Source organism: Amia ocellicauda, chromosome 4 (assembly GCF_036373705.1).
Source record: "Amia ocellicauda isolate fAmiCal2 chromosome 4, fAmiCal2.hap1, whole genome shotgun sequence".
NCBI classification, from domain to species: domain Eukaryota; kingdom Metazoa; phylum Chordata; class Actinopteri; order Amiiformes; family Amiidae; genus Amia; species Amia ocellicauda.
In genome coordinates this window covers 43,275,146-43,419,324 of record NC_089853.1, presented here as the reverse complement: position 1 = coordinate 43,419,324, position 144,179 = coordinate 43,275,146, and the positions used below count along the sequence as shown (strand labels likewise).

General features: G+C 39.9%; 3 protein-coding genes and 1 long non-coding RNA gene across 7 annotated transcripts; 2 read left to right on the top strand and 2 right to left on the bottom strand.

Moving 5' to 3' along the window:
* Positions 1-2,318: 2,318 nt before the first annotated feature.
* opn7b (opsin 7, group member b) lies at positions 2,319-52,947 on the bottom strand. Its single transcript, XM_066702406.1, has 6 exons — positions 52,639-52,947; positions 20,574-20,661; positions 19,897-20,059; positions 19,315-19,442; positions 5,767-6,101; positions 2,319-5,560 (listed from the first exon to the last, which is right to left on the bottom strand). Exons 2-6 carry the CDS (start codon positions 20,659-20,661, stop codon positions 5,081-5,083), a joined length of 1,194 nt encoding a protein of 397 aa, XP_066558503.1. The 5' UTR covers positions 52,639-52,947; the 3' UTR covers positions 2,319-5,080.
* A 25,817-nt stretch (positions 52,948-78,764) lies between these two features.
* slc9a8 (solute carrier family 9 member 8) lies at positions 78,765-116,119 on the bottom strand. 3 transcript variants are annotated; one of them, XM_066702404.1, is made up of 17 exons: positions 115,752-116,119; positions 114,957-115,138; positions 113,482-113,562; positions 112,683-112,741; positions 105,546-105,629; positions 105,157-105,258; positions 104,816-104,850; positions 103,153-103,296; positions 100,384-100,522; positions 100,012-100,117; positions 99,462-99,578; positions 88,265-88,347; positions 87,749-87,860; positions 86,720-86,940; positions 86,291-86,437; positions 85,632-85,778; positions 78,765-79,193 (listed from the first exon to the last, which is right to left on the bottom strand). In XM_066702404.1, exons 1-16 carry the CDS (start codon positions 116,000-116,002, stop codon positions 85,665-85,667), a joined length of 1,977 nt encoding a protein of 658 aa, XP_066558501.1. In that variant the 5' UTR covers positions 116,003-116,119; the 3' UTR covers positions 78,765-79,193; positions 85,632-85,664. The 3 variants fall into 3 exon arrangements, with proteins under 3 accessions (XP_066558501.1, XP_066558502.1, XP_066558500.1); XM_066702405.1 differs by having other exon boundaries at positions 85,722-85,778; XM_066702403.1 differs by lacking the exon at positions 78,765-79,193 and having other exon boundaries at positions 82,489-85,778.
* LOC136748552 (uncharacterized) lies at positions 97,648-101,050 on the top strand. Of its 2 annotated transcripts, none has more exons than XR_010816593.1 (2): positions 97,648-98,062; positions 100,339-101,050. It is a non-coding gene; the product is annotated as an uncharacterized LOC136748552 (long non-coding RNA). The 2 variants fall into 2 exon arrangements; XR_010816594.1 differs by having other exon boundaries at positions 100,274-101,050.
* A 1,079-nt stretch (positions 116,120-117,198) lies between the features above and the next one.
* Positions 117,199-143,938, top strand: b4galt5 (UDP-Gal:betaGlcNAc beta 1,4- galactosyltransferase, polypeptide 5). The gene is made up of 9 exons (XM_066702402.1): positions 117,199-117,625; positions 130,709-130,831; positions 133,224-133,337; positions 133,812-133,939; positions 136,168-136,284; positions 137,191-137,378; positions 137,776-137,898; positions 138,030-138,131; positions 138,292-143,938. Exons 1-9 carry the CDS (start codon positions 117,520-117,522, stop codon positions 138,437-138,439), a joined length of 1,149 nt encoding a protein of 382 aa, XP_066558499.1. The 5' UTR covers positions 117,199-117,519; the 3' UTR covers positions 138,440-143,938.
* The last annotated feature ends 241 nt before the right edge of the window (positions 143,939-144,179 follow it).

Genomic DNA, 144,179 nt, shown 5'->3' with positions numbered 1-144,179 from the left:
CCATCTCTTTAGTAACTTGCCTTTGTTTATTTTGATTTATTCACCCTTGGGTTGAGAAACATTGGCTTGTCTCCCAGTCGGAATATGTGAAAACCAAAAGAGATGTTTCTCTCTTTTTTGTCATTATAATAACGCATTCAGCAAGCACAGAAATGTGTCGGTCTCTCTTCAATCATTTGTCCTTCGAGGATGACAGAATTATGTTGTTTTCCTCAGTCAAGGGCAACACTTTAAACTGTTTAATACACAAAATGCACATTTTCCTACAAGGCTATAAAACAACCACAGAAAAGGCCATACATTTTCTTAGATATCACTTAATGGATTTAATGAATGTTAAAAAACACCAATAACTCCAGTGCATTCTGTGCCTTCCTGCAAATATGAAGCTGCATAATATTAATACTTTTTAATACGTGATAATTTTGTATTAAACAAAGGCTAGTTTTTAGGACCAAGGACACCATTCACAGTCCTGAAGAACTATGAAGTCCTCTGATGCATCACAAGGTGCTAACAAACTAAATATAAGCTTTATTTATGACCCTGCCCAGGCCGTTTCTAGTTGCTGCTCAAGCAAAGATGTCCTTCCCTGCACATCTCCCATGTTCCAGTTATGTCACTGCACATATTAATCTCTCCTGTGGTGTATTAGTCATGTTAGTTTGCTATGCATTCAAAGCAACTTTCTGCTTATTATAAGATTCTATCAAACTAGGCAATGTGTCAGGAGAAAAATACAAAATAAATTACCCTTTATGGAGATTGTAGGCTCATATTTCAGAAGTAATATTGTATTTCATTTGGTGTGATTAAACAGATATTATGGTTTCTCTTCACCTCCACTGACAGGTGAGGCACGCTGGCTGAATCGACTGCATGGAGGTGATGGAGGGGACAGGTTCCATTTGTTTGTACATTTCTCTGCTTTCCATGTTAATCTCCAAGATTAATGTAGCCTTCTGCCAAGGTGATGCTGACAAAAAGATTTAAGATTTTTGTTTTCTCTTGGTATGTTCAACAAAGCAAGAAACATGGTATTGACATGTCTACTAATCACTCCGAGGCAATCAAGTTGCTGGCTGATATGCTTAAGTGAACAAAATCCATGTACTTGAAGTTGTTTTGAAAACAGATTTTGAGGCCAGGCACTTAAGTTAATCATGAGCAAAACAGGTTTGTAAGAAAACAATCATTCAACAAGTAGCATTAAAACATAATTATATATTCAAGCTACTGGTGCAATTTGCAACTACAGTGCAAACCATTAAAATTAAACGGTGACTTGAAAATGTCATTTGAATACCGTTTGACCAAAGCAATACAGTCACATCACCTCATCACAGATTATGCCAAGACAAATTGCCAACCTCAACCTGAGACATTTGCACAACTAATGCACTGTGAATTGAAATGTATGCATTTCTTTGATTGTTTCTGGTAAAGTAGATTGAATATCATGAAACAAATTAAAGTTAATCAGAATGAATTTAGCCAAAGCCACCTCATATTATTTATGTCCATTGCGTTCACACAAAGGAAAAATACTGTACATTTTAGATTTATAACACAGCCTTGCTAGTACAGTTAACCTAATAAGTTATGATAGCCATATTTTCATCTCTGTACAAAAGCAAGAAAAAATAAACCAGTAAGACGTTTTTATAGCAACTTTTATCCATAAACAATAAGCAACAGTTGTAAGAATATCACAATGAATAATGTATACATTTTTATATTGTTAAACAAAGTAAATAAGTGTCTTGACAAAAACGGGCTTTATGTAACATATTGTTGTAAACACCGACCTTCACACCCAGTTAACAAGCGTGAGGCCAACTCACACATCATGGGAATTGCTTAATTGGTGAAAGAAAAAAAAAATAAGTGTGGTGGGCAGCTAAATCATTACCTGAAAAATACTGTTGTCCTTTAATTGATTAATGTTATATATCAAGGTTCTAATACAGAATTATATAATTAATGTATTGTATTTTGGTGTGGTTAATGTACATTGATTCATCTTCAAGTCTGCTATAGCACCTCAAAGCACTTCTCCCTGAAGCCTGGTCATTTGTTAAGACGTGCTAAAATCACTCCAGTCCAATCTCGCTGTGTTTTACTCCACCGCTAATTGAGAAGTGGGTACTTGCTCTGTGAACTGGCTGAAAAAAAACTCACAGCCAGTGATAAGCACTTTGAATACGCTGGTATTCATTTAATCACAGTCCGAAAATGTAATGAACGTTGACTGAGTCGTTCAAACTCATTTTGAAATGTAAACCTTGAAAATGTCAGAAAAATGTAGACTCTTTTCTTTTCAAATTTACATTCCTGGGTGAAAGGTTCCAGCAGGTTGTTGGATTGATTAGAAAATGGTAGGCGTTTAATACAAAGGTAACCAGTATTTCCATCACTCACATTGCAAGATTGTGGGAAGGGTGTTGCTGCATGTTCTTTCTTTTTTCTGATTATGTACATTTCATGGCCTGGATTTGACTGTGTGTGTGTTTTGTTTTCTCAAATGATTTGCCTAATTTTAAAACTGGTAAAACTGGGGACCCACCAGAAAGTAACAGTTTCAAATCAACAGACAAAAATACAAATAAATCTTTATTTTCATTTTGATGAATTTGTAAACATTTTGTCACAGTGCGTTTTAAAGCCCACAAATACTTATAATTCCAGTAAGCTTTTTAAAACTCTCTCTATGTATAGGTATATACATTGGTTTTAGTCCAGTACATATAAATGTTTCTTACATTACAGTAGAGCAAATGAGATGCCGGAATACAGACATTGCATTTCATCTTGAACATCTGGATTGATAAAAAGGAGGGATGGTTATGAGATGAACATTGACAATGCCAGTTAGGATCAAGACACGGCAAGTGATACAGATCTCTATAGTTGATAATGCAGATGCAGTTGTTTGGACACAATACAATGGCTGATAAAACAGCATTTAAAACCTTTTTTATTTTAATTATCTGATCATTATCTGTTTCTCCTAGGGGAAAGTTTTAGAAGGTACAATTTAGATACCATTATAATACTATTAGGATGCCATGCTGAGTTTCATCACATGAAATAGGAAAACTGTTCTTCTGCCAGTATAGTAATTTTCTATTTAAATTATAATTATTAAATTATTATAAATAAACGCAAAACTGTCAGTGTCTTGCTTGAGTACATAATACGCATTAGGGAACATTGTGATGGAAGGCAGTTTTGTTAGGGACTCTATCCTATTCACAAGCACCAATTCAAAAGATTACCTTTTTAGTTCACAATATCATTTTAATGGCGTTTGACCCAACGTTGAATTGGTTTTGTTACTGCTTGCTTAAGCCATTCCGGAAGGATAGATAAACAGTCTAATTGGCTTATCCATGGCCCCTCAAAGGAAGTTCCTCTTCAGTTAATTAGGTCAGTGTTTGAATGTCTAGTTGCCACATTGGGAGCACAAAACCACAAGATGTACCGTCATTTAAGGGAATCGGGTTTAAAGATGGATCGACCAATGTGAAGGTTTTTACAGGAACTTTGGCTAAATTAAAGGCAAACAAAACCGTATATAAATATCACAATCCCAACCTTACTGTATTAAAAATGAGTCCCTGAAAGTCTGCAACAGTCCCCTGAGGCTGTGATTTGATTAATGCAGCATTTAATTAAAGTTTGACAAAAACGGAACTGCATGGGCAGGTATGTATGTACAGCATTCATCACATCGTACAATGCTGTGCCAAGACATCATCACTACCTGGTGTGTGAATAGCAGTCAGTCCCATAGCGTGAGAAACTGCCCTCAGCAGATTGAAGATAGGACTGAGTCATGTGTTATAGTAGAGTAATAGTAATATATCTTTAAAAAAATAACAGGAGGAAAAGGATTAAAGCAAAGGAAGGTACTAAATAACATCTGGAGAGGCACAGCACAGCAAATGATCAAAATTGTCCCAGCAGCTGGATTAATAGGATGAATTATACATGTATATATTAATCAGAACTGTATGTTTTCCTACATATCACAGTAGAATCACAAATGGGAACACGTGTATTCTTCTTTCAACAGAAAATGTCCCAGACCTGTCAAAAAATTGATGGTTTCTGTCTAGGGATAATAAGACATGTTCAATTATGATTCAAATGTGAGTGTAACACGTCTCAGCTATTCTCCTGGAACACTTTAGTACCTTTAGCGAGTCACTCACATTAAATATGACGTATCATGCCACAAGAGCCATTACAGGGAAAGCTATCACGACACAATATCTCTTGATTTTAATCATAAAACTGTTCACATCTCTTGCCTGCAGTGTTCTGTAACATAATTATCCCAGTATGGCAGTGGTTTTTCTAGTAATCTCTCCTCATTTAATTCCATATTCCTAGTTTCTATACTCTATTTTCTTTTCATTACTGTTCACTAATTTCTGTGTTTGATCTTCAAACAAGGCAAAGTTGCCTGAAATTGTGGATTACAGGAAACAGTAGTCCTCTTTGCATGTTAAGTTTTTTGTCTTCAACCTTTTGACAGGCACTTCGCTGTAATGCTATCTGATGTTTGGGAAGATAAAAAAACTGTTTTGGGGGAAAGAATAAATAATCTGCTGTACTGTGTAAATTATTCATTTTTTTTAAGACTAGCAACTCCCCAACAGCTCCCCAACCCTCAACTAATGAATACATAATTGCAGTTTAAGGAATAAATGTTACATCCTCTACATTTTTAGAATGCAATGAAATCTAATAAATACGGTAATTAAATTACATATTTTCCCCTGGAACTTCATATACTTATTGCATTTCTGTTTGACACCAATATCTGACACCTTCAGTGCTGGGCTTTCATATGTATTTATTCCCATCTAAACATGGAGTCTTCATCACTTTGCTTTAATCACTTTTCTTCTTCTCAAAGGGAATAGTTCATTCTCCTTGGTGTACCCTGTGTGTATTTTGGCAGTACATGAACCTCAGGGTGTTGTTCTCTGGCTCAGAGGGTGCAGACGGCAGCTTGGCTTTGTGAAGATCCTGTGTAAGACTCAGATTGTATCCTTATCTCAAAAATATACTAGAGGATCTCTTTTTGGAGGTCAAAGGTCAGCTGGCTAATGGCCACCTCGCTGTGAGTGGACCCTGTCATCACTCGTGCAGTCCTGTGCAGCAACACTTGCCCCCTGGGCGGCCCTGTATCTGGGCAGTGCCGGCACACCATGTGGTTCTCTGGGAGTCCGTTGGAGAGGCGGGTTGAGTTGCTGACGTCCTTGTTGCGCTGCGCCTCCTTCTGGCCCGGCCTCTCCTCATAGCAGCATGCACAGGCGTAGACTCGCCGGCGGCACTGTGCTGCATCACGGCACAGGTACTTTCGGAAGTTTGGTTTGAACAGCAGGTAGACAACGGGGTTGTAGATGGTGGAGGACTTGGCAAAAATGGCTGAGAGGGCGAATGCCATGGGCGGCACCAATTGGGATTCTCCAAAGGCCGCCCACATGGCCACCACAGCGTACGGACTCCAGGCCGTCAGGAAACCGATGCAAACCGCAATGGACAGCTGAGGAGACAATAGGGGAGAGGGCATGGAAATAACACAATAGCTACTGAATGATTCCTTATCCACCCACAAAAGTGGAACTAGTCCTTCAGTTACAGTTCAGTTACAATATAATGTATTTATATATTTTTTATTTACCAAGAAAATAACAAATGGGGAGGGTGTTGTACTGTACAAAACTCCCTCCAAACCCTCTAAAGACGCACCTTGATGATGAGGTTGTGGGCTTTGCTGGTCTTGTTCTGGGGGGAGACGTGCTGCTGCACAGCCTGCCGGGAGCCGCGCACAGTGAGCAGGATGAAGGTGTAGGACATGAAGATGATGGTGCAGGGGAGCACATAGCAGAAGGCAAAGAGGAAAATTATGTAGGTCATGGCAGACAGCTCTTCGTTTGGAGCGTGCCAGTCGATGCAGCAGGCGGTGCCATAGGGCTCTGGACTGTAGTGGCCCCACTTAGCCAGGGGAGCAAAAGCAAAGATGGAGGCGTAACACCACACCCCGACCACCATGAGGCAGGCATGGGAGGAGGAAAACTTGTTACCTGCCAGGCGAAGAACACAAGGATGCATTAGGGGGAGGGGCTTCAAATCATTGTACAGCAAGGTCTACAAAACTGAATAGACATAGGAAATACCCATGACTTGACACATTTATCATCAAGCAAAGGAAAATAAGTGATTCAAAAATTCAACTAATCTTCAAATTCTGCCTTGCTTTCTTGTCATATGTCAAGAATGGTACCATTAAGGACTAAACATATTTCAGTCAAACACATGATGTTGTAACCAACTGAAAGAGTTTAACGTGGTGAGAAAAAAAATATAACTCCATATTCAATCACCTTTCTAATCTTTCGTGTTGCACTGAACTGAAATGATCATGCTTTCTAGAATAGTCTTTCTGTGGTGTAAGTATCAAAAGGCCAATCTAAAGGATTTGTCAGGCTCCCAAGTTAAACTAGAACACATCTCATTTGGTCTTAGTTGCTTGGAGATGCGACTAGTAATGTGCATTAAAATATGTCAAGAGTTACATCACAAATCTTATTTCTTTTAACAAGAGATTTGCCTCGGAACTCAGAATACATCTGCTGTAGTTTTGTGTATAAATGCAATCACCCTTGGGAAAGAAAATGTTTTTCCCCCTATAATGCTCCCAGATTAGTTAACTGACTTATGATTACATGCTTTGCTTGAAATGTCTTAATGTACCTTGATGGATATCTCGGCACTGAACTGAGGAAACATGTCTAGGAAGAACTTCTCCCTTGCTTTTCACTTAATTGAGAAAGAGACAGTGAGGATGAATGAGGGCAGTGTAATAAAGTGTTTCTGGGGCCTGTCTGGGTTTGAGGCGTATACGGTGGCTGCCTGCCACATTGCAGAGCAATGTTCAGACACACTCATGAGATATTGCAGGCAAGCACTTAGAAAGCGAGGCCATTCCTAAAAGCACAATTGTACACAATTAATTCTGTTGCTGTCCAGAAACCCTTTGTCACAGTCTAACCAGCTGCGTTCAAGTTGTGTGATTGTTCACCTTTTTCTTCAAAGAGCCCTCCTGGAAAATAATAATTTGCAGTGCAGAGAGAAAGACTCAGTGGTGACACTGCCAGCACTTTGTCTCCTGACAAATAAACACACTTAATCATCTGCCAAATGTACACGGCACCTGTTAATTAGAAACTCTGCCAACAGTCAACTGGAATATCCCATGGCATTGTCACCTTAGATTAGGAAGGAGGTGGAGGTGTTATATGTACATAAAAATGCAATATTAAGAGTGTGGGTATTGACATTGACAAATATACAGTGAGGGAAAAAAGTATTTGATCCCCTGCTGATTTTGTACGTTTGCCCACTGACAAAGAAATGATCAGTCTATCATTTTAATGGTAGGTGTATTTTAACAGTGAGAGACAGAATAACAACAAAAAAATCCAGAAAAACACATTTCAAAAAAGTTATACATTGATTTGCATGTTAATGAGGGAAATAAGTATTTGACCCCTTCGACTTAGTACTTGGTGGCAAAACCCTTGTTGGCAATCACAGAGGTCAGATGTTTCTTGTAGTTGGCCACCAGGTTTGCACACATCTCAGGAGGGATTTTGTCCCACTCCTCTTTGCAGATCATCTCCAAGTCATTAAGGTTTCGAGGCTGACGTTTGGCAACACGAACCTTCAGCTCCCTCCACAGATTTTCTATGGGATTAAGGTCTGGAGACTGGCTAGGCCACTCCAGGACCTTAATGTGCTTCTTCTTGAGCCACTCCTTTGTTGCCTTGGCTGTGTGTTTTGGGTCATTGCCATGCTGGAATACCCATCCATGACCCATTTTCAATGCCCTGGCTGAAGGAAGGAGGTTCTCACCCAAGATTTGAAGGTACATGGCCCCGTCCATCGTCCCTTTGATGCGGTGCAGTTGTCCAGTCCCCTTAGCAGAAAAACACCCCCAAAGCATAATGTTTCCACCTCCATGTTTGATGGTGGGGATGGTGTTCTTGGGGTCATTCCACCTCCTCCAAACACGGCGAGTTGAGTTGATGCCAAAGAGCTCGATTTTGGTCTAATCTGACCACAACACTTTCACCCAGTTCTCCTCTGAATCATTCAGATGTTGGCAAACTTCAGACGGGCCTGTACATGTGCTTTCTTGAGCAGGGGGACCTTCTGGGCGCTGCAGGATTTCAGTCCTTCACGGCATAGTGTGTTACCAATTGTTTTCTTGGTGACTATGGTCCCAGCTGCCTGGGGTGAGATCACGAGGTGAGATCTTGCATGGAGCCCCAGACCGAGGGAGACTGACAGTTATTTTGTGTTTCTTCCATTTGCGAATAATCGCACCAACTGTTGTCACCTTCTCACCAAGCTGCTTGGCGATGGTCTTGTAGCCCATTCCAGCCTTATGTAGGACTACAATCTTGTCCCTGACATCCTTGGACAGCTCTTTGGTCTTGGCCAAGGTGGAGAGTTTGGAATCTGATTGATTGATTGCTTCTGTGGACAGGTGTCTTTTATACAGGTAACGAGCTGAGATTAGGAGCACTCCCTTTAAGAGAGTGCTCCTAATCTCAGCTCGTTACCTGTATAAAAGACACCTGGGAGCCAGAAATCTTGCTGATCGATAGGGGATCAAATACTTATTTCCCTCATTAACATGTAAATCAATTTATAACTTTTTTGAAATTTGTTTTTCTGGATTTTTTTGTTGTTATTCTGTCTCTCACTATTAAAATACACCTACCATTAAAATTATAGACTGATAATTTCTTTGTCAGTGGGCAAACGTACAAAATCAGCAGGGGATCAAATACTTTTTTCCCTCACTGTATGTCTTTTGCAGTCTCTTTAGCCAATATTGTTTTTAACTGGGGATATGGACAACATAAGAGGTTAATCCTCCCTTAGAAAGAGACATTGAAATTCTCTTTACGGGCAGTGCATCAGCTGCTCATCGGCTGCAGATTAAAGCATTATCACATTTTTCACTTTGCATCTACAGGATTCTAGTTTATCACCCTTCTCTAAGGTAATTTGTAGGATGAGCCTGTATCCTAATATACTGAAACCAAACTGTCAAGTTGTTAATGTCTGATCAGTGTATCTTTGATCACTGTGTCAGACTGGTCAGTCGCTGATGGACTTCTTTATTGTGGCAGTTTTTGTGTAGTTGTTGTCTTATCACGGAGAGTTTTACTGGCTTCTCTGTCGTCAGCAGGAAGAAATGTGTCAGTGTACTAAAAGACACCTCCCCCCCCCTTCATTCCACCCATCCTGCTCGTTTGGTGTCCAAAACCCTGCAGATAGATATATTTCTAGACACAAGAAAAATATATTTGTGTGATTTTTCTTACATCTATCCCTTGTAGAAATAAGGCTCAAACTAATTTAAGATGAAACTTCACATTTTTAATTACTTTATTTTTTGTCCATTGCAATGGACTTTGGGTTTCAATGGTCATGAAATTATTTATTTTGATTCAATGATTCAAGTTCATTTTCTTTATTTTTTTTTCACTCATGTACTCTTAAAATGGAGTACTTAGAAACATGATCTATGGGCCATCTAAGGGTCATCTTTCCAGAGCTTGTTTCAAGAATGGCTGTTCCTTTTCATGTGACATGGTAGAAGTGCTTGTACAGCAGCTCCAAGATCCATACGCTTTTTGTTGTCTTGAGAGAGCTCCATAGTAGCATCTTGATGGAAGAGGAAATTGTACACAAGACCGCTTTTGCTACAGAGGAAGTAGATCTTCACACCCCATAGATTTGGCTTTCCTTTTACATATTGTTTGCCCATCTGAAAGGCATAATTTGTTCATCTACACAAAGATTTCCTTCCAATGACAGCTCCAAACAGCGGTTCTGAATGTCATACAGTGGGCACACTTTGAAGACAACATCATTGTTTTCAGCCAGCCTGTCCAGGTGGTTGACAAGGTGCAAGTGTGAGCGCAAGTGTGAGCGCAAGTGTGAGCGCAACTGGAAGAACTGGTCAGGGCTCAAAGTATTACTGAAGATGCCAATATCAATACTGGAGTCCTAGTATATGTGAACGATAGGTTGCGTATGCAACCCCGGTTATCTGAAAAAGGAAGCACTGCCCAAGAGGGAGGGGTTTCTGTGCACTTCCGCGGTTGACAACTGTCGAATAGCGCAGCTAACGCAGGACAACTACAGCTCTACCGAATAAATTAACTATGTACACAATGGGGCACTGGAGAACTCAAGTGCCCTCCGCTGGAGGACAACGGCAGCGGTCCCCTGCTCTATGGCGTAATACAGCCAGAGCGGGCCACAGAACTGCTGACCAATACACAGAGCGGGGTACGCAAACGCATGCACCACTGCAACACAATTACAATGAACAAACTATATACAGTAAGGCAACATGCCTGTAGGCCGCATGACATGCCCCGGGAACACATCGACAGGGCTGTCTGTACATCCAGGTGCAGCTCGCGTGGGTGCTTGACTGGAAGGCATAGTCCGGTGGAAGGGAAAGACACGGTTCACCAGTTCCCTCAGGATGCACTTACAGGGGCAGACTGGGAAAGTAAAGGCAGGAGCCAGAGCCTGCAGGCTACTGGGGCTCGACTGCAGCCAATGGTTCCCAATGGAAGGGACCGGTCCTGTCACATCCAACCTGTAGAACCGGGCAAATGTAATTGGCGAGGCCCAAGCTTCAGCCGCACAAATGTCTGCCAAGGGGGCACCATGAAAAAGGGCCCACGATGTGGCAACGCCTTGAGTTGAGTGGGCCACCAGGTGATCAGGCACCGGGGTCCCAGTAGACTCATAGGCCATGGTAATGGTGTCCACAATCCAATGCGAGAGGCGCTGCTTTGAAAGCGCCTGGCCCTGTGTCCGTGCTCCATAAGACACAAACAGTTGGTCTGAGCGCCGAATGTCCTTAGTGCGTTCCAAATATCACCTCAGGGGCGGGGCTCAGGTGGTAGAGGAGGCGGGGTCGGGCAGGGTCCCCTCCTACCATGAGCTGCCGTGGGCCGCCGGGGGCCAGGGTGGCGAGCCTGGGGGGGCGCCTGCCTGCCAGTGAGACGCTGGCGGAGATCGGCAGGTGGGCGGGGCTGTGATCTAGGCTGTGGTCCGGCCTGTGGCCTGGGCTGTGGCCTGGGAGCCACGGTCGGGGGGCCTCCCCGCCGGCGAGCTGCCGCAGAAGGCCTGCGTTGCTGAGCCTGAGGTGCCACCAATTACACTCGGGCCAGCTGCATGGACTGCTCCCTCTCCTGGAGGGTGCGCGAGAGCATCTCCTCCACAGAGGGTCCAAAGGTAAAGCCCGGCGAGATAGGGGCGTCCATGAGTCCTGTCCACCTCAGGGACCCGCCGTGCCTGGGACAGCCAAAGCTGGTGGCGCGCCGCCACAATGGCTGCCAAGGATCACCCTGTCGCCCTTGCCCCCTGGCGCATCACTGTGACCAGCTGATCCACCGCCGCCGCTATCTCCGAGATAGGGGCCGGGGTGGGTGATGTGCCATGTTGCTCCGAGGACTCCGCCAGCTGAGCCAAGTACAAGGCCAGCAGGCTTTCCTTATTTCGGAGGCGAGTCGCTTGAGCTCCAGCCTTGTACGCCCTCTGGAGCAGCGTCTCTGTGACGCGACACTGCCTGTTGGGGCAGGCCAGGTCACGTGGCTCCGCGGACAGCGGAGGTAGGGAGACGAGCGCGGCTATGGTGGAATTTACGCTGGGAAAATCCACCAAGCCCGCTTCTGCTGCGCCCTGGGTCCTGGCATAAGCCTCCCCTCTCCTGGCTAGGGCGGGGGCTGTTGCCGGATGGTCCCAGGTAGCTCTCAGCTCTTCGAGGAGGTCAGGCAGCAGCGGGAGGGCCCATGTGGGCCGCTGCGCGCGCTGACCCCACTCGAATCTGGAGCACGGCGGTGCAGGAGGGGCGTCCACGCTCAACAGAGGAGGAGGGGTGGGAGCAATCAGCTCCTCCTCCATGAGCTCCGCCTCGAGCTCGGAGTCCTCGTGAAGACCCAGAGACAGGCGGTCCTCCTCACAGGTGGCCCGTCTGCTGCCCTCCTCCTGGGATGGGGCAGACAGACTCCCCTCAGTCTCCACCGGCGTGGTGTGAGCCGGCGGCGGGGCATCATGGTGTGGGGGGGGCGGCACTTGTTGCACTGCTTGCGCTGCCTGCGCGGCCAGGAGAGCGCAGATTTGGTCCATCCTGCTGTTGAGAGCAAGGATGGCCTCATTGCGCTCTCTGTCCGCTGAGCCTGACCTCCTTCGCCGACGGCGTGGCGAGGAGGAGGCCAGCAAAGACTCAGAAGAGGGGGAGGGAGCCCGGGGGCGTCGGTCCACCGCTCCTCCTCGTCGTTCGCGTGCACATCCATATCCAGTCAGTGAGATTCAGTCCAATGAAAATAGTGGATTGTCAGATAGCAGCATCTGTGAAAGCCACTAATTGGTAGTTTCAGACCAAAATACACTGAAATTATGGTGATGGTTATGATGAAAAATTGTGATAATTATGGTAAAATAAATACATAAGAATAACTTGCACCTCAAAAATGTCATCCAGTTGTGGGAAACGAGCTCGCCAGGACTCTGCTACAATATTTTGGAAACACATTAACATAGAAATATGTATATAATTAGGGATGAGTCGAATAGTCGAAAATATATATAAAATGAGTAAAATCTTACAAAATGGAAAGAGGGCGTTACTGTATCTTCAGGCTCACCCGTCTCATTAATTCAAGTGAGCAGCACTAGATGGAGTAAAAATAGGTTCATGCAGAGAGATTACAATGTAAATGGCCAAATAAAATTGTGAAAAGTGAAATGTAAACAAGTATTAAAGTGTATTCATCCTTGTTAAGCATTAGGGCTTTAAAAAAAAAAATGTTAATATAAATATGACAGGGGGGGGGGGGGGCAAAGTGAGCTGTGACTCAAATGTTTTTGGGGGGCGCCACCCAGAAAGTTTGGGAACTGCTGATCTATGCCATCATCTCAGCTGGAACATACTTGTAAAAGTACTCATAGGGGTTCAGGGGAGGAGTTTTTTCAAATGATGGGATCTCAGTGTTGACTTTTGCAACTGTCGCCATTTGATTTAAGCTGGCCAGGTGCTAAAAATGAGACTCTGGAGCCACTCCGGAGCCGGAGCCAGCAAACCTGGAGCATTGCCTACCCTACTGCACAGGACAACATAATTAGTGCTACATTAACTTAAATGTTTACTACAAAATGGAACCTTGCAACTAGTTACAAGAATCAGGGCAGGATGCGCTAGGAGATTTTTGTAAATACAGGCTCGTTCAGTTCCATCCCCACCCTCTTCCCCCACACACAAATAAAATGCAAGGTGTGTAATGAACTGTAAAAATAATAAAAAATACAAAATACAAACCTTTTGAAATTCCCCTTTAAAAATCAGGTTATGGACACATAGTTGGATGCATTTGTAATCAAACCAGTTTAAGAAAATGGAATAACAAAGATGGAAAACAAGAACCACAAAATATACACTCACCTAAAGGATTATTAGGAACACCTGTTCAATTTCTCATTAATGCAATTATCTAACCAACCAATCACATGGCAGTTGCTTCAATGCATTTAGGGGTGTGGTCCTGGTCAAGACAATCTCCTGAACTCCAAACTGAATGTCTGAATGGGAAAGAAAGGTGATTTAAGCAATTTTGAGCGTGGCATGGTTGTTGGTGCCAGACGGGCCGGTCTGAGTATTTCACAATCTGCTCAGTTACTGGGATTTTCACGCACAACCATTTCTAGGGTTTACAAAGAATGGTGTGAAAAGGGAAAAACATCCAGTATGCGGCAGTCCTGTGGGCGAAAATGCCTTGTTTATTCTAGAGGTCAGAGGAGAATGGGCCGACTGATTCAAGCTGATAGAAGAGCAACTTTGACTGAAATAACCACTCGTTACAACCGAGGTATGCAGCAAAGCATTTGTGAAGCCACAACACGTACAACCTTGAGGCGGATGGGCTACAACAGCAGAAGACCCCACCGGGTACCACTTATCTCCACTACAAATAGGAAAAAGAGGCTACAATTTGCACAAGCTCACCAAAATTGGACAGTTGAAGACTGGAAAAATGTTGCCTGGTCTGATGAGTCTCGATTTCTGTTGAGACATTCAGATGGTAGAGTCAGAATTTGGCGTAAACAGAATGAGAACATGGATCCATCATGCCTTGTTACCACTGTGCAGGCTGGTGGTGGTGGTGTAATGGTGTGGGGGATGTTTTCTTGGCGCACTTTAGGCCCCTTAGTACCAATTGGGCATCGTTTAAATGCCACGGCCTACCTGAGCATTGTTTCTGACCATGTCCATCCCTTTATGACCACCATGTACCCATCCTCTGATGGCTACTTCCAGCAGGATAATGCACCATGTCACAAAGGTCGAATCATTTCAAATTGGTTTCTTGAACATGACAATGAGTTCACTGTACTAAACTGGCCCCCACAGTCACCAGATCTCAACCCAATAGAGCATCTTTGGGATGTGGTGGAACGGGAGCTTCGTGCCCTGGATGTGCATCCCACAAATCTCCATCAACTGTAAGATGCTATCCTATCAATATGGGCCAACATTTCTAAAGAATGCTTTCAGCACCTTGTTGAATCAATGCCACGTAGAATTAAGGCAGTTCTGAAGGCGAAAGGGGGTCAAATACAGTATTAGTATGGTGTTCCTAATAATCCTTTAGGTGAGTGTATATATCTATATTACTCTTTAATTAGAGATTTGATTTTCCATTTGGATTTTCTATTTATTGCCCCAAACAGGCACTCCACCACTTCTGCTGCAGGAAGCCCCGCAGCACGGGCCCCATGCACACGTCTAGTGCCTGGATCTGGGAGGTGCAGCCCACCAAATGGTGGCCATCAGGGTGTTAGGCAGTGCTTCACCAGGAAGCCCTCGCCCCCTCTGACACTCTTGGGGATCACGATTGACAGGAGAGAAGGGGATCGAAGCGCAGGTAGTGGGAATATGTAAGAAAACTGACTGAGGATCAGGAATCTGGTGCGTGGTACAATAGGGCTAGGCAAGAGGCGTAGTGGAGTCACAGTCAGCAGGTCAGGCGATCAAACGAACAAGACAATCAAGGAAATCCAAAAGGCGTCATCAACAGAGAAAGCATGGGTCGAATACACTTGGACTTGAAAAAGGCAGGAGGTTGCTGTCTGCCTCCACAGTGAGGTCCAGATCTTCATCTCCTCCTCCTCCGTGAAGCCCTCCGGCTGAGCCTCCAGCAGCACAGCCTCGGGGATGGAGGAGAGAGACCAGAAGATGGGCCTGGCCTTGAAGGAGAGGAGCATGAGCAGGAGGTTGCTGTCTGCCTCCACAGTGAGGTCGAGATCTTCATCTCTTCCTCCTCCGTGAAGCCCTCCGGCTGAGCCTCCAGCTGCACAGCCTCAGGGATGGAGGAGGGAGGCCAGAAGATGGACCTGGCCTTGAAGGAGAGGACCATGCCCAGTTAACGGTGTCAGTATGGGCGCATTTTGTGGCTCCTTCTTCTCCTGGACTTGTACTTGAGTGGACATTTCCACATCTACAGGAAATTTTAAATCAATCTCCATGGGTTCTTTCTCCATTTCATCGATCTCCATGGGTACTTCTGTAGCCATCTGGGCCTGGCTTTTTTGGAATTTGCCAATAAAGTCTTTAACTTTCTGTGTTACAAAAACTCATCTTGGCGCTCTCTTTAGGTTCTCTGTATGGTCTGGTTAACAATGAGAAGGTGTGGCTCTCTGTATGGACTGGTTGACTATTAGAATACATGTGAAGCATTCTAAAGTTGTTGTCATGGATACCACGTGTCACAATGCGCCATGTTACAGTAAGGCAGTGATGTCACTCTAATTCGCACTGGCCAATCATAATGCAGGATTTGGACCTTTCCTATCTTCATCTATATGGCATATTAAAACTAAACTGATTTTAACTGGTTGGGCAATATTCATCATTTTCAATTGCCTCATTTTAGGCCCAAATACCAGCCTGAACCCCAGCCCTAGCCAGTGCCAAAATGTCAAACTGAACCCATATAAATCCACACCCAATTCAGTTAAACCAGCAGAAAAAAAACCCTGACCTTAATGAAAGTTCAAGTTTAATGGGGACTCTAACCCTAACCCTCACCCGGAAAAAAATGTAACCCTAATACCAAACTTTAATTTTGAATCTAAAAAATCTATCTTTTTATTTTTCTAATATACTGAACAAAAATGTAAACACTACATATAAAGTGTTGGTCCAATGTTTCAAGAGCTGAAATAATACATCCTGGAATGCTTACATCCCTGTTAGTGTGGCAGATCAAGAAGCTGATTAAAAAGCTTGATCATTACACAGGTGCACCTTGTGTTGCTTTAAAGGCCACTCTGTAATGTGCAGTTTTGTCACACAGCACAATTCCACAGGTATCTCTAGTTTTGAGGGAGTGTGTTATTGGCTGCTGACTGCAGGAATGTCCACCAGAGCTGTTGTCAGAGAATTAAATGTTAATTTCTCCACTATAAGCCACCTCCAACATTGTTTAAGGGAATTTGGCAGCACGTCCAACCGGCCTCACAACTGCAGACCAAGTGTAACATCACCAGCCCAGGACACCATATCTGGCTTTTTCACCTGTGGGATCGTCTGAGACCAGCCACCCGGACAGCTGATGACACTGTGGGTCTGCACAAATGAAGGCATTCTGCACAAACTGTCAGAAAGCGACTCAGGGAAGCTCATCTGTGGCTCGTCGTCCTCCTAACGTCTGGACCCAACTGCAGCTCTGGTGGACATTCCTGCAGTCAGACCAGACCAGCAGACCAGTCACACACTCCCTCAAAACTTGAGACTTGAGCCTAATTTATTTATTTAAATTGACTGATTTCCTTATATGAACTGTAACTCAGTAAAGTCTTAGAAATTGTTGCAATTTTTAGAAAATTGTTGAAAGTTGAAATGTTTTTGCAAAAGGGGGTTCTGTGATGGATTCTGTGTAACAACCTGTATATAAGTGGTTTTGGTGTTAATTCAAGCATGTTCATAACCTTTGTGGGCATCAGAATGTATTTCCAATACATCTGAGGTTGCCCTGTCTGAATCATGCATGCGGTGCCAACTGAAGCTGCTTGTTCACAGTAGCTCCGAGGGCAGGGTAATGAAATGCCCAGCCTAAAAACTCTCTCACATGCTGCAACCCCCTACGCCTTTGTATGTCACGCCTACAAAGTGTATGATTTCATCTTCCCATATTTTATGTGGTCGTCTTCTAGATGTTCGGAGCACTCCAGAGAGATTTTAATTAACGTAAAGAGCTTTTGGAGTTTTATGACCATCTTAACTCCCTGTCACAGCCAGTCCAGGAGCAGCAAGATTACTCCTTTTAATTAGCATGTTCATTTTCCAGTCACACTTTAGCAATTACTAAAATACAAATATACACCGATCAGCCATAACATTATGACCACCTGCCTAATATTGTGTAGGTCCCCCTTTTGCCGCCAAAACAGCTCTGACCCGTCGAGGCATGGACTCCACTAGACCTCTGAAGGTGTGCTGTGGTATCTGGCACCAAGACGTTAGCAGCAGATCCTTTAAGTCCTGTAAGTCGCGAGGTGGTGCCTCCATGGATCGGACTTGTTTGTCCAGCACATCCCACAGATGCTCGATTGGATTGAGATCTGGGGAACTTGGAGGACAAGTCAACACCCTGAACTCGTGATTCATCAGACCAGGCCACCTTCTTCCATTGCTCCGTGGTCCAGTTCTGATGCTCACGTGCCCATTGTAGGCGCTTTCAGCAGTGGACAGGGGTCAGCATGGGCACCCTGACTGGTCTGCGGCTACGCAGCCCCATACGCAACAAACTGTGATGCACTGTGTGTTCTGACACCTTTCTATCAGAACCAGCATTAACTTTTTCAGCAATTTGAGCTACAGTAGCTTGTCTGTTGGATCGGACCACACGGGCCAGCCTTCGCTCCCCACGTGCATCAGTGAGCCTTGGCCGCCCATGACCTTGTTGCCGGTTCACCGCTGTTCCTTCCTTTGACCACTTTTGATAGGTACTGACCATTGCAGACTGGGAACACCCCACAAGAGCTGCAGTTTTGGAGATGCTCTGACCCAGTCGTCTAGCCATCACAATTTGGCCCTTGTTTCCTGCTTCTAACACATTAACTTTGAGCAGAAAATGTTCACTTGCTGCCTAATATATCCCACCCACTGACAGGTGCCATGATAACGAGATTATCAGTGTTATTGACTTCACCTGTCAGTGGTCATAATGTTATGGCTGATCAGTATATATATATATATATATATATATATATATATATATATATATATATATATATATATATTCATGTTGGCGTGGACTGAAATTTAAAACATTGCTTAAATGTGCTACAACCACATCCAATACTACACTACACGAATGAGAGCAAATCAGAGAATAAAAAACGTAAAAACTATTACCTTCCTCTTTTGTCTAAAACTATTGATAGACAACCTTTTAACCCCATTTTTGATTGAGGTTGGTGTTACAAATAATTACAAAGCCAGTAAATCAGTGTTCCTACAAGTGTTCAGAAATGTCGTTTGACTTGAATAATCTACATTTTTATATTTTCTTACCTAATTCAGCTTTAAACTCACATCTTTAAGCTAACAGATGGGAAGGCATTTCAAATGTTCAAGATTGCTGCTTCACAGTTATTTATATCTTACAATATTTATAGTCATCAAATTGTATTGTTCCTCATGGATCAGATCCCATCCCAATCTAAAGGCAATGACCTTCTTCTTATTATTCATCTTATTTTTATGATGATGTAAAACATGAAAAGGAGTTTTAGGAAGTATGCCAAAAAAGACTATTACATTTTAAGAAGATCTCCAACTTGGTCAATGAAGTAAAACCTTTACTAATGACCTTCACATCCTGGGACATTGTGCCACTCGATGCACAATTTCATTATGAGACACAAGCAGCTTAAGGACATTTTAGATACGTCTTTGATTTCTGCTTAAAATTACTAAGCCATACTGGAGCCCAATTAAAACAAACCAAGTACCTCACAGAGCATTCACTATTGTGTTGTTGGACCACCATGCGTTTTCAGTCTAAGGAGCAACCTAGTGCCCCCATGCTCAAATTAGGGGAAAAGGGTGGGTGTTTTAATAAACTGCTAGGCTGCCAGTGGGGAGTTCAAGCTCATAGAATGCCTTCTTTTTAATGGGGTTCCTCAGAAGCCTACCGTAGGTTGGATAGCAAACCTTGAGGCAACACACAGAAGAGAGGGCTGTGAGGTTGGTGAGGCTGCACAGTCCAAACAGAACACCACAGAATGCATAATAGAGACAGGTAATTTCATCAAACAGCCACCTGTGCAGACAGAGGAACACAGGGTAAGTAAGATGCAGAGCACACACCCACAGCAATCATTACAAATCCATTTATAGCACTTTTATTATTCTTTTGTCCCCTGTGCTAAGTCAGAGTCATTTGAAGGGCAGGTCTGCAGGGTTGACTGATTTCCTTTGTTCAGCTGCACCGTGCGTCCTTTCACCTCAAGAAGCCAAAATGAATCCATAATCTCTTTTCAGTCAATCTTTTCTTTAGCGGATCTCTATATAGAACCGCATCTGCATCTGGAACTAAGTGACAATGCAATGAAGATAATAAAAAGTCCCTTCTCAAGTCATACACCTCACTACTCCACAAATCCTTTAGAATGCACATGCTAATCACAGTTTCTTCACAACATATTTAATATGCTTTCAAATACTGACTATTTTTATTTGGATAGAAAGAAAAAAATGTTTTTTTTGCCGCCTACCTGTGGGCAAAAGCAGATGGTATGGCCAAAGGGAAGAGTGTCACAGTCATCCCAAGGTCACTTATGGACAGGTTGATGATGAAGAACTCGGCTGGCTTTAAGGAGGACTTTTTGCGATAGGCAATAAACAGCAAGATGCAGTTTCCCAGCAGGGAGAGAATGCCTGAGAGAGAGAGAGAGAGAGAGAGAGAGAGAGAGAGAAGAACTCTGTAATTAGAAAAAAGCTGCTGGATTCCCAAATATGCAGTGTCCATAGTCCTCCCAGTTGTGCGTTGGATCCACGCCCTGAACTATGTTATTGAATTCAAAACCATGGGGAGCTAAAACCATAGCTGCAAGATGTGTATATCTTCTCTGTGGTCATCTATGGAAGATGGCGAGTGCATTGATTTTCGGGAACAGAAGCCATGACTCTGTAAAAGGTTATTGAAGATTTTGTTCTATCTTACAGGGAAATGTATGGCTAGTCAAGTGGACCATCTCCAGAGTAATGTCCATATAGGAAACAGATCATAAAGACTTGAGAGATATACTCCCATGGCTGGCATGTGTTCCCTCATGTAATTCCTCAGCATTAGCAGGTGCCTAAAAAGAATGATGTAGAAAAATGTGCAGAAAGGAGATTAGTATATGTCTAATCATCAACCGATGGGAGCTGTGTCAGGAAAAGAGCTTACCAAAGATGGAATATAGTGATCCCATGAGAATGTCATTCCCCTTGGAGATGGTGGAAATGAACAAGGCTGTTTCAGAGGCATTTCCCATCTAAATGGATAAAAAAGAGAGAGAGACAGAGGGGAGTTGGTGGAGGAGTGTGAGGAGAGGTGTGTGTGCAAGCTTAGTTTTATTTGAAGCCTCTCTGATTCATTTTTCATTCAGTTTTCCCATCCATCCCACTACACAGACCAAGATAAACAATGCAACAGACTTCATTAAACTGGGAACAGGCTTCGGCAAAACAACAGACCAAATTCACAAAGTGGTGTGTGCCAATGTTTGTGAATAGGCTTGAAACTTCTCAGATGAGCAGCCAGTGGGGATTATTGGGAGCATTTCAGGCAAGTAAAAATGCATGTAGTGAGAGGCAACCAGGTAGTGTAGTCTTCATTTGGTTAGATTATCATTTTATAATTAATTCTTCATTCCAATCTAACAAAAAAACAAACGTGTTCCCTGGGAATTACATGCTCAAAACTCTCCATCTTTGCTGTATACAATGTTCACGTAGTACCAAATGCCTGGGGGAAGTGTTTAATTTCATTTTTCATAATTATTGTATTATTGTATTTTTTTTAAAGAAAGTCTTTGCCAGTGAGTCCAAAGACCTCCATTCACACGTGAGGTCAAAATGTTGACTCATGCCTCTTTTCCAATTAATCAAAGCTGTCTAAACAGGTTGAGGGTCACATATGCAATAAAATAAAAATAATTATAAATAATAATAATAATAATTATAACGTAGTCTGAAGGACAAGACAAAGAATAAAGCAATATTTAATCCATATTCTGTCTCCCCCCACCCCCCCATCCCTTGCACAAAAAATTCTCTGTGGTCAACTCAAAAATGCAATCTCCATCTATTATATGGCAATTTTCCACAAATAAGACTGAATAAAGTGAAGCTGGGGGTGCAGTATATTCCCTGGCTTGGCCTCTCCTGTTGAGGTATAAAACCTTAAAGTGCAGTGATGCGTGTTAAATGGAGAGGATATTGGAAGAGAAAAACAACATGCATCAAAAAAGCCACAGCAGAAAAAACTGTAACAGTGGCCAGTTAAAGAAGGAAACTATGACAGACATTTGGCCGGATTGTGAACCCATTATAGTACTTAAGAAGGACATGATATGTTTTCATTGTCTGTGTACCCTCTAGCTGTTTATTAACCATACGGATGGCCCTGTTTTCTTAAATTAGTGAAATTAAAAAATGAAATTGAGGAAAATTGGAAGTGTCCCATTAGCTGTGTCTAAGAGCAACGACATGAGCGGTGGCTGCTTTGCATCTCGGGTCAGCCACAGTAACAACAAAAGGAAATAATTCAAAAAGGAGGTGATATTCATAACCTTGGAATAACCTTTGCTTCTTCCTCTCAAGGAGAAAAAATAAAAAACAGAAACACCCCTTTTATAAACCTGTTTTAATTCAATTTTCTTATTTAATTTTACACTTTATCTATTGTACTCAAAAAGCCCCCAGAGCCTCCTGCTTGGCAGTTTGATTTTAATACCCCTAAGGGAAGCTTTGTCGACCAATAACATTTTTGTAATTATTATTATTTATACAGCTGTTGTAAGCTCAGTGTAGTAAAGACATAGCAGAAGAGTATAGAGGAGTGAACACAACCATCACTTGTAATAATTACAGTAAACTTTAGACCCTGTAGCACAGAGATACAGAAGCATACATACAGTGCATCCGGAAAGTATTCACAGTGCTTCACTTTTTCCACATTGTGTTATGTTACAGCCTTATTCCAAAATTGATTAAATTCATTATTTTCCTCACAAAATTCTACAAACAATACCCCATAATGACAACGTGAAAGAAGTTTGTTTGAAATCTTTGCAAATGTATTAAAAATAAAAAACAAAAAGCACATGTACATAAGTGTTCACAGCCTTTGCTCAATACTTTGTTGAAGCACCTTTGACACCAATTACAGCCTCAAGTCTTTTTGAGTATGATGCTACAATCTTGGCACACCTATTTTTGGGCAGTTTCTCCCATTCTTCTTTGCAGGACCTCTCAAGCTCCAACAGGTTTGATGGGGAGCGTCGGTGCACAGCCATTTTCAGATCTCTCCAGAGATGTTCAATCGGGTTCAAGTCTGGGCTCTGGCTGGGCCACTCAAGGACATTCACAGAGTTGTCCTGTAGCCACTCCTTTGTTATCTTGGCTGTGTGCTTAGGGTAGTTGTCCTGTTGGAAGATGAACCTTTGCCCCAGTCTGAGGTCCAGAGCGCTCTGGAGCAGGTTTTCATCAAGGATGTCTCTGTACATTGCTGCATTCATCTTTCCCTCGATCCTGACTAGTTTCCCAGTCCTTGTCGCTGAAAAACATCCCTACAGCATGATGCTGCCACCACCATGCTTCACTGTAGGGATGGTATTGGCCAGGTGATGAGCGGTGCCTGGTTTCCTCCAGACATGATGCTTGCAATTCAGGCCAAAGAGTTAAATCTTTGTTTCTCATGGTCGGAGAGTCCTTCAGGTGCCTTTTGGCAAACTCCAGGCAGGCTGTCATGTGCCTTTTATGGAGGAGTGTTTCCGTCTGGCCGCTCTACCATTCAGGCCTGATTGGTGGAGTGCTGCAGAGATGGTTGTTCTTCTGGAAGGTTCTCCTCTCTCCACAGAGACACGCTGGAGCTCTGTCAGAGTGACCATCGGGTTCTTGGTCACCTCCCTTACTAAGGCCCTTCTCCCCGATCGCTCAGTTTGGCCAGGCAGCCAGCTCTAGGAAGAGTCCTGGTGGTTCCAAACTTCTTCCATTTACTGATGATGGAGGCCACTGTGCTCATTGGGACCTTCAATACTGCAGATTTTTTTCTGTACCCTTCCTCAGATCTGTGCCTCGATACAATCCTGTCTCGGAGGTCTAAAGACAATTCCTTGGACTTCATGGCTTGGTTTGTGCTCTGACATGCACTGTTAACTGTGGGACCTTATATAGACAGGTGTGTGCCTTTCCAAATCATGGCCAATCAACTGAATTTACCACAGGTGGACTCCAATCAAGTTGTAGAAACATCTCAAGGATGATCAGTGGAAACAGGATGCACCTGAGCTCAATTTTGAGTGTCATGGCAAAGGCTGTGAATACTTATGTACATGTGCTTTTTTTGTTTTATATTTTTAATAAATTTGCAAAGATTTCAAACAAACTTCCTTCACGTTGTCATTATGGGGTATTGTTTGTAGAATTTGGAGGAAAATAATGAATTTAATCCATTTTGCAATAAGGCTGTAACATACCAAAATGTGGAAAAAGTGCTGTGATTACTTTCTGGATGCACTGTAAGACCAAGAATGATGATACACAGAAAAGGTAATGCAACACAAGGAAATAAATAGATTATGTGAGTGGATGCAGGAAAAAAGATCAAGAGAGTGGTATGCAATTGATTTCCAGTGAGGCAATGGTGTGTGTTTAATTACAGTTAGACTGAAAATGTGCGTAGTGCTGTTAATAATCTCTTACTACTCTGTTTCATCATCCTGGGGCAAGTGGATTGGACAAGCGAAAGGGATCACCTGCTGCTAGGGGTTTCGTGGTGGTTGAGTCCGTGGAGATGGTACAGTAGTGTTGCAAGACTGTCATCACATGTAGACGCTTTCCCCAAGATGTTGGTGTGGGAATAACCCCTGATCTCTGTGATGCTGTTTTTGTTGAAGATATCAACCTCAATAGCGTAAATCAAAAAGACATTTGGAGCAATGTTGTGATTGGCAACTCTAGATTCACCATCAGAGACGCAGACAAGGGTGTGAAGAGCCATTCCATACCACTTTGTCGACTGGGCTTTAAATACTGCGCAGCTCAGCACTGGGGAATGTGGCTGGGGATGAGGATAAATAGGATTTTCAAGCTTTGCCTCTAAAGCCTTGATTTCTCCCCAAACAGAATCCTTATCTTAAGCTATAGAGCGTAGGCCAGTTTCAAAGTGTAGGGATCATAGCCTGCCCCAGGGATTGAGTGAAGTATTTGACTGCAGGATATGAAACCAGTCTCAAAAATAGGATTTTCCGTCCATCCAATTTGCCAGCTGCTACTTATTTAATACTTTACTTCTTCACGCTCACAAAATGCCTCACAGATTAAATCAAAGTCTCGAGTAAACACGTTTCAGTTATTTAGATATCCTCCGAATGACTCAACAAGACCTTTTGGAGAAGGGAAAAAAAAGGACAAAATAAAAGCCTTCAGTCACAAACACTGCAACATTCCAAACTTCACATACAAACAAATGTCGCGTTGAATTATTCTTTGTATCTCTAAAAATAGCCAAATAATTCAGACTTATTGTAAAGACATACACCAGAATAAAAAGCCAGGGGAATGTGAGGGAGAGCTGGCATGCGATAACTGGAGAGAAAGATAAATATTCAAAGTAATAACTGAGGATAAAGTATTCACAAGTGAATACTTTCTCCCTTGTAAGAAAAAAAAGTGACAGCTAAACTTTTGTCCCAACCATATCTTTTCATCAAATAATTTTTTAACTAATTACATTTTAGCTAACCTTTGTTTTTAGCTAAATACGAGCAATAGCTAACAATCTGTCAGCAGCAAAGGAAATCCAAAAAAGATCTGGACGGAGTACAAGAACTGAAAACAGGTTGCATTACCTCCTTTCTCACATCCTAAATATTTCTGGCACTACAATCTGTGAGCAGCATGGCAATTCAGGATAGGAGGAAAGAAAGCAATTTAAATGCAACAACACAGTAAAACCACACAATAAAATGCAAAAGAAAGGGCAGTTATGTTTAATATTCCGATACTGAGGTCCTCATGACTCATGTGTTATCTCAGCTGACAACCTGTCTAACCGTCCATGACGTTAGTTCGAATTTTCATGAAATTGCTGCATTTATAGTTTCAACGCAACTTCACCATTTACAGAAACTAAACTATGCATTGTATATATACTTGCATGTATTATTTTAGTTAAAGGCCAAATAGTGGGCTCATAAAATTGCTATATATATATATATATATATATATACACTCACCTAAATGATTATTAGGAACACCTGTTCAATTTCTCATTAATGCAATTATCTTACTAACCAATCACATGGCAGTTGCTTCAATGCATTTAGGGGTGTGGTCCTGGTCAAGACAATCTCCTGAACTCCAAACTGAATGTCTGAATGGGAAAGAAAGGTGATTTAAGCAATTTTGAGCGTGGCATGGTTGTTGGTGCCAGACGGGCCGGTCTGAGTATTTCACAATCTGCTCAGTTACTGGGATTTTCACGCACAACCATTTCTAGGGTTTACAAAGAATGGTGTGAAATGGGAAAAACATCCAGTATGCGGCAGTCCTGTGGGCAAAAATGCCTTGTTGATGCTAGAGGTCAGAGGAGAATGGGCCGACTGATTCAAGCTGATAGAAGAGCAACTTTGACTGAAATAACCACTCGTTACAACCGAGGTATGCAGCAAAGCATTTGTGAAGCCACAACACGTACAACCTTGAGGCGGATGGGCTACAACAGCAGAAGACCCCACCGGGTACCACTCATCTCCACTACAAATAGGAAAAAGAGGCTACAATTTGCACAAGCTCACCAAAATTGGACAGTTGAAGACTGGAAAAATGTTGCCTGGTCTGATGAGTCTCGATTTCTGTTGAGACATTCAGATGGTAGAGTCACAATTTGGCATAAACAGAATGAGAACATGGATCCATCATGCCTTGTTACCACTATGCAGGCTGGTGGTGGTGGTGTAATGGTGTGGGGGATGTTTTCTTGGCACACTTTAGGCCCCTTAGTGCCAATTGGGCATCGTTTAAATGCCACGGCCTACCTGAGCATTGTTTCTGACCATGTCCATCCCTTTATGACCACCATGTACCCATCCTCTGATGGCTACTTCCAGCAGGATAATGCACCATGTCACAAAGGTCGAATCATTTCAAATTGGTTTCTTGAACATGACAATGAGTTCACTGTACTAAACTGGCCCCCACAGTCACCAGATCTCAACCCAATAGAGCATCTTTGGGATGTGGTGGAACGGGAGCTTCGTGCCCTGGATGTGCATCCCACAAATCTCCATCAACTGCAAGATGCTATCCTATCAATATGGGCCAACATTTCTAAAGAATGCTTTCAGCACCTTGTTGAATCAATGCCACGTAGAATTAAGGCAGTTCTGAAGGCGAAAGGGGGTCAAACACAGTATTAGTATGGTGTTCCTAATAATCCTTTAGGTGAGTGTATATATATATATATATATATATATATATATATATATATATATATATATATATCTGTAGGGAACAAGTCTTCCATTTATCTTTTCCCTAATAAGTCCCTATTAGTAATAAGTCCAGTAAGATAACTATGAAGATGTGCGCTTGCTTTCAATGCTGTGGGGATGTGCCCTCTAGGCTGCTGTCTGTCTGACATTGCATGCAGTACACAATAGAAACGCCTGGAGTTAGTTTATCTTCAGTGACATCAGACAGACAGTAAATTGTAAGGACACATCCCCCTGCATGAAAAAATATCTGACATATTTAAAAATACATAGACTGCACTGGAGTTTAACATATATACCTTTAAAAACATGTGAGGATGTGAAGAGTCAAAATAAAACTGCAGGCACCGTACTTGGACAGTTACAATACCATACAGTGGGATGTGTTATGGTGAGGGTACACTGTTTGGAAGCTCTTTGGAGATACTCTTTAATGCTTCAAAGGTTTAAAGATGAGTGCTATTACATTTTTACAAGATGCCCCATTGTTCCACGAATGAATGGTGAACAGAAGGTTATTTTACAGAGTGCTGGAAAGGCTGTCTTCATACATGTATTAGTCTTCCTTCCCAAGCTCCGTAACAGTCAACTGACAATCCGAAAACTTTTAACAATTAAATTAATTGGCCTCATCAGTACAGATGGCTGAGCGCACCAAATGAAACTGAAATCTCGCCCTGGGCCCTGGGCTAAATAAAGGCTGTGTTTGTGGAATTAAACCACTTCACCCAATTTAGAGGAAATTCCAGAAAGAAATCAAGGAAAGACGGATGTACACAGGTTTTGTTGGAATGCCATCTGTTGTTGATGTTTGTTTGTTTAAATATGAACATGTCATGCATTGTACTTGTCCCCCCAAAAATATATGCCTGGTTCCATAGGCGCAGGGGACATGTCCCGCCAATATTGACAGGGTCCCCCCCTCACTGATACAAATACTGACGTGTCAACCCCCCACCCGCTCAAAAACTCCGTTCCCTCCCCCGACAGAGGAGATCTCGAAGTGCATCTCCCCCTCAACTCTAAAACGAAACCTGTGCCCCTGCCTCCACCTGTGTTAAATTGTAGTGAGTAACATGATTTTGAGATACACTCTGCAGTTCCTGTACGTTCCCTCTGCAGACTCAACCATGAAACCAAGGAGCTTTCAAAAGATCTCCAGGACACATAGCTGCATTATTTTCTTTGGCAGTTCTACCAAGAGTTTGGTTAAGAGTTCCGGAATAAGACAAATATTTTCAGTTCATATAAAAGAACCATGCTCACTAATAATCAGATTATATTGTGTAACTCCAAACATCCAAACTCTCCTTGGTTTAAAAATGTTTAAAATGTCACTGAAAATTGTATTACATGATACACTGCTTGAATGATAAAATGTTTCTGTATTTTGCACGTTTGTTAGCTTTCTCAGGGCTATTATCACCAAAGAAGATCCACAAAATACAGATTGCCAGGATGTGAAAAAATTTACATTGCGTAATTAGCAATGAATGTGAGAATTTGTTCCACATATTGAGACATACCATATTTACAGACACATTTTTTCACAGTATCTGTATTGTCCTTGCATCATTGTTAACAATTTTGCCTGCATACAGTATGTTATTTTGCTAAATGTTACACTCAACTAACTAATAGAAGCTTAATATGCTAAATATGTCATAGTATGAAATATGCAAAAGCATGAACCTTTGAAAAATTGATCCCAGCCAAGGGCCATCTTGCAAATGGAGTCTGACTGTTACTTTGAAAGCTATGCACGTATTGTCTAGTCTGGCTATGATTTCCCATCCATATTTTGATAACTTTTAGATCTGATTAGTACAGTTCTCTGTGAGATGGTCTGATCATTAATTGACAGATTTCTGTAAAAATCGAACTACTCCTTTTGAATTGAAAGCAGGAGACTATGCACAGCAGAACCTGACTGTGATTTAAGAGCAGAAATGCATTCAAATGAAATGTGTTAGTTCGTAGAAACGCTTGGAGGGAAATTCATCAGATGTATTTTGTCTTACAAATAACATACTTTTACTTTATAAGGCAATATGACCTTACAGATTGTTTTACCCAGGTTTCCAAAACATTTTTGTTTTCACAAATGTTTTTCACAAACGTGTTTCATGATACACAGCTGTGTCTCATTAGGCGCCTTCTAAATATCTCTAAAGACTTCCATTTCCACACAGAGGCATTCTGGGAGATGCAGTGTATTGCCCCAGGAGTTGTACCATATGCCTTTATAAATTACATAAACAGTATAGTTATAGATTGCTATATATACAGTACCCCACCCTATAACTTCTCCCAATACCATTTCACAATATATACCACTATCCCAAGTATATCCCCAAAACTGCTCTCATGGTCTTTAAACACTTTTAAAGCGTACACTTGGCTAAAATACCATATCAAGAGAACTCCTTTGTGACTGTTTCTGTTTAGCCTGAGAAGACAGCAGCTGAAGTCTCAATTAAGTAATCTCCTTCTACCTCCTGGTGCCGGCAAATTACTCTTTTGGCACGCGAACAATGAAAGGCTAATCCTGAAGGAGCTAATGGGACGCCAGTTATAGCACAGTAAAAGGAATACATTTACATTTACACTTCTGTCTACATCTTTACTTTCCTGACCTGTTAGAGTGCAGCGCACCAACATGTGACTGACAGACACAGTAGCCAGGTGCAGCCACCAACTGGTAACTGTTGGGGAGAGACACGTGTGAAACCTGAACCACAGCCCCCGGAGCCCTGTCAGATATACCGGCCATTGTTGTCGGACAGTGTAAACTGCATTGCATCTCCAGCAGGCATGTATATTCAGGCAAGGATAAAATGACAATGAGTGTCTGATGCACAAGTCAGATTGATGCCTTATCTTTATTTTTTCCCCTTCGCAGAGCAGCAAGACTGTTTTCTTTTTTTTGGGGGGCAAAACTGGGAATTAAATAGTGAGCTGCTGCTTACAGATGAGCAGAGTACTGAGACAATGTGACATTATTTTATCTAGGTCATATATTCAGGTGCAAAAGCACAGTTATTTGCACATTAATTTAAACTGGAACACAAAGACATTGGTCTGAGACTAGAGCTGTGGGGAGGAGGTTTCAAAAAGTGTTAGAAATACGTTTAGATAGGCAACCATTAAGTAATCCATAAAGCAAACAATTCATGTGTTCCTGGTTATGTGGACAATTAAAAAGATGCAAATGTGGTGTATGTAGTCAGATCTCACATTGAACTGCTGTCACAGGCTTGCCTCTGAGTGCTGGAGCCACACTCTTCTCTATCTGGCTAAGTGACATCAGGACAACTAGCTCTTGTACACAATGATCTCAGTTACATGGTGCAATAAATAATGCAATGGGTCAATAACGATGTAGAGACAGCAATCGTATCCAGTTAAGCAATTAAGCAATGTGAAGTTAATTAGTTCTGTCCTGTTGCCCAAAGACAAACAAAAAGTTAACAATAGTTAATTATTGTAAACAACCCAAAATGTCAAATATATATTTATATCAGCTTGTTTTCTGTGACTAAATGCCCCCAACCCCCCACCCCGCCAACACTTAAGGTTATATAATGGACATCTAATCAATAAAATATATTTTTCTACATAGATTATATTTTTATATTGTTTGTAAATAAGCTAATAAAGTTACCTATTAGTAAGTAGGATTAGTAATCACTTAATAACTTCATTTGTTAAAATTCCATCCATCCATTTTCTACACTGCTTTTCCTGGTGAGGGTCGCGGTTGCAGCATAATAAGCAGGGCAGACCAGACCTCCCTTTCCCCAGGGACAGATTCCAGCTCCTCCTGGGGGATTCCCATGTGTTCCCAGGCCAGCCAGGAGATATAATCCCTCCAGCGTGTACTGGGTCGGCCTCGCGGTCTCCGCCCAGTGGGGTGTGCCCGGTAAAGCTGCACAGGCAGCCTCCCAGGGGGCATCCTTACCAGATGCCCGAACCACCTCAACTGGCTCCTCTTGATCCGGAGAAGTAGTGACTCTAACCGAACGTTCATGACCATAGGTGAGGATTGGGAGGTAGACTGCCTTGTCCGAGGTCTCAGCTCCCGATTCACCCCCACAGACCAAACAGCACCCGCAATACTGCAGACACTGCAATGATCCACCTGCCAATCTCTCATGAACAAAACCCCGAGGTACGTAAACTCCTCCACTAAGCTGCTCCCCACTAACCTGGAGCGAGCAATCCACTCTTTTCCAAGAGAGAGCCATGGCCACAGACTTGGAGGTGCTGATTCTCATCCCAACCGCTTCACACTCAGCAGCAAAATGTTTAAGTGTGTGTCGGAGATCACAGTCGGATGGGGCAAGAAGCACAATAGCAGCGATGCCACCTCCAAGCCCCCAGACTGGATACTCTCCCTACCTCGGCTGCGCCTTGATATCCTGTCCATGAAAATCACAAACAGGAGTGGGGACAAGATACACCCTTGGCGGAGTCCAACACCCACCTTGAACGTTTTCGACTTAACACCGAGAATACGGACACAGCTCTCGCTCTGAGAATAAAAGGACCGGATGCCACACATAAACGGCCGCGGCACCCCATATTCCCACAACACCTCCCACAAGACATCCCGGGGTACACGGTCGTATGCCTTCTCCAAGTCCACAAAACACATGTAGACTGGATTAGCATACTTCCATGCCTCCTCAAATGTCTGTGAAATGACAAAGAGCAGGTCTGTTGCTCCACGGCCCGGACGGAATCCACATTGTTCCTCCTGAATCCGAGGTTCAACTATGAAACGAAGGCTCCTCTCCAGCACTCTGGCATAGGCTTTACCAGGGAGGCTGAGTGTGATCCCTCTATAGTTGGAACACACACTCTGGTCCCCTTTCTTGAAGATGGGGACCACCACCCCAGTTTGCCAATCCAAAGGAACTATACCCACCTTCCACACAACATCGAAGAGGCACGTTAGCCATGCCACCCCAACAGTGTACAGTGCTTTCAACATCTACGGACAAATCTCGTCTACCCCTGCCGCTTTACCGCCACGGAGGCCCTTGACCGCCGCAGCACTCTGGAGACCTATACGTGAGCATCGCTCGGAAGGCCTTCTTCGACTTGACAACTTCCCTCACCGCCGGTGTCCACCAGCGGGTCCTAGGGTTGCCACCTTGCCAGGCACCAAACACCTTCATGCCACAGCTTGTTGCAGCCGCCTCCACAATTGAGGTCTTGAACAAGGTCCATGCAGACTCAATGTCCTTGACCTCACTTCGTGAAATTCGTCCAGAGTTGAAATCTTTCCTCACAGTATCGTCAGCCAGACATTCCCAGCAGACCCACACTGCTCGTTTGCGTCTCCCCGTTCTATCCGGCTGGCGTTAAAATTACTTTGCACAAATCAGAACAATATATATACAGATAAATTTGATAAATAAAATACATTCATAATCATTAAATACATTTTAAAAATGCAACAGAGAGAACATCTGAACATCTTACTGAACCTCTAATTTCATGCAATAATCTGCCATAATTACAAAGGTTTCTTTCATGAAACTCTTAAACTCTGAGCCAACAATATTTCGCAGTTAGATTTTATCACTTTCTTTATTTGTGGCTATGATGGAAACATGGAATGAATTGTAGAACTTTGTTTAAATGCTGCAAGGTTGTAAAACAGCTGTTATGGTATGGTATTTTATTCATACAAACGATAAAATGCCTCAATAAATAGCTAAATAATTACAGGGGCACTAATTCAAAGATGTTACACTGGATTATAACCAATCAATTGATAATATACTGCATGTCTGAAGAGGTTAGCTATTTCTCTAAAATCAAAAGTTCACAGTACATTCTCAAAAGTATTGAGGATGTTTACTTCATACCACTTCAAAAACAGGCACTGGCCTTCACTGTGTAACATTGTTATTGTCTTATTATTGCTTTAGAAGATGGGCTATTGTGATTGGTTGCCATGGTACGAAGTGGTGAGAGTCACATACGTATGTGTTACAATATGGAAACCATATTCTCTTCACATTATTATGCTGCACAGTGATTTCCCATCACAGTAAGGCTAAAGCCCATTTACAAGTTAATTTCTTCCCACACAGGTCTTCTTAAACACAGACTACATTGGATCCACTGATTTGTGTGTATGAGTGTTGTTAATTCTACTTTTAATTGACAATAGATTTTAAGATGATATTAAACTATGTGAGCCTCAAGAAATGTTGCTTGACTGTATATTGGAGTGAATTTGCAGAAACACAGATTAATTGCATTGGAGATTTAATGTGAGAGGTACTCCAACTTTGAATTGTGTGTATTGAAAAAAAAAAGCACTTTCCACTATCACTTTGTTCATCAAGAAATAAAACAACCTGGTACATTTTATTCTTTGGGGTGGCACATAACAAACACAGACACACAGACCAGTGATGTAAAGGTAAAAGAAGGGGATATTCTGAATGGGCCAAAGATAAGGCTACCACACTATTTCAAAAACACATTCTGTCCCCATCGACACTTTTTGCTCATGTATGACCAATCTGTTATACAACATAATACCATTAATTGATTGAGTTGCAGGACCTTGTGGGAAAGAATTGCATCTAAAGAGGGAAGTATGTTTGAGGTTGTAGGACACATTTGTTTGTTAAAATGTTATTTTTGCTGCAAAATCACATCAAATATGCAAAAGTGCAATGGAAAGATTTGATTCTCAATAATTGCCTCAATCTTACATTTCAATCACACGGGTTACAGGCATCTGATTCCACTGTGCTACTGCAATCAAAAATGGTATTGAGGTTGTAGAAATACAAATTGGTCCTGCAATTACTACATAAATAAATAAATAAATAAATAAATAAATGCATCTAAAAACCTTATTAAACTGTCCGCAAATCACACTTTCACTGGATTATTATAACTTCTTCAATGCAGATATTACTTTTCTGTTAGCATATCTCACATCAAATGCAATTTAGTAATTATTAAAGCGAGAGGAGAGAGATGTTCAATTAAGGTGTCCCTTTTGAAATGTGATGCCGTGATTTTATACATCAGCTGCAAAATAGAAAAATAATTGGTGACTGGCTCAGCTGTGGCTCATTCACTTACATTGGATTAGGGGTTGAGAATATGATATATCTGACAATATCAACTGATCAGACTGTGCGCTAGAATCACTGGGTACCAAAGACCTTGGAGCTGATGTCTCTCTGCCCGCCTTTTATTAAACAACTGTGGTATTGCACAGCGCCTGTCAAACTGCACCACCCTACAATCCTGCCTTCAAGTCTTCGCCTGCTCTGCCTAAAAAATGTCCTCAGTCTTTTCACAGAGATTGGAAGTGCAGAGTGGTTGGGCTGGACAGTTAAATCATCCACTCCTTTTTCACCTAGGCAAACAGTACGTTTCTCTCCCCACCCTAAAAACTCCAGGAGTTTTAAAATGGACATATGTTTGCCATTAGATTGAGCTTCCAGTTACCACCTACTTCACTGTCTCAGAAAGGATACCATCACACGCATGACTTTCACCTCAAGTTTACTCAAGATTTTCCAGGAGATGTAACAGTTAAAACTTGACAGAATATTCTGCAACTGCCTGGAGGGCTGGAGCCAAACACGTATAACCTTTGCAGAGAGATTAAGGATACCAGGGTGAGCCCAAGAATTCACTGTCTCCTATACACTTCTTGCTCTTAGCGCTATCTATGCACCACAGTGTTATCAATTCCAGTTTTCTATGTGAACCCCCTTGAGACATCAAAAGCTATGAGAAAAACTAAAAGCAAGTAAAAGTTCCCTGTTTTCAATAACTACCTAGAAATTATCTTCCTCATGCAGAACATTCACTCAGAATGTCACACTGAATGTTGCTAATCAAAGATGGGTTATAATTACTTGTCTAAAAAAAGAGTCTAAATGAATGATAATATTGATTTCACCAACTTGGGACACCAAAAAACATACATGGTCTCGATTGAGCTTTCTTAATGAGCTCAAAATGTATTTATTTTGTAGTTCAGTGCTTTGTCCTTTTTATGCCAATTAGGAATTTTTACCTTTTTTATGCAACTACAAGACAGCTGGTACTAAAGTGAAAGTCTCTCAAAAAAGCCAAAGACTGCTCTATACTGTTTCCACTCAGGCTATTTGGGACTGAATGTGCAATCCCTGTGTCTGAGGACTAACTGCACTCCAGAACAAGGCTTTTAACAGATGAGGCATTCAGGAACCAAGCCAGTTTCGGTTTTGTTAACACTGACAATGTAACATTCTAAACATGTACCAAAGCTGCCCAATAGGGGCCCTGCTGGCAGGAGGAAGACCCGCCCCCAGCATCTGTGAAAAGTCTCCTCCTGACTGGAGCTCCCTGCCATTTCTTCTTTCACCTTGCCAGTTATGAGGGGCCGTTCAATTCAAAATTAACAGAAAAAATAAATAATATACCAAAATGGATATATCATATACCAGAACAAATATTTCACATAGCAGACAAAAAATATATACGAAAGTCACATGGTGTAGATGCTGGGTTGGACATGCGCAGTGTGCGCAGTTGGTGAGAGACGAGAGCGGATCCTTCACAGGTCACAGGTATGAGAGCCGAGTGAGGGACACATTGATCGGTTACGAGCAGGAGAGGATCATCATCGCTGACTATACATATACATTAATATACACATATTACAGTTATAACAGTTGGCACTGGTAGTGTATTTGTTGTTTGTTATGTATTAATACCTTTTTTTAATGTAATTTGGTGGTGACCAATGTGATGCTGTTCAAATTTATAACAAACGGAGGCAGCATCACTTTGACAGAACATATTGGCTAATAAAGAGAAGTGAAACCAATCTAGACTCATGACTGCACAGTACTGCCCTTACATACGTGTTTTCATCAAACTGTCAATTAACTGTCTGCCACACCATTTGTGCATATACAGTATGTTAATGTTGTTTTTCGTTTCGGGCTCCAGTGTGGGATGAATCCTCTGCGCGGCGGGGATGAGCAGCTGTAGCTCAGGGCTGCGGGTCCGATGTGTGGATGTTGTTTCTTATGTCCAGATTGTTTTATTACATTGTTCGAATATATATCCCTGTGTTTAATGGTATCAGAGTAGAAGGGACAATTATAATGGGATTAATGATGCGCTGACACAGCTGCTCTGTATTGAATGGCATGTCAGTATCAGGGTTCACGGACTGGCTCTACTCCACAGAAATGAACACACTGATGCTCTAGACTCCCCATCATCCATCTTTAATTCGCTGTGAGTGAGACGTTGAGTCCGCCACCTTGGGTAATAATGACCTTCTTCTGAAAACAACATGATAAAAGCATAGATAATTAATAATAAAGTACAGCATACAATAAAACATAGTGAGTAACGTATACACTAGTTTCAGATTGTACACCTGTAATCTTTAATGTCCACATCGATGTGTCCCTCACTCGGCTCTCATGCCTGTGACCTGTGAAGGATCCGCTCTCGTCTCTCACCAACTGCGTGCACTGCGCATGTCCAACCCAGCATCTGCACCACGTGACTTTGGTATATATATTTTTTCTGCTATGTGAAATATTTTTTCTGGTATATGATATATCCACTTTGGTATATGATAAATCCATTTTGGTATATGATTTTTTGTTCCTACTATATGATATATCACTTTGGTATATTAATTATTTTTTCTGGTATATGATATATCCATTTTGGTATATTAATATTTTTTTCTGGTATATGATATATCCACTTTGGTATATGATTTTTTTTTTCTGCTATATGATATATCCATTCTGGTATATGAATAATTTTTTTTGGTATATGATATATCCACCTTGGTATATGATTTTTTTTTTCTGTTAATTTTGAATTGAACGGCCCCTCATAGCCAGTGATACTACTTTTAGTTTCGTTTCGCTTGCATGCGTACTTAAAGTTGGAGAAGTGTGCTCATCTGCTCTTCGGAGTCTGGATAATTTTTGGAGAACCTCTTCGGAGGGTCGTTTTACCATTTTTTCCCTCTTCGGAGTCTAGACTATGGTCTTTATCTTACTTTTGCTTCTCTTCGGAGGTAAGTGTGCAGCGGGAGTCTCGCTCGGAGCCGGCCTCGGTCCCTCCATTGAGATCTGCTGTACGATTATTACTTCCTGTACCATCTGTTCTTCTTTTACAGATGCAAGTGACGAAAGGAGAAAAAAGGGGAGAAGGAGACTAAGGAGAAGGAGGTTGGTCGGCTGACCATCCCTCTTGAATTCCTCCATGCTGTCTTGACCTCTGTCGGCAGACTTTAAACCGTCCGACATATCGATGACAAACTCTTGACCACTCGACATCGATGTCGACCACCTCTGAGGGGTTTGGCGAAGTCCTTCTGCCTCAGGAACTGTCTGTATACATAGAGGGTCTGGACGAAGGAGATATCAGGACAGATCTCCTGCTAGGGATGAAGCTGAAAGGTGCGTTCCACCGATGTTCCGGGTGCCAGGGCAAGCTGCCCTCGGACAATGGGCACGACTAGTGTGTGCATTGCTTGGGAGATGAGCATGCCCAGCGCGCACTGACAGGAGAAGTGGGCTGTGAGCACTGTGCAGCCTTTACGGAGGCCATGTGCCATAAGAGGGCCTGGAACTCCCCACTGTCTGGAGCCTCTACCAGCTGCCGCAGCGGAAGCTCTGCCCGCCACTCTTCTGTAGGCTCAGCTTCGCGCGGACCCCCCCATAAAGGACAGATGGTGGTCCTCTACCTCCAGGACTTCACCAGCAAGGGTGCAGTCCACTTCCCTCTCTCCACCTCCTCGCAGGTGCTCTCCGGGGAGGAGAGCACGTTCGCCCAGACAGAGGTCCCCGAGAGCCAGACGATCAAGCTCTAGATCTTGATCATCCAGTCTCTTCACTCCGCAGACTCCTCCACGCCATAGCAGACAGGAAGGGGACGGAATTTCAACCATGCTCCAGGAGTTTGGGGAATTTAAGAATACGACATGGACTTTATCCAATCCACTTGGGGCCAGCCAGCATCTGCTCCTGCGACTTCTAGGCAGGCAGATGCCATGTACACAATGGCAGGGGCAGAAGAGAAGGGCCTGGGATCTTTCCCACCTATAGGGGACTCGGTGTCCAGGCTGGTGCAAGCTAATGCTCTGTTAGGCAAGGATGTGCTTTGTCCTAACAAGCATTGCAGGACATAGAGAAAAGCTCCCTTGATCCTGCACAGATGGTGGGCTTCTTGGGAATGAGGCTGGACTCTCGGGACATGCTTGCCAACCTGTCCAGAGACATAATCGAGTTGTTGGAGAAATTCCTGGCATCATTCAGAAGGGCATTGACCCTCCAACTGGTCAAATTCCCAAAACTGTTGGGGCTGATGGCAGCCGCCTCAAATATTCTCCCCCTGGGCCTTGTGCACATATGCCCATTATAACACTGGGTAAATGCCCACAAGCTGCACCCAGCAAGACAGAAACACCACCCACTGACAGTGACCTCAGTGCTGGCAGGCACTGTCCTGGTGGAGAAATCGGAACAATAGGGGCCTCGGCTCCCCTCTCAGACACCCGCACAGATGGGAATTCATCACCACAGACGCCTCCAGAACAGGCTGGGGAGCTGGAATGGGATGGGAGTCAAAGGAGTGTGGAGCTGTCTATGGTTGGCCACACACATCAACGTACAGGAGCTGCAAGCAGAGCAATTGGCACTTCACCACGGTCTGGCAGAAAGACACATCCTGATCTGGACAGACAACACGTTGGTGGTGACCTACATCAACCACCAGGTAGGCCTATGCTCCCCCAGACTACATCATGTGGCGTGCAGACTTCTCCTGTGGGCGTAAGACAATCTCCGCTCCACACGGGCAATATACTTGCCACGCGTGTCCAATACAACGGCAGACATTCTCTTCAGGGGAGGTCCGGACAGCTCAGAGTGGAGACTGAATCCTTGGGTCTATGACAATTCGTCCCCGACAATTTGTCCCTGTGATAATTGGTCCCTGCGATAATTAGTCCCCACGTCAATTCTCCCCTATAACAATTCGCCCCCATCATTATACGCTCTCCACTTGAGCATTTGTAACCATTAGTGCAATTACTTATTACAGAGCCATAGAACACACATATGTGTAGGCTATATACAGTGAGGGAAAAAAGTATTTGATCCCCTGCTGATTTTGTATGTTTGCCCACTGACAAAGAAATGATCAGTCTATAATTTTAATGGTAGGTGTATTTTAACAGTGAGAGACAGAATAACAACAAAAAAATCCAGAAAAACGCATTTCAAAAAAGTTATACATTGATTTGCATGTTAATGAGGGAAATAAGTATTTGACCCCTTCGACTTAGTTCTTGGTGGCAAAACCCTTGTTGGCAATCACAGAGGTCAGACGTTTCTTGTAGTTGGCCACCAGGTTTGCACACATCTCAGGAGGGATTTTGTCCCACTCCTCTTTGCAGATCCTCTCCAAGTCATTAAGGTTTCGAGGCTGACGTTTGGCAACTTGAACCTTCAGCTCCCTCCATAGATTTTCTATGGGATTAAGGTCTGGAGACTGGCTAGGCCACTCCAGGACCTTAATGTGCTTCTTCTTGAGCCACTCCTTTGTTGCCTTGGCTGTGTGTTTTGGGTCATTGTCATGCTGGAATACCAATCCACGACCCATTTTCAATGCCCTGGCTGAGGGAAGGAGGTTCTCACCCAAGATTTGACGGTACATGGCCCCGTCCATCGTCCCTTTGATGCGGTGCAGTTGTCCTGTCCCCTTAGCAGAAAAACACCCCCAAAGCATAATGTTTCCACCTCAATGTTTGATGGTGGGGATGGTGTTCTTGGGGTCATTCCTCCTCCTCCAAACACGGCGAGTTGAGTTGATGCCAAAGAGCTCGATTTTGGTCTCATCTGACCACAACACTTTCACCCAGTTCTCCTCTGAATCATTCAGATGTTCATTGGCAAACTTCAGACGGGCCTGTACATGTGCTTTCTTGAGCAGGAGGATCTTGCGGGCGCTGCAGGATTTCAGTCCTTCACGGCGTAGTGTGTTACCAACTGTTTTCTTGGGGACTATGGTCCCAGCTGCCTTGAGATCATTAACAAGATCCTCCCGTGTAGTTCTGGGCTGATTCCTCACCGTTCTCATGATCATTGAAACTCCACGAGGTGAGATCTTGCATGGAGCCCCAGACCGAGGGAGACTGACAGTTATTTTGTGTTTCTTCCATTTGCGAATAATCGCACCAACTGTTGTCACCTTCTCACCAAGCTGCTTGGCGATGGTCTTGTAGCCCATTCCAGCCTTGTGTAGGTCTACAATCTTGTCCCTGACAACCTTGGACAGCTCTTTGGTCTTGGCCATGGTGGAGAGTTTGGAATCTGATTGATTGATTGCTTCAATTGATTGTGGACAGGTGTCTTTTATACAGGTAACGAGCTGAGATTAGGAGCACTCCCTGTATAAAAGACACCTGGGAGCCAGAAATCTTGCTGATTGATAGGGGATCAAATACTTATTTCCCTCATTAACATGCAAATCAATTTATAACTTTTTTGAAATGCGTTTTTCTGGATTTTTTTGTTGTTATTCTGTCTCTCACTGTTAAAATACACCTACCATTAAAATTATAGACTGATCATTTCTTTGTCAGTGGGCAAACGTACAAAATCAGCAGGGGATCACTGTATATATGTATATGTGTATGTAGCTTAATAATATGAATTTTCCTTTTCTGTCATTACAGTTTTGCAGAAGGTTGTTTGGCTTTTAGGTGGGTTAACATACCAGTTGTAGATTTGTGGTAGTTTAATTGCACTGCACATATTATACACTTAACAGTGTTTTCATTCACTTTGTCAAAGTATTTCCATGCAGAATTTATCTGTGAGGAAGCCATTGGTCACATTCTTGTAGCACAGATTTCCGCAGATATGCACAGATCTGCAAAATTCGACTGATCCCATTGGTGGAGCCACGCAGATCTGTGCAGAACTGCGGGAATCTGCACTACACGAACACGACCATTGTTAGCCAATCACAAACAAGAAATAACAAATACCACCCTCCCATCAATCTTCATTACGGCTACAGAGAGAGCCAATCAACAGTACGGGCTTTAAAATTAAAAAATATATATATTTTTTTTTTGTATCTATCAAATGTTAGATTCACTTGTGATAGTGGCCATCTTTATCGAATAGTTCAATTTTCGACTATTTGGTCTCATCCATATATATACATACTGGTAAAATTGTATGAAATGGATAGAGGGCGTTACTTTATCTTTTGTAACTATGTTGATTCAGGCTCATCTGTCTCATTAATTTGAATGAGTGATACTAGATGGAGTAAGAATAGGTGATAGAGAGATTCCAATGTAAATGGACAAATAAAATTGTGAAAAGTGGAATGCAAACAAGTATTAAAGTGTATTCATCCTTGTTAAGCATTAGGGCTTTAAAAAAAAAATGTTAATATAAATATGAACGTGTGAGACATTGGGGGGGGCGAACTGTGACCCAAATGTTTTGGGGGGGCGCCACCCAGAATGTTTGGGAACTGCTGGGTTAAAGATTGCAGGATAAAAACCAGTTCATGTGAGTTAAACACCAGTGTAGGAATAATAAATAAAAACATGAATAAAAACAATGGTGAAGGAGAAGTTAATGCTTTTCATTTTGTTGACAGCAAAGTATGATTTGAACTGCTTACAAACATCTTCTGCTAATTGATTTGTCACTCTAAATGTCACAGATCACTTATCTTTTTAGGAGTCTTTATGAATCAGCAATCTGGCAAGTGTTCCCAGCCATTCTGTCGATTGTCTCACAGGTCACAGAAGTCTCTACTGTCTTTAACAGCTTGATAAACTGCATTACCTACTGATTGGGAACAGTGCAAATAATTGGTTTGTATGTCCCTTTTAAACATGGTACTCAGCATTGCCATCTCGCACCTCATTAGGAAAACTACTTCCCAAGGCATGCTGATATTACACTGTGTGTCAAATATCCATCATCAATTATCAAACCCTCCTGGAGAGATTTTAAAAGTACTTGGCTGCAACAGTAGAAAAAGCAAAAAAATTAAAAAATTAAAATTAAACAAAAGTGTAATTAATAATTGTTTATTAATTACCTGTCTTTTATTTAAAACAAATGTCTTGCTAAATAGAACAGTGAATTGTATTTAGTGCACATATATATTTATTGGATAATATTTTAATTTTGTGTCATCCCACTCCTCAATAAACCTACCCTTGACCCTACCTCTCCCCAGAACTACAGCCTTGTCTCCTTACTCCCCTTCCTCTCAAAGACCCTCAAGCATGCTGATAGCTCAGCTGTGCTCGGGCAGCATCCCTTTCCTCCATCCTCATCTTCCTTGATCTCTCTGCAGCATTTGACACTGTCGATCACTCCATCCTCCTCTCCTGCCTCGCTGACCTTGGAATCTCTGGGACTGCTCTCACCTGGTTCTCCTCCTACCTCAGTGGCGGGACCTACTAAGTGACGTGGTGAGGTTCCTCATCCACCCCCAACCTCTCCTCACAGGCGTACCCCAAGGCTCCATCCTGGACCCCCTCCTGTTCTCTCTCTACACTCTCTCCCTGGGCCCCCTCACCACATCCCGTGGTTTCTCCTACCACTGCTACACAGATGATGCCCAGATCTTCCTGTCTTTTCCCTTCTCTGATCCTCTCATCCCCTCTTGCATCTCTTCCTGCTTGTCTGCTATATCTGCCTGGATGCACTCACACCACCTCAAGCTCAACCTCTCCAAATCTGAGCTCCTCTTTTTTCCCCTCTTCCTCACCTTCTGCTGATCTTTCCATCTCAATCTCCTTGGAATTTTCAACACTCTCTCCTTCTTCCGCTAAGAATCTAGGAGTCACCCTAGATCCGGTGCTCTCCTACATCCAGCACATCAACATGCTGACACTGAGATTCTTCCTGAGCAACATACACCAAATCCGTCCCTTCCTCACCCACTACTCGACTCAGCTGCTCATACAGTCACTGGTCCTCTCCCGCCTGGACTACTGCAACTCCCCCCTGGTCGGCCTGCCTGCAACTATTACCCGCCGCTCCAGCTCATCCAGAACTCTGTGGCTCGTCTGGTGTCTCTCTGCCCCGATTCGCACACGCTACTCCACTGCTCCGCTCCCTCCACTGGCTCCCGATAGCGCCACTCATTCAGTTCAAGACATTGACCCTCACCTACCGCTGTCTCAACCACACTGCACCAAGTTACCTTCAGACACTCGTCTCACCATACATCCCCTCCCCTCTGCACTCCCCTTCCTCCAGAGCCGCTCCTTCTCATCCCTGGCCCTTAAGTGGTTGAACAACCTTCCCACTGAAGTCAAAACAAAACAGAGTCCTTGAACTCATTCCGGCACTTAATCAAGACACATCTTTTTAGACAGTACTTGTAATATTAGTCTTTTTAATCCCCGTTAGATAGCGCTTCATAGAGTTTTATTATGCTTCTTGTGTTTTTGATTGTTTTCCTCCTTGCTCCCTTTCCCGTAGCCCTCACCTGTGACCCTACATCTTGACAGCAATTAGCTTTCACTGTCCAGGATGTAGGACGTCACTTACTGTACCTGCCTGTGTAAATTGGAAGTTGTACAATGTATTATATTTTGAAGTACTATGTTTTATGTAAATTGAATTTGTAATGTTTGATGCCTTTACTTAACTGTATTTTGCACTTTGTTTTGCCCTGGATAAGGGCGTCTGCCAAGAAATAATAAATAAATAAATAATAATAATAATATTTACATAGTAGGTACTCAGTAACTACAAATGTAGACAGCCATAATAACAGTGTAATTATGCATTATTACAATGTACTTAATGTGTAAAAATGATGAACGGAATATGTAAGTACACAATTGTGTGGTGAGGATGCATGTCCCACTTTTTACACATTAAGTAATGCATAATTACACTGTTCTTATGAGTAACTACAAATGTGCAAATGTAGTTACTGAGTACCTACTATGTAAATACACTGTAACTAGGGAAACTTGTTGTAAACTGTTAGCATAATACTTTTTAATAACTTAATCTGAGGCATTTTTGTTGTTGTTGATTATATTGTTTATTCTGTGTTTTCTCACATAACATGATTTTGTTTGTTTGTTTATATATGTATTTATTTATGTAGCTATATTGGTATATTATAATGTATTGTTATGGATACAGTATGGATTTTTTCAAGAGGTGCAGGATGTAATTTCAACAGTTTTACTCAATGATAATCCTATTTATAACCCCCCCCCCCCCCCAAATGTCCCATGTTAGCAGATCATGATTACATCTTTCTAGATAATGATTGTCTTATCAGAAATCGCATTTCAATCAGTATGCTATGGTATGTTTTGTATCAGTATCAGTATGTATTTTGATGTAAACAATACCCTCCAGGGGAATTGCTGCCAGATATTACACAGTCTACTAGATTTTTGCTCTTATGGCTTCACCATTATTTCACCCATCACCAGAAGTCAGTAAAGTGTAAAACTTTAAAATAAAGATGTTCAGATGAAATCACCATTGGTAGAGATCTAGATCTAGTTAATAGTAAGCATCTAATGTTTTATTTGAAAGAGAGAGAAATCAAAATGTCATAAAAGCAGCTGATGCACAGCTCAGGTGAATGTAATTTAAACCACTTCAGATTCCCAGCATGTGAGAAGACAGCTGTCTCTCAATCGGTTCCATTAATTCGAATCCCAATAAGTCATACTTTTCTGCTGTGAATGAATTATTGCACATTTTCAGTTCGATAGAAATTGATTCTTCGGGGAGGGGACTGGCAGTTTAACCAGCTTTGTACTTTGGATTACGTTTTTAGAGGGTCATGAAATTACTCAAATGACGTGTTTTTCCTTGACTTTTAATGTCACATGCCTCTAGCAAAACATTCTTGGTTCTAGAAAGATTTAAACAAAATCTTATAGAAACCAGTACATTTCACTTTCCAATTAGAGTTTCTCGAAGATAGATTATTTCGTAAGAAATTTCCAAACTTCAATATGGTGAAGAATTACAATGCAGTTGTCTGGATTTGCCTCTAGATAGATTATTATTATTATGATTATTATGATTATTATTATTTTCGAGGAGCTCCAGAAGGATTTCATCTTCAAAGGGCTTCAGGATTTCCCTCCCTAGCATTTTTATAATTGCCAGCTCGTGTTGAAGTAGAAAACGTGACGGCCCTGCTTACATCTTGAAATCTGAAAGTGCTGAGCACCTTCTTAATTCAATCATGCATAAACCATAGAGCCTTAATCCATTTTAAGCAATGTAGGGGCTGTTGTTAATGCTGTCACGTCATTTCACATGGATATTTAAAGTAAATGTCTGAGGATCAAACAAAAAGGCATCAGCATTTAACCTTCTTAACAGTGAAATCCGACACCTAGGCCAGTGGGGTCTTAATTAAAATCCTCATATTGGAAAAGTTTTCTCCAATTAGTTTATGATGATAGAAGAAAGGGTTGACGATTGCATGTTTCCCAGTTCTCCTGGGAATAAGCCTATGGCATCTGCCTACCCTGATTCGATATTCTCTCTGTTTCCTCAGCCCATTTACACAGCAGTATTGTAGTGCATCAGTGCCATTACAGTATTTTACTTTGGTGGAACTGGGAATAATAATAATAATAATAATAATAATAATAATAATAATAATAATAATAGGTAACCCTTCATAATAAGGTGCTGCTTATTTATGTGTTATTAATTATGTATGATTCATGATTCTAATAAATTATTATATTATTATTATAATTAAAATAAATCAAATAATTTATTAGGAATTTGTCAAAGCAGTAGTAAAGTTTGCTTTATAGCCTGTTGATAAATACGAATGTGTTTATCTTACTGAAAATGGAGGCAAAATGTTTTAACTGAAAAATCCAGGGCTTTGCAAAGAAGATACCAACTGTGCTTGAAGATGACTCTTGTGTGAAGAGGCTGAGGGATGCGGATGAATTACTCTTTTGTTCAAGCTTTCTTTATAATCCCAAAGTTCCTCCAGTGCAGATTGTAAAGCTGTTTTCATTTTCCAATAAGAGAGCTCTGTTTACTTTATTTAAGTGGTGAAACCCTACAGCTGCTTTCCCTTGGGGTGTTGGGGGTCTTTTGTTGTTTGTGTACATTCATTTTCCATACAGACATCAAAGGAGCATCACCATTTACACAGACACTGTGTCAGAGGCATTATCTCTCCTTATATAAACTGGGAAAACACAATACAAGCTACACACTCACAGAACAGTGTGATGTTTTATATATATAATCAGGTACCCAATTGGAGCTGCTCGTCATATTCACAGTGGCATTTCAGTTTTTTCTTATGAATTCTTCGGCAAGGAAGGGAAGGGACCAAAGTTCAGACTGGATCTCGAAAGAAAGCCTAAAAGTTTGTTCTGCACCCTGCTTGAATGGGGAGAAGTGTGGCTTCATGAGAGATCAGTGTAGAACACTAGGTTGGGGATGAAAGAAAGGTATTTCAAGTGTTCTTAACCCAAAATAGGACAACAATTATCCTAGAATGAGTCCACGCGTGAACTGTTCTCTCCCTTGTTGACACTCCCCTGCTGTACCTGCTGTATAATTACCAAAGGGGGCATGGCGAATGTTCAAACTGCTGGCACTGCTATGTAATTCCACACTCCAGCGCTATGGCTCCTTCCCCTGCAGTGACAAGAGGTTGTGTGGAGCAAAGGGGCTCTCCTGTGTGTCAGCAAACTAGCTTTTGTTCATCTCTGAAACTCTAGCCCAGCTCTGAATACTGTAACAGACCTTTCAGATCATGTGCCAACCGCTCTGTGGCGGTGTACTGCCGAGGACAAAAAGGCAACATTTTACTAATTCATTTCAATACAGTTTAGACACTGCCAAATGTCAAATGGTATTCCAATAATGAACTGCCCATGGCTGAAACACAGCCTGCCCACAACACCTGGCAACTGCAAGTATACTAAAAATAAAAATAATGATGGTAGAATTGTCTGCAAAATTATGTGATGCCTTCAAAAAGATACTATACATCTGTTTGTCAGTACCAGTATTATTGGTGATTATGTATATACAATAGGAATAGTTATGGATCAAGTATCAAGCCAACTAAACCCTATACTGATCTCCAGCCTTGAACCACACTGATATCAAGCAGTCTAGGACTGTGCTGTCAAGACAATATTTCTTTGCTATCCTGTTTCCACAGAATAAAGGACTACTGACATTTCCCATTTGAAATCTGTGCTGGAAATGTTTCTATTTGAGAAGTCTTTTCTTGTTATTCTATAGGCGATCAACTCCACTCTGTAGCAAACCCAGAAATGTCAATATAATTTGGTAGCTGAGGTGCTAAAGGACACTGTGAAGTAGATATCTATCACAGAGACAAGCTCAGTTTTCTGTGGCAAAGCAAATGGAAAAGAACACACAAGTCAAGAACACTGGAGCTGAACACTTGTAAATACTGTGTTGTTCTTTGGGAACTGAGAAAAACCTGGTGGGATGCAAAGGAACATAAGTGAAGAATAAATTGCATTTCTTTAAAGTGTTGTAAAACAACCCAAAGGAAAATATTGCAGTATGGGTTGAAATGGAGGGATGGGACACAGTTATCCTAAACATCAACAGTTGGGTCAGGCCTCCTCCTACCACAAGCTGCCGTGGGCTGCCGGGGGCCAGGGGTGCAACCGGGTAGACCCGGGCCAGCTGCAGGGACTGCTCTTGGAGGGTGCGTGAGAGCATCTCCTCCACAGAGGGGCCGAAAGTGAAGCCCGGTGAAATGGGGGCTGTAGTCCTGGCGCAAGCTGGCGGAGGAGCCCCTTATGCAGCCGAGATCTCTTACAACACACCGAGGTTCAGGCCGGGCAGCCAGGCCTCGGATTTTACTGCCGCTGCTAGCACTCCTGCTGTGGAGGAAAAAGCCCTGTGGACAACAAATCAACACAGCAAGCAATCGGATAATATATAAGATATAGACACGAATATTATTTTTAAAGGCTCTTCTTATGAACCGAAACTGAAATCGAAAGTGCAGCCGGACCTCCAGTGTGTGGATGGAACAAAAGCAGGATTAGCTAGCAATAATAACTAAACACACACAAGACAGAGAAGATGTGTAGTGAAAAAACGGTGGTGAACAACATTATGAAGTGAGCCAGCCAGCCGAAATACGCATTTTGAATGTCTGTTGCAAACACAGACACAGAGAGCTCATGTTCTCGGGTCCAGCGAAATGGCAAAAGAGGACGAACCTGCGCTGACGTCACGTTTTATAGAACAGGAAGTGGGAAGGGACCTGTTCTGAGTGACGAGCACAGGGGTCAATGGCAGCTTTGATAGAGTGACGTTTTTCGATCGGGTTCCTATGGAAGTGCGCAGAAACCCCTCCACCTTGGGCAGTGCTTCCCACTTGAAAGATAACTACCTGGTCCTTTCTTATTCATTTATGTAGGTATTGATTCCTATGTCTATGCAGTCTTAATAAAGTGAAACAAAAAGAGATCTGGAATCATGACAAACTACACGATTAAACATTTCAAATGGGCAATTCGATTGAAATTAAGCTTATCTCAAGGAGCTTCAAAGAAAAACTTAATGTAATTTACATATAGAAATACAATAATAATAATACCTAAAATTAAGCACTACCTTGGACTATCCAATACTACTTTTGGTAGGAAAGTCTCAGAGTAGTGTCTGTGAAATGAAACCAGCTGTCAATGGCCGAGGGAAAGAGTCTCCACAAATATGTTGAGATTCACTGAAACAATATATATTTTGGACTCTGCACAAGGCAGCATGGGGCACTCCAGCAATAGTGGCTCAGCTGAACAAACATCAATAAGAGCTGTTTTGTTTGTGTCTTCTAAACTACGGTAAGCAATTTAGACTGAATCTGAAATTCAGCCTTCATCCAGTGAAGCACAATTAACACCGAGGTAACCGGAAGACACCTAGATCAGCGTGCCTACCATTACTCTGTCAAACTCAAATGATCAAGATGTCAGACTGTGAGAGACATCCCCACCACACAGCCAGCACAAACACAAGCAGACAATGTTTGAATGGGACTTAGACCTTGTATGCTTCAAAACGTCCCATAATAATAAATACATTAATTAAATAACTAAATTATAACTACATTATTCAAATAGTTGAGGCAACTGAGGTGGTGTACAATGTTTATTGTTTGCTTGTGAATTCCACTTTAAACATCTGTTTTTGCCTTCAAAGGATTTTCCTGTATCACAATACCCTATTGCCACATGCAGTGAGTAAATCAGAAGTATTTGCTAAATGATCACAAGACACTGCAGACTTAGAGAAAAGAGGACAATAGTTGTATTTATGAAGTTGAGAAAGTCATTCAGATATCTAATACACAAGGAGGCTTTGGAATCTCATTTTTGTATCCATTGTGAGGCTAGAGTTACTCCCATACAGAAGAGAAATTAAAATAATGTGTATCTAATGTATTATTGCATTACATTATATACAAGTACATAAGAGCACATCTTAAAAGCTAATCACTGGGAATCGAGAGGATAAGGTTTAGCATCATAATCGTCCTGGTGTAGGCTATGTGCTCAGCTCACTGAGGAAGGCGAGCTGCACACCCATAAAATATTAAATATTGCACTTAGCCAGATCGTTTTCTGTGGCTAGCATCAGAATACAAACTGGAAAAAGTTAAAATATTGAGGACATGCCATTTCTTAGTCACAAAGTTAGTATTTGTGTCTTTGCAAGGCCATTCTCAGCTGTTGTCACCAATAAAGAGTGTTACATTACGAATTGACTTAAATTATTATTATTATAATTACATCCCAGCAATACCCAAGTCTGTCTCTTTTGTGTGCTAAATATACAAGGCAACAGTTGTTAATTTAACTAAAATAATAATACCACGTGCTGTGGGTTCCCCCCTTCCAGACAAACTACAAGATATCCCCTTTGCAAAGCTGTTTAATCAGGGCTCCAGGAATACCACAGGAAGATTGAATCTCTTTCATGTACAGTGCCATGCCGCCTGCAATAAAAAGGAATACCCGAGGAAAAGATAAATAACTGCGCAGACATCAGGCAAGACCAGGATATGTTTTCATTTTATTTTTAATTTAAAATATGAATTGAAAGTGCCCAATATAATATCATAATTAAATATGATGACAAAAAATAGGAATCTATTTTGCTCTAAAAGTGTTCCATGCATTACACATGCATTGCTGCCACACCCACATAAAGTATCTGTGTACACAGACAGGATTAAATAATCAAAGTCTGCCTATGTTCAAGCACAGGTGCCTAGGGCAACACTTCACTTTCTAAAAGCCAGGAGGTGATTATCCAAATACTGCTGTCTTCCATAACTTTGAAACTCATGTTCAACAAAATCGATTGAGCAATTTTTGGAAAAATAAATACATCAAGCATAATTTCATTTTTCTCTCTCTCCCTCTCTATCTTTTATTTTTTAAATCATTCTGTGCTGTGGAGACGTGTAGGATTTACATTGATCTTCTTATTTTAGAAAACCTTTAGCAGCAACAGCACCACAGAGCATTTACAGTGGGAAGAGCTTGATAACTGTAGTGTGGTGCTTATCTACCTGCCACTGAGGCTGCCAAGAGTCAGTGGAGTTACCATGTTAACAATTTTGAAGCAATGTTTAAATCAAATTTACAAACTGAGCTTACTTCCATAGATATTACTTTTGACTGGTGTAATCAGTTACAAACCCCTCAAAAAACCAGATGCAGAGCCCATAGTTGCATATAAAGCATGACTTGGTAAGAATATATCACATTTTAATTGTCTAATGCTGGGGTGAATGTATAACTTTATGAATACTTTAAAGATCTTGTATATTATAAAAGCCAGTAGATTCTATCTTAGGGGTAATACAAAATGACAACAGATAAACAATAAAGGTTAAAGACAGTGCTGGAATCTTGCACAGTTAATTAAGATATGCCTGGATGCATAGTAACTGAAGCAAGTACTTCAATATTCATTTGGGGAATAATCAAAAATCTATTTTCATTTCAGACAAAATTATGTCTTGATTTCCAATTAAATGTGAGACAGTTTATTTCCCCAAACCCAAACACACAGATTAAAAAGATTAGCACTATTTATGTCCTCGGTAGAGTGAAATTACGGCATTCAACCAGACAACAATCCCCAGAGACGTAATGAGATATTTAAGATGAAGTGGAAACACTTCACAACACTGGTGCATTAACTGCCATCTCCTCTAAAAACAGTTAATCATGTCATGTCCTAACCTTAAAATACGTGATTGGAAGATTTGGTTATATTAAGGCATTCACTTAACTGTTCCCCAGGTAAATTAATTATGCTAAAAAATCTCGGTGGGAACTAGATGAATCAAGAAATCAATAAAAGTGCCTCCGGATAATGGGATAAGTGATGTTGTTACACTTTTGGTCACTGAAAGTAGAGCAAAATAAATGTAAGAAATCCATATTACTCATCATGAAAACTGACCTATATTATGAGATATTACATACTAGAATACATTTGGGGAAGGTGGGGAATTCCCAGATTTCCCAGTTTTTATCTTTTAAGAAATTAAATACTGTACACACATATACATACGTGTATACAAATACATGCATACATGGTATTTATTGCTTGAGAGCCTGAATATGTTGTCCTGTATTGGTCTATCTGGAGGTAAAAGAGAGTATAGCACAAATGTTGATTCGGTCAGAAATAAAAAATAAATCAATATGACACTTTTTAAAACCCCAAATACTGGTATTACAGTAAGATAGCCTTCCCACAAAAGATAGACAGATGGAAAGATAATAAATAAATACAGTTATGTCATACAGATCTCATTGTTTTACAATGAAAGAGATAAATTCTCTATCTATACACATTAATGCATGTGAAAGGAAATCCCACACAACATTAACAGTACAATGAACACAATCTCAGATTTCAACATTAAATACTGTTTAGTGTCTAGTGCATTGGCAGGATAAAATGATCAGCTATTTCAGTGTTAACACACTGGACATAAGGAAAAAACATTTATGTTATCCAATTGTCATCTCCCGCCAAGATTGTAAATACAAATACAGTTTTAATCAGAAGGAAAAACTCCTCAAGTTTCAAGCAAACTACTTGTTTTCTGAACAGGGCATAATGTTTTACAACCAAAGGTATATATCTATGGCCAACAGCGTGGCACTTTATCATTACATTAACTATTATATGATTAACTAAACCAATGGTTATTTTCAGTTTTCTATAGTCTAAGCAGTTATTACTTTATTACACATGCATCATCTAAAAAATATATTTTTTGTATCCAACTGTATATAATTTAACTCACAGTAGAGATAAGAATTATATAAAATTGGTATACACTTTTTTTAAAGAAAGCTTCTAAAGGGACAGATCAAAGAAGAAGTTTAGGTTCTATCGCATATAGATTTTTATATTTAGGATTCTACCTTTACCAAGGTAAACCATACAGTTTTAAATATTATGCTACCAGGAGGTTTATAAACAGCAAGGACTCAGAACTTCAACCAAGGTGCATTGATAGATTTAGCCAGATCACATCTGTAGTTTGGAGGTCATGGTTGTGGCAATTGGAAGAACAACGACAAAGGAAATGGGCTTTGAATGGGATTTGAAATGTCTTTTGAAACATCACTTTTCCTACCTTACTGGGAGAAGATGTCAGTCCTTATAGAAATTCTTGGATGACAAGTATGGTCCAGAACTTGGGCACTTTCACACACAGGTGGCAGAATCATCTTAGGAAGGGCAAAAAGGGGAAGGAAAATCAAGAAAAACAAGTGCAGAGGAGTCACTGTGTTCACATGCTGCAGATCCCCACCCATCCCACCTCCAGTTTGGCCAGTTGTAAATTCCTCGTGGGGCAGCGCTGACAGGGAGAAGTTGAAATCCGATGAGAGGGAGATGCAGACGCTCTAGTCTGCAGCCCAGTCACTCTGCTCTACAAATGTTCCTCTCTGCCTGTCTCTCTCTCTACTCCCACTCTCTCTCTCTCTCCCTCTCCCCCTTGCGCATTCACTCTCTATGTGCTCCTGCATCATCTGACAAGAGCTGCTGGTCGAGCCTGAGGTGGATTAACCCTTTCACCTCTTCAACTGGCAAAGGACAATTTCTTCTGTGACACTACTGGTTTGACTGATGTATCCTTGGCAACAAATCAAATACTTTTCTTCTCCTCATTGTGCCTTTTCTCTCTCTTAATATGCTTCCCCCTTTTGCTGTCACTTTCTATTTCTCTATAAGGTGCCAAAATACAAAAGAGAGAGAGAGAGAGAGGGATCAAGATGGATGTGAGGGTATGGGACAGGGGTATGGAGAAACTGAGGCCTGTGGTTTTAAAGAGTTCTGCCACTACTAATCAGGGAAATACATCTGAGCAGCAGCCAGCAGCCCTGACAGCATGGCATGTCAGCTGAGGTTATACGGAACATGAAGGAACATGGAAAAGTGGCGACCTGTACTCTGGAGTCTTTTAATATCATCTTCCAAGTGGGACCTGGAGAGGTTTTGAACATATGCCACATGGAAATATACATAAATAACAACTCCAATCACTGTCATGCTGATATGGGAATTGTCATATTTTCATAGCTCATATATGGAAAATAGCAGTTTTTTAATCCTATATATTCCATAGCTAATACATGTTTCACTGCAAATTCCATGAATACAAATATCTCACCTGACAAGTAGTCCTTTGAAGCTTTCAGTCTGACTGATTTGATCTTGTTTCACTGTGCCTGGAGGTGAAAACTATACATACTAACTTCCCACGAACACATAGATTGAAAAGATGTAGAATGACATTGAAGATGTACATTATCTTTATCACAGCAATCTTATGCCCCACAGGCATGTTTCCAGGCTAAATCACTTAAAGAACCACATTTATCTTTTTGTATGATCTACCAATAGTGGTTTTGATTAGATTGAGCAAATCTTCCCCCCATTTTTCAGCCCAGTTTGAAGTCTCCAATTATTAAACTTGTCTCACCACTATGACTCCTGCCTCTTTTCCAAATGTATGAGATAGTTATAACTGTTATTAGTTACATGGAATGGTACAGGTAGCAAAAAAGTGACCCTCTTCACTGCTTTGACACATTCCTATTAAATTATTTTACACTTTATTTTCCACATACATATATTAGTGCTTCATAAAGTATCTATTGACCAGCTAATAAACATGTATAAATACTTAATAACACGATTGATATGCAACACATTGTTATAACACATTACCGATACCCTACATACATAAGGCTGCACACATTACACCAATGTTTTAAAGTCAGACCACATCACATCTCTGAGTTTCTGAGCCTTGCAAGATACCAATCTGTTACTCTTACTGTCTGGGTGCTTTATAAACTGTTGGAGACAAGGATAATGGAGTCACAGGCTCATGCACATGAGTATTCCTCAACCCCAGTGCTCCTGGGCCATAGTTCAGAGGGTTTTATAGATCTCTTTAAAACAGCACCTGCAGGGGGAAAATTGTATAGTTTGTCAGATTAGAATGAAAAAAATAAAAAAAGCGATCAATTGCCTAATTAAGATTTCAGGCATTGAAAACCAGAAGGCATTTCAGCCCACAAGTACTGTATGCAAGTAATTCTGTTGTTTGATTTTCCAGAAAATCTATGCAACTTCAATTGGACAAAAAACATTTTCATTCTGATTAAAAGTTGACCTGTTATATGATAAAAAACAAAGAATATGATATATAGTATAGTGCATGTGTTTCTGTGTGTGTGTGTTTATACACATAAAGAGAAAGAGTTTCATTTATTCTCTCTCTCTTTCTCATTGCAGGGGAATATTGCAACTGGCCATATGCCATAGGGATGCATGTTTTGGCAGCAACAAAACAAACAATATGAACAGAGAAGAGCAACTTTTCATATTCTTGGAGGTCCATGCCTCTGACCTCTTAAAGAAAGCAGCTCAAGTGAGTTTATCATAACACTTAGTCACCACAGGAGGTTGGGGATGGGTTGATAGACACGATGCTCAGACTGGGTTGTTCAGCCAGGGTGAATGACATACGCTGATGCGGTGATCATTTAGTACATGATCTGCCATAATAGCCATCAAGCGTGAGACCGGGTGCACTAAGGTCCATGTACATAAATATCTTAAAACACTACAGATTTTTTCCAATACACCACACTAGCTCTTAAGATTTGCAAACATTAACTTATATAGGGATGTGGCAATTTTGGCAAAACGAGTGGGTGAACTTCAGTGGGTGAATATACATACACTCACCTAAAAGATTATTAGGAACACCATACTAATACTGTGTTTGACCGCCTTTCGCCTTCAGAACTGTCTTAATTCTACGTGGCATTGATTCAACAAGGTGCTGAAAGCATTCTTTAGAAATGTTGGCCCATATTGATATGATAGCATCTTGCAGTTGATGGAGATTTGTGGGATGCACATCCAGGGCACGAAGCTCCCGTTCCACCACATCCCAAAGATGCTCTATTGGGTTGAGATCTGGTGACTGTGGGGGCCAGTTTAGTACAGTGAACTCATTGTCATGTTCAAGAAACCAATTTGAAATGATTCGACCTTTGTGACATGGTGCATTATCCTGCTGGAAGTAGCCATCAGAGGAAATGGTACATGGTGGTCATAAAGGGATGGACATGGTCAGAAACAATGCTCAGGTAGGCCGTGGCATTTAAACGATGCCCAATTGGTACTAAGGGGCCTAAAGTGTGCCAAGAAAACATCCCCCACACCATTACACCACCACCACCAGCCTGCACATGGGTAACAAGGCATGATGGATCCATGTTCTCATTCTGTTTACGCCAAATTCTGACTCTACCATCTGAATGTCTCAACAGAAATCGAGACTCATCAGACCAGGCAACATTTTTCCAGTCTTCAGCTGTCCAATTTTGGTGAGCTTGTGCAAATTGTAGCCTCTTTTTCCTATTTGTAGTGGAGATGAGTGGTACCCGGTGGGGTCTTCTGCTGTTGTAGCCCATCCGCCTTAAGGTTGTACGTGTTGTGGCTTCACAAATGCTTTGCTGCATACCTCGGTTGTAACGAGTGGTTATTTCAGTCAAAGTTGCTCTTCTATCAGCTTGAATCAGTCGGCCCATTCTCCTCTGACCTCTAGCATCAACAAGGCATTTTTGCCCCCACAGGACTGCTGCATACTGGATGTTTTTCCCTTTTCACACCATTCTTTGTAAACCCTAGAAATGGTTGTGCGTGAAAATCCCAGTAACTGAGCAGATTTTGAAATACTCAGACCGGCCCGTCTGGCACCAACAACCATGCCACGCTCAAAATTGCTTAAATCACCTTTCTTTCCCATTCAGACATTCAGTTTGGAGTTCAGGAGATTGTCTTGACCAGGACCACACCCCTAAATGCATTGAAGCAACTGCCATGTGATTGGTTGGTTAGATAATTGCATTAATGAGAAATTGAACAGGTGTTCCTAATAATCCTTTAGGTGAGTGTATATGTACAATAGAGTGAAGTCTATTGTATAGATGTAATAAATTGTTAACCTCCAAACATCCATTCAGAAACATCAAGTCTAACATAATGTCCTTGGGAAGGACAGAGACAGCTTCTTGGATGAAAGTAGTCAATGATAAAACCCCTTTCAAATAACATATATTAAACACTTTTCATTGACGCATCGCTGCTATTTATTAGAAGTAATTACCATTGAGATTGAGCACAGAATGCTTTGAAAGGGGAGGAACCACCTCTGAGAATGACATTTATTAAAGTTACAGGACCTGTATTCTTAAGCGATGTGAGATGCTGGGTGATGAAGCGATGCCTGGAATAAATATTGTTACGGTACAACACCACTGGTATTGGCACTGGTACAGATACCGCATGTCTCCAACACACTGTAGAGTCCATTTACTAATGTAAGAGCTTGCTTTATTGAGAAAAATAATACAATACTGAAATAAAAGCTACCAGAACCCTGACTATCCTCCAGAATATTCTAGCCCAAGTGCTGCTTTTAGCTACTAAGGAATCATATTTTGTAAGGGAAACTGATGGTTATCTTTTTCACCAGGATTAATTCAATTACCCTGCATCACAAAGTGCAAAACACATTTGTCAGATCTCCCAGCAGACCCTATTCCTCTCACTGTAAAGGCTGCCCTGATTCAGGATTACAGGAGTCAAAACTGTTAAACCATAAATGCCTAACAATTAAGTAGTTGTAGCATTCCTTGAGGAGGATCTAAAGAGGGAAATATTTCTATGCAGAAATGTGAATCAGTACATTTCAACATTGTATGTTTGAGTTTGTTTCTTCACTGTTAAGGAAAGAACATATAGAGTTAAACAATCTAATCAGCTGACTGAGATAGTTCTCTGAAACAAACCAGCAAGAATGCTTGTGCTGAATGTCACAAGGTCTGCGACTCTCCAGCTTTGCGTAGAAGATCTGAAAACTACCCTGTAGAATATACAATATACAATATATCCACACCCCAATGGAATGGCTGTTTAGGTTGCTTAGAAGAAGCTCATTTGTCTTTAGGTTTCAACACTGTGTGAAACATATTTATAGATTCATATATTTTAAAAACAATGTCATTGCATTTTCAAAATATACCTAAAGATCTGAAAATTTGGTAAAATTGTAATATAATGATATAGATTCAGGATAAGGCTTATATTTCTTGTACGTCTGTTCTTTATGGGATGGTCTATGACACACTGATGGAATAGTTTGAGGTACTTAGAGTGGGATTAGTAACAGAAAGATGATATGAAGGGTTCCCAAATGTAAAGGATTCTCCCTGACCAGTAAAATCCAGCCATTGAGATTTTGGAAACTCCTATACATTTCAATGAAAGTTTTGTGTTGACAACATCTGTGACTTTGAATTACTAGAGTAATTAGAGCACTTTTATTTTGATTACTGCAATCATGCACATTTCTGTGATTATACATTTACATTAATGGATAGTGAGGCAGAATGGATTAAACAAACACACTAGCATATAATTTTGTGTCCATTACAGCTGGTCTACCAATAACAGGGCTAGTTTGTCCACTGACTGAGGAAGTAGACCATGAACCCCATTTTTATTTTATTTATTTATCACAGACCATCAGATAAATCTTATCATGTGGGCAAACTTCAGTGTTAGGATTTAAATCTCCCTCCTTTGGGGGCATTATTGGTGTCTTATCTGATTTTACAACAATGATCTAATTGTAGTGATATCACTTATCAATTATTTGATGTGCTGGTGGTTTCTACTTTCTACTTTCTGAGGTCTTCTGTAATATATACACAATTATTACTAATTCTCTGCAAGTTTAATTTAATATTTACAATCTTTGGATTAATCTGTCACCCCTTATCTTTTTGTTTGGGACTTCCTTGGCCATCCTAATTTCAGGTACAACTACCCAAGTATGTGAGTGCCACTGGGACCCAATCCGAGCAGCTAAACTGCTTGCTCTTGCTTTGGATGAAATGTGTGCAACACCTAGACGAACAGATTTTATATCCAAGAGAGAGGTTTGTTCGCTATACATCATGTTTTTTTCTTGCTGTCTACCAACTCCATTTTAAAATAATAACTTCAGGCTTTCAACTCCTCTTCAGCGGCTTTGACAGTTTTGTCACCTGTGTTGATGGCTTTGTCAGTGTTTATCTCTGACAGCCAACTTCCCTCTCTCTGTAGAACTGCTCAGTGCATACTCCTGCAATCTCTTGAGTCTAAATTGCTTTTGGCATGGTTAATGCACATTTGTGTTGCCCTTCCTCGCCCTTTGATACTTGTACTTCTAGTGTTTAAAATCTGGAGTGTTCATGCTGTCCCTATAGAGCCATATTGTCTCATTCCGCTCACTTACTTCACTTACTTGTATTTACCTACACTTTAATGTAAGTTAATTTCAGTTAATCCATACAGCAGTCAATCCGTCCCACTGCCACTAGTCTGAGACATAAACAATATAAAGTTCCACTACTAAATTAGATTCCTCAGAGACTGGAAAGACAAGGACATGCAAATATCAATCTCTAGGCATGTAACTAATCAAAGCTTTGTGCACATATTTTGCTTAGAATTTTGTTACAATTAATAAGACAAGGGAGAAAAGGTTGAAAAAGAACACTTCATGTCGGGCTTTACATGAGTGTCCAGCAGGGCAGCCATATTGTAATTACAGCAATATGGAGGACATTTAAGTCAAGTTGTGAAGTTGGGCAGTATCTGAAAAACCCTGTTGCAATGTGTTTAATATTAGTCCCCACAAAGAGATTTCAATACAAACAGTGATGATCAGGCTAATCAGTAGATGTGAATCCCATAGCCTTTATATTATTGATGCCTACTTGACATAGGCATGAACTAAATACATTCATAGGATTCCATCTTATCCAGTCTCAATGCATTCTTTAACCAGCTAAAAGGCTATGTATGGACCGTATCCATAAACAAGGAGTTCAGATTCATTGTCTAGAACCACATCCTTAATATGCGTACAATTTTTTTAATTGAGGATGTCCATAAAAAGATAAAAGGTGTGATAAGGAAGAGATCATTTTAGACCATGGGGCAAATGTTTTAATACACAGCTGACATCTACATAAGGCAGTCAGTGTTTCCAAAACCACATCTGAAACATGAGACATTTCTATGACCTCGGAACCATGTCTACTTGCCCCTTGATCAAATAAATAACCGAGACATAAGAATAGAAGCAGCTAATAATCATTTTCATTGTACCAAAAAACTTTTTTCATATTTGTTTCGGAGCTTTCGGAGAGTTAGTTTCAAGACTAAGATCATTCATCAAACTGTGTCTCTGCTGTCATACTGTTATACACAAAACAACGTTTTTCTTTTTGTAAATCTCTGTTTACTGGCTGAACTTGACTCGACTCCTCACTTTGAGCTGAACTATGGAATTGGTATGACAGGTCACTGGTTGTTACAGATGTAGGACAGCCAATATGTGGTCTGTGCACATAACAAGTTATGGTGTATTTACATAGTAGGTACTTAGTAACTGACAGCTGTAGTTTCTCATAAGAACAGTGTAATTATGCATTTACAATTACATGGTGAGGATGTCCATCAGCTGTTTGGAGCTATACTGGGCATGACCCACTTTTTAAACATTAAGTACATTGTAATAAAGCACTGCACTGTACGTATGAGTAACTACAGGTGTAGTTACTGAGCACCTACTATGTAAATACACTGTAACTAGGGAGACTTATTGTAAAGTGTTACCACAACTTTTAACCATTCCTCAAGATGTAAGAGGCATGAAAGTACAGTTCTGGAGCAACATAGCCCTAGCACTGACTGACAAAAATCATGTTATAAACACAATTAAGGGATGTTTAGTACAGTATATAGTTGAATTTGTCTGTGATCATGTGTGTTTGAATATAAAAGGCTTGCTAAATAATGAAGTCATATTCACTGATTCACTTTTATTTAATAAATTGTTCACTTCCATGTTTGTTCCATTTGCTCATTAGGAATATGAGGCCCAATGTATTTATTGAAGAGAAGAGAAGAGGCCAATAAGTCTAAAGGACTGTATGGAAGGAGAACAGTAGTATATCATCTGCGCTAAAAAGGGAGAAACTTAAAATGTATTGTAATGTGTAAACTTGGGGAAACAGAACATAAGAAGATGATCTTTGTGGGAAGCATTTGTCTATTCAAATAATGTTTTGGCAGCACAAAGTACACTCCGATTTAAAACTGGACAGCCAAATTTCATACTTAGATGTCTCCTGCTGGGCATGAAAATGAAGAGATGCACATAAATACTGCTCCATTCATTCTTATGGAAAAAGACCCAAAGCATAATTTGCAAACCTAAGTGACTGTAGCAGTACACTATTTTTTCATGGTTGCCTAAATATGTGTTCCAACTATATTGGGCAAGTTTATATTTGAAAGAATGATATGTATAAAATGTGAATTGCTAGAGTTTCTAAATCACAAAAGCTGCATAGTGTATATGTATGTGTCTTATATGGGTTTGTCTCAGCACTAGCCTCATTAAAATGCATCATGGACTATTATTTAATCATGAGATGTTTGTTGTCTCTTTGAACATGAAGTCACGTTCCCAATAATGTAATCGTTAATGACACTGAGGAAATACTATTATCCAGTATTGCTCTGATTTCACTTTTCTATCCCCTCCAGTCCCAGGGATAAAAAACCATGCCACAAGACACGGCAAATGCGTCACTTGTACTTTGTAAAGAAGAGCAATTTCAGAAATATTAGTCAAGCTGTGAAGATGAAAGTAACTGCTTTTTTTTTCACATTTTTGAAAAAACAATTAATTTCCAAACATTACAATTCACATGAAAGCTGACACACGGAAATAAGGACATTCCAAACAATATAACTCTATAATATCATCACTTCTGCTAATACTTCTACTAAATAGTAGACATGAATGTACCACTAATATCTTACAGCTTACATGGAATGAGATCTCAATGTCCGATTGAAATTATATATTTAAGTGTTATACACATATAATATCCATATTAATGCCATGTTTTTTAGTTTTTTTTATAAAAATAGATTTTCACAGCTTTCTTTTTCTTGTTTTGATCATGTGTCCACTATCTGAACATGAGACAATGCAGTGTCAGTGTTGGCCCTGAATTCGAAACAGTCCACAGATTGACAACGAAATTAACAAGAAATATCCCCCAGCAGATGCCCAGGGCCTACGGGGGAAACATCCCTCACTCAGACATGCAGGAAGGGACGGTGGAGCGCTCTGAGAGCAAAACAGAGATTTGTGACGCATTTTAAAACGAGAAGTTGTAAGTGGATGAGAAAACAAACCAAGCTTTATGCTTCACAGATTCATTCCTCATTTCTGGAACAAGCACAATGTCACCGTGAACATTATTCTCCTTCTTATTTTAAGCCACCTTTTACAGAACAAAATCACACAAGAGAAGAATAAAGAGACTGAGACTTATTCTGTCAAAGGTGTATTCCATAAAATAAAATAAAATAAAATAAAACAAGCCATTGGCATAGTTTCCTTTGTCAAAGTCAGATATACAATGACCTTAAAAGGTATTCTTCTGAACAGATATGAAGATCTTCCAATGAAAACGCCATTGTGGATTATTACAGGAATCTATTACCCTTAGCCATAGCCACAGGAAGTTGTAAACATATTTATTAATAATGTTAACTGGGACAGTTATTAGAGACAAATACATAATTGTAGTTTTAAACCCCAATGGCAAAATAGTTTATCAAATTGGAGGAAATGCAGCTAATGTTTTTTAAAATTTACCATAACAACATTTGGACACATTGTCTTGTCTAATTCTGCTGTAAAGGTTTAAATTCCTTCTCATGCACTCAGCATTGCTTCATGTTCCTGCTGTGTCACGCGTTTGTCTCCAACTTCAAAAATGAATCCTTTATTAGCAAATGCTGAGAAGGCTAACCATTCTATGAAACGCACATGGAGTGACAGTCTTAGAATAAATCATTTTTCCTGTGATGAAAGATGCTTTGATTCTGTGCAGTTGCAGTAACAATAAACGCACTTATACATACATACATACAGTAAGGGAAAAAAGTATTTGATCCCCTGCTGATTTTGTACGTTTGCCCACTGACAAAGAAATTATCAGTCTATAATTTTAATGGTAGGTGTATTTTAACAGTGAGAGACAGAATAACAACAAAAAAACGCATTTCAAAAAAGTTATAAATTGATTTGCATGTTAATGAGGGAAATAAGTATTTGATCCCCTATCAATCAGCAAGATTTCTGGCTCCCAGGTGTCTTTTTTACAGGTAACGAGCTGAGATTAGGAGCACTCTCTTAAAGGGAGTGCTCCTAATCTCAGCTCGTTACCTGTATAAAAGACACCTGTCCACAGAAGCAATCAATCAATCAGATTCCAAACTCTCCACCATGGCCAAGACCAAAGAGCTGTCAAGGATGTCAGGGACAAGATTGTAGACCTACACAAGGCTGGAATGGGCTACAAGACCATCGCCAAGCAGCTTGGTGAGAAGGTGACAACAGTTGGTGCGATTATTCGCAAATGGAAGAAACACAAAATAACTGTCAGTCTCCCTCGGTCTGGGGCTCCATGCAAGATCTCACCTCGTGGAGTTTCAATGATCATGAGAACGGTGAGGAATCAGCCCAGAACTACACGGAAGGATCTTGTTAATGATCTCAAGGCAGCTGGGACCATAGTCACCAAGAAAACAATTGGTAACACACTACGCCGTGAAGGACTGAAATCCTGCAGCGCCCGCAAGGTCCCCCTGCTCAAGAAAGCACATTTACAGGCCCGTCTGAAGTTTGCCAACATCTGAATGATTCAGAGGAGAACTGGGTGAAAGTGTTGTGGTCAGATGAGACCAAAATCGAGCTCTTTGGCATCAACTCAACTCGCCGTGTTTGGAGGAGGAGGAATGACCCCAAGAACACCATCCCCACCGTCAAACATGGAAGTGGAAACATTATGCTTTGGGGGTGTTTTTCTGCTAAGGGGACAGGACAACTGCACCGCATCAAAGGGACGATGGACGGGGCCATGTACCGTCAAATCTTGGGTGAGAACCTCCTTCCCTCAGCCAGGGCAGTTAAAATGGGTCGTGGATGGGTATTCCAGCATGACAATGACCCAAAACACACAGCCAAGGCAACAAAGGAGTGGCTCAAGAAGAAGCACATTAAGGTCCTGGAGTGGCCTAGCCAGTCTCCAGACCTTAATCCCATAGAAAATCTGTGGAGGGAGCTGAAGGTTCGAGTTACCAAACATCAGCCTCGAAACCTTAATGACTTGGAGAGGATCTGCAAAGAGGAGTGGGACAAAATCCCTCCTGAGATGTGTGCAAACCTGGTGGCCAACTACAAGAAACGTCTGACCTCTGTGATTGCCAACAAGGGTTTTGCCACCAAGTACTAAGTCGAAGGGGTCAAATACTTATTTCCCTCATTAACATGCAAATCAATTTATAACTTTTTTGAAATGCATTGTTCTGGATTTTTTTGTTGTTATTCTGTCTCTCACTGTTAAAACACACCTACCATTAAAATTATAGACTGATAATTTCTTTGTCAGTGGGCAAACGTACAAAATCAGCAGGGGATCAAATACTTTTTTCCCCCACTGTACATACATAAATTACTGTAATGTAACATTCATTCTAATTTTAGCTACCACCTTTCTTGGAAGAGAAACTCAAAAATCTTTGAAAAGCTACACAAGTGTCTATGTCCTTCACTAATTGTTGTGGTGAATTTGAAGAAGTGACACTTTTCCTACATATATCATTGATTTCATACCTATACCCAGAAAAAAAATCACTTCCTCACTGAGCAGCCTTCCCACAACTTTCAGATCACTTTTAAGTTAATTCACAGAACATTCATAGTGGATACATTTCCAGTATAAAATTGTGTCATTTAATACATTATTGGTAAATAGTTTGTAAAACAGTTACGAAGCATTAGTAATTCCATGTATGAATGATCAGTAAACCTTTATAAGATATGATTTATCATTTATCAAAATACAATTAAACAAAATAGTGATCTGAGAGCTGCAAACTATTTAAAATCATAATAATAGTTTAAAATAAGAATTATAAATGGGAAATCATATATTATAATAGTTTATTGATGATTTATAAAGGGAATTACTAATGGTTTGTAACTGTTTAATAAAATATTTACCAATCATTTATTCATGACACCATAATACAGGGGTAGTCAATGGACCACAAGAATAATTTTAATTAAGTTATCATGATTGATTTTTAGTTTTTTTAATGTATTTTTTTTGTTGCTTGTTATTGTGTGGAACCTAGTAGCAGCCCTTCCTGGTTATTAGCCAATGGGATGTTACGTATTACGAGATGTCCTATATAGAGCCCGTGTTCACGTTAGTTAGTTGATTGCTCGCAGATTCCCAATTCGGCGTCTCTATACACGATCTGGACTGGGGTAAGAGCGACACTTTTTACTCGTCAAAAACACAGGTATTCAGTTTGTTTTTCTGATTTCTATAAATAAACAGTTAAACTGCAGATCGTTTGACATGTGGACATATTTCAACCTCGCCTCCAAAATATAAAAGTGCATACACACGACCAGGGAGGGGAGGGCTCACAGTGCCATTCTCCTAGAAACTCCTACATCAGGGGTGGAAACAGCTGATTTCCAATGAAGACGCATATTTCTTGCAGGTGCACATATAGAAAATGGTGCATCCTCACCCGTTACAATTACAGAGCTCCACCAAAATAGATCTGTGATTGATAAGCACCAGAAACCGCGTTTAGTTTGCATGTATAATGTCGATTGATGTGTGATTTTTCGCTGGCGATATGTGGTTGTGAAGCAAAGATATGATTGAGTCCAAATCTACCTGATTTCATGGAGATTTTGAGCAAAGTTTTTTGACTTCGACATGACCCAGAATCGCACATTTCAGGTCTCCAATTGTCCAAATCTTCTGGGGGAGGACCCCCCAACACCTTGCCCTGAATTCCTCAATCATCTTTGCCTTCATTTTGCAACATTAATTTTGAACAGTGTACAATGATAAAGGGAATTAAAAGTGGTCTAAAAGCGATTTAATATTTATATTTACATATTTAAAAAATATATATTTTACAGAATTGTGTGAGTGTGTTGGAAAGGGGATTTGGAGGTGTGATTCCCCCCTCCCCCTCCCTCCCTGTGGAGTCTGGACCTTGACTATACCTTGACCAAGAATTTGGACTCTGACAAAAAATAATTGACTACCCCTGCCATAATATAAAATGTTACCAAAGTAACAGTGTCCTTAATATTTAAAATCTTAAATAAATACCTCAGCAATAAAACTCAAATTTTCTTTCATTTTGCAGGGCATAAAACAAAACCAAAAATCTCATACACATGTATTTTGATTAGCTTTAATTATGGATACAGGTCAATGTAGGAATGGTTGCACAGTGACATTTAGTTTTTATAGTACTTAATTCTGCACTACATATTGGGCTTGGATTTGTCTTGGCTATGGATTAGGGTTAGAGCCCCCATAAACTTCTGTTAAGGTTAGGGATGCCTTCCTACTGAATAAACAAAGACGCGTGCAGCTGATTGGGTGCAGTTTAATATTTTGTTGTTGGCTATAGCTGGAGTTTATGTAAGTATGCTTCGGGTCCAAAGATTTTTCATGGTGAAAACTCTCTATTTATAGCCAAGTTAATTCAATCAAACGAACCCTTTTCATAGCTACTGGAATGCCTTGCTTCTGTCCTTATACTTTAAGACATCAGTATCTCACTTTCTAAGGCAGTATTGTCACAGGCTAACAAGAAGAAATGTAGAACATGAATCATTTTGACCTTAAACGCTACCAAATAAAATAATAAACACATTTTAGAGAATACAAAGCATGCTGGCCTTCAGCAAAAGACATATTGTCCCTTTGATCTGAAGAAGGTGTAATCTCAAAGCTGGCTCAACCCAGCTTGCGTCTACTAAACAAACACATTGAGATGTGGGGTCAATGAAAGGAATTGATTACAAGCAGCTGCAAGGAGTTTGTTCGTGATGAGGCAGTCTCACAGAACAGTCTAACCAAGTAGTAGTTCAAGCACTTTTATGCTGGCAGCACAAGAGATAACAAGAATCACATGCTGTCCTGTGTAAGTCTGCTTCTTACAGCTCCGGCGGAGGATCCATATATGGTCAAGCACGAACACGCTTGAGGTCACCATATACTGGGGCGTCATATGATGTATTAGCCCAGAACTGCTTGCTTAAACTGGTTCTCATCAAACCCTGTTCTCCTGTGTTGAACTATGAAACAGTAACACAGTAAGGCAGTATTAGCTCAATCATGGACAGAGCAGGATACTTATGGAGATGAGTAACACACAGTGTAGGTGTGCTCTGAATGGGTTGTATCCCTTGCATGTTTCAGCCTTCATCTGAGTCTGTGAGCTCAATCAGTGTCTCCGTGCTGTCTACTCCGCTGGACTGCAATGGCTCATGATACTGATTGAATTTGCCTTGATCAAAGAGTGCCAGGGTCATTGTGTTCTGGTTTCTGAAGTCCAAGGAATGACTACAAAAAGCAATTAGGAGAAATTGACATCTGGTGCAGTAATATGCAAATGTTTGGTGAACACAGAGACATTTCATGCATGGATGCAGTACACATACATACGTTCATGCACAGTCTACATAGGCAGAAGGCAGACCATGTATCAATATTATATATAATTCAAGTTGATTTAACAGGAAAATGTATTTCAAAATACATATTGTTTGTATATTTACTCTTTGTTGTATATTTGGCAAACTATGTGCTGAAAGGAGACAGCTTTGCAGTATTCATTGTTAGTAGAGATACATAATTAACCTGCTGTTGTATTTGGCTTTAACCAAATCTTGGTCTTTAACTATAATCCCCATTGTTCCATGACTGTCCACAATATCACAGACACTTAATTAGGCCCTGGCAGGAGACTAAGCACTAATTTCCTTTTTCAGACACTTCCAAATTGCTTTCATCACCTTCCATCTGACTAATTGTAACCTTCCCTGAGCTCTCTTTGCCCGTTACAAAGCTTGTACAAAATACATATTTATGCTCATCTTTCTTTTGTGTCACTATTTGTGACGGAATACGTCATTTTTTGTTATGAATACGATTCTTTGTATTTCACAACAAAGTCTTCTCTAGTGTTTGTTTATAACCAAATTGGACATTTTACAATTCGAAGTCTAAAGAATTCTCTCCACACTGAATCCCAGTGTGGTAATGGTGCTCTGTGACTCTGCGAATCAGACCATAAAAGCAACCTGAGCTTCCAGAGGTCAGTGGATTTTCACTTTCTATGAACGTCTGTGTTAAAAACTCCTGTCTGACTTCATCAAAACAAAAGTTTGTGTAACACAGTATGCACTAATAACAACAACAACAAAAACCACACAGTTATAGAAAGAACAAGAGATGAAACAAATGTTATACTTTTCCCACTTTACAAGGCCTCCTCTGGTTTGTTCTTTTTCTTTTTAGATGAAAAAATATAAATAAACCACTGTGAAAACTAGGGACGCTGCTCTAATGGAGAAAAGGGCGATTTTCATTAGAAAGCAATGTGCTGCAATGCTCAAGAAATTTTCTTTCTCATCTGTTAGCTTTTAATTGTCACCAGATGTTTGGGATGTGTTCATGCAAAATAACAGGAAATTAGTGCAAAGACCCATGTACAGAGATATTTGTGAAAATGTTCAATCTAATTTATCATCCATAGTTATCTGACAAACAACAGATGTTTTATGACACTGCCTACCAATGCTGCTTTGCTTCTTGTACCTGTGACACACAATGACATTTCAAGACAATGTCAGGTGAACCTCCTTCCTTCACTGGGACATTCACTCTTTCAGGGGGTGAAATGTTGTTACTTTTATTAGTTACCAGACTCACCTCCTTTTGAAGTATTCAGATAAAGTACTACTTCCTTTATACTTCTGTTATTTGTAGATGCAGCTCAGGGTCGAAAACATCTGTTTAGTAAAACTTAAGCCAGAATGATGAGTATCAGGCTAGTTTACTAAATAGCATTTCCACATAAAGTTAAAATCAAGAAAAATGCATCAACTTCCTCCATAATCTGATATGAGGGAAGATGTAACTTCTAGAGTGCTTTAATTAGATTAATTTGATGCATCCTCTTAAATTTAGGAGTATAACATATAGATTACTTTTCAGTTATTGCCATTCATTTAAAAATAGGCTCCCGTAATTTCTTCCTTCCAGCGATTTGTTACATCGAACAACTGAATTAATCTTCTCAATAATTAATGCATGCAATTCACTTTTGTACAGTTCTGTTGTGTATTGGACAGGAGTTCAGGTTGAGTATAATTATGAGGTATTTCTTTCTACACCAGCTACAAAGACGTACTGGAGTCCTTCCAGATGTTTTTGTCTGGATGCAAATGTTCAAGAAGGCTTTAAGGTCCTTTAGAGAAAAAGATGAGAACTCCATTTGAGTATAGACTGATGTGTTTATCAGAATTTTCTTAATCTCAATCACTAATGGTCTATCAGCTGGCGTCACGATGAAAATGATACTATTAAACAATGTTTCTCTGTTCCATTCTGTTGGCTCAAATCAATACAACAGAATTAGTACAACAGTGTAGTCTTGATTTACACAATGCAGAGCATTCTTGTAAAATAAGTCACCCATCTTTGGACTCACCAACATCTTCATCATGATAGGTCATGTGGACTGGTGATAATACATATCCCTAGGATAATGGTTCTCTGCAGCCAAAACAGGTCAAAGTGGGCCTATACATGTCTCCAACATCCCATACACAAGGTAAGAAGTATGGTCCCCTTATCCTTCGCTCTATACTCCCTGGGATTTGTCATTTCTGACTCCCCCTGCCCAGAGCCCAGCCTCTCAGTGCCTTGTTTCTTATAAACTCTAATCTCAAAAAGACTTGTGGAGAATGAGTCACAAACCAAACTTTTTTTTTTTTCAATTTAATTAACACTTCCATTCCTCCCTCCCTCTCGCCCAGCCTCACACACAACTTAACTTCTGTTTCCCTCTATCATCTCACTGCTGGTCTATCTTGCTTAAGAAAACACACCTTTAGTGAAAATGATTTACAGTACATTCAATATACACATCAAGGAACAAGAAAGACTACCTAAGACCTTGGCTCAGGTCCAAGGATAAGAGTCTGATTTACCCTTATAAAACAAGCAAACACAAACACAAAAAGCATTCATGATCACATTAGCAATCTATGGGCTCCCAAATCCATGATAATTGTTACTGCCTTAGTTCAGCTGAATTCAAAACAACATCCTTAAAAGAGAATTCAGCTGAACTGAATAATTCACTGATTATACAACAGCAGCTTCCAAAGCGCAATACACTGGACAAAGTCATTCTTCACGAGTAAAAAAACTTAAAACATCTCTGCCATTCCCCTGTGGACAGCTCAGTGAAGCATAAACTGGATCTGGGATCTGTCCAACTATCTATTTCCAACACGTGCTTCTTAACACAGTGAGATGTGATATGTGATTGTTGTAAGTGACTGTATAATGCCTGCTGTCTCTGAGGACCCTAATGAAAGTAAAGTATTGAATCTCACTATGCTACCCTGTTGATCTTACTTTTCAATAAACAAATACGATGCACTACAGTTCACTCTGATTTCAATCATTTTTAAATAATGTTAAAGCTTACTTTGTTTTCAGAACCAGATGCAGCATTTTTAAATATATAAATCAGACATTTTCACATAGCAGTGTGGGGTTGCAGCATCAACCAGTTTAAAGTTCTTATAGACAACTAAGAAATTGAGCAAACACGCAACGTTCTTTATAGCTTCCAAGTGACCGAATGCATTCTCAGGGACACAGTGCTTTACTGCTGTCAATTTAAAATGTGAATATATTTAAGAATAATTCAGGACATACTAAGCAGTGCCATTTGGGATTGAACATCTTTCCACTCTAAGGCATTGATCAAAATCCAGAGATATCTGTTCTCAACCTGCACAAATGAGCAAGTATGACACTGTAGAGCCATCGAGGGTCAATCCAGGACTGCATCTAACACTCTGTCAGCTTTTCACACATGGCATCCCTCTCAGAGGCGTTTCAAAGATCCTGCTTGCCCTGCTTAAGGGCGGTCGGATTGCAGATTTACACCTATGGAGACAGTGGAAATTGGATCCTGTGATTTATGTGCAAAATAGGGATTATCCCAGATTATCTTAAAGGATAAATAGACTCGGTAAACTGCAGGATTCTCCGGCTCCTCCATCCCAGTCACCAAGGAGCAGTGAATGGCAAGAGCAAAATGGGATTAAATGCTTTATCTCCCAATGTGGTTTAATGCCTAAGCAGGCCAGAAAAAAAGGAGGAATTTCTGGAATGGGTTATAAATATAGTATCAGGAATAAACAATGAATGAAGGGCTATATACTTCTTACATTTAAATTGGCTTGAAAATCTAAACGAATCTGCTCCTTTGAAAGAATAAAATCTATCTCCCTCCTGATTCACAGAGATAACAATGTGAAGATGCGCTAGAGTCAGGCACTGCATATATCATATCTCAGAGCTCACCCTAGGTCACTTTAAAGTGCAATTATAAGAAGAGGATAATGTTATGATATGAATAGGTCATTCAGCCGATCAGAGCTTGCAATTTCTCCCCATACCTTAAGTGATTCTATCAAAGCATCAAGATGAGTCTTACAAGATCCCATTGTACTCACCTCCACAATATCACCTGGCAATATATTTGGTGCATTAATTATTCAGTTTGTAAAAAAAAAAAATTCTACCACTGGTGCAGATTCTGTCGAACTGGTCCCCATTTTGCCTTCGCATGTTCGTTTTTGTTAATTTATTAATTGTCAATTGTGGTACACTTAATTTAAATTTTTAAATTTATATACAGTACTGTGCAAAAGTTTTAGGCACGTGTGAAAAAATGCTGTAAAGTAAGAATGCTGTCAATGTTAATATATTATATGTATCAATTAACTAAATGCAAAGTGAGTGAACAGAAGGAAAATCTACATCAAATCCATATTTGGTGTGACCACCCTTTGCCTTCAAAACAGCATCAATTCCTCTAGGTACACTTGCACACAGTTTTGGAAGGAACTCGGCAGGTATTTTGGCCCAAACATCTTGGAGAACTAACCACAGGTCGTCTGTGGACTTAGGCAGCCTCAGTTGCTTCTCTCTCTTCCTGTAATCCCAGACAGACTTGATGATGTTGAGATCAGGGCTCTGTGGGGGCCATGCCATTACTTCCAGGACTCCTTGTTCTTCTTTACGCTGAAGATAGTTCTTAATGAATTTCACTGTATGTTTGGGGTCGTTGTCATGCTGCAGAATAAATTTGGGGCCAATCAGATACCTCCCTGATGGTATTGCATGATGGATAAGTATCTGCCTGTACTTCTCAGCATTGAGGAGACCATTCATTCTGACCAAATCCCCAACTCAACTCCATTTGCAGAAATGCAGCACCAAACTTGCAAGGAACCTCCACCATGCTTCACTGTTGCCTGCAGACACTCATATATAATATATATGACACACTCACCTAAAGGATTATTAGGAACACCTGTTCAATTTCTCATTAATGCAATTATCTAACCAACCAATCACATGGCTGTTGCTTCAATGCATTTAGGGGTGTGGTCCTGGTCAAGACAATCTCCTGAACTCCAAACTGAATGTCTGAATGGGAAAGAAAGGTGATTTAAGCAATTTTGAGCGTGGCATGGTTGTTGGTGCCAGACGGGCCGGTCTGAGTATTTCACAATCTGCTCAGTTACTGGGATTTTCACGCACAACCATTTCTAGGGTTTACAAAGAATGGTGTGAAAAGGGAAAAACATCCAGTATGCGGCAGTCCTGTGGGCGAAAATGCCTTGTTGATGCTAGAGGTCAGAGGAGAATGGGCCGACTGATTCAAGCTGATAGAAGAGCAACTTTGACTGAAATAACCACTCGTTACAATCGAGGTATGCAGCAAAGCATTTGTGAAGCCACAACACGTACAACCTTGAGGCGGTTGGGCTACAACAGCAGAAGACCCCACCGGGTACCACTCATCTCCACTACAAATAGGAAAAAGAGGCTACAATTTGCACAAGCTCACCAAAATTGGACAGTTGAAGACTGGAAAAATGTTGCCTGGTCTGATGAGTCTTGATTTTTGTTGAGACATTCAGATGGTAGTCAGAATTTGGCGTAAACAGAATGAGAACGTGGATCCATCATGCCTTGTTACCACTGTGCAGGCTGGTGGTGGTGGTGTAATGGTGTGGGGGATGTTTTCTTGGCACACTTTAGGCCCCTTAGTGCCAATTGGGCATCGTTTAAATGCCACGGCCTACCTGAGCATTGTTTCTGACCATGTCCATCCCTTTATGACCACCATGTACCCATCCTCTGATGGCTACTTCCAGCAGGATAATGCACCATGTCACAAAGGTCGAATCATTTCAAATTGGTTTCTTGAACATGACAATGAGTTCACTGTACTAAACTGGCCCCTACAGTCACCAGATCTCAACCCAATAGAGCATCTTTGGGATGTGGTGGAACGGGAGCTTCGTGTCCTGGATGTGCATCCCACAAATCTCCATCAACTGCAAGATGCTATCCTATCAATATGGGCCAACATTTCTAAAGAATGCTTTCAGCACCTTGTTGAATCAATGCCACGTAGAATTAAGGCAGTTCTGAAGGCGAAAGGGGGTCAAACACAGTATTAGTATGGTGTTCCTAATAATCTTTTAGGTGAGTGTGTGTATATATATATATATATATATATATATATATATATATATATTGTGGCAGTGTGAGAGGCAAGGCTGTGGTCAGGGCAGGTCTTTCAGTGGAGGAGACTACAAAACCTCTCCTCCAAGACTCCAACCCCCTGAAGCCAGCAGGGCTCCTGATAGCCATAGCCCCGCCCACCACTTCCCTATAAAAAGAAGGAAACGAACCAGGGTGTGCATGCTTGGCTGGGGTAGTAAGGTGCACAGGAGGGCGAGAAGACAACGGAGAGAGACAAGAGCAAGAGCGAGAGAGTGGAAGAGCAGGAGAAAGAAGGGATAAGTTCACAGTTGACGGATTCACTGACGGATTCACCGACCCAGGCATTTACTGTTATTTTTAGTGTTTGTTTTGTAGTTAGGGATTGTTTAGGTTTAGTTAGTGCTCGGACAGAGCTAGGTTTTGTTTTGCTTTTTAACACTGTGCCTGCAAGCAAGCAAGCCTGTTTTGTACCCTCTGCCTGCCTCCCTACTGTGTGTTTGAAGACCAGACCCCCCTACATACAGCCCTTTCTTGTGACGGGCCCCCCAACCCGTTACAATATATATATAGATATAGATATAGATATATAAGGAATAGATTTAGGAGTTTCTCTGATCTGTAATTCATGATTTACAGCACTGGAATGTGCATAGTTGCTCTTTAATTAACTTATATAATGAAATATATAATTGTTTGCTTACATTTGTTGCATGTTTTTTTTTTTTTGGCTTACTGTGCTACCGAAGACAGAAGAATTGTGTCCATTAGAATATCTTCCAAGATGTGAGATGTTTAACAATATCACGACATTCATAAGATTTCTAAAATAAAATAAAACCCTCTTTAAATAACAGTAACATGAAAGCCGACTTTGAACATTTCCGAGCAGTGTGGTATTTATTCATGCTTTTTGATTTTGATTTGATTTTTTTTCTTGTTTTAATAGAACATAGTTGGGTAAAAGAGATAACCTGTTGTGTTGTATTTGGCAACAGATTTTCAAGGAAAATGTAATTATATGCCTTCAAAAATAAGTTAAAATTCCTGAGGGGGCTATATTTTATTTTATAACTGTCCTCAACAGCTGCGTGTTTGTTTATTCCAGATAACCTTATGCATCACAAGGTCACATGGATTTGTTTGGTCTGTTTAGCTTTGAAATTATAACAGAATTATTTCCCTGTGGGGAATTCTTACAAATGTCGTGATGTTGTCAATTATCTCACAGCTTGTGGAGAAAAATGAAGTGTGCAGAAGGATGACACCCATAACAACTCTGCATTGTCTGTTTCTCCTTACCCGAGTGCTTAACCTCTTTCAGGGTGTGAGCCAGTTCTCCAGCACAGATTTTGTTCCGTCCCCTAATCTCTCCTCCAGCTCTTGCATTCAGAGAGGTGCCTGGGTCTGAGCCGCCACTGACAGGCTGACACTCATGATGAATGGCTGTGAGCTTGATTGCGCCGGGATCCTGTCACAAATGAGCGGAAGAGCACACGCACGGCCTGATTGCCAGGTAGCCTCTTCCACTGTCTCCTTCCTTTTAACACCACTCTGCTGTCCACAGCTGCCCTCACTGCTGCTTCCCCTCTGAACCCGCCTGCTTCAGTCTCACTAGAATTGACATATGCTGTGGATTATAAATCTCCTCTCAGCCACCCATTGAGTATGAAAAGGCCATCCTTTTTCTTATTTGACAGCAAGGCTGAGGGTGTATGTCCCATTCAAAGTGTTTAAATAATATGTCACAGGGTGGCAATTCTGTTCTTTCACTTTTAAACAAACCGATATACATTTTACATCTCTGAAAGTCTGACATATTTGGGAGCTCATCCATTATGGATACGGTTTGCAGCATGGATGCAAAGAGAGGTGCCGAATTGTATGTCTACCCACTGCCAGGTAGAAACGCTCAGTTCAGCGGGTCAACCCTTCCATCTTAAGCTAGAAAGGCTGCCACAGAACTGAACTAAAGCTGGGGTAGAACTTCAGACGGATGTTTTATTCAGCAGCATATTTCACAGCGTGCTTCTCTCTGGCATTCTCTCGTTAATTAGAAAATATCGAAGCAGTACAAGAGTTTTTTTGTGTGCCTTTGATCTCTTGCCAGATTTATGGAACATATACACATACCCTTGGCAGTGCAAGGGCATGCTATTGATTAAACAGAAGGCTTCTAGCGGTACGACTCCTAAAAATGATTGACATTTATTCCCAACTCAACACTAATTTCGGTACCTGTGTTAGAATCATCTAATGGGGCACCAAGCTTGTTCCCTTAAAACATCCCTGTAACAGATACACTATCATGATATACATAGTATCCTTGATGTTAGAAGTAAAAAAGCTTACTATTTTTAAATAGATCTCAATGCAATGTCAAAACGCAATATATACACGTATTGCACTTATGTTGTAAGTCGCCCTGGATAAGGACGTCTGCCAAGAAATAAATAATAATAACAATAATAATAATATAAATATACAATCTCAAAATGCCCTCTTTGAAGCATTCAGAATTACAGAAGCCCTGTGGGTCAGAATCACTTGACAAGCCACAGAAATAAATGAATGAATCTTGCTATATTAGCACACCAGAAACAAGAGGATATATTCAAAGAGTAATCTCAAGCATGCATTTCCAATTTGTTAAATCAGCAAGGGAGAAAATAATTAAGAAACAACTGTGCTTCAAAAACCCTAAAACAAAAACGCATCACTGTACTTTTGCTGTGTATTGATTTCAGTCTGGCAGCTCAGGATAAGTGATATGCTATGCTACACAACTATGTTTTAAAGTGAGAACATTACAGAGGTGAAGAAAACGCTCAGAGTTGCAGTTGACTGGACTTCACCTGTTAATAACTATTGCCACACACTATGAACCACCTACAGAAGGTTCAATCTTAAACAGTCGAGAGTCTGCTTGGAACTCAGACACAGCAAAGTTAGACTAAAAGAGACTCGACTTTTATTTTGACCTAAATTACATCACTGCTGACTACGGTGCAGACTCGGATAGTCTGATTTTTAACCTGTGGACACACATAATGAAGGGCAGGATGATTCACACTGGGACAACTGCGTGAGGATCAGTCACTTGTCTATTCTGATCTCATCTGTGAATGTCTTGCTGACCTGGACACTCCCCCACCATGGAGGAGCAAATTGTCTGGGAATTACTGGTCACCAAAACCTGAGTTGTACTGGCTACCTAGTTACCTGTGGTGAGATTAATGAATCGCACTTGGGCTGCGAAACTGTGCTGTGAAACTGGAACTGGTCATATATTTGTAAATTGACGCTGATTGAATCATCATTTTGTTCAAAATATATATACCCCTACAGCTGATTTTGTTTTACATATATATGTAAAGCTTAATAAAAATGTAATGCGACTGTTACATGACAAGAACATTTGATTTTCTTAATTTAATGTTTGAAAGATATCAGCCAGACAAGTACAGTGAAGTATGATTAAAACATTCAAGCCAAGCAGCCTAGCTACTTTGTTGTGCACAATATTTTATTTTTCACCTTTGATTTTGTTCAGACTGCAATTATTAATCATCTTGCCAGAACACACTTTCTCCCATGACTCAAAGGAGACTTAACATGATCATAATGATTTTCTGGATCAAGATGTAAGGATGTTGGCAAATACTATACCAGTGCGGACCAAATGTCCAGTGGTGGAGAGATGATATGGTTGTTACTTGCAACTTGAGTTTCTTTCAAAGTTACAGACATCCCACAAACCCGCTCATCCACATTGCTATCAGCCTATTCTATAGCTATTGCTATTGCCTATTCCTAGTCTAAGTTATAAAAACAAAGCTGGTTTCAGTCCTCTTTCTATATGTCTTTGGTGTCCTTTGTTTCAGACTTTGGAGATCCAAAATGCACCCCAAATACATAGAAAGGTAGATAGACAAAAAGACAGATACAGTGTCTCTCAAAAGTATTCACCCCCTTGGACTTTCCCACATGTCATTGTGTTACAACATGAAATCAGAACGGATTTAATCCGGAGTTTTTGCCACTGAACAACACAGAAAATGTTCATAATGTCAAAGTGAAAAATATAATCTGCAAATTGTTCTAAATTAATTACAAATACAAAACAGAAAATGCATAAGTAATCACCCCCGTCAGTCAATATTTGGTAGTGGCACCTTTGGCAGCAATTACAGCCATGAATCTATGTAGATCAGTCTCTACCAGCTTTGCACATCTAGACACAGCAACGTTTGCTCATTATTCTTTGCAAAATTGCTCAATCTCCATCACGTTCGATGGGGACTTTTGGTGAACAGCAATGTTCAAATCTTTCCACATGTTCTCAATTGGATTGAGGTCCAGGCTTTGACTGGGCCACTCCAGGACATTGACCTTTTCGTTTTTAAGCCATGCCAGTGTGGCTTTAGCTGTATGTTTGGTCATTGTCCTGCTGGAAGATTAATCTTCTCCTATGTCCCAGGTCTCTTGCGGACTTCAGCAGGTTTTCTTCCAGAATTTCTCTGTACTTTGCTGCATCAATTTTGCCCTTTATCTTTAAAAGGCTTCCCGGCCCTGACACAGAGAAGCATCCCCATAGCATGATGCTGCACCACCATGCTTCATGGTAGGGGTGGTGTTCTCAGGATGATGTGCGGTGTTAAGCTTGAGCCAAACATAGTGCTTAGTGTTGAGGACAAAATTTTGGTCTCATCAGACAAAGAATCTTCAGAGTCTCCCACATGCCTTCTGGCAAACTCTAGCCCAGATTTAATTAGTTATTTTCTCTCCCATAAAGCCACTTTTGTGAAGCACCTGGGCTATTGTTGCAGTATGTACAGTGTCTCAGCTCAGCTCAGACTGTAACTCCTTTAGAGGTGCCATAGGCCTCTTCGTGGCCTCCCTGACTAGTGCCCTTCTTGCCCAGATACTCAGTTGATCTAGGCAGATTCACAGTTGTGCCATTTTCTCTCCATTTCTTAATAATGGCCTTTACTGTACTCCAGGGGATATTTAATGCCTTGGAAATGTTTTTGTATCCTACCCCTGATTGGTGCTTTTGAAGAACCTTATTCCAGATTTACATTTAATGTTCCTTCATCTTCATGATGTAGTTTTTGTTAGGAATTGTACTAACCGACTGTAGGACCTTCCAGAGACAGGTGTATTTAACCTGAAATCATGTGACACACCCTAATTGCCCAGAGGTGGACTCCATTATAATAATCATGTGACTTCTGAAGACTTCTCAATCAGGTGTGTCATAGCAATGGTGTGATTACTTATGCATTCAAGTATCTTACGTGTTGTATTTGTAATTAATTTAGAACAATTTGCAGATTATACATTTCACTTTGACATTATGGACATTTTCCATGTTGATCAGTTACGCATTAGTTGACATTACTCTGACAGAACATTTAATTAAGTCATATTGCATATATACAGTATAGCTGAAATAAAAGACATGAAACATTGAAATATTACCCTAACAGAACAGAGGCTATACACCAGCAGCTCATGTGCTTTTTACCACCTACAAAATGTTCTGAAAGCCACAGTTCCAGTGTATTCTGGAATCATCTGAATTGCAACCATATTTGGTGCACTGATAATACAATTTCCACACAAAACACATGTGAAGGCATTCCTGCTTGGCTTCTATAAGTGCAGCTGAAAGGTACTGTCTGTTCTTGTAGTAATCCTTCCTGAACACTATTGGCTCTCAGGGTATCTGAAGGAAGTTGAAGTGTTGTTCGCAATGATCTGCACAGTGGGGATGCTTCTCAGATCACAGCAACCGGGCGAGAGTTGGCTGTAGGGACAGAGGAGAGATTTATGGGAGCCAGGGGGCTCTTTACTCGCCAGCAATGTATAAACGTTCATCCCATCTCTGACGCAGGACAATGTACTTCACACTCAATTCTTCAGGTCTTGAAACCTACTCACTCTTTCTTTCTCCATCTATCTGTAAATTCAAATATATACAAATAATCTCTATAATAATTTACATATGCATATACATACATACATACACACACACATGCACTTAAGGGATTTACGTATAACAATTTCCTGAACTATTTTCTGTTACACACAAAATAGTTATTTTGATAACATTTTATAAAGATAGGTTGTTTGCTAAGAATGAAATAGTATAATCAAGCATAATGCTTTATTTTCAACATGCAAATTAATGCCTCCCCACTCTAACTTCTCAGTTATCTACACTACTGCAAGCATCATTCAAGTGTAGAAAGCTTGCAACTGAATTACGATTAAAATACAAAAATCCCTTCTCCTAGTCGGCCCATTTGCAATGCCAATGTGATGTCCAACAAGGATTAAATAGCTGTCTTACTTCAAATCATTCACAAAAAAATATATATTGCAATACCAAGCGAGCTGTATATCACCAACGAACATTTGGTACATTTATATAAACATACAGTGATGTCTTATTGAGGCGTAGCAACAATGTGGACAGACTGCTAATTAACTTGGTTACATCTTTCTGACAACCTTGCTCAGCTGAGATTGGAGGTCAGTACTTTACAAAACTAGCAAGGGGCACCATATCATGTCCACTAACACTATCCTCTCTCTCTTTTTTCCACCTCTTTTCCTCATAACTGACAATATTTCCTTTAAAAATTGAACACGGGGTATTAACTCCACTGAGGCATTTTAAGAGGATAAACTGCTAATTAAGGTCACTCTAAAAGGTGAGTATAAGGCATTGCTTTCTGAAATGTGGTTAATTCGGTTTGAATTTTCCTTTGCATATATTATGTGACCTAATTTCTAACCAGTCTCTGATACAGACTTGTCCATCCAACTACAAGGTGGAGAAGCACGCTAGTGACTATAAAAGCCATTACACAAAGCATCGTGCCCTGAAATGCTATTGCACAGTAATAAACTTAAGCAAAAATCCACGTCAGAGTTCTTGTTTCTTCATCAAGACTCTGGATTTAGTATTGCCTCACATGCTGAACTTATGATGTGCGGTCAACAGGAACACACTGATTCATGAACAACAATAACTCCCGTATCAACCTGACTCTGCTGGAGCTAATCAAGCTCTACTTTTCACTCAACGACAGTTTATATTATGAATGTACGTCTTCTGTGTCCCATGATCACCTAAAAGTGAAAGTTCAGGACAGCTAGTGCAGAACGCAAGTGACCTAAATGCTCTTGGGCCTTTATGAGGCTGTGGTTGATATCCTCTCTGCTGACACCCTCCTCTGCACTAATTGGGTTCCTTTTTTGGGAGCAACAGTAAAAAAAAACAAAAAAAAAACGAACTAACTCCCAGAGCAGCTCAGTGCTTATGTTTTGGAAATAGCAGCAGAAATTGGATATTATAAGTAGTGATACAAGTCCATTTGATGGGTAATAACATGTTTGTGTGCGTCATTCATTCATTCATTTTTAAACCATGCTTCGGTCAGGATGTGTCAGCCACTATATATACACATTTAGTTACATGGAAATCCCGCACTTAATTCTTTCAGGAAGTTGTGCACAGTGTTCATACATATCTGTTGTTACTGTGAAGGTTTTAAGAGCTCTTGTCCTGATTAATGGCATACATTACCCGGGTCAACCTCTAGATAAACTAAAACATCAGCATTTAAATTAACCTCTGTCTCAAGAATACAGACCTCTCACACACATAGGCTGCATATATTAATCAATATAACTTCCTGCCACATTTGTTTTGTCCACACGATTGGTTCATCACTACGCCTACAAGCCTGCAGGAGTATTGCAATCAACAGCAACTTTGTATGTTATATTTTTAGGCAGTGCTTGAAAAGGAAAGCAAAAAGTGCCAGTACTCAAGGCTTTGACTGGAGGTAGTTCACATTAAATCTTCAATGTAAAGCAGTTTTGAATTGAGAAGTGCTAGTACTGTGTGCTAGGACACACTTACATACTGTCCAGTTTCAAGCTCTGATTTTAGGTTCCTGCTTTTGGCAGAGAATCCAGACCGCAAATGTTTAAACGTGACTTGGCATTTACTTTCCCTCTCTTTTAATTTTGTTTGGAGTTGCTCACTCCATATTTTATTTCTCAACTTCCAGAGCCATTAATTCTGCAGCACTGCATATTAGGAAAATTGAATAAATTAAATGTTGCATTTCCATAAGACCTTGCTACCTTGATAAGGTCTCTTCTCTACACGCCCAAAGGGGTTCGTAGTCAAACCTTTTCATTCCAAAAATTGAAAAAGGAGACAAACCAAGAGGAAGTGAGCCATGGAATGAAGCCTTCGGCGGGTATCGCTTCGATACATTGAAGAATTGATTTAATTATTTTAACGCAGCGGACAAGTTTGGAAAATAAAAAGAGGGAAATGAGAAATGACGTTGGTGCTTATAACTGAATTATAACAGCTTTTTTGGTGCGTTTGTTACTGAAATCAGTCGAATCTAGGCTCACGATTAACCTTTTCTACACGTTAAGTTTAATCAAGGTCATCATTATAAATTATTACATACGTTATTTGATTAAAATAAGGCACAACAAAATCCTTATATCAATACATTTAAAATCAACTGAAATTATAAATCAGTTGGGAACTCTCCCTAAAGTTCTCTATGCTAAACACGCAATATTACCATATCTTATTCACAGAACTTTGTTATAACTATTCACATAGAAAAACATATTCCTGGGGTATGATGTGAAATATATATTTATACTACATTAAAGTCGGATGAGTACTTTTTCAAAGCCTTTCGTTTTCAAAGCTCAAACCTCCTTACACAGCTGAGGAGCAGAGAGCATCTCTCAGTTTAAAGAGCACAAGGACAGTTCTCCTGCTGTGGTTGACATATTACTTTAAAATTGACAAAATGAATGCATCAAGTGTGTGTCTAGCATCACAAAAGAAGACAGGAAGCCTAGATTAAATAAAATCAAAATGCATTTTGCTTCACGTAAAAGCTTCTGCTGCACGACTGATCATTAGTTTGAATCTGCACAGTGAAGGTTTAATTCGCTACACCATATACTACTAACAATAATGTAAGAAATAAGCAGAAGCACTGAAATCAGTGATAAAATATTCAATTAAATGCTGCATGAGTCACCCCAGATAGTTGGAAGTCTCTTTTTAATAGTACATTCTCATTACGATTTATTTTTTAAATGACAGGCTGCGATAGCATCCAGAAGTGAGTTGTAGAAACCCTGTAGCTTAATTGCAGGGTTTGCAGTCTATCCTGCTGCATCCTATTTATTTAAGGGGATTCCAAACAAACACCATTTGATTTGCTCTCTTGGTTTTCTTACATTTTTTAAATCAAAACCAAATCTTTGTATACTATTTGTATCATTCTATGAAGGATTTAATAAATAAAACATTTAAAATATCTAAAGTTTTGGCACATATGTATACAATAGAAATGATAATGAAAAGCAGATTATTTAAACCATTCATCCATCCAGTGCAGGATCAGGGGGGAGCTGGATAGGGAACACCCTGGACGCAACATCAGTCTGTCACATTTTCATCAGTTAGAATACAATCATGTAAAATTGAGTCCATTGTTACATGTAGACAATTTAAAGCGGTAAAGAAAGAAGAAAGGAGTGTTTTAACTGTGTTTAGAAAGAAATGAAGACAGAACACTGACAAATTAAAACCAGGAAATAAACACACAAAGAAATCTTCAGAGGGAAGGTAAGTGTTAAGTGGTTGGACAACATTGCCACATTGTGCTGGATTAAAACAAAATTTCACCCAAAGCAAATGAAAAATATAAATACAAATTAATTACTATGCCTTTCAAATGGAGAGGAAGCTCTCAATGCATCTGGATTATGTTACTGGCCATCGGGTTGATGTTTGGAATGAAGCAGGACAATTTGATACAATGTATTATGGAACAAAGTGAAAATATAAAATTGTATATTTCTGCTCCCTTACATATTATATTATCAATTTTCTTCATACTAATACTAATAATTTAACAAAGACAAGGCTAAACTAAAATGTATGAGAATCACTGTAAATTATACTTCTATGCAGTTGCATCAATCCATATTCAATCCCTGCTATTCACATATAGTCTACTTCAGAAATGTTTTGAGATTTAATTTACTAAAAGTGCTTTTCATATGTCAAATAATGGATGTACTAAAAAAATTTAATTAAAAAACATAAATAACACATTCCCCATTCATTCTAAAGAATATTCCAATACCTCCCAACCCGTACAATTTACTTGTTTCATTTACATTCATTGTAAGGAGACATAAAATAAATAGAAAGTAAAACAATCACAGATGAATAGCTTGAGTCTTTAACAAGTCCTACTTTCTTCATGTTCACTCAGTTGTCCCCCTTTCTTGAACTTAATTTTACAGAGCAGAAATGTCTTCATACATTGTGAGAAAGAGGCTGCTGTGCTATATTATACCTGTTATATATCAGTTTAAAAGAAGGTATTTCCGTTGGCCTCCAGATTACAATGAAAACCCTGGCCCAAGCTCAGAAAAGAAAACATCTTTTGACTTAGAGAGACCGTAATCGGTTTGAAAACTGTAACACATTTATGAACCAGGGTGTTACGTGACTCCAGTTATTTAAAATGAAGTGGTCTGGGAACTGTGCTAGGGTAAATTAGTAAATTGACTTAACAAGACAAGACTTAACACTTAAATTCTTCCACAGTACCACTTGTGAAATGAAGCTGGGAAAAGCTCTGGTTTTGTCAAAGAAAAGATTTTTGGAGAAACATGTAATGTTTTGATAAGACACTTTGTTGAAGACAGATTAAAATCGCAGCTTTTCAAACGTCTACAGTAATCAGATCATTAGGCTATCGTGCATTTTAAGCTTATCTGATCAATCCTTTGAAATTCAGATAGCTGTTCTTCATTTGAAGTGTTGATATCTCAGTCCTCTAACACTGAGCTCAGGCAGGACTAGTGTAAAGGAAGAGCTTTCAGACTCACAGTAAGCCCTGGAGTGTGGAAAAGCTTTTGGGCTGCTTATTGCAACATTAGACAGGGGGCTGTATGTGAACCTAGTCCACAGTGCCCTCTGTAGATCAGCTTGGGCTACAAAACTGTCTTCATACAAACCTCATGTGATCAGTCTGATGGCAAACACAGAATTAAAGATGTTTAAACCTAGCTTTCTGCATCTCCACTGTACTGTAACACGGATTGCTTACAGAATCCTGAGAGGGCTCAGATTAATGAATGTATACAGTAGATAGTCACCTCAAAATTTAGGTGGCGCCTGTAAATGCTTTGTTTGTGTCTGTCCGTCTCACAAGGTCCTAAAAACATCCAGGTTTCCTGAACAAATGATAATGGGAGGCCATGAATCAAATGTAGATTGGGCCAGTATTTGTTAAATGAGAATCCCACAGCAGTGCAATACACAAATTCTCCTTCACCCGACTTTAACGTGCAATTTCACAGCTTAGCCATCAGTCATTTAGAGGCCCTTCACATTTACACTGAGCCAATCAGGTTCGTCATTTTCTCTGCAGTGAAAGAGGAGAGGGGGTTGGGGTGGTGCTTGAGATGAGAGGTGGAAATAAGTGTGATAATGGATCCCTCTAGTGGAGACAGCATTCAAATGTTGGCTATAGCTTCTAAATTAGATGCTACAGAGTGACATATCAGCACCGAATAAAAGAAACAACCCCAAAATGCTAATTACAAAATCGATGTGTTAAACCTCATTAGCTGTACAACTCAATAAACATTCAGACTTCAAGTCACCAGAAAAAACGCAACTGCAGACAAACCACCCAATATGTGAAGTCGAAGAGAAGGTGAAATGGGGAAGCAGCACAGAGGAGAATGCAAGCACTCTTTCGTTGGCCTGATCCCATTTAGTGTGGGTCTCAATGAAACCTGTGAACAGTGATTATAAAGAAAGGTCTACAGAGCCTGCAAACAGAGGCTTCAGAGGAGGGCGTCTCATCCCAGGTGCTTAGTAGCCACTGAACTATATAAATAAGAAAATAAAAGGAGGATTCCATTCCTAGAAAGTGCAGAAATATTGCTTTTACGGATTCCGTGAAAAAGTGAATTCCCTTCATTGTTGTCTTTTTCTTTTTCGTGTACAATCTGTACACTTGGGTATTTGCAGACAGAGTTAAATTACTGGCTCAATTGGCATTAGTTTGCAGTGTGGTGTTTGGACCCCTTTCGGACCCCCCTAGTGCTCCTCCCGAGTGACACAGTGTACCGTGTGGACTTCGCAGTAGTGCCGTACAGTAGAAACGCCTCAGGCAGGGCCTTGTGTGGCTCATAGGAGCTCCGTTTCGTCGTCGTCATCCTCGGAGCCCGACGGCCCCTGCCTCACCTCCTCGTACCACTTGTTTGTCAGCGTCTTCATCTGGATGCGGCCGTGCAGTAAGTCCTGAGGAGAGAGGGGCAGACAGCCAAGCCACCGGAGAGGATTGTTAAAGTTGTCAAGTGCAAGTGCAGGCACGCATCTTCGCGGCTCATTGACAAGCGTTTAAAGGCATTAACTCAAATCAGTCTCCGCGATCCTCTGCAGATGTACAGGTTGACCGTTCGGATTACTGCGGCAGCTGCGGCGCAGGCAGACCTATCTGTCAGACATCTACTTCCAAAAAATACATACTGCACATTATTTAGTTTTGAGTTCTAATGGTTTTTGCTCACACCCAATATTTTCTGATGAAATAGCAGCTTTGCCATTCCATGCCACAAAAAGTACTGGTTTATTTAAAAAAGTCTAAGAGTGATTTGAAACCACAGTTTAACACTTTAAAAAAATTTTTTATTTAAGAAGTGTTACTTCCTAACACTTCGGAAAGATGACTAACAAAATCCCCTGCAGCCTGAGACTGCGGCAACAAGCTTAAGTTGCTAAGGCAGGACGAACAGCGGAGAAGAGACGCTCACCTCCTGTGTGAGTCTGCGGGTAAAGAAGGGGTTCAAGTACTTGGCATCCAGCCACATGAAGCCCTTGAGGTCCTGCCTCTGGGTGAGCTGTGCCTCGTACTCCTCCTCCGTCAGCTCTGACAGGTGTTCTGACTCAATCGTGTTACCCTGGCAAGGACAACGCACAGATTTAATAAAGATATCGACCCAAATTAAAGATTGGTGCCCCAAAAAGGATACCATCTAGAAAACAACATCCTGGTATTTATACCCTGTTAAGTTCATATAACCACTAACTTCCTAGAATACAATCTCTGAAGGACAATTCACATAGCAAGACCTCTTTTGGCCGTCCTGTTTCTTTTCCTCCTTACACTCACCCACCTGGTAAAATAAATCAATAAATTAATCAATGTGCCATGTTAGCTACTGTGTCTGCCTGGGTTGTACCATTTTCTCAGTTTTGCTCAGGTTGATGTCCTTCTTGCTCTTGCGCCGGCTCTGGCTGTCTTCGATGTCGATCAGGCGGATGAGGGGCATGGTGCCGCCCCCCAGCAGCAGGATGGTGAACAGCACAATGACGATGGTGGTGGTGCCAATGAGCTGGCGCTTCTCGATGGGCTCCAGACCCAGATGCAGACTGAGGGCATAGGGGATGGCACCCCGGAGGCCTGTGGGGTCAGGGCATGAGGAATGAGTTTGGGCAATTAAAAAAAAAAACAGACATTTCCACACAGGTTGAATTCAGGGTGGGAGAGGAAAATTCATCCTCATAATAATGTATAAACAATATTATTACACCACTGTTATCAAAAAATAAATACACATTGAAAGTTCAGAGGAAAAATATAGTTAAAAGTGTAAATAATCTGTGTTATTTAAATTATCGTCAATTATTCTATAATTTTGTGCAATTGACAGTGAAAACTACGTAAAAGTAAGCATGGTCAAAAACTCAAACACATCCTACAGAGAGATATCATGTCTCTCAGGGAAAGTTTTTTATTTTTTAACAAATTTGTATGGAATGCATTTACAGTATACATAAATATTTTCACGGGTACAAATTTACATGAAAATCGCAAGACTCTCTGTGGGAACAGCAAAGCAGTGAATCGGCGAGAGGTAGAGGAATATGATAAAAAAACTTTGCAAACTGTGGACCACCCTACTATGGCAAGGGGCACTTTATTCTTAGTATTATTTATTTTGTTCAATTGTGTTCTTAATCATTTGTATCGCGCTGAGCTAATTATTCGGGTTTATGTTATATTGCAGTTAGTGTTTTTAAAATCCGATACCTGATACAAATGTCTAGACTGACCGTGGCATCATATAATCTGGGTTAGCTGGTATGGAATTAGGTTTTGGCACTTAACGTCCGTGAGCACTGAACATTTTATTTTCCTGTGCGCCATCCGTGAACATTTCTGCTCGCAAAAAGGTGAAAAAGACGGAGGTTTGCGGGTAAAATATTACCACTGAACCACATGATACACATCATCTTGGGAGTGATCTTATGATCCCTGAAGAAGTTGAGCAGGAAGGAGAGAGGGAAGATGTTGACCGCACGGCCCACCAACACCAGAACCTGCCAAGAAAACACAGAGCAGGGAGATGGAGTCCCAAGCAGATCAGTCGTGGAGCCGAAGCCCTGGAGGGAAAGGCTGGTTTCAAGCCAATCTCCATTTCCTCAGCTCATTTGTTTCTCAAAACAAAGATCGAGTATATCAGATATCAAATATGTGCTGCAACATACCCTGATGTGTCCTTGCTAAGAAATGAGAAACAATCTCTCTAATTTTCTCCTATTTGTTTATACATGAATTCAAAAATAAAGCAAGCTCCCAAGACTTTTCCAGGGAAAAGATGTGCTTCACTTGAAAAATAAACAAATGCAGGACCAGTCTCTAGCGGCTATAATGGTGGAAATCCAGCTACAAAACAGAGTAAAAGGATTAAAGTCAGACCATAGCGCACTGAAGTATTACTTACTATGCACCAGATCACAAAGGAGATTTCAAATTTGTGAGGGAAACTGAATATGGAGAGCCCCAGGAAAGCAAAAACACAGGTCTCTGTGGACAGACAAATCACAAGAAGGGAGAAGTTAACAGGGATTGTCTTGACTTATACACTTATAATTCTGTAACAAATCTCATTCAACCAAAGTAATAACATCAATGTTAATTGTATCTGTTATCTTGCACATTGAATAAATATATACATATATACATATAAACAGATTATATATTATATATATATTTAAATATTAGTGTTGTCACGTTACCAAAATTTCAGTAGTCGGTACCAATACCAGTGAAATTTCACGGTACTCGATACCATTTTCGATACCAAAGCAAAACACAAAAACAGGTTACTGAACAACACTCTTTTATTAACAAAGTTAACAAAACATTAGCAGCAGAACTAATAACAAAAATAAGTATAATTTTTATTATAAAAGTATGCAACACAAAAAAATGCCATTGACCAACACTTTTTATTAAGTTAAATATATTAATTTTTCAATTATAACAAAACTGTGCAATGTATGATTAAAATGAACACTTATTTAAGATTTGCTTCAACTTCTGCAACTTTTACTTCAAGTTTTTACCAAGTACAAAAAAAACACTAAATAAACAAGCATGCCACAGAATAAATAAAAAACAATAGGAACAAATTCCAAACTAACGTACAAAGTGCTTCATTCCAACACTAACAATTAACTGTCTTTCTTACCTGTTCAAACAAATTAAATTACGAACATCAGTAGAAATGTACCTTATTAACTTTTCTTTTTTGGTGCTATTTCCAAATATGCAGAAAGGAATACTAGCATGCCAATGTTTTCATGTGTCAGTCTTGAGCGTGTCGTGATTACAATATACCCTGCATCACTGAAAACTCTATCAGATGAACAACTTGATGCAACTTTTTTTGACTTCATCCTTAAGGACTACAAAACTGTCCTTAAACCTTGGATCAAGGTAAGTTGCAGTGTTCAAAAGAAGCTGCAGCTGAATGTCTTCATGACGTTTCTTAAGATATGCACTTATGTTTTCCTTCATCTCCTGGGCCAAAGCAGAGTCGCTCTGTTTAAGATTAAGGCATTCAAATATCTTCCACATTAATAGCAAGACTGAGGACAGGGTAGTATGTTTCCCACCACTAAGCGCATCAATGAAAGGGCTGAGTGGCTCAAGAACCGCTTTCACAGTTTCTAAAATGGTGATATCGAAGTCTTTTGGCATCAGATACCATTTCTTCCGGACTTCAGCAAGCACAGCACACACAGCCTGCTGCTGCTCCAAAAAACATTCCACCTGTCATAAGATGAATTCCAACGAGTGGGTTTGTCATGCATCAATTTATGTCCTGGGAAGGACAGCTCTTCCTGCTTTTTAGCCAGCTGGCATGAAAGTTTTGGTGATCTGGTGAAGGAAGATATTGTTTTTCGAAGCCTTGACAGTGCTGCGGACACCCTGTTTATTTCAACTGCTTTGTTGACAGCAAGATGGAGATTGTGCCCAAAACAAGGAATCCACGTGTACGCCTGAAAGGCTTTCTTGTTGTTTGAGGCATTATCTGCTCTGATGCCTGCCATCCTTGCAATATCCAACTTCCATTCTTACATTTTTTCGTCAAAGGCCTCCATCAAACTCTCAGCTGTGTGATCTGTATTTAGCCCACAACAGCCTAGACACCAGGACTGCAACTCCCAAGATTCAGTTATGTACTGCAGAGTTACAGACATGAAAGTGTCTGCCGCTCTGCTTGTCCACAGATCCGTTGTACAACCGTAGAATGGTTTCCCCCTGAGATGGTGATTTATGAGGTCTTTGGTTTCATTGTAGATGTGAGGTATCTCTGCGTACATTAAATAATTTCTACTTGGCAGCTGGTACCTGGGGTTGAACTGTTGAACCATTTGCTGGAATCCACTTTTTTCAACTGTATAGACAGGAACTTTATCCATACATATGAATTCTGCAGCAGCTCAGTTCAGTTTTCTTGCTTCGGACGACTTTTTGTCATATTTGACATATTTGGCTTCTGCAACTGTTTGCTGTGTATATGCTTGCTGAAGACTTCCATGCTCAACATGCTCTCCCTCAGACGGATTCTGTAAAAAGAAGAGATTTAGATAAGAATTATTTTATGTTAAATTACAAAAGTTCTGTATTTATGCCATACATATGTCTGTACTTAATTATAACAGAACATGACAATACAATTAAAATGCATGTAAAGGCAAAAAATGATGTGTACGTGTGTGGACTGAGTGTTAGACATTAAGCAAACTCAGCAGATGACTTAGAGAATTTTGTAGAGCTCAAAAATATTGAACATCATTTGAAAGTAGTAGAACGAGTGCAGACGCTTCATGGGGTTTTTAAAAGTTTGGTTGCACTACTGTAGGCTACAATCAAAACACTGATAAATGTAAATATACTTCCCAAATCCCAACACACAAATGTTGGCAAACTATGTAATCTAAAAGCCTCTGTAAAATTAGTTAACCCTGTTGTGCCCTATCTTTTCATATGCCCCAGTATTAGGTATTGCACAGCAGTAGTCTACCTGTAAAGACAAGTAGGGTTTCGTGACATTGCTAGCTGAAGCCAAGTGTATGCTGCAAACCATAAAATAGCCTACATAAACCGTGATGTTTTTGTGATTTAACTCTCTCTCTAGACATAAAACATCCATAATGCAAACGATAATGCAAATGATAATATGCTTTTAAACTCACCTGCTTTAGTTGCTTGAATAAATCCGGGTGTCTGTCTTTCAGGTGTTTTATTAAGTTTGATGCGTTTCCTCCTTTTGTCAGAAAATTGCGAAAGCACAGTTTGTAAATAGGTTTTTGCTGATCTATGATGTTTCCCTTTTCATCAGCCTCAAATCCAAAGAATTTCCAAACCTGGCTCTTTCCACTTTTCTTTTCAACAAGATTCAGTTGAGCCTCCGCAGCAGCAGCTACTTTGCTTATCGCCATCTTGTGCTCATTGTGAGCGAGTAGTGATAATAGCACTTAATGTCAAAGTGACAGGTGGCCCCTAACCTTTACCATTTGACCCTCTCCAGTCAGCCAACTTGTAAGGATGACCATCATCTTGTTAGGATGACAGCCATCTTGTTTGGATGACAGGAATTTTGGAAAGGTCATCTTGACAAGTGTTTGCCGCCATATCACTCTGATGGTGTATGTGTGTGTGTGTGTGTGTGTGTAATGTTTAAGTTTAAACTTATTATTATTTGTGTTAGGTTACGTTTTATGATTAGGTTTGGTATGATACGTTGTTAGCAAAATAAAATAAATTAAAGTAGAAAGAGAACAACAACAAAGTTTTAATACAAAAAAGTATTTTAAACTGTGTTTAGTGATGTGAGTGTGAGGATTTTAGGTTATATATTTTATGATTAGGTTTGGAATGGTACAGTGTTAGGAAAATAAAAGAAAAAGAGAGGTATAGACATTCAAAAAATGAGACTGTAAAATATGCATCAATGTCAGTCTTTAATTGTGACAGCTCTGAAAATTACAACAAGGTATCAGGTCAGATGTAAACGGTGAGATTAGATACTGACACGGGTGACCAATGATCTCCCCTCCCAAACACCTACAGCAGACAGGAAGAAACAACTGAACTGCACTGCTCTAGCAACTCCCTCTACTTGTTTATTGGCAAGGGTATATATACTAGCAAACACATTTAAACACACATATACCTATACATCTCTGTTATATTTATCAATAGACACTAAAGACATATACACCACTTTTCTTAGAGAAAAACAGTGAATTATAAATGTATATTTTGACCAGCCCTGTACTTATTATTGTTGTTACATTAGTGAATGCTCAGACGTAGACTTAACATATATCATATTTAAGAATATATTGCATTTCATCTCATTACATATATATGTACACTCACCTAAAGGATTATTAGGAACACCATACTAATACTGTGTTTGACCCCATTTCGCCTTCAGAACTGCCTTAATTCTACGTGGCATTGATTCAACAAGGTGCTGAAAGCATTCTTTAGAAATGTTGGCCCATATTGATAGGATAGCATCTTGCAGTTGATGGAGATTTGTGGGATGCACATCCAGGGCAGGAAGCTCCCGTTCCACCACATCCCAAAGATGCTCTATTGGGTTGAGATCTGGTGACTGTGGGGGCCAGTTTAGTACAGTGAACTCATTGTCATGTTCAAGAAACCAATTTGAAATGATTCGACCTTTGTGACATGGTGCATTATCCTGCTGGAAGTAGCCATCAGAGGATGGGTACATGGTGGTCATAAAGGGATGGACATGGTCAGAAACAATGCTCAGGTAGGCCGTGGCATTTAAACGATGCCCAATTGGCACTAAGGGGCCTAAAGTGTGCCAAGAAAACATCCCCCACACCATTACACCACCACCACCAGCCTGCACAGTGGTAACAAGGCATGATGGATCCATGTTCTCATTCTGTTTACGCCAAATTCTGACTCTACCATCTGAATGTCTCAACAGAAATCGAGACTCATCAGACCAGGCAACATTTTTCCAGTCTTCAACTGTCCAATTTTGGTGAGCTTGTGCAAATTGTAGCCTCTTTTTCCTATTTGTAGTGGAGATGAGTGGTACCCGGTGGGGTCTTCTGCTGTTGTAGCCCATCCGCCTCAAGGTTGTACGTGTTGTGGCTTCACAAATGCTTTGCTGCATACCTCGGTTGTAACGAGTGGTTATTTCAGTCAAAGTTGCTCTTCTATCAGCTTGAATCAGTCCGCCGATTCTCCTCTGACCTCTAGCATCAACAAGGCATTTTCGCCCACAGGACTGCCGCATACTGGATGTTTTTCCCTTTTCACACCATTCTTTGTAAACCCTAGAAATGGTTGTGTGTGAAAATCCCAGTAACTGAGCAGATTGTGAAATACTCAGAGCGGCCCGTCTGGCACTAACAATCATGCCACGCTCAAAATTGCTTAAATCACCTTTCTTTCCCATTCAGACATTCAGTTTGGAGTTCAGGAGATTGTCTTGACCAGGACCACACCCCTAAATGCATTGAAGCAACTGCCATGTGATTGGTTGGTTAGATAATTGCATTAATGAGAAATTGAACAGGTGTTCCTAATAATCCTTTAGGTGAGTGTATATATATATACTAGCAAACGCATCACACAGAAACACACACACACACACACACACATATATATATATATATATTTGTCATATTGATCAATAGAGAATAAAGACAATTTCACCACTTTTCTTAGAGACACAGTGAAGCAGCATTTGTGAATACTCAAAAGTATACAATAATATATGATATATTGCTGAATAATATATATATATATATATATATATATATATATATATATATATATATATATATATTGTGTTCATTTGTTCATGCTCAAATTTATAGAATTAATAAATACAAGCACACACACACATACATGATGGTGACTTTGTATTACTATGTACATTAATGTGGTTTATACTTTTGATTTAAGGTGAACTTTTATCATATTTGTAATTACATAATAATATAAAAAAAATAACAATCATCATCATCATCATCATAATAATAATAATAATAATAATAATAATAATAATTCAAAAACATGTTAAACAAAACTCACCCTTACCCCAGGGTGGGGAACCTCTACTGTAGACCCTCGTTCACTCTTTCAACAGTTTAATTGTTACTTGTAGCAAAAGAACAGAAACATGGTGGTCTGATCTTACACAACTGTCTATTACACTGTGTATTCAATTTAAATAGAAAAAAGGAGCAGTTCATAAAAAGTTCATAAAAAGTGTTAAATCTGTTACTCTTATGAGTCTCTACAGCCCCTCACGGTTCCTTTGCATTACAGTGCGTGACATTGACTCTTTACATTGAAATTTATGTTGATGTAGAACTTGTCAACACAAAATTGTACAAAATACATGAAATAATTAAACAAGACAAACATTAAGAACAGCAACCACTTTGAGTTTGACATTTTACAGTATAGAAATTAAATACGTTTTAATTACCACACGTTTTTCTTCAGGCTCTGAGCCATGCCCCGTCTTGCCAACAGTGTCAGAAGCTGAGCGCTCTGTGTTGGATGCAGAATATAGTTCAGCTGTGTGCGGTGAAGAGGGGAAAGGGAAGTGCAGAGCAGGCAGAGTGTCTGTGAGACGGGTCTCTGTCCAGCTTGTCCTACAGAGCCTCTCTTACCTGAAATGGCACTGGGCACACCCGAAGCAGCAACACCCCCAGGCAACAGGTCCTTAAGAGAGGACCCTGTCAAATTTAGCATTCAATAAAAAGCCACGGCTTTGACCATTTTCAGTTGTACTTTAAGATATCTTGTATATCTAGGCTAACCTGTTATTGCATGAAAAAACACATTTTATGAGAACAGCAAATAAAAGGGAAAACAAAGATATATAATTTAATACATGTTTTTTAACCACTCTTGCTATTACAAATAACTGAGATGAAGGCCTAAACTGGCTATCTAGTAATTGTTTAGAAATAAATGGTTTTCTGTGCTGAGTGTGCTAAAGAAATAATCTTCTCATTTCTATCATTACAGTGAACTAACTTGAATACATAAAGTATACACATAACAATTGCCTAGAATGAAATGTTTTTCTTTATGAAATGTAAGATTAGTGCTCAGAATAATTAGACATCTATATTTCTACCACGGGTTGATTATGTTGACAGTTTATGTCTGTGCTTTGCCATTAATCCAGATTTCACTTTGTTCTCTATGGCTTGGTTTCACAGAGCTTGATTAGCACTAGTTTAAGTACATTACTCAGAGTATGTCAATTTATCTAAATTGTGTATATATGGATTACTTTTAAATATACATATATCTCACTGTCTGTCTGTCTGTCTAAATGGAAGGAATATTTTGTATCTCCAGATGACCATTTTTTGTTTGAAAACAACGAAAAGAAGTTGAAATCGTTTAAAAAACACGTCAAGGTAAAAATGTTTATACTGTTTATCCACCGAGAGATATATGTTTGGCACTGGTATTCTTCTAGCACATGTACACCTAACAAAGGACCATAAAATGACATGATGTTACAACATGATGTACACAGAACGTTAAGCGATATGGCACTATGTTTGTGTAAAAACAATGAATGGTCACCGAAGGTTTTTGAAGTAGGAGGGGAGGCCTTTGTGTGATAATTGAAGTAAAGAAACTGAAACTTTGAAAGGAATTATTTCTGTCTCTGTGAAGAGTAATATGTCCGGGCAGCCTTGTCCTTCTGTATGTCTGGCTTCCTGTAGGAGATTTCAGACCAAAGCTGCTACACTGTCCTCTCACTCTTGAGCTGCAAACTGCTGCTCTGGCTGTTTCTCAAAGCTTTTACAAATGTTGTGGCTCTAAACTTCATTGAGTGTCTACAGGCTAGAGATGTTCTTGATTCCTTCATGTCAATGGAACATATTCACTGCTTTTAAAACACTCATGAGAAAAACTCTAGGGCTCTAGTGGTCTCAACCTCCCCCCCAACACCCACACAACAGTTGGCAGTTGCTCGGAACGTGTTGCAGAATAAACGTTGTGAAATAGGTGGGTTTAGAAACAGGTAGTACTGTGGAGTAGTGGTTAGGGCTCTGGATTGTGGGTTCAAATCCAGGGTTGAACAATGATGTTGTACTTCATGGTGTCTTTAACAAAGTATGGAGTTTTCTAATTGTATATTTGAGATACAAGTTAGTGTACTTTACTACCACATGCTGAAATCATTTTCCTAAGACCTTACTAGATTTTTAATGTGATAAAAACAAATCACAACATATCCATATTTTACATATCTAAGATAGTTCTTTTACATTGTAATTGAATACTTAATACTTAAAAATACTGATTTTCTCTTTTTGAATTGAAATTATTATTATTAGTTATTAAAACCCTTTATAAAATTACACAATGTGAAATAACCCAAAAATAAATTAATAAATTCACACACACACATAATATCAATAATAATAATAATAATAATAATAATAATAATAATAATAATAATAATAGAGAAAGACAAGAAACAACATAATGAATGAAAGAACAACCCAACACACACAATAACCTATTTAACATTTTTACATCCACAGAAGGTGACCAGTTGGGTAGTGTTATGGTTATTAGAAAACAATTAAAAACATTCCAAGAATGTTATATATGTTCTGGTACTTTTGGGATATGCTTTTTTCATTTTAGAAACCCACAATACTGTTTTTTACATTAGTATAATATTTCATGGTTTGCCTCGTAAGGCCATGACTTTATGACCAGATATTACCTTTGATATGTTATTTGCGCTATAATAAAGTGAATATGTTCCATTGACATGAAGGAATCAAGAACATCTCTAGCCTGTAGACACTCAATGAAGTTTAGAGCCACAACATTTGTAAAAGCTTTGAGAAACAGCCAGAGCAGCAGTTTGCAGCTCAAGAGTGAGAGGACAGTGTAGCAGCTTTGGTCTGAAATCTCCTACAGGAAGCCAGACATACAGAAGGACAAGGCTGCCCGGACATATTACTCTTCACAGAGACAGAAATAATTCCTTTCAAAGTTTCAGTTTCTTTACTTCAATTATCACACAAAGGCCTCCCCTCCTACTTCAAAAACCTTCGGTGACCATTCATTGTTTTTACACAAACATAGTGCCATATCGCTTAACGTTCTGTGTACATCATGTTGTAACATCATGTCATTTTATGGTCCTTTGTTAGGTGTACATGTGCTAGAAGAATACCAGTGCCAAACATATATCTCTCGGTGGATAAACAGTATAAACATTTTTACCTTGACGTGTTTTTTAAACGATTTCAACTTCTTTTCGTTGTTTTCAAACAAAAAATGGTCATCTGGAGATACAAAATATTCCTTCCATTTAGACAGACAGACAGACAGTGAGATATATGTATATTTAAAAGTAATCCATATATACACAATTTAGATAAATTGACATACTCTGAGTAATGTACTTAAACTAGTGCTAATCAAGCTCTGTGAAACCAAGCCATAGAGAACAAAGTGAAATCTGGATTAATGGCAAAGCACAGACATAAACTGTCAACATAATCAACCCGTGGTAGAAATATAGATGTCTAATTATTCTGAGCACTAATCTTACATTTCATAAAGAAAAACATTTCATTCTAGGCAATTGTTATGTGTATACTTTATGTATTCAAGTTAGTTCACTGTAATGATAGAAATGAGAAGATTATTTCTTTAGCACACTCAGCACAGAAAACCATTTATTTCTAAACAATTACTAGATAGCCAGTTTAGGCCTTCATCTCAGTTATTTGTAATAGCAAGAGTGGTTAAAAAACATGTATTAAATTATATATCTTTGTTTTCCCTTTTATTTGCTGTTCTCATAAAATGTGTTTTTTCATGCAATAACAGGTTAGCCTAGATATACAAGATATCTTAAAGTACAACTGAAAATGGTCAAAGCCGTGGCTTTTTATTGAATGCTAAATTTGACAGGGTCCTCTCTTAAGGACCTGTTGCCTGGGGGTGTTGCTGCTTCGGGTGTGCCCAGTGCCATTTCAGGTAAGAGAGGCTCTGTAGGACAAGCTGGACAGAGACCCGTCTCACAGACACTCTGCCTGCTCTGCACTTCCCTTTCCCCTCTTCACCGCACACAGCTGAACTATATTCTGCATCCAACACAGAGCGCTCAGCTTCTGACACTGTTGGCAAGACGGGGCATGGCTCAGAGCCTGAAGAAAAACGTGTGGTAATTAAAACGTATTTAATTTCTATACTGTAAAATGTCAAACTCAAAGTGGTTGCTGTTCTTAATGTTTGTCTTGTTTAATTATTTCATGTATTTTGTACAATTTTGTGTTGACAAGTTCTACATCAACATAAATTTCAATGTAAAGAGTCAATGTCACGCACTGTAATGCAAAGGAACCGTGAGGGGCTGTAGAGACTCATAAGAGTAACAGATTTAACACTTTTTATGAACTTTTTATGAACTGCTCCTTTTTTCTATTTAAATTGAATACACAGTGTAATAGACAGTTGTGTAAGATCAGACCACCATGTTTCTGTTCTTGTGCTACAAGTAACAATTAAACTGTTGAAAGAGTGAACGAGGGTCTACAGTAGAGGTTCCCCACCCTGGGGTAAGGGTGAGTTTTGTTTAACATGTTTTTGAATTATTATTATTATTATTATTATTATTATTATTATTATTATGATGATGATGATGATGATGATTGTTATTTTTTTTATATTATTATGTAATTACAAATATGATAAAAGTTCACCTTAAATCAAAAGTATAAACCACATTAATGTACATAGTAATACAAAGTCACCATCATGTATGTGTGTGTGTGCTTGTATTTATTAATTCTATAAATTTGAGCATGAACAAATGAACACAATATATATATATATATATATATATATATATATATATATATATATTCAGCAATATATCATATATTATTGTATACTTTTGAGTATTCACAAATGCTGCTTCACTGTGTCTCTAAGAAAAGTGGTGAAATTGTCTTTATTCTCTATTGATCAATATGACAAATATATATATATATATATATATATATATATGTGTGTGTGTGTGTGTGTGTGTGTGTTTCTGTGTGGTGTGTTTGCTAGTATATATATATACATATATATGTAATGAGATGAAATGCAATATATTCTTAAATATGATATATGTTAAGTCTACTTCTGAGCATTCACTAATGTAACAACAATAATAAGTACAGGGCTGGTCAAAATATACATTTATAATTCACCGTTTTTCTCTAAGAAAAGTGGTGTATATGTCTTTAGTGTCTATTGATAAATATAACAGAGATGTATAGGTATATGTGTGTTTAAGTGTGTTTGCTAGTATATATACCCTTGCCAATAAACAAGTAGAGGGAGTTGCTAGAGCAGTGCAGTTCAGTTGTTTCTTCCTGTCTGCTGTAGGTGTTGGGGAGGGGAGATCATTGGTCACCCGTGTCAGTATCTAATCTTTTTTTGACAACACTAATATATATATATATATATATATATATATATATATATATATATATATCTTTCAAAGATGGGGCCAATGTAAATTAAATGGAAGCCAGACTGCGTAGAGAGGACCATGCTGCGGCAGGACTCACCACACATGAAAGCCACGGTGCGCAAGGTCTGCTGCATGAGGATCTGTGTGACGGGAGACAGATTGTGATGCGTGTAGTGCGACATCACTATGCCAGAGAACAGAATCGCCATGATCCCTGCACAGAGATATAGGGCAGAAGTGTCAGTTTGATCGTCACATTTTCATTCAAGTTTCATTAAATGTTTACTTAAATCTGCAACTTGAAATCAGAAGACCGATGGCCCTTCCATTTCTTATTTGAATAACACCCTGAACACGTCAAAACAATTTGCATGCGTTATCTAAATTTACAAATTAATATACGGGATCACAGTCTCCACAGGTTCAGTCATTCCATAACCCTTGTAGGTATTTTGCTGTATTTTCTATACATGTAAGCCTTCATAAAGGTTTTTAAATCATTAAAAATATATGTGTTATAAGCTACACCACACATGTTTGCAGCTGCATTACAAAGTGCACCACCTAAAGTGAGAACTTGTGGTCTTGGCCTGAGAGCTGTGCAGCACCGTATCAAGAGAGCCAAAAAGACACTTCCTTTCACTCACCCGAGAGTTTGATTCCCTCAGCGAGGCCATAAGGGAGATAAGCAAAGATTATCATCATCCCAAATTCCAGAGAAGGTGTCTTCCTGAGGTCAAAGTGCTTCAAAGACTTGTCTCAGTTAAGGAATAAATATATATATACCAATTGGCAGAGATCAAAACAACCAATGCAAGACACCTTGATTATTTTTATACGCTTCTAAACTATTCATGCCGATGCATACTACGACCACAGTTTGACTTTGGTTGCGGTTTATTCATCTAGGTCTTGGACTTTATGGGTGTATGGTTACAAACCCTGGACTTCAAATGAACGTTAATACCCAACAGGAAAGAGGACGGACACACAGAGAGAAATGCTGCTCAACAGGATACGAGAGCAGATATGAGGCCAGTGAGGGTGCCAAGTGCTGCCGAGCCGAAGAACATCTTGAGGAAGTATCCCACAGCCTGCAGGAATGTCTGCCAACCAGTCACTCCGGAGTTTTCTGCTCGTGCGAAACCCTCAGCCGTGCTGGTGGAGAGAAGGAAGATTGGTAGTAGAAAGTTGTGAGGGCAGGGGGTGTGGTGAGAAAGGGAAGTATATATATATATATACTTCCCTATCTGTTCTATGATTATTTTAGCATTACAGTTACCAGTAAGCTTAGTATTTTTTTTAGTAAGCTCAAAGTCTTTTTATAGTTTACTTTAAATAAATGACTGAGAACCTAAATTACATCAACTGTATGATATTGTTATGAATGCCTAAGTGCCAAATAACGTTATGTGGGTAACTGTTCTGTGTTGAAAATTGTCTATGGGCTAGCCAATTAAAAGGCTTGTTCTGCCCGGAAACAGTGGGGTATGACCTGTCGCAAAAGAGTGTGCCCCGGTTATAAAAAGGAGTTGGTGGCTTGGAAGCTCATGGCATGGACGTCTAGTGTCCTGTGCTGGAGCTAAGCGCCAAATTACAAACGCTTATCTTCACTGCTTACTTCGGTGAGTGTTCTGTTCTGTATACTTCTGCAACATACAAATAAATGTGCTTGAGTTATGCGGCGATCCTTGTCGTGTCATTATATAAATCCACGCTGAACAAAAGAAAGACGCGACAATATGAAGATAAGAAGAATATCAATGTCCATTAGGGGGCAGTGGTCTGAACAACAAGGAGGAATAAAAAGTGCCTCATGTCTCAGGTGTCCTCTCAACAGTGAGCTGGAAGGCGCACTCCACACCCTGCTCGTTACTGTGGAAAACCAGAATAGCACTTGAAGTATAATAGGAACATATCCAGGAATAGAATAGGGACATCAGTGAATTCTCTCATCATAAACGCTGGAGAAAGACATGCGGATTGTCTTGGAGAATTCTATATGGGTTTTATGCAGAACAAAAGCTTTCATGACTGTTCACTCAATTTCCATCGTCGAGAATCACTTGCCACGCTGTCTGTCACTGCGTGGCAGAAGGCTCTTTTTCCGTGTAACCTGACACGGATCTCGACTTTCGAGGAAAAGGCTCGGTTTGTTTAGAGTGTTTCCAGTCAGAAACAGAAGAAACAGAACACTCCCAGTTTTTGTGTCTTGTGTCAACACAATGACACAATCTGTCACGAGCATTGCACTGTATGTGCAACACAGAGAGCTGGTAAAGCTAGTTATTCAATCAGCCAATGAGACCAGTCAGTTGCCAGCAGAGCCACAGGAGTTACCATAAACCTCTAACCTTAGGATAAATAAGTATCAAGTCTGATTACTGACAAACAATATATATTTTTTTTACTTAATGCACTGCTAAAATAATATGTTAATATTTGGTATCATGATGACTTGAAATGACTAGATTTCAGTACATTTTACACACAATGTTCTTTTTAAAATAAGCATGAAAAAAACTGTTTAAATTGTCTATATAGTATAATATATATTTTAGATTCTGTTTCAGTGAAGTTATCAATGACAATAATAAAAAAAGATATTTATAAATGTATCTAAAGAAGATAACATTTGTAAAGTCATCCACACATTAAAACATAGGAACGTATGTATGTGGTTATTATTAATGTAAAAGGGCGTCTGACAAGGAAAAAATATAAATAATAATAATAAAATGTCACTACAGCTGTAACAGAGGAATGACAGAAAAACATCAGGCACATCATTATAGGTCACAGAGAAATTGTGTGGTTGAATATAGCAGTCCATGCATAGCATAGATTATTGACCAATGATTAAAAAAAAGAAAAGTTTTATGCTTGACATGAGTTAGCTTTCTGACACTGCAGTGCTAAAGCTTGATTACAAAAATCAAGATGGAAAAACTTGGCAAATGTTTGACAAATGTGTTTTTTTTCGTGCTGGCTGACCAAATGTGATAATCCAGGTAAGTATGCAAAACACCCTCCCCAGATACTTTACCGGGAATTACTGCCTTTGATAAAGATAGAAGCACATTCAGACTGCTTCCCCTGTCTAACGATTAAATGGTGTGACAACGTCAAAGTAAATTTTACAATGAAACTTGTGTTATGGTGGAAGGATAATACAACTATTTAGGTCATTTTAAATAGCTAAGGGATGAGTTAATCTATTTGACCTATTTTAGTTCTGTTTCAGTGTACCCTCAAGCTATTTTACTCTATTCAAATCTCTTCTCATTGATACTGCTTGTAGGATTTATATTTGATTCTGCGTGCTACAAAAGGTGGATGCCCGTTCAGCTGAAGGTTAACTGTAAATACCAGCTACTTTCATTTAACAACATAGACAGTTTTACCACTTAAGTAGGTTAAAGGAAACTCTTAAACCACAGGTACAGTGGCAGTGCAGCAGCCTTCTTTCATTGGAAAAAGCTCCCCACACTGTTAGATTCTCACGGTGAAGAACATAAAAAAAAAAAAAGAGTAGGTTTTGAGACACGAACCACAGGTAAGTAATTTAGTAAATTAATTTCCTCTACTAATCAGATACAGAAAATCACTAGAGCAGATCTGTATAATAACCCATGAAAAGCAGATGTGGGTATGTTTGAATAAGTTTGGAAGAAAAACAACAACACTGATTTATAGAAACCTAACTGTACAAGTTTAAAGTCCAAACTGACAACCAATAGGGATGGAAAAGTCTCATAATTGAATGGAGGCAAGGACTTGGCTCTTACTTGGTCAGCACGATGGAAACGGCATCATTCAGGATACTCTCACCAAACACCAGCATGTTCAGCACTGGGTCCACGTTCAGCGCATTGAAAATGGCAATGGTTGCTACTGGGTCCACAGCAGAGATGAGAGAGCCAAATGCAAAGCTGGAGAGAAAGAGAGAGAGACAAACAGTCAGATAGTCATCTCAGATATGAACTTTATCGTGTGAGAATAGATATCAGCATGTACAAATCTTATGTACTTTCAAGTAGGGATGGGAATTTAGAATAATTTGCTATTCGAATACTCGTGATCCAAAATTTTTGTGTATTCGATTAAGCTAATTAGAGTCCAGCCGCTCTTACTTCGCAAAACTAAAAGGCACATACAGGCCTACTATTAATTTACACAGTGATAGTTTAACATTACTAGCATACCATATACATTACGTACTGGCATTAGATTAATTTAAATCAAAACTATGTATTTATTCCATAGTATTTCAATTAAAAATAAAATAATACAAAAGTACATATCCAAATAAAATGAATCATTTCCATGAAATAAAAAATGTAGCGCATTTAACCCTTAACCTTTAGTTTAAGTCTAAGTCTATTTTTTGTTACAAAAAATCCCAGTTGGAGTTTAATTTAGCGTTAGATCAGAAAAAAATAAATGCTGCTAAAAAAATAACAAAAGTCAAAAACACAACAAGGGCAGGTGGCACCAAAACTATCCCTGTTTCCTATATTTATATTCGATTTACATAGTTTTGTTTAAGAATATTAACATATGTACAGGTTATGTAGCCTGTTCGGCAACTGAAAAGATCTCTCTGCTGGGACTGTAGTTGTAGGAATGCACAAATATGTCTTCGCTAATTCTCCAAGCCGTATAAATCGAAATGTGTTTATCCACCACCGTAAAAAATACACCCTGATCCAGTGAAATGCAAGACTCAGTGTCAAAATGCAGATTCATTTAATCCTTCCCGAGGTTTCTTCTTGCAGGTAATAATCCTCCCTAAGAAACGTCACCATGGCACTCTTTGCAGAAGTAGAGGTTTATTTTTGTGTGTTCAGCAGAGAGCTGCTCACCTGACCTGGTGCCCCCTAAATGTCTCTATTTGTTGATCGGCTGGAAACAAGTTCGCCTAACTTGGCTTCTAAAAGCCATCTGTATATTGGAATTAACACATCTTATGCATTCATGTCTTAGGTACAAGGCTGTTGCAATTAGTGCTACTTTTTTTTTTTCCTTTTACTGTTTTAAGCTTGACACTGCCATTCATATTTCAAGTGATTGTGTAACTGTTGTTTTGAACTGCATCACCTTGTGGGATTCGCCGGGCACACTGTGCTTGGACAGCATTGTGGTATTAACGAGGTACAAAATTGAATTGAAACATCCGATTCCCTTTGCACACATATTTGTTTTAGCCATGAGCTGTAACTGTTTCCTTTATGTTATTTTGTTTTTTTTAGCTCAGGAATAACAGCTCTCTTCTCAATTGATCTACACTAATATGTTTTTTTGAATTTTTACAGTAAACCTGTTTTCGTGTAGTCGAGTAATCGACTACACTATCTCATCCCTACTTTCAAGTCAACTGTTATGAAAGAAGGTCTTACGCATAAATAACGGTCTAAGCAAGCAATTAAGCAAAATGCAAAACTATCTTACCTGTCTGTCATTGTCATCTTGTAAATCACATCCGCCTATTAAATAGATTAAAAAAAGACATGGTTGGAAACATTTTCTTTGTTCCATTTAATTGTACTATGAGATCACAATGCACATGCACAGCAAGGAGTTCATAAGCAGTCAATTCCAGGGTCACTCAGCTGACATTAACATCAAGGTTAGGCACTTCCTCTTAAGAGAAAAGATCTTGCAGCCAGTTTAGATTTGTTTTCCCTTGAGCTGTTGAATATAGGCAACAATAGTAGCTGCTCACCTAAATAAACATCCCATGAGCAGTTTAACACGTGGAGTCGCAAACACAATGGAACCTGTCACAATACCTGTCCGAGGAAGTATATTCCTCCTCCCACTATGAAAGCGGAGATGGCTGTCCCAATGACAGCAAAGAGGGTGATGGAGCCAATATTCTGAAAGAAGTTTCCCTGGGAGGAGGAAAACAATAGAGATGCTGCACAAGACAATCGTGGTTTACTGTGACAAAGTACAGTATTTATGAGTGGATGTTTCATACAGAAGAGGGTTTACTAATGCAATTTACTATTTGTACTACAAAGCATAGTTGTCCCCCCACTATGTGAAGTGTAACTTCACCCACGCTTTTTTGGGACAGGGAGAGTTTCATGGAATGCGCCATTCCTGTTACAAAGCTACGTAAAAGTATCTGAAAAAGAAACATTAATCATTGATGCACACAAAGACAACTCTTTACCTTATGGAGGGAATATCCCGATTCAAATATAATGGGCGGCAACAAGAGAAGAAAGAACATGTTCGGGCGAAACATCTCTTCCTCCTAAGGATAAACAGAAAGAACGAGGTGAGTTGATGTAAATTGGCGTGATTGAGCACTCCTCTGGGTGCCAACAAGGCCAAGCTGTCTGTGATTGTGTTACAGTAGTTGTGAAGATTTGGTCTTGTGGAATGAACAATAATTGCCATGGGAATTTGCATCCACCAAGCACATGTTTCTTTGCGTTCAGTATGAGCCCTCTTTCAAGAAGAACTAAACAAGTAAAGATTTTTTGTATTCAACCAACTGTGTTAAAATGACTTTTTTCTGCTATTCCCTACCTATCTTAGCTTCTAAAGACCTGCTCTTCCAAAAAGGGTTTGCATCATTTTCATTGTATAGCTATAAATATATATTATATTACGGATGCACCGAATGTTCGGCAACTGAAATTAAGCCGAATAAGTGAAAAGACCGAATACATTTTACAGAACAATGACGTTTTTGATGCCAGCTATTCCTGTTTATTCTGTATTCGCTTTAACTCGAGCACACAGATGTGTTTCCGAGCGCAGAGCAGCAGTCCGAGTGTGGTGTGGAGAGGAAAAGTCAATCGTTTAGTCTAGTAGATTGTATCAATTAGCTAGCTAGATAGGTCTTATACATTTTGTATTTCACTGTTGTGACCGGAAAACATTGCCACAAGGACACTAATGTTAAGGCATTTTTGTTGTAGCTCACAATGCTAAACTGGCAATTGAATGAAAATGTATTAAAAAATGAAAAAGAAAAACATATTGTTTGGTCAATTACAGCTGTAATTGCAAAATATTGCTTTATAAAACAAATAGTCACAACCTTTATAGTTAAATTGTGACAATACAAAGTAGTGATAATGTCAGGACAATAATACAAGACTCTGACATGACATGCGTGAGAGTTGACAGGTCTGCTGTTATTATGCCATTTCCATAAGTCTTCTAATGTATTTTTACATTGATATTTATTTAACAAAGCTGTTGTGTTAGATAAGTATTCATCAATTACAACGCATTAATTTATGGGAAAACGATGTGAGATAGAGACATGCATTTCTTGCTCAGTAGCAGAGATTCTGCTGAAGAGAAGCGTGCGGTTTGTTTACAGTGCGTCTTTGCTGGCGTGCAGGTACTGACCATGGATAGGACGTCACTGTCTGTCATCATTCCTAGAGATTACATATTTTTTACCCAACCACAGACTGTGACTCTATGAATATCAAGCCAATCCAGTTAAATCCTTTTAATGACGTGCAGAAACCCACAGAAGGGAGTAGCACTGAAGAGGAAGAGGAGTATGAAGAGCAATAATGTGTCACATTATAACACACCGTCTCATGTGTTAGTGTGTTTATACAGATCCTCATTAGCTGCCATGTTATTGTATATGTGATTGATTAATTTGAAAACGATGCTCCCGCCTCTACTAGCAAGTAGACCTGTCTAGTAGACCCGTCTAGTCTATATAGGTGTGCACTTAGCTTTTGTTATAGTGATTTGATTAATTACCTGAATAATTGCCATGTTTTAAAATGTTCACCACACATTTACGCACCCTCATGCATTTTTGGTGATGTTTGCCTTTGGCTGGTAAAAATACCAAGTGGCTGGTAAGTTTTTTCCTTCTACCAGACACAGTGGCTAGTGGCTGAAAAAGTTAATTTTATCCCAATTCCGATCCTAGGTACTTGTCTTACTTGTCTTACTACTTTTCATAAAGAAGAACCGGCCACTGTTCCTGAAGAAGTCGGCTAAGTAGGCTTATGTCTAGGATGATTATTCAATTGTTGTGGGTTCATCCACTTTTTGCACTCTTTTCAATGCACTTTTTAATGCACTTTTTTGTTGTAGGCATACAGAGTACATCACATTCTTTCAGCTGTCAGTTATAGGCCTAATATAGGCTATTCAAGAAGGGGGGCTCAAAGATGGCCAAATACAAATATTTTTACTTTACTAATTTATTTATTTTAAGTTATATTGTGCTTTGTTGGTATAATTAATTTATGCAGTGGTGAAAAAAATTGCAAAATAATTGGAAATAAATGCGAAAAACCATGTTCGGTATTCAGTATTCAGCCTTCGGTCAAGTGTTTCATTATATTCGGTTTTGGCTTCGGGCAAGAATTTTCATTTCGGTGCATCCCTATATCATATATATATATATTGCCTCACAAAGCTGATGAGAACATGGGTGTACTAGATTAACTTAAACTAAAAAAGGCACATCGTTAGATTATGTGTCAGTACTATTATTATTGCTTTACCCAGCAAGCTGACATTTAATGCATAATGCATTCAACATGGATTCAAAAGTGCAGGTTTATCTTTAAACCTCACCAACATCTCTATGATCAAGGGGCTGATAATCTTTAGGTCTGTGCTCTATATATAAAATTGCACGCAGGAGAGATGCGAGTTCTAATACACTTTTAAAGGAAATCACTGATTCAGGATGTATATTTACACAAAGTCTTCCTGTGGTTCCCCGTTAACATGTGAGGATGTTTTTGGGGGCGGATGTGTACTAGTGCTCCTCATCCTGCCGAGACAGGAGGTGACCAGCTACTCGCCTGCCCTCCCTGACCCACATCCGTTAGTCCACAACCACTCGAGAGCATCTTTACATCGCGTCAACTTCTGCCAATAACACTGGCAGTCCTACCTAAGTTACTCATCTCATTTAGTCACATTCCCAAGAGCACGAAATACTGCAGGACACAGAGCCGAAGAAAAGGAAGAGGAAAGCGGTCCCTACTATTCCCATCAACTGAGAACCATCAGTCTATACATAAAAAAGACATGATAGACCCCTGCTTACTAGTATGAAGAGATAACATCTACAGATGGGGCGTACTTTTCCACTAATCTGCTAGGAATACCAGCTTCTGACGGGTCAATGTATATTACATGCATTTCTGAGAAATCTCTACGTATTTATTTAAACAGATTGCATGTTTCTGACATAAACAAAAACGCTGTAGCTATAATCGACCAACTGCATTGCTCAACAATAGCAATAGCAAATTACAGATTTGTGGCACAGCCAAAGTAACAACCTGTGATTCCCTGTAATGTAGGACACCACTCGTCAAAAGAAGGAGAGACTATAGATTTTTATAAATATTTCTTTAGACTACAATGAATGCAAATAACAAGAGAATAAAAGGCAAGGAAAGCCTGAAGGAACAATAAAGCTGGCAGATATAATCATTCATTACATTTAGTAATCAATAAGAAAGATAAAGGATGACGTCCTTTTAAAGTTTGCTTGTTAAAACATCACATAAATTGTACCTGAGCACTTAACTTGAACTTACACAAAAGAAGAGTTTAAACATATACAAGTTTTAGTTTTTAGTTTTACAATCAGTATGTGGAAGTACATGATTTTGTATATTTTGTATGTGAAAGGAAGGATTTTTCATCTGAAACGTGTCCCTGCTAAAACAAAAAAATGTATAAATAAATAATTGTTCGAAACTCAGCTTGCCTAGAGAATGTGGAGAAACTACCAAAATGACAGGATGGAACTGCTTTGGGCTTTGGCAACATTCTGGAGCTTCTGTTCCCTTCAGGGCAAGACTGGTAGAAAGGCCTTTTAAAGCTCTGCAAAAGGTAAGCAGGTTTGCTGTCTTTCCTAAAGCACTGAAGAAACAACAGGCGGATGAGTGAATGGACATTTCCTGTTATTTCATTCAGTGACTCAGCACTAGGCTGCAGGCATTAAGACAATGGTCTGTTCTATCAACATAATGAGGAGAGACCCTGCGTCAGTGAAGTTCATGCTCCTGAGAATGTTAATTAGTGCCTGTGGACTGGACAGAGAGAGACAGAGAGCATGCCTCTGAGAAGATGAGAAATAACAGTGGTCAAGCTCAGTTTTCTCTCTTTCTCTCTCTAAAGAACTACACACCAAATTTCAAGAATACCACTAGAAAAAAGTAGATTTCAGGCTTAGTACTTCTAATAAGTGAAAGGTGCACGTGTGCTTCTTCTCATTCAACCTAACACCGCCGGCCTGGCCTACAGTAGTAAATTACTTTCAGATCCACTTATTTAGCGCCGCCAAATACCATTCAAGTTACATAATACAGCGACTCACAGGGACTGCATCATCATCAGAGGTTAGTCACTGATGTGCAATGTGCTGACAGCTCCCTTACAGACTCCATGCTCCCAGAGACACACGCATGCAGAACCTGCTTTGCGTGATTGACCTGTTAATCTAGGAGCCCATCCAAAGATTTTAACGTATCCCTACAAAGGTGTTCACACACCCTTGGAGAGTTTCCAATTTCACAAACTTTATTACAGCACCACTCCCTTTTGACGTTTCTCACAGGATTTGAATACTAGGTATCATATCATGATTTTATATTTCTCATTACAGTGAGGGAAAAAAGTATTTGATCCCCTGCTGATTTTGTACGTTTGCCCACTGACAAAGAAATGATCAGTCTATAATTTTAATGGTAGGTGTATTTTAACAGTGAGAGACAGAATAACAACAAAAAAATCCAGAAAAAAAACGCATTTCAAAAAAGTTATAAATTGATTTGCATGTTAATGAGGGAAATAAGTATTTTACCCCTTCGACTTGGTGGCAAAACCCTTGTTGGCAATCACAGAGGTCAGACGTTTCTTGTAGTTGGCCACCAGGTTTGCACACATCTCAGGAGGGATTTTGTCCCACTCCTCTTTGCAGATCCTCTCCAAGTCATTAAGGTTTCGAGGCTGACGTTTGGCAACTCGAACCTTCAGCTCCCTCCACAGATTTTCTATGGGATTAAGGTCTGGAGACTGGCTAGGCCACTCCAGGACCTTAATGTGCTTCTTCTTGAGCCACTCCTTTGTTGCCTTGGCTGTGTGTTTTGGGTCATTGTCATGCTGGAATACCCATCCACGACCCATTTTCAATGCCCTGGCTGAGGGAAGGAGGTTCTCACCCTAGATTTGACGGTACATGACCCCGTCCATCGTCCCTTTGATGCGGTGCAGTTGTCCTGTCCCCTTAGCAGAAAAACACCCCCAAAGCATAATGTTTCCACCTCCATGTTTGATGGTGGGGATGGTGTTCTTGGGGTCATAGGCAGCATTCCTCTTCCTCCAAACACGGCGAGTTGAGTTGATGCCAAAGAGCTCAATTTTGGTCTCATCTGACCACAACACTTTCACCCAGTTCTTCTCTGAATCATTCAGATGTTCATTGGCAAACTTCAGACGGGCCTGTACATGTGCTTTCTTGAGCAGGGGGACCTTCCGGGCGCTGCAGGATTTCAGTCCTTCACGGCGTAGTGTGTTACCAATTGTTTTCTTTGTGACTATGGTCCCAGCTGCCTTGGGATCATTAACAAGATGCTCCTGTGTAGTTCTGGGCTGATTCCTCACCGTTCTCATGATCATTGAAACTCCACGAGGTGAGATCTTGCATGGAGCCCCAGACCGAGGGAGACTGACAGTTATTTTGTGTTTCTTCCATTTGCGAATAATCGCACCAACTGTTGTCACCTTCTCACCAAGCTGCTTGGCGATGGTCTTGTAGCCCATTCCAGCCTTGTGTAGGTCTACAATCTTGTCCCTGACATCCTTGGACAGGTCTTTGGTCTTGGCCATGGTGGAGAGTTTGGAATCTGATTGATTGATTGCTTCTGTGGACAGGTGTCTTTTATACAGGTAACGAGCTGAGATTAGGAGCACTCCCTTTAAGAGAGTGCTCCTAATCTCAGCTCGTTACCTGTATAAAAGACACCTGGGAGCCAGAAATCTTGATTGATTGATTGATAGGGGATCAAATACTTATTTCACTCATTAACATGCAAATCAATTTATAACTTTTTTGAAATGCGTTTTTCTGGATTTTTTTGTTGTTATTCTGTCTCTCACTGTTAAAATACACCTACCATTAAAATTATAGACTGATCATTCCTTTGTCAGTGGGCAAACGTACAAAATCAGCAGGGGATCAAATACTTTTTTCCCTCGCAGTTTTTATTGAAATTTAAGCAGTTCAAGTCCAGTGAATAAACTGGAATGGTACAAAGGTAAGTGGTAAACTGCCAGAGGTTAAAAAAATAAGTTTAGGTTAAAACAAAATTAAAAATAACATACATTTCAGAGTTACATACTGTGTTACTACCCCCCCTTGAAGCATTATTTGACAGTGTTACATGCAGCTCCTGTGCATAGAAATTACACTGTATTCCTACAATGTGCACATCATTTGAAATTCGTATTCCGTTGTCTACCATCGCGTTTCATTCTCAAACACAACCGATTTACAGTTTCTGTGTCGCCCGCCGTCATTCAGAGCCCGGGGGGGTAAACGCGCAGTCCGCTCCAGCAGGGGGGGGGGTCTCATTCGGACAGTCACAGATCACTCCGTTTCGATCGGATTTCTTTGCAAATAGGCTTGTTCTGTTCAGAAAAACCTAACGCTCAATCCATATATTATTTAATGTTCTATCAAACACAGAGAAGTTCAGATCCAATTACATAAAATTGTTGTGTATTTTGACATTTTTAGCTCTTTACGGGTGTGTGTTGCTTCTACCAAAACGTGGATGATCTTGTTTTGAGCAGTAGACTGTCTGGTTCCAGAATATGTCATAATAGTCAATATGTTCTGAGATTTTGTATTCCTTCTCAGACCAAGGGGGGGGGCGGTGCGTAAATGCGGGGGTATAAAAAAACATATTTTTCACATCAGAGAATGCTTCACATTTCACATCATTAGAAAGCAGTGAGTCTCAGCTTTCGTGGGATATCAAACACTTGGTAAACAACACAACAGTGAAGAGTACACATGGATTAAAGAGAAGCACACAAATGTGGTGCCCTTTTAAGTGTACCAGAGGGGTTTGTCAGATTAATGGGTTAAATTTTGTTAAACAAAATGATTCCATGATTTCTTTTTTATCTCTAGTTGTTTATTTGTTCTATGCTTTCATTTCAGAGTACATTGAGACATTAAACTGTGTAAATTTCAATAAAAACTGGAAAAATTGAGATGTTCTTTTGACCGGTAGTGTATAATAAAGAATCAAGAGGTGAAGGAAACATACACATTTAAACCTACCTTCCAATTTGCCAGCTCCTGAAACTCTATAATCTTTATGAAAGCACCCATTAAGATACCTGAAATAAAACGAGAGAAATGGAAACTGGAATAAATAGCACTGCTGTCACACAAATGACCACAATCAAGGCATTTTTAAATCACCATTTTGGAATATTGTAAAAAGAGAGCTAAATGTTATATCATGATAACCTTTTATTTAAGAAGTAACAGGTTTCATTAGCTTCAGCACAGGGACAGCGAAGGCCTGACTAGAGAATGAAAGAATCGAGATCAGGGAGATCAAAGAAAGGACAATGTGGTCATGAACAAAGCGCTGACTGTTATCTAGCTATCCAGTTCGGGTTCACAAAGGAAACACTGTGTTTCCTGGTCTTTAACCATACCTCAGTAAACAGGAGAACTGTGCAAGACAGAAATTGTTACAAACATACATTTCAATAGCTTCAATGATTTCATAAGAAGGCATGTGGAAGGAAAATGAAATATCCTGTTCTCTGAAATCTGCACTTTTTTTTTTTACAACAGAGGCATTTTTTTGTTGTTAGATATGCTCATAAGACCTTTATACCAGCGATAATGACATGGAAAATGCGTGCACCTACAAGATGAAAACATCAATTTCTAATAACTTATGACTTCTATAACTTTTATTAAAATTCTTACTCATGTCTCTATATTGTTAGCTAACTATATATCAATGGTAGTTCATAATAAACAGCAACAAAAGGTGTTACTACAATAAGATGTATGAATCAGTTGCACAACAAAAACATGCCAATTGGAAGATTGAACTTACCCAAAGAAACAACTGCAACACTTTCTGGCAAAAAATGCAGTTTATATTTAATAAGCAGGTGCACCAATATGATGCAAATACCTGTGATGAGACAAATAGACCAAAACAATAACAAATAGGCTTACAGCAGTGAAGATAAAAGTATTTACACCATGCAGTTATGTGGATAAAACAAATCATGACATATGGGCAAAGATACCGAAAGCACATTCCCATTTCAAATGAAACATATGAATATTGCTTGCTGATAGACAGTTACCTTAAAATGAATATTTGTATGGTATATTTAAAATCAGTGGTTAATCTAAGTTTTGAAAGGGATTGGAATGTACTGCACCACACATTTCATAGACAAAAAACTTTATCTAAACAAAATCATCATGCTTTATTTTCAAGTGGCTGCGGCAGCTGCTGTCAATGAAAACAAAATCCATGTATAAGATTGGATCATGGGAATGCAGACATTTAAATTATTGAAATAACTACATGACTAAACCATTAAAGGCACTGCACTGTTTAAAAGGCTGTAACAAATAAAGACTTGAATAACAAAACTAGTAGCACTTTATCATTAAATAAAATAAAGCTGCCGAAGCTTGAGGTTTTCAATGGTTTCCTTCTGATGACATTTCTTAAAAATTGTAATCTTTAATAGTATTGGAACATTCAGTGCTTAATATAGAGAAACGCACTTATGTTGCCAGTCTCAAGGAGGCCTGGAGGCGCCCAAACAACTTTTCAGTTTCCACTATTTCAGTGACAAACTCCATAATTGGGAATGAACAAGGATCACTGGCCAATATACACTCTTCTGAAACATCTACAATCATCTACCTCAGTGAATACTAATTAGCCAGCCACTTCCTTAGTAACTGACATCATTCAGCTGAATAAGTGAGAAAGATTAATCATAAACCAGCTAACAGCTTTCTTTCAATAATTCCCGTTAGTCCAATTTGAATTTTGGGTTTATAATAGGTCCAATGTCAAATCAAATAACGGCTATGCATAAAATTATCCACAAACAACTTGACCGCTAAGCAACAGAGAATAGCAGAAGTGAATGGAAAACCTAATTATAATAACAAGGCCACAAGGGAGATCATGGCAGTGGTAAACAAGCTGTTGCTCACTCAGATACACCACAGAATCTCCATATCCATATCAGTAAACTTAATTCATGAGGAAAGTAGTCATATTCAGCATTTTACACCAGTAATGAATATTACTACCATCATTGTGTAAATACTGTCATTTTGTAATATATGTGTTGACATGGATGTAATACCATACACATTTTTATCAAGTCTCAAAGTAAAAGAAAGGGTTAACATCCAGACATTGATTCGGAAAGCTTTAAGAAGGGCAACGGGCTGTGTACTGGGATCCTGCATAATCTGGTTACTGTACTTGTTTCTAATTGAATCACATCGAAGCCGTGTTACAGCAGCACAGCAGCTGCCTCTGAGACTCACCAATGACCAGCAGGCTGAAAAATATGGTCATCCCACTGGACTGCTCCTCTTCCTGGGCCTGAACGCCCGTCTGCACTGGCAGGATAGGCTTCGGAGGGGTGGGGGGCACCGCTGTAATCCTCTTGGCAACAGGGGTGGTAATATGGAGAGATTCATTGCCAGCGTTTTCAGTGTCATTCTGCCTGCCAATGACAGAGTAAAGGAAGAACATGCATTTAACTCGAGGAAACCTGCTTGTTTATATACACTAAGTTCACACATATTTATTTTATTTGTGTTATCCATACTGTTCACACATTTCAAACTTGCACCATGTTATGGTTTTCTAAGTCTAGCTGAGTTATATGTTAGAGATGTTAATTAAATGTACTATATTATTATTATTATTATTATCATATCTGTAAATACAAAATTGACTGCATATTTAGTTACTGGTGTGCTTAACACCTGCTGATTTCATACTGGAAAATGATTAAGACACCGTTCATTATTATTTTCAATAGAACTCAAATGATATTTACATTTTTCAGACCCACCGTGTCAGACCTCATCATCCACTAGGATATCCATTACAAAACACATAGCCCAAGCATGGCATTGCACGTAGTTATTTTTTTTTTTGTAGGTTGACATTGCATGCAACAGCACATGTAAACCAAAAGACATTTGTACTTGACAAATATCAACACCAGTTCATTACAACGCATACATGCATTATTGTGAACCAGTGAACTAGAAAGAAAAATAACAGAGTTTGGTGGAGCTAATATAAAATGTTAGTTTGCAGCTGCCTACCTGACTAACTCTTCCAACTGTGCACCTTGCTGCTCCACTTGATTTGCACCTTGGTCCTTGTTTTGGGCATTTCCACTGTCCTGTACACTGCTGATGCCTGGGAGGTTGTTACCATCATCCCCCCCTTCATCCCGGACAGCCCTGGAATGCGAAGACACATCTTGGATTCCCACCGACAGCCCACAGGTGATCAGCAAGAGTGACAAAATGCACCACACTGCTTTACAGCTTACATATGTTATTACACGCATTCTTACAACGTATTTAATTTGTATTTAAAGAGAGGCTTTAATGTGTAAAGTATGGTGCGAGTCCATTTTACATGCACATATGCACACCACAATAATAACCACTCCACTTCCTGGTTAGTTGGCAGGCCTACGTTTCCACCGCGGTGGCTATCGGGAATTGTAGGACATTATTTTCATAGCTCGTTTTCAAAACGTTTTATTTAATCATTTAAACCTACATTGACTGTCCTCCTTGGCGAATAAAATATATAAATTACATTTTGTAAAGTGATAATTGTTGAATTCAATTTATATTTTGTTAAGGTTGAGCTAAATTAAATAAATCTGTACACTTTTGTGACTACAGTTCCCAGCAAGCACTACGCGCCCAGTGTGCACTGCAGTGCCAGATGAATTGACTAGGGTAAGGGGTCAAGCCAAACCTGGCTTATCTATAGCAGTAGCAAGAGTATATTCATGAGTCCTTCAATATTTTTCTCTCAGTTTATGTTTGTTCATTCTTGATGCATTTCACCATGTTTCACAGCTGTGCTTCCGTGGATATTTAGCATACTTTGTGAATATGCTCTTATGACGTTCAAGTTTGTATCTGTATCTAATGGCTCATCCACATGTCTGCATATTAGCAGGCAGAGCCCTAGGCGGGCACATATGCCAACAGAGGACTTCAAGTCCCTGTGTGCCATCTTCTCTCCAGCTTGCCCCCAGCTCTCAGCTCTTCCTTCATCTGTGTCATCTCATATTTATTTATTCATATCACACACAAAAAAAAACTGAGAAGCTACTGTGTGTGTGTGTGTGTGTGTGTGTGTGTGCTTATTATGCAGTATAAGAGGCTGTTTAAATTGTAAACGTATTTTGTTATATTTAAAGTCCTCCTGTCACAAATATGTTATAATGTGACTATGATTACAAAACAGAAACAATATGTAGGACACTCATGATTGATACATTACACTTGTATTTAAATGTTTGAATTGGGCATTATAGAAAGCATTCATACCTCGTCCTACCACGTACACTTTAATTGCATGTGCTCATTATGGGATACCCTGCTGCCACCACCTGCAGTGGAGTTTACGGCAAATGAATGTACAGTAATTTGCGCTCGATCCCTACTCGTGGTCTCCGGGGTCTGCACTTTCCCGACGCTCCCTAATCCGGCTCTGTTAATATTAGCGGACGCTCCTTGCGCCTCATTCATTTGTCTCCGCAAAGGCGGCCGTGTGTGACACCCCCACACACAATATAGAGATATAATCGTAGTTATTACGTCCACACAGTGTTAATACAGTTTAAGCCGCACCTGCCAGCCGTGAATAGCCATTATCCCACGTCGTGGCAAGATTTGAATTTCAAGGTTTAATTTGGGATCTACCTAAGTCTGGACTTCCTCACTTGGCGGTACCAGCTCATTTTTTCACGCTATACTAAACAGCGGCGGACAGAAATACACTGTACTTCACAGGGGGCTGTATTTTATTAGTCGCTTTTAATTTTTAATTGCGCTGTATATAATGCAGAGATATTTCCGAGTACCGAAAAGGTCAATATTTGGTCTTTTGTTTCTGTTTTGTCTCTCCACCTCCGCAATTTACTTCATCTATTCCGCACCGGGGATCGGTAAGGATTTGTATTTTATTTCAGTAACAATGATTGCTGTGTACATGTGTGTGCAGCCCTTTTTTAATTTCCTGTATGTGTATGCGGCTGGTCAGTGGCTCTGCTAAAGCAAACTGATGATGAATATGTATGTTTCCGATGGGGAAGCAGTCCGTGCTTTGAATGATGAACATGAGACACATGCTGCACCTGTGACGACGACGACAACGACGATGATGATGATGGGGAAATCATGTGAAATGCATACGAAGAGGAAGCGTTACAAATGTGTAATTCGGCTTCCTAATTTGTTTTCGTCTTGCACGTCGCTTGCTGCCGGGTTTTAAATGACACTTGAGAGGTAGATATTAAAGGGATTTTGCAATGTAGCTGCGTGGATGTAATTCCAATTGCATGACCTCACATGTGTGGCTTCATTAGATCCAGCGTTCTTCATTGTATGATTGTGGTTATACATGTATATTGCTGTTGATGATGATGATGGCAATGTGTCATCTACTGAAATGAATAGATGAAATGCATCCATGCAAGTACACTTTCAATCTTGACATGGCATGTGTTTTCAAGGAAGGGGGAGTCGGTCTGTCAGGTAGTCTGTGCTATTGTATATATTTGTGTTTGCTCGGTTTTGACAGAAATCAACCCCGGGGATTAAACGGTACAATGCGAGGGATGACATGCAGTACTGATCAGTACTTAGTGCACACTGTTTTGACTTGCATTTAAGCTGCAGTCTTTTTCATTTGTACTTTTTGATTGACTTATTTATGCATTTGTATCTGTTGGTGTGTCTACTAGTGGGTGAACAATGGTAAGGGTACGATGATCTTACAATCCTTTTCAGACAATAGCCTATACAAAATAATACATATTTGACTGGGGTTGTAGAATCCTCCATCTACCTAAAAACCCACCCTGTAGTACATATTTTTCCATAACAATTTGTTTATATACATATAGGCATTAGCACTATGTCTCGTTGAAATATGAAGCCATGGAAGAGGAAGGAATATGTATTGAAATAAAGCTTTACTAATCCCATATGCAGTGTTACTGGTGATAAAGGTCATGCTGATGGGGGGGGGGTGGTTACAGTGTGAAGGCTGGAGTTTTATTATTAGTGTAATTAGCTTATCTGTGTTGTATCAAGGCAGTTTGAAGTATCTGTAATTCCCTCAAGTACTGTCTTCCCAAAACCATGCCTGGTTTGACAGAATCTGATTGTGTAGCCTACTTAGTGAAAAGTAGAATTCAAATGTTTTGTTAATATTTTTGATTCACAATTATAAGACACGGCATGCTACGTGCGTGTTAAACTGGTAATTGTTGTCTTATTTACACTTCAGTGTGCAGTACCTCTACGGCACCTGGTTCTAGGGATTCTGAGAAATGTCTGACTTGTTTAGGCACATAACCATATATAGAAATGCACAATCCCCATGCTGTGGTTCATGTCCTTACAAGAAACTGATGCTGAAAAATAGTACCTTTTTTCGATTTTCAAAGAAAAAGAAAAATGCTGTAAACTGCAGTTAAGTCTTCGTTCTTGACTCCCATGATGTGGTAATTGGTGTAATTTCAATGCCACGGACAAGGCATACTGATGTTAAATTTGACTACAGCAGGCAAGGGTTTTAATTCTTTTCCTCTATCGTATAGAAGGGTAGGGTTCTGTTTGTCAGAGATAAACCAGATTTAGATTCACAATTGACGCCGAAGTGCACGGTAGATCTATGCCTAAGGGTACATGTGATCTGGGTAGGCCGCAGCTGGATTTTATTTAATTAAAATGCTAGGGAATCCCACTGGACACCTATTTCAAGAGGAAACGCTATGGCAGCTATAGGTGCTTTTTAAACTGGAGTCCTGACTGCTATGAAAATGCCCAAATGCTGTATAGATAAGCAACATTGCTTGTCCCACACAGTGTAGCCTCATCACACTGGAGTTCTATCGTATGTTTTTTAGCAACAGATTTCAAGGTAATAGTTTTAAGATAACCGTTTGCCACCTTTTTAATTTCCAAAATAATGCATCTGATCTTATGTGCAGTGTCAATATGAAACAATAACCAGTTCACAAAGTATTGTGCTTTCTTTTTTTTTTTTCAGTACTATTACAAAACTTGGACTGAGAGACCACACAAATAATATTTCAATAAGATTTCAGTCATGGTGTTATTCCCACCACCATTCAGATTGCTGTCTCCTTCCCATTTAAGACCTTAGTGGTTGGGAGTGGGAGGGTCCCACTTGGTAATTGGTCAGGTTTCTCGGCAGTAGACTCCAGTTTCCCTGTTCAATGCAGTGAACAGCGTAAACAGTCCTGCAGAGGCTAGAAAAAAGCTTTTTGTTTGTTCTGTTTTTAAGGGTTTTGTGGCAGAATGAAAAATAATTGGTCATCATCAAAACAGCAGAGAATATCTGTTGTTTATAGAGTGTAGCTTCACTTTATATCATACAGATATTGTGGAAGACTGTTTCCTTTTAAAGCTTGGGTTATGTAGTAGGGCTCTAAAAAAAATATGCTTATACGTCACTGTGGGCTGCCATTACACTATATTCCAGTAAACATCAGATATGAATTGCAGTCAAGGCATACCACAGAAATTATTGAAATGCAACGTCTTGGAGGTAAAGCTGATGGCATAAAAACAGAAGGCACAAGTTTCAAAACATCCCGGGGTATGAACTGTAGAGTTACAAGCAGGCAACATAATCAGTTGTAACTGCCCATGATAATGAACACTTCTTTTTTTTTTTTTTTTTTTTTTCTTCAGAACTCGCTGTTTATACACTGCTGCTTTTTGAAGGTCAGAGGCACTACTGATGCCCCCTGCAGCGGGCAGATTGTTCTCCGGCTAACGCACAGAGCAAACAACATTGGCATTTGTTTTTTCGGTTTTCATTTAACAAGATTAAAGACTGACTGAAAATAGACACCATGGTCAGAATGATATGTTGTGGTCAAAGCGTTTACTGTTAACCTGCATGTGTACAAAGGCTACTGCAGATTTGGGACTTTTGAGACTCAAAGTCCGTTTCAATACGGATATTAAAACAACACCAGAATCTTTGTTTCATATGCTGCCCGGCTCTCCCTTCTCTCCGTGTGCCAGTCTGAAAGCAGATCCCTGATATTCTCCCAATTCAAGAATGGCTTTAATTACTTATCTTCTGAAGTGAGGTGAATATGAATTTGTTTTCCATCTTTGCAGATAGCCAAGATATTGTAAATTATTTGTATTATTAAAAATGCTTTAGGTGGAGAAAACACTATGTATTCAAAGGATTTGAGCAAGTTGACTGTCTCATAAAGTACTCAATGAGGCACAGCTGGTACAATCTTAAGTTTTTAATGCTGTGTAGACGAATATCTTTGCAGGGGCACTGAACACATTGAGATTACACTCCCTTTCTGTGTTTGTTGTATAGCTACAGTACTAACATTTGCAGTACTACCACTGATTTATAGAAACAACCTAAACCTAAACACCTAACAAAATAGTAATTATTTTAAAATATGCCTGTTCTTTGTGATTAGATATTCAAACATCTAATGTACCAAAAAACAGTACTTTCCAATTTTCTGTTCATTATAGGCTAATTGATCTGTATTATGTTGTAGAAAAACTATAAGAATTCTTGGAAGAAGCTAATCTAAAAATGTGTATTTCTGCTCAAGGTGTAGACTTCGCGGCATGAAAAAGTTAATGTTCAATTACATGCTTCGCGTTGGCTAGGTAGCTCCACTCCAGGTGGCTTTATGAATCACGTAACTACAGAGAAAAGGGAAAGTCTTCAGAGGGGTGTGAGATTATGGAGTTTCTAAAAAATCAATTCCATGATGCTAACAAACCAAGCTACAAGACTTTAAAATGTCAGGTTTTCTGTAGAAGCTTATCAATTCTAACCTAGACTCCAGTGTGTTTAGGAACACAGACCTGACTTCAGTGAGATGAAAAACTAATAAAGCATCTGCAGTCAAGAAGAACAACCAGATATTTCTCAGATTTTTCTCAAACTAGAAGAACCTTCATGAATTAAAGCAAAAAATCATCTCATCCAAAGTACTTCACATCAGAATCATTTCATAGTATGAAAAAATATGCAATACACCAGCTACACATTCAATTGTTTTACTAATTATCGGCCTAAGATTCAATCAACTTCTCCGGCTATGATTCTCATAAGAAACATAAGAACGTAAATGTCTTGGCAAAGGTCTATTGTTAAAAGTCTAATAATGACTCCAGGATCATTTGTGCCATTCACAGTCGGATAGCATATCAGTTTTATGGGTTTTATTTCCAATTCGGTTGTACTTCAAAATCCGACTGTGGAATCTGCGGACTCTGTTAAACGTAACTAAGTTGGCAAATCATCATTCAGAAACAAAAGATGTATTACCCCTACGCATCAAAGCACAATCGGTGAAATTATGTACTACCTGTAGGTCAAGCTGTGAAAGCTTGAGTCTGGTTGCAAAGGTGAGCGAATGAGCATGACGGAAAAGTAGTGGGAATTATCCTTCCTTGATCCTGTCCTTGATTATCCTTGAACTTCCGTGTAATACATTGCTTATCGACGGTCCGCTTTGTTTGACGCAATCAAATACAATTAACGGGGGGGGGGGAACTTTATAATCTGTCATGTCTGCTGTACTTTGACTACAGCATGCGCTATTGTAACATACCTCACTGTATAGTGCTTACACACGGTGCTGTCATGCAGAGATTTCGGCAAACAAAATGAAATGCCCCAATGTGACCTCATTTTTTAACAATTATTAACTTGCACTGGTACGATATAGCCTATATATTTTACATGGAGTACTGGTATTAAACTTTAGTGGGATCATACCTCCTTACACATACACACACAGACGCACACACACACGCCTGGTGTCATTCTGCATTTCACAGTCATTTATATCTGTTGCACTGCTTGCTAATGTTCAGCTATTAAGGAGAGCAGTGAACAAAAAGTGCTGTGCCTAATGACATGTGAAGTTCCCTTTACAAGGCAGCATCAGTGTGCATCTCTTTAGAGCTTCTGAATCATGACATAACAGTTGGAAGACAGGATGTTAGTAAAATGAGTTGAAATCCAGCTTGCAAAGTGAATTTTGCCTTTCTGTTGCTGGGGAACCAGGCAGTGTTTTTTTTGTAATCTATCCATTTACTGAGACTGACTATTGTATGGAAAGTGATCCATTCTGTGCCAAGAGAACGAGAGGAAAAAAGTGGCTCCATCCTAATTCAAATGTATTACTTTTTAATGTCCCAGACTTTCACCTGTCTCTAGACCAGCAGACAGAAAATGTCTCGAAATCCACAGCACCCTGTAGTTAAGGTCAGACAGGCTCATCCTCTGATTACAGTGGCATTTATCCTGGCTCCCTTTATGCTGTCCAATAACAGAAAATCAGTTACATGGTTACATGTATTTGTCTTTGTCTGAGAGATATTATATGCCGGCTTCCTAATAGGTCTCAAAGTGAGAAATTAACTTTATTTCCCGCCAGAGATTTTCATAGAAAAGATTGAAAAATAAAAAGTAGATCTGTGGAAAAGCAATTGGGAAATGACTGAACAGTGAAAGGTGTTGATATTTTGAATGAACTTCTGTAGCGTTTGAATAGAGAAAGTGGCAAGGCATTAGTCGATGGTGGGGGGTGATTATGAAGCGATGTCCTGTTGTCTCAAGGAAAACTGAGAATCATGGGATAGGTAACCCTGAGTGACTTAACTGGTACGTTATTTCCCCTTTACAGAACCCGCCATCAGGGCTACATTAGGTGTGTGTGTCTGTGGGGATGGACGGGCAAAATAGCCTTGAAAAGGAGGCAATGAATGTAGTACGTGATGTGTGTACAGCGCAGGGGGGATGAGGTTAACAAGCTTTAGTGGGATTACACCGAGCAGTAATGTAATTGGCAGATGAGCAATCCTCTGCGGATGACCAGGGGTATTAGAACGCAGGGCTTAAGCGGCCGCCTGTGCTGACTAAAACCTTTGCCTGAACCTAGGAACCGCACCGCCACATGGCATTTCTATTTAACATGGGTGTCTCTGACTGTGCTTAAGTAAAGCCTGTGTGTTAGGAAGTTCCAGCCCAGCCTTGTGTAATTTGCTGTAACCTGCATTGTGTTTTTTTTTAATTATTATTATTATTTTCCTTGCCTGGAATGCTGCCAGTTCTCCCAGTCAAACTCCACTCTCGCATAAACAATCGGACACAAACCAGTGACAGTTCACCCCTAGTCACTCCCTCTAGGTCCGGGTCCCCGTTATTCACATTGTGCTCAAAATTGTGTTGAAACGGTTGTCAAACAATTGTACCATGTGGTTTCTCTCAGGATACCAATGCAAATGATTGAAGCATAGCAGTGATGTCTTCATGCAATTAAGTTTATATAAATACTTGCAGCCATACAGCAACATTGTGCTAAGATGAACTACTGTAGGTTTAGGTCAGTATTGTAAGCGGTAGGCTAAAATTGAAGCCACACAGTTATCAATCATAAGTTCATGTACAGTATGCACAAAACATCCTGTAAGATGCAGTAAGTACCTGTCTTTTTAGTGGCAATTTCACTAAATTTAAATTTAAAGTGCCTCTTCCCAGAAATGAATAAATGGCTTCTTATAACAAGAAAGTCTGGAAGATCTATTTTAACCATGTAATCCTGTCTTGCATTTCTTCCACCGTCTGTACAGAATGAATATAGCAAACCTGTTTTGGGGGTTGGGGGTTGGGGGTGGGGGGGTTGCTATTGTAATGACACTGAGCAGGACTCCCTTCATGGGTGAACCCAATGCTAGGGATGACTCCTGGGGCTGTTGTAAAGAGGATCGAATGCGTACCACAGGGTGAATAGACAGTGTATGAATAATGGAGTTACAACCTGGCAGTAGCTATGGCATCGTTCTTGACAACGACTGACAGATGTTTTGTCCTGGTTCCTTTCCCTAAGAAAATGGAAAACGGCTAGGCCCACTGTGTCTGTCCTGCCACTGTATCAGTTACAGCATCCTAGTATGTACAGTGACATTTGATTGACTATACATAGGTGTAAATGATGTGCAGGCCATTGTAGCCATGTGTTTTTCTACAAGAGAGAGGAACTGATAGTCTCAGAAGCGTATTTATTCCCGTCACAGGTTTTTAGGGGAACTGCACTTTCACCTCTGCTACGTTTCAGCAAATAATCAGTCTAGACTTGCCCACTGGAATTCATGTAGTTAAACCCAACCCTTGTTAGTGTTTTTTGCAGTCAGGGAAGGGCAACTTAAAATTATACTTTGTTGGCTACTAATTTTATCCTTTGTAGAGCGTACAGTAGCAGGTATATACATTGATATAGGTATGCACGAATAAGAAAATAGCTTGGTGGAATTTTCCAAGGTTGTCTTTAGAATGATTTTTAATTAATTTGAAATAGTTTTCTATGGAGTCTTTTTCTTTGTCACCTCCAAATCACAGTAGACCACAGTAGCTACTTGTTGTGTTTCTAGTCCCAAATATATCTGGCTCTATTGAGGGTGGCTCGTCCTGGCGTGTTCTGTCTTTTAGTTCCAAGAACATGGAATGTTGTGGTCATAAAAATGTCATGGTCTACACATATGGAAACGGCAAAAGAGTTGGGTTCGGACTGTTCTAGATCTCCTTGTTTGAGCAACCAGGGTTAATCATGAGAAGAATTAGAGGGAGGGGAAATGCCAAAGAATTACGCAATTATTGGAAAAATTTAGAAGTTTTTGATTCTTGGACATTGTAGCTTTAATTAAGGACATGGTGTTGGCTGTTGGCCACATGACGTACACATGACTTTGTCTCATGTGATTACAAGCTGTCCGATTGGAAAAGACTGGTCATGGCTGTTCCTTAAGGCAATCCTTGGCAAGCACAGCCCTCCTTCCCATGACCCCTCTTACTCAATGTGAAGGGTAATCTCTCCAGAAAAGCCCAGCCTTGTCTTCCAAGGTTCAATCGAATCACGAGATAAGAGGGCAAATTCCATTGGAGAGACAAGAGTCTAGATTGTTGCTTGGGTTCTGCTATTTTTGTAATGAGGTTTGACAATTGTAGTGCTTAATTGTTTTCCACCACTGGTGTAACACTCACTACATTAGCAAAAGTCTATAATTTTAGCAGTGTAATGTAAGTTCTATTTAAGCTGACAAGATTTGGCAACTCTGAGTCCGCAATAAATCGTGTAGATAACACAGACACGGAAGAGCTTGTTGCAAAATCTACTGTACATTCCCTTTTTTAAAGATTTTCTAAAATTACCCTTGCTGTGAAGGGCATTAGGCTTACAGGTTTACATAATTTATGCACACCTTTAAGTGCATTCTTAGCAAAGTACAGTGGCAAGCATTTTTTTTTGTGGTAAATTGGGACACCATCTGAAATAGATCAATTCCGGTTTATTGTATTTGAAAACTGATCAAATACACCCTGATGGTCTACACTGTAAGGATAATCACACTCTTACTCTGCTGTTTGAAGGATTTTTTGTAGGTTTTCCTGCAGTTATATTAAAAGGAAACCAGCTGCCAGGATGGAGGATTTGACTAGACTTGTGTATGTGTTTTTTTTCTTCAATTTTCAAGCAGTTTGGGTGATTATCAGTCTCTGGGGTACTGCAGAAACCTTAGGGGAGAAGCTGATAGTTTACAGTAATGATAGTTTGGCATGATGTCTCTGAGCCTCTTGATGAAATGTAATATAATGTACCAGTCACTGTTTTCAAAGGCTGTTCCCCTTATTGTTTCAACTATTTGGTGAAATGTGCAAGCCTTGGGTTTACAGTGCAAAGTCAGCAGTCAGTCTGCTGCAGCGAGGACCTTGTGCCGCCAGCATTTAAATAATTTGCTTTCTCCAGCCACACCCAGCATCCCCCTTCTGTATGCACACTGAGGTACTTCACTGAAAGGAGAAAAAATGTTTGCTAGGCTACATCTCTTTTTAAAATTGTTATGTGTAAGTGAAATGTACACAGATGAGAATCATGTTTACCGAAACAGTCAACAGAAAGGATTGGACTCGCAGCCCCCTGTGTACTGTATAGTGCTTCAAACCACGCCTGGAAACCAAACAAGTAGTCCGAAAATGAAAAGCACAAGATAAATGTTTAATTTTCCATGCAAAGCCTCTGAATGCCTTTTTGTGGGGAGTGTGTATGTGCAGGTATCCATTTACAAACCAATTACCCCATATCCATCATTTACACAATCCATTTCTTATCATGTGACATCTCCAGCTTGAAATGTAGAAGTGTTGAGATCACACTTTGAAAACGATACTGTATAGATTAGTTCTTAGAGATGAGCCCTGGGCCTTGTATTTGTTTGTTTCTTTGTTTGTTTATTGTTAAGTAGCTCAGTATTAAAGGGGTGCTTAAGTAAGGTTTCTGGCTCGTCTGTCACTATTTATGTTAACTTCTAGTTCATCTTGGTGCCTTTTTAGTTTATTTCATGAGGACGTTTACCTTCCACTATTAAACATAGTAACCAGACCAGATTTGGGTAACATCCTAAAATACAGATCAGAGTGTAAAGAAATGCTGATTGTTCAGGTTAAAACTGAGCTCTTGCAGGACAGTATGAACTCCAGGCATTTAGCTACCCTAGACAGTACAGGACAGGACAGTACTAGACAATATTTCAGCGGGAGTCTATTTTTGCCACATACTTGCTCTTAATCTGTTTTTTTTACAAGTAAGCACTTTAGTCCAGTAGAAATTAAGTAGGAGGAAGGTACTATATAATCATTTCTTACAGTGGTTCAATTTCACACTGTCTGCGGGCGTTTTCAGTTTGCAAGGCGTGTTGTACCCTGACACGGTGTTGCTTCATGTTGATTAAGTAGCGGACTCGAGGCATCTCCCTGGATAAGAGTATCTGACCAGAAATATTTAAAATAAATACCGAAGTCCCAGAGTTCAGGCTCTGGATACATGGTGGTCAGACATTGCGTTTGAGAAGGTAACCTTAGAAATATTCCTTAGAAACTCTTACAAGAGTTTTCTTGCCTAGTACAGCTCTGGTTTTCAGTGTATTAATGAAGACTCAACTAGGAAAATAACAAGAAATAGCCAATTGTAATTATTTCCTGTGTTTATGGTACTGAATTCCCTAGTTTTTTTCATTCTTATTTTTTTTTAATTTAAGTGTTTGTGGGCCTGGTTTGTAAACAGAAAAGGAAATCGCTTCAGGCCAACTGAATCGTATAATTTATTTTTTTAAACGTAATCTGCCTATGGGCTAGTATTAGAATGGCTGACTTGTCCCTTGTGTTATTTTGCTGATGAAGTGTCCAATATGGAAAAAGCACACTATTGTGAATGCATGTTTTACAAACAGGGTGGAGCAGGCATTATTAATGCACACAAAAATATAAAAACAAATAATAAACCAGTTTTTCAAGTGATAGATTATTCTGTTATGTATAAAATATTAAAAATGTGTGCATGTTGTATGGCATTATTGGCCTTCACTTGACTGTATGTTATTGATGTTTCAATACTATTAATCTGTGTGCAGGAAAAGGGAGGCGTGTGGTTTTCTTGCCATTGCAGCTGGAAATAATCTGCTTTACTTTGCTACATTAACGTCATTTAGTCTTAGTTATTACCTGCTCTTTGCTTTAGGAAACAAAGCTAATTTTCTTCAGCAAACGTCTTTCAACTTCGCCGCAGGGGGCGTAGGTTTAAACTTTACAGTACACTTCAGTCTTAGAAAAGTCTGTTTGAGAAAGGATCTACTTAATATACGTTATCAGCTTGGTAGTGTTTGTACAGGATAGGCAGAGTTGTGTTGTCACAGGGGTTCACAATTAAACAAACATGCACAGCTTTCCAAGAGGAAGAAACTAGGAGAGTGGTCAAAGTGGTTTACAAACATGGCCCTGCAAGGCTTGTGCAGATTTGCTGGAGTTTACGTCATGGCTGTATGGATTTGCCATTTTTGTTTTAACTTTTCAACAAAAAAAAAATGTCTTGAGCAAGGTGGCTCTGTACCATGACTAACTAATATGAACAGTAGCCTACATAATACACTCCACTGAGGAGAAAATCTTTGGCACATCCTACTAGTGTAGAATTAAACTCATTAGGAGAAATCAACAGTGTCTTTTTTCATTTCCTTTCTACACAACGTGTCGCCAGAAAAGAAGGCTTTTGGGCACATGGCAAGGGGGAAATGATCTGTATTGGGCAATCAAGACAACACAGTTGAATGGGACGTGTGGTGCAGTGTAGAAAGCTATTCGGTTATTTTGTCATGCTGTGAGAAATTCTCATTCTTTCAAAATCAGCTAGTACTAATGTGTAAATCGGGGGGGGACTGTGTCAATGCCACATTTCGTCATTCCCATCTCTGTGCATAGTTTCAGCAATGCAAATTACTGGTACAATCAAGGTAACTAAGAACACGACTAGAGAGACAACCAGGAGAAGCAGCTGTGGGTTTGTTGGATGAAGGTACTGCAGAATACCTATATGGATTTAGCCTGAGAACTGGTACAATAAACATAATGGTTTTACGACTTTTGTAAATACCATATGGTACCGTTCAGAATTAAACCACTTGAGATTGACAGTACTCTGGGAATAAGACTCTGCGATTGTTTGGTTGCTGGTGGCTTAGCAGTTTAATGAGTAAGGTGCACATGTATTTGTGTGCTTTTAGGCTGCCTGCTCGTTGTAGAAAGCAGTTTACTTTAACTCAGATTAAGGATGATTGAGATTCATCATAAAGAAATACAATGAAAATCACAACCGAGACGATTTTGCATAGAATTGTCATTTTTACGGAGGGTGTGCGATCAAGTCTAATGAAAATAAAAGAAATGGTGAGTCTGCTATTCATGTCTGCAACGTGAGTTGGCTGTGATGCATTATCACTAACTGTACTGAGGATTATTCCCCTAGAAATACACAATTACACATTACAATGTCCTTTAGAGTTGGGAAGGTTTGCTTCCGACTTAAAAAAACTAAAAAAAGAAAAAAACAGACCTTTGTGAAAAACCGGGGCGGCAGGCTCCATGTATAACACAGTTGATTGATTATAGTGCTAACCCCAGCCTGAGAGTGTTCCACTGTGCAATTCTTTACCATGTTCTTCGATCCATTATGTGGCTTAGTTCGTCCACTCCTGTAGTGCCTCAGTCGTTTCTACAGCATGATAGATCAAATCAGAAGATTTGTAGTCTGCAGGTTACTTGATCATGGGAATAGAGCCACAGCATGGGGGGAGCGTTGATCCAGGAAAGAGTGGTCGTGGGAACGCGCGTCTTTAAAACTCTTTGACAAATGCAGAATTGAATATGCCCCATAAAATATTGCGTTTTGGGCACTAGATGAAATCAAAGCTTTGACCTACTTAAGAATTGCAAAGTACATGTGTCTGCCCTGTCACTGTTTAATGTTATCACTAGAAAGCCACTTTCTCCTATTGATAAATCAAGAAGTGATAGGGTGCAACTTCCCAATTTTGATTTGGTCTTGATTTGTTTGCTAAGAGGCCCAAAAACATAAAACTATCTTGTGACAAACATACAACCTCCCAGATCACAGGACTGCAGTGGAAAGCCAAGGGTTTCTTTTCACTACACTGGGTTGTACAATATCACACATGATATACTCATCTGTACAGTAAGCTACTTCTCAATTTTACAGTTCCTTCCCAACTTAATGAATATTTCTATAGAACTTCCATACCACATCCTGCAACTACAACTAAATTATTTTGCTCAGTATTTTACCTTTAGTCAGTTTTTTCTTTTGCTCTAATTATCCATCGAAAATAATGAAGATCTATCACATTAAACTTTACATAAAAGATTCACGTGTGGATTGTTCCTTTTATTTAAACAGAAATTGTTATGACTCTTGGTTCAGTTATACTCTATAATTTGTGGTCTGTGGATAAATAAATCAATAAAGTAATCTTAATAATCTAATCATCTTTGTGCAATGCAAAGTTACAAGATCTTTGGGGAAGTTTCTGCTGAACTCGTAGAGCTTGTACAGTGTTGTAACCCATGTCTCTTGTCTCTCTCTCTCCCCAAGTGAACGAGTATCTGTTCATGGTCCAAGCTCGAGGCATCCAAATCAAAGAGAACATGCGGACAATCGGGGCCCAGGTCTTGGAGCAGGTTGTTCGGGGAGCGTACAACTCATTCAATGGCACAGGTATGTGGACAAGCCAAGTCTTTGCAATTGAACTATTGTCTGCTCTTTTCCAGTTTAATTTAAAATGTTTGCATTCCTAGAAAAAGATCGTGTCAACTGTAGTAGTCTGTGAATCCTACAAGCACTACAGGAAGGACATTTGGCTTTTTGCCTATTAAGAATTGTTTCTCAAACTTTTTTTGGCTTTCAGACAACTCAGTTGATGCAAACATTTCCGCAGACCACCCAGCCCCTACCACTGGTGATGAATCATATTGTCATTCTCTCTAAATAGTGGTAATACAAAATGATTCTGTGTCTGTAACAGAGCAGCAGCTAAGTGGGAGTGGCTTACTGCAGCTGCTAAGAAATGTAATATTGTTAATGGAAAAAAATGAAATGGAATATGTTGATTTAATTAGGGAACTTTACATTCAAAAGTGAAATATTTATTCATATTCATATTTCTGAATCAACCAGTATTTGCCCGATGGTCTGTGGATTCAAATAATACAAATAAAAAGCTAGGGTGGTTTTCAATTATGGATGAGACCGAAAAGTTGATAACAAGTTAATCTAACATTCAATAGTTAAAATCAATATATACTCATTTTTATTGTATTTTTTATAAAGCCTGTACTGTTGATTGGCTCTCTATGTAGCGGTAATGAAGATTGACTGGAGGGTGGGATTTGTTGTTTATTTTTTCTGTGATTGGCTAAACTAGAACGCACGTTGGCTAACATTGGCTTCCTCACAGAAAAGTGCTGCTTGGAAATACTTTGACAAAATAGTTGAAAACACTGTTAAGTGTATAATATGTGCAGTGCAATTAAACGACCACAAAACTAAAACTATTAACCCACCTAAAAGTCAACACCTTTCTGTGAAACTAGCAATGACAGAAATGGAAAGCGGAGCAACAAACACATTTAATATTATTAAGCTATATACATAGCCGGTTATTGCTATTTATTTTTTATCCCCTGGATCTCGATCGCACAGGTGTGTTTCCAAACATAGACCGGCAGTCTGTATGTTGAGTGTGGTTTGAAAATGTAAATCATTTAGTTAAGTAGATTGTATAAATTAGCTAGATACATAGTCTAACACATCTAGCATTTCACTGTTTTGACCAGAAAGGATGCTAATGTTAAGGCATTTGCTTCACAGCTCACAATGCTAAACTATTATTGAATGAAAATTTAAATTAATACAAATGTTAAAAAGAAACATATTTTGGTCAATCAAGTTACAGCTTTAATTGCAAAAAGAATTTTCCAGAGACGCCTATTTTGTATAGACAAGAGTTTGTTTATTAAAAAGTCACAACCTTAATAGTTAATTTGAGAAAGTTGTGACAATATCAGAAAACAATAACACTGGCTTTCAAAATACAACAGTTTGACACGAGATGCATGAGAGTCAACAGGTCTGCTTATTGCTGCTGTGATTATGCCATTTCTGTGAGTCCCCTGATAGGAATGTATTTTTTACATATCCTGATGTTTATTTAACAAAGTTTGTGTGTTAGCTAAGTATTTACATTTCTTTTTGCAGTTGCAATAATTGTCAGATTGCATTATATCCCATTTTGAAAGGGTTGGTGGGGAGAGCGACTATTCGAATAGTCACCGACAACAGCTGTGGAATTATCGATAGTCAAAATATTTGTCATGCACTTCCCTATTTTTAATATTTTGATTGGAAATGCTTACTAGGTGATATGGATGTGGTTTAGATGCAGATTAGATATTTTAATTTAATAGATTTTTACAGGCTAATTGTGGACCAATTAATAGGCCAATAATTGCTTTAACTGAATAATTGAGAGCTTGGCTGGAATAACAAAAATAAACAAATTGTGGAGCATGTGTGAATTTCATCCTGGATGGGAAGTTGTCAAGGATACACCCCCCATGGAAGAGACATGCAATTCTTCAAACAGGCAGGTAGTGTACATTGATGTTCCAAAACCAGCAAGCTGCGAGTACCAATCAAAAATAGACTCTGTGACAGGACGTGGTCACCGTGACACAGACGAGTTTCAGTGTCTTAAGGGCCAGAGCCGATGCTATGAACACCCACTTATTGCACTTATTCATAGCGAGGATCACCATTACGTTGCTCTTGTGTGTCGATAAAAACTATTTAGAAAGCGTTTGGAAACAGATTGAATGTTATTATTTCCAAAATTCACAAAACCTTTGAACTTGACAGCAGTAACTTGGTGATTAATTTTAACTTGGTGAGCATTAAAAAAAAAAAAACAAGACTGCTACTATAACAGACTGACACGGCTGCAAAATGCTGCATAATTGGATCCCAAGAAGAGGAAAGAAATCCTTGCAGGTTCCTTTCTTTATCGATTTGTCTCGAGGTGTAATGCACTTTCTCTTCCCTCTATCCACAGATTATCCATATGATTTTAACCTCAGTGAGCCCTACATCCAAACCACAACTTTCCTACCAGAAGGCTTTACATACCATCCCAACCAAACGTGTCCTGAAAAGCTGCCCTCAATGAGTGAGTTTGAATACCACGACATCTCGTACTGTCTTTTGTACTCGGTCTCAAGACAAATATTATTCAGAATGTATCCTGGTGTGTCAGGGTGTTTCCATGGTCCCGTGTCGTAAAGCACAGTGTAATGCATGCTGAACCCATAGGAATCCACTGCATAACAAGGGTAAAACCACAATAAATCCATTACAATTGAAAGGTCAGGGGCTACAAATCATGACAATAATTGGTTTAACAGAGTAATTGAGAACTTGGTTGGAATAAGAAACAAAAACAGAAAATCACTGAACACACTGAAGCTCTCGAAACACGGATTCAAGGCCTCATAGCAGACACTAGACAGCCCTACAGCGAGAGAGACGTGCCAAACTGTTATCATTCATAAAACAGATAGTTTGCTGGGGCTGTGGAAACAGTGTACACAGTTTGGGTGTCTCTGCTGAATGACTGATCCTCGTCTCTCCGTGTGCGTCTCAGAGGGCCCTCTGGACGTCAACATGAGCGAGGTATCCCTGGAGGAGGTGCAGAAGTGGCTGCTGCAGGACGAATCCGGCATCCAGCTGGGGGGTTACTGGAAACCCCGAGACTGCATTCCTCGCTGGAAGGTGGGACTTTTTTTTTTCATGAGGGAAGTTCCTGATACTGGCATTTTGCCTGTTTCCTCGTAGTTTGTGTGGTTTTTATTTGTTTTTCAAAACATTATACATATTTTAAAACTCCTGGAATGGAGGCATAGCCCTCTGATGTGTTTTTCTTTTTGTTTTGTCATAAATAAATACTAGAGTCATAAAATGTTTGTACCGTGTGAAAACAAATGTTGTATTACTAGTTTAGATACATGTCTGTAATGAAAACAACATTATCTCTGGTGAAAGAAGGAGAGCTATGGAGCTAAACATTCCAGCTATCTTACCTAAACCGGAGGGGAGAAAAAACACTACTTATCGTACTGATGGGAAACTATTTTCAAGGCCTCCTCACCTAATAGATCACATTGTTGCTTTATGACTCTGTCTCAACTTGACAAGTTCCTGTTTTGCAACTCTAATGAGGTGTTGTTTCGGCCTTTCACAAGAAAAATGTAGAGTACAAAGTCCTGAAAAAAAAAAAAAAAAAAAGTCTGATCAACATTTATAAAACATATCAGAATTGCCTCAGGGAGTTTGGTGATGAGATTCTTCCTATAATTATTAGTTTTTGTTCTCATGACTAATGAAGTCAAGGGCAAAAAATGAAGGGAATGAAAAAGGAGAAAAAAAGTTATTATGCGTTTACTTTTTGTTCTGATTAATAACTGAAACATTGATCCCTTGTTTTGGATTTGTCACTACAGTAAACCTCTGATTGTAAGAGAACCCTGCCCCTGGAAAAAGACCCCCACCCATACCATTGAAGCCAAGATCACTTATCACTTTTGTACCGCCACTGCCGTTTATATTGGCAAACAGCTTTGGAATGATTACGGTTAAGTTGTGTTCCACCCAAAGCCAAGTTTTATTTAAGTCTTGTGCCCACGCAGGTACTCCCTGCCCCCGCCCCCGCGTCACCCATTTACTGCCCTGCCCTTACACTGAGTTACAGCAACAAGAATTCCGAGCTGATCTTCTCACAGCAAACACTACTGTCTGAGCACTTTTATATCCTCTACGAACTGTGTGTTATCACGTCAGATGTGTTGTTTAGGCAACAAGGGAATACTGTAGGTACTATATATTTATGCATTGTTAGGTACATCAGTTTCAGATGGTACATTTAGAACCTCTCCCAATGACATGGTCAAAGAACCAGAACAGTTTGAATAATTGCTGTGCAAGTTTTAAAGGAGAAGATGTATTTTATTAACATTGACCTTTGGCTTTTTCTCTTCTCTCTGTATAAGTGTATGACCTGAGATGGGTCTTCACCGAAGCCTCCAGACTAAAATGTCTACAAGTAATCCAACTGGGTTGTCCAGCACCTTTTCTTCAATAGGTTAATGCAGAGAAATGCAGATCTGGACATCAGCCTGGCTGTATACTCTTAGGACACTCTACCCTATGAGGCAAATCATGTCATTTCCTAGTTTGGCATAAATGGATTCAATATCATTCACATTCCTTGGAATTGCATGAACAGGCAACAACAAAAATCACTTTGGCGTTCAACCGGAGCGGTGAGGGAGATGGAATGTTATTCATGCATGTCCATTTTCAAGTGTGTCAGCCTAGGTTACGTGCAGTGCTGTAGAAGAGACCTCAAATTCGGGGAATTCAAGGTAGCCACCCTCTGTCTTTATGCTGTGTTGGTGGCTATGATTGATACGTTATATATGTGGATGTGTGCAGATTTGCATTTCTGTCTGCTTATCTAGATTTGCACTGTGCTCAAAGGTTCTGCAAGAAAATTTGCAAAGTAAAAATTGAAATCTAAACGGTGTAGAGCACTTCCTGTATCTTCAATGAATCTGTAACATGCATGTGCTGACTGAGAAGTCATGTCACCATAACACATCCTGAATCCCAACAGCGAAAGCTCTCTCGCTCAACAGGTTTCCTAAACATGTTTATATGCGAAGTATATCGTACCATATAAGTAACAAGGCATCTGAAGTCTAGTGGGGTCTTGTTAGACAAAGAAACAGGTTTTCCAGGTAGATTATAGTTTTAGAAACAACTTCTACTAGATGTTGAAAGCAACTGAATGGGTCTACTACAACAGATGTTTTAGTTCATCTAAGAGCTTTGGTCACCTAAGGCGGGGATCTGGGATCCTACACCTCTCGGCTACATAATTAAGCAATCTGTGTGAAAGGTTTGCAGTGCTGAGCCCCTCTCACCGATGTCTCTCTATCCAGGTGGCCATCCTCGTTCCTTTCCGGAATCGGCACGAACACCTTCCCGTCTTGTTCAGGCACCTCGTCCCGGCTCTGCAGAGGCAGCGGCTTCAGTTTGCCTTCTACATTATCGAGCAGGTAGGTGGCTGACGGTACAAAGCGTCTCAAAGGGAGGTCTCTGCCGAATAGAGAGAGGGTGTCCTTGGAGCCATGCGTGTGATGTTTTGGAACGGCATTGTTCCAGAGCAGAGTCAAAGTTCAGTTATTGTAAGAGGAACAAAAAAATTACAACCACTAAGAAACCGCCCCTCAGGAGTGCCAGCCAGTTCCTCTAACTCTCTCTGACTCAGTGGATACAGCACGCCACCTGATGTCCCCTTCAGTTCCCCTTTCTCCTGTGTAACGGTTCGGCTGTCAGTTTGTGAGTGTGTGGGGCAAAGAGATCTTGAAAGTTCTGTTATTGCACTCGAGTGTTGTATAGTGTAGATGAAAGCCATGTATGCTTTCTGAATGCCATAGTACCCTGGAAGGATGACTGTCCTATTAACGACAGGGTTTGTATATTGCTGGCTGTTAAAGCAATGCATTATCTGTGGTATACAGTTACTCTTGTATTAAGCCTTCATTATTAAGGTCTGTGAATGTATGTTAGAGTTTGAATTGTAAATATTTATTTTGAGGTTCATACTGCCCTATCGGGGCCATTTTTATGTCTGTAGTTAATGTTTATTACCGCTTTTACAGCGAAAGGTAAAAGTCCTCATAAATAATGGTATGAATAATCCTCTCCCAACCTACAAATAAAATAATAGGTGCTTTTTTAAATTTTATTGCCCATATCCATGATCTGATAAAACTGTGATAATGATCACTTTTGTCCAAAAAAGGATGTAGAAGAGGGGGAAAACAAACTTAAGAACTTCGCACACCCTAAACAAGGGTGTTGGGGAGCCGTGACCATGCCTTCCCCCTCGCAGCTATTAGGGGAGCAGTAGATCAGATTCTCTTTCTGTCCGAGTGTGACTGATATCGACCGTTTCTCAGACCGGGACACAGCCCTTCAACCGAGCCATGCTGTTCAACGTGGGCTTCCAGGAGGCCATGAAAGACCTGGACTGGGACTGCATGGTCTTCCACGACGTCGACCACATCCTGGAGAACGACCGCAACTACTACGGATGCGGCGAGATGCCCCGGCACTTTGCGGTCAAGCTCAACAAATATTCCTACATGTGAGTCGCCTCTTCGCACCCTCATCAGTGCAGATAATTAAAAAACACCAAACATTATTCAAGTAAATTACAATTGAATGTTTTTGTAATCCATTAATCCATTTGTAATCATTTTAGTTTTTCTGTAGCTCCTCTGAATACAAACGCATCCTTACTAGTCACAATGGATTAAAATCGCAACAAATAACTGCACACTGTATTGGCAGGTATTTCATTATCCTTTTAATAGCGACTACGTATGGTCCTTAAATTACACAGCTCACATGGTTACATCAGGGATAGTCAGGAAACAAGCCCTGCTGTGTAGAAAACATTCATCTGAGAGATTTAGGTCTCATTGGCATCTCCAAGGATCTAAAGCAAGTGAAACTCAGCACAGCCCTTTTTGACCCTCCAGGCTGCCGTACAATGAGTTCTTCGGGGGCGTGAGTGGGCTGACGGCGGAGCAGTTCCGCAAGATCAACGGCTTCCCCAACGCCTTCTGGGGCTGGGGAGGCGAGGACGACGACCTCTGGAATAGGTAAGGAGAACGGAAACTGGTGCACTTGGGTTAAAACGTCCTTTCCCTCCAGGCAGCGGTGGGGTTTTCATACCGCATGAACCAAACAGTCTCGTTGAGGTGTCCTTGCTGACCACGTTGTCCCCTCACAGGGTTCAGTTTGCTGGTTACAGCGTGAGCCGGCCACCGGGAGATGTCGGCAAATACATGTCCATCCCTCACCACCACCGAGGAGAAGTGCAGTTCCTGGGCAGGTGAGACTCCTACACTCCTCCTCCCCACCATGAACATCTGGATTAGGTTTAGGGCTGTCTGTCGGTGTACATCCTAACTACCAGGGAGCCACGAAGCCTGTTACCTTGTAGTAAGATTGTCGTGTCCTTGGGACTCACAGGCCATGTTTCTCTCCCGCAGGTACACTCTGCTGCGGCACTCGAAAGAGAGACAAGCTCGAGACGGACTGAACAACCTGAAGTACACCCCCCTGCTCTCCCGGAAGCCTCTGTTCACCAACATCACCGTGAACCTGTCGCCGGACCTGGCTCCCGTGTCCGACTACTGACCGGCCGAGGAGCAGAGATGGCGGCGCACGCCCCCTGTATCGCCACAGCACAGACGTTCACTCGTAAAAACAACACACTTAGGTTCAATTTCTCTTGAGAAAAAAAAAGAAAAATAAACCACGGCACATCCACTTGCTTAATTCGTTTAGAAACTAAGGTTACATTTGTGAAAGGGGACTCCGCCCGTCAATCCAAAACATAACCGTGAATTCTCCCTAAATTCGACCCCTGCCCCCCCAGACCCTCCGTTGCCATTCCTTTGCTCAGCTCTCCGAATTCCCCATCCAGACAGCGGGATGGTGCTCTTTAAATCTCTCTTCACTTCCTACTTGGTTTCCACCTTCATTTAATCGCACCAGGGGGTGGCATAAACCTGTGCGGACACGTTGAGTCCCTCTCTCCGGGGGGAATTCTCCATTCCGCAGTTAAGCACTACTAAACAGAACAAAGTACTACGCACACAGCACAGCACCAACACAACTCGCACTCATTTACATCACAAGCAGGTTCTCGCATGAATGCAGACGTCCACAAGTCACAAGCGGGGTGAGACGTCCGCTCCGTCACACCAGTCCTCTTACAGCTCTCTTACCAGCATTAGGGCGTCTTTCATCCACATGGAGAGACCAAAGCCGATCCGTCCCAACTTGTGCTTGTGTAGAAAGCCACTGGTTCTGTACTGGACTGTCCAGTGAATAACTCCGCAGTTCCCAGTGCCGAACTGTACACTGAACAATGTTCACAATCAACGTCGACAAACTCGCAGGATTTGGAGGCCCTGCAGCTGGATCTGCATCTGGGCTACCACAGTGTGGACTTAACAAAGAAATATAGATATGAATACATCCTCCTCTCTTGAAGGGGATAGACACAATGGAGGACAATCCACTGGAAAGGGAATACCTCGCGATGGAAGAAATGGGAGCTGCTGTCGTGCGGATTGGGCAGGTGTGGAGTCAGTACCGTGGCAGAATGATGCCACGAGTCTTCCTGCTCTTTTGGGATGTGCAATTCCCAGCTCAGTGCTACGTCACGATACTGATCAAAGCTGGCGTTGCTGGAGAGAAATAGAGAGAGGGAGAGGAAGTACAGCTTTGAGAAATGGCTCTTGCTCTCAAACAGTAGCTCCAGTAGCCTCCAGTTTTGTAACATGCACCTCAGTGCATTTATTTATCGATATATATATAATGGTGTATATAATGTGTGGTCCAAGCCTGTTAACACAAACAGAGCAATCAATGGTGTCAGTCAGCCTGGAAATTAATGCATATCAACACATCGCCCATGAGCGTCTGCCGTGGTTTTCAGTGGCTAAACTCCTCTTGAAAACCGCCAGGGAAGGTGTGGGGTTGTGGAATCGGTGTTCAAAGCTGAACATCGCGTTTCCCGTTCTGCATCCACGGGGGAGATTAGATCATGAAACGCAAACAGACAAACATCTGTGGTACGAGTAATGGGCCGGCTGCTGTGTCTGTTTGGGATAGTTATTTTTTTTTCCTACCCTAGAAAGAAAATCGAGACTAATGAAAGGTTTGGAAAATTTAGGAACTTCCAATCTTCAACAGCCACTTACTTGTCTGCCTTCCTGCCTTATGCTCCTGCCTCTCAGTTTATTTATTTCAGATCCAAATGAGGATTAATTAATACTCCTCTGAAGAAATGGGTAGATCCAGAATTGAATATTTCAATGTTGCTCAATGTTGCTTAAAGCTTTTGTGGAAAGGTAATGCAGGAGGGAGAAGTTGCTTTATAAAATTCAAATCAATCAATCATATTTTTGGCAACACTTTATGAAATTTTCAGTGTTAAACTGTATATACAACACATTTAAAGTACAGTAGCGTTTTATAATTAAGTTTTTGTTTTCTACGGAAGATACAAATGTCCCACATGAATTCCAAATTTTTAGATTTTGTATTTTAAATAGTATAAATTGATTGCACTGTGTTTACAGAGTAACACTGACACAAGGTGTTGCCAGCAGTTTTTTTAGGTTTCTTAAGCAGCACATGTAAATGGTGGCTAGTACAGTTTCTTTTAATGCACTTCCTGTAACTGTGATGTCATTCGTTAGAATCCAAGTTAATCAATTCAGGTAGTTCTGTGTGTTTCCTCATTTCAAACAGTGTTAAAGTAGGAACTTCTATTAACTTGGTGCGTAGCTGAAAGTGTACTGTTAAACTGGTTTAGATGACCCTGTTAATGCTTCAGTCCTACTCGGATTTGAGCCTTTTGATGCCCGTCTAATTCCAAGTATGATGGATAGGTCGACTATATTATCAATTGCTTAAGTTTTAAACCACTATTTCAGTTTTATCTTTCATACAGAATCAAATCTGATCATGAGAACAACAGAGACAAAACAGAGACCTTGAGAGAAAGAAGGGGTGAAAAAAACACTTTGTTTTTATAGCTTTAGAGGTTTAGACATCTATCTCTGTTCAAGAGTTCTTTGCAGATGGCACTTTTCTATGGAAGATTTCCTTTGATACCACAGTTTGGTATTTAAACTTCTGAAACCTAGAAATAGACTGTGACTGACCTGATTGTTGAAAAAGACATGGTTTGTTCAGACACTAAATTGCACTGGTCTTTAAAGAACCTTCCCAAACCGCAAGTTTGGTGAACAAAGCTATTGTATGCTCAGCACCATATCATTGAGAAATTATATATATATATAATATAAACACTGGCACCTTGGTATCTCTTAGCAAGAGAACAGAGACAAGAGAATTAGTGCAATTCCTCTGTATCACAACTTGTCTCTGATGTAGAGGAGAGTTATACAGTCATTACTATGATGATCAGGATGGGTTCAGAACCCTTTTAATTATGGTTTGATCTTTTTTTTTTTAAATCAGTATCAGAAAGTATAAGCCACTGTGTGCTTTAAACTCAGTCTCAAGTTTCCAGGGGGCCAAAGTAAAGCTTACAAAGCCTCTGGGTTTTACACTGGTATTTCAAAACCAAGAAAAGAAACGGATGCTTTTATTTCATATCATATCAGCCAAGTTAAAGGTGTTTGCATGGCTTATGCTCCGCTATATGAAATGCACCAAGTTCTCAAAGCTTATATCATCAAGTACATGACAAAGTGGAATTTTATACTGTTTTCTTAATGTGTATACACTATGGAATATGAACTTGACAACTTGTATTTAGCACTGCCCACAGAATACTCCAGAGAGAGAGAGAGAGAGAGAGAGAGAGAGAGAGAGAGAGAGTGTGTGTGCTCAAATGTATAGCCAAATACTCTAAACTATTATATATTAATCTTTGATTCCAATTCATTTAGTCTCTGCATGGGGCAGTTTATAAGAACAAACGCACAAGATGAAGCTCACATAGCACACCCAGGTATTGCAGTTTAATCTAGTCATATTTGTGTACTGTGAAGAGCTTTTAGTTCACGAGGTTTGTATAATGGTTTACTGTTGGTAAACAGTGGATGCAATGAGCTTTTATATGCCAGGGTATAAAAACAGAATGCATCAGTTGAAGAGAGGAGGATGATAATGTGATGGGAAGCCATTTAACTGAAAAAAACAGAATTTACTGGACCATTCTGACTCTGAAATGAAGTGTATTTCATATCCCAAAAGTGTGTCTCAAAACTTATGTAAGTAGCCTACAGATGCATTTTGGAGCCACTCTGTCTGTGCCAACGCACCCTCTCCCTTCCTCTGTACTGTAAGGAGCTTCCCTCCGTGCTGGCTCTCATGCGCTCTGTACAGTAGGCAGCTATTTTTACGGGAGCAGAGACTTACCCATCTCCATAAATACACGGGAGACGGATCCAAGAGTGAGACAAAGTGCGTGCCGGGGGGTGGAATTTAACAGAATGAAATGCTCATGATTTCCACATCAACGCTGGCATCTTTTGGCATCCTACCTTTGACTTCTTCATATAAATATACAGCTCATGCAAGAGCAACCAGTTTTTCAGGTCGATTTGATGCACAGTTGAGAAGTGGGACCTGACATCCTCATTCTCTTACTTTCAAACCTGACCTTGGCACACAAACTAAAATGGTGATCTATCTGTTGAGGAAACAAAGACAAAGCAAAGTGCATCGTATTTGAAAAAGCCTTGATTTCGGATTACTTGAGGTTTACATTTTGAGGGGGGGGGGGGGTGAAACAAACAAATCGTTTTTTGTTTTATGATATTTTATGGAGGCTGGCCTCTTATTTTTTATTTTGTTGTAATGGAGCAGCTACATTGGATGTGTGACTCTAGGTTGTGCTGGTCTTCGACCCGTGGGTTAAAGACGGCATCTTCGCCACTGTTAGATGGAGAACCATTTCAAATGAATACCACAACGGGGCATACCATTCGGCACACATTTGTATTGGAGGTCTGCAGTAGGCATCTCATTGTTGTTGGCTGTCTTGAAGCTGCTGCTATTCCCGAGGACGTCAGTGCAGTACCCCCCACCCCATGGCTGAGTTTGAGCCATTGGGGGGAGGGGCAATGGGTGCTGATTTAAATCTTACAAACTGTGTATTTTTTTGCACAAAATGAGGTTTCCAGTCTGAAGGAGGAGTTGTGTATATTTAGCCAACAATGTTGAAGTGCTTAGTGGACTTCCTAGATGATAAAATGTGTTCTGAAGCTCTTCTCCCCGGATTTGTGGTCTGAATGAAATGTGTGTTGCCTCAGTTCTAGAAGGGCCCGGAGGAATCCATTTTGAACCAACACGAATGAAGGGGAAAGCAAACGATCCCTGACCAGTTGGCAGCCTTAAAAGTTTTATTTTATTTTAATTATTTTATGGTGTTTTTATGTTTTATAAATAATATATTTAAATAAAATGGAAATCTATTTACCTGTACATATGTTTGCGTGTTAAATGGATGTCATTACACAAATTGTATCAACCTGGGATTTGGAGCGGTTCGAGCATAACCAGTTAGTTTAAAGTGCCATCCACCAAGCAGTGGCTTCTTGAAATGAACTTTTGACACACTTAAGGAGAATGCAGTTGGGGGTTTAGACTCCTCTAGATGAACAAGGAAGAGTTGTGGGTCAATTCTTTACACTTTGTAGAAACTTTGGTCATCTTATTGAACATGTTTTAGACACAACATTCCTGTGCAAAGTCAAATGCTGGGATTGTGAAAAATTATATGGTTATTTTAAGACTCCATGTGTGGCAGAAACAAAAAACTCTGAGTTCTGAATACATGTTTAATCTGAAATGCACAAAACATGGAACCAAACAGAATAACCAACAAAACTATTCTTGGAATAAGACAATGTACTCTGTCAGTGCAGAGTCACCGCCCATGAAATGGAGTCTCTTCCAGATCATCATCCACACATTCCCTGCTCAGTGTCACGCTCAGCATATCCATTTCTACTGATGCCATTTGCCCTATGTGAACTTAAAATTGTGTGTTCTATTGCATATCTTGTTAATTATTGAGATTTGTATGATGGATTGTTTTGTTTTTTTAAGTTGAAATCTGCCAATAAAGGAAACTTTAAAATATAACATTTTATTATACTTCTGTTGATCGTAACTGGCTCTTTCATGACAAAAACAATGGGTATATAATACACAAAAGCATATCAATAATTCATCATGACTCTTCTTAGGCCCCATGGGTTGTTCCTATGGTTTTTCATAAGTTACCTCAATAAATACAGCAATGTGTTGCATAGATATCAAATTATTGTTCAGTCCAGTTCTATGAAAGTAAAAGATAGACACACTGATTTAAGAAACCTTTGAA

Coding starts and splice junctions, on each gene's coding strand:
- slc9a8 (XM_066702404.1), bottom strand. CDS start 116,002: ATGCGTGTAATAACATATGTAAGCTGTAAAGCAGTGTGGTGCATTTTG. Junction 87,861..88,264: donor CCTTTGTGATCTGGTGCATA/GTAAGTAATACT, acceptor TTTTCTTGGCAG/GTTCTGGTGTTGGTGGGCCG. Junction 86,438..86,719: donor TGAGCAAAACTGAGAAAATG/GTACAACCCAGG, acceptor TGTCCTTGCCAG/GGTAACACGATTGAGTCAGA.
- opn7b (XM_066702406.1), bottom strand. CDS start 20,661: ATGGGAAATGCCTCTGAAACAGCCTTGTTCATTTCCACCATCTCCAAG. Junction 20,060..20,573: donor ATCACTATATTCCATCTTTG/GTAAGCTCTTTT, acceptor TCTCTCTCTCAG/GCATTCTCTCCCTGCTGGGA. Junction 19,443..19,896: donor CCATCTGCTTTTGCCCACAG/GTAGGCGGCAAA, acceptor CTGTCTGCACAG/GTGGCTGTTTGATGAAATTA.
- b4galt5 (XM_066702402.1), top strand. CDS start 117,520: ATGCAGAGATATTTCCGAGTACCGAAAAGGTCAATATTTGGTCTTTTG. Junction 137,899..138,029: donor GACGACGACCTCTGGAATAG/GTAAGGAGAACG, acceptor GTCCCCTCACAG/GGTTCAGTTTGCTGGTTACA. Junction 138,132..138,291: donor GAAGTGCAGTTCCTGGGCAG/GTGAGACTCCTA, acceptor TCTCTCCCGCAG/GTACACTCTGCTGCGGCACT.